Genomic DNA, 144,179 nt, shown 5'->3' with positions numbered 1-144,179 from the left:
CTCACATTCGAAACAGCCTACACAAAACTAAAGACCGACCTCGGATCGGAAAGGTAAGGTTACGGAGAAATTGAAACGTTGCTGTAGTTTACCTGAAGTCTCAATTGTGTATGATAAATTAGCCCGTTAGAACTCTAAATTTTCAATTTTGTATTTAATAGGTCTTGTAGTCTTAAATGTTTTCAGATTTTGATTACCTTTGCTGCTTGTGTTTTTTTCTGGTAGTGTTTAGTTTCTAATGAAATATCATTGATTGGTATTGAAATTTTGCAGGCAGTCAGTATTTTTATCGACATGGACGAGTCTGGTGGCCGTGCAAAGGAGTGGATATACAAGTAGATTCGATTATTTATACGAACAAAATTAATTCACATGTATATTTAGTGTATATGTATTTTTTTTTTGTATAGGTAAAAATGTAACTAGTACGCATCTTATTTATTCAGATAACTCTATTTTTTTATGGGGTACTTTTGATACTAGAGAGTGGTTCTTTTCTTCCCACTAGGAATGGCAATGGCCGGGCAAGGTTGGGATGGGATAAGCATTCGCTTATTTATTAATGGTTAATTACAAAGCTAGTCTTTGTGGTTTATAGTGTTCACAGTTTGGGTCGGATTTAGGAGATTTTTTGGACCAACTCGATTTTTTTGGGTTGATAAGATCAGAGACCCGATGAAATTGAACATGATAGCCAACCCAACCCGAAATTGGGTCAGGTCGGGTTGCTTTTAATTTCATCTTTCAAATCTAGAAACCAATAGAAAGAAACAAGGTTGAGATTTCAATGGAAACAAAAAAAAAAACCCGAACTCAGAAAATCCATTGAAAGGCTTTCAACTTCCGGTTCCAAACAATCTAATAGAAAGAAATATGTGAAAAAATCTACTCAATGTAAACATGAAGTAGCCCTAACTTAACATTCACTCACGATCCCAATAGCTACTGATATATAGACGGCGACAACGACCAACAGCGATGGCATACGACGAAGGACTGTAGCGATGGACGACGATTTGTAACAGTGGGCGACGATCTACAGCCTGCGGCAACGAGCGACTACCGACGATCTGCAACCTACAGCAACGAGCGATGAAATTGTGATCTATAGGAGGCTGTTACGATTGGGAAATTGTACAAAGTAGGACATTTTTAATAGGGTTAAAGAGATTGAGGACCATATTTTTATTGAAAGAGTAGTAGGACTTTTTAAAGATGAAAAGTCGTAACTACCCCTCTTATAATTTTCCCCACATGAAACCTTCGATTTCGAAACTCCCTCTCACAAAAAAAAAAAACCCTCTCACACACCATTGATCTTCCATTTCTTCCGACGACCAAGCTTCCATTTTTTCGAGGATTGAGGCGACAACGGCGAGTGGTAACAATGACGAAGACGTGTGAGTTTGCTTCCATTTATTTCGACGACCAATCTTCCATTTCTTCTGACGACCAAACTTCCTTTTCTTCGCAGCACATGTGAACGACAACAAACTTCAATGAGTTTGCTTCAAGCAGCGACGACGAACTCTAGTGAGCTTGGTTTTAAGTACGTTCTTACTCGATAACTTAACCAAATACTATTTTAGTTCCTTCCGCCAATTTGCTTTATTTGGAGCTATTTTGATGGTATTGAGTCGATTAGAACTAAAATACAAGCAATAACCTATAAAAATACAAGAAAAAAATATTGAATGTAAAATGGTCATATCTTTTATTGTCGTTTCCTTTTACCAATTTTCTTTATTTGAAGCTATTTAGAAAATATATATGGTATTGAATAAATTGGCCGTTGTATTTTAGGTTCTTGCGTGACTTTCGACATTGCAAGGAAAAAATAAGAATGTAAAATGGTCATCTCTCTTGGGTATTCTCTTGTTTTACTTTTACCAATTTGCTTTATTTGAAGCTATTTAGAAAATATTAATGGTATTGAATCGATTGAAACCGATCTTACTTGGATTTTGTCATTGCGATATATTGCAAGAAAAATAAAAAAAATAAAAAATGTTCATCTCTCTTGGGATATTATTAATCGTGAAAAGGTGAATCATGATGTTTTTGTAAGTGTTAAAAGTTCTGTACTCAATATGGCATCATTATTGATCCCTTCCTATATAATAAAGTCGTCATATTATTTTTCGGTCTCAAGTAACTTGTCTATCCCACTTCGCGACGACAATTAAGAATATTAAGGATAAGTTCATACTTTGGATCATTTCTAGATGTAGATATAATATTTAATTCAAAAGAACACGCTTTGAATCATTTATGGATGTAGATATAATATTTAATGGGTAGTTGATCCATTATTTGTTATTGATCATGGAGGTGAAGCTGAAGAATAATATTTAAATTATGTTTGTATCATGTGTGGTAGGTATGGGCGTATGAATCTACATCAACCATGCGTGGTTATGTTGCAAAGAAATTGAATGAGAATGTTGGTCGTGTTCACAATCTCCATTAGCTAATTTTTTAGGTGAAGTGTTCGATATAAAGAATGTATGCAACAATTATAACATAAGGGTTTACTGTAATAACTATTTTATATTACCTGACTATTTTTCGATCTTTAAGATGGAAGTAAAAGAATTCATCGAGTTGACGGACGATGAAAAGTTGTCCATTCATGCAATTCGGGGTCAATCACCTCCCAAACCATGTCTCTCAACCGTCAATGTTACACCTCATCATACACCAATCTTCAAAAAACAGGATGTGACGACAACCCATGAAGACTCAAATAACATTCTAGAGATGAAGGATGACTTGAAGGACCATGTCTTGGGGATAGACCTACTTCAAGTGAAACTTACATTAGTAAGTGTATTGGAAAATCAATGTGAGATGAAACATATGTTAGCCAACATATTAAAGAGCCTTAAGCGAGAAAACAGGTACGCAGTCCTAATTCGTTTAGGGATAAGACTGTTATTAGTGTTTACTTACTACTTATAGCCATGATATAGGTCGATGATGAAAAATGTGTACAACTTAAAACTTCTAATGATAAGGGTTTGCCTAAGGATGTTTCTACACCTAGTTGGTTAAGGATGCCTTTAGAAAATGATGATAAGGTTAGGATCGAAAATGAAAAATGTGTACAACCTTCCATTCGGTATCATGGAGATTCAGATGTGAAACTTACATTAGAAAGCGTATTGAAAAATCAATGTGAGATGAAACGTATGTTGGCAAGCATATTCAAGAGCCTTAGCGAGAAGAACAGGTACGCAGTCCTAATTCGTTTAGGGATAAGACTGTGACTAGTGTTTACTTACTACTTATTGTCATGAAATAGGTCGAGGATGAAAAATCTGTACAACTTAAAACTTCTAATGATAAGGGTTTGCCTAGGGATATTTCTGATGCTTCTACAGCTAGTTGGTTGAGGATGCCTTTAGAAGATGATGATAAGGTTAGGAACGAGGATGAAAAATGTGTACAACCTTCCATTCAATATCATGGAGATTCAGATGTGACTGAGATTGCACCATTTGTCGTTGTACGATCTAACGTTCGTCGTGCACGTAAGAGGCGTGTTAGTACTTGGATCTTAGATCCATTTACAACTTTCAAGAAGAAGATTGATATTAACAAAGTAGACCAAAGTTTGAAAGAAACTCAAATTTCGTACAATCCAATGTATAAAATAGTACAATAGTACCAAGCGAGTTGGAACGCCTTAGACGATGAATAAATGACAAGAGTACAGATGACCATTTGTGCGACACTATCACTGGAAAGAAACCACATAGCTTTTTTAATGAATTGTTTAAGGCTCGAGAGTGGTTGTTTGATGTGGTAAAATAAAATTTTAACTTTCAACTATGTTTTTTTGGTATATTCGTTATTTATTATGGTTTGTTTTTATATAGCATCTAGATTCTACTTTCCTATTCTTTCGTTTAAAGCTAAAATCTGTGGAAAATTTGTGTTCACAGAACTTTATGACAATACACATCCATATTACATATATTTAAATTTGTACATAATCACAAACATTTTTTAATATGGTGAGTGCACATCCATATTACATGTTTTTGAATTTGCATCGTTATCTCGGAGTAATGTGGAAACTATATCAACAAGTGTTGTCAAGATAATCTTACATTCAATTGGCAAGTTGAATAAAAATTGATCAATTATGTTATTATCCAGTTGGGTGTTTGCTACTGTCACCGCCTCAATCATCGGAAAGATTATCTTGACATAATTGATCAATTTGTAATTGCCAATTGAATGTAAGATTATTTTGACAAGACAATTGATATAGTTTCTACGTTACTCCAAGATAACATTGCAAATTCAAAAACATGAAATATGGATGTGCACTTCCCATATTAAAAAATGTTTAAGATTATGTACAAATTTAAATATATCTAATATGGATGTGTACTTACCAAGAAGACGGTGTCCACTATCGTAAAGTTTTGTGAACACAAATTTTCCACGAATTTTAGCTTTAAAGAAATGAATAGGAAAGTAAAATCTAGATGTTGTATAAAAACAAACCATAATAAATAATGAATAACGAATATACCAAAAAACATAGTTGAAAGTTAAAATTTTATTTTACCTCATCAGACAACCACTCTCGAGCCTTAAACAATTCTTTAAAAAAGCTACTTGGTTTCTTTCCAGTGATGGTGTCGCACAAATGGTCATATGTACTCTTGTCATTTATCCATCGCCTAAGTCATTCCAACTAGCTTGGTACTATTTTATGCTTTGGATTATTGTGCGAAATTCGAGTTTCTTTCCAACTTTGGTCTACTTTGTTAGTATCCATCTTCCTCTTGAAAGTTGTATTTAAGGTCCAAGTACTAGCACGTCTCTTACGTGCATGACGAACATTAGATCGTACAATTACAAAGGGTGCGATCTCAGTCACATCTGAATCTCCATGATACTGAACGAAAGGTTGTAGGCATTTTTCATCCTCGTTCCTAACCTTATCATGATCCTCAATATAAGATTGTAGCACATCGCTCCTAACCTTATCATGATTCTCAATAGAAAGTTGTTGCACCTCATTCTTAACCTTATCATCATCTTCTACAGACATCCTTAACCAACTAGATGTAGAAGCATAAGAGACATCTTTAGGCAAACCCTTATCATCAGAAGTTTTAAGTTGTACACATTTTTCATCCTCGACCTATATCATGGCTATAAGCAGTAAGTAAACAATAATAACAATCTTATCCCTAAACGAATGAGGACTGCGTACCTGTTTTTCTCACTTAAGGCTCTTTAATATGCTTGCTAACATACGTTTCATCTCACATTGATTTTCCAATACGCTTCCTAATGTAAGTTTCACTTTAAGTAGGTTTTTCTCCATCCCAAACATGGGTCTTTAAGTCACCCTTCACCTTTGGAGTCTGGAATGTTACTTGAGTCTTCCTGAGGTGTCGTCAAATCCTGTTTTTGAAGATTGGTGTATAATAGGGTGTAACATTGACGGTTGGGAGATATAGTTTGGGAGGTGATTGACCTTTAATTGCCTGAATCGACAACATTTCATCGTCCGTCAACTCGAGGAATTCTTTAACTTCTATCTAAAATATCGAAAAATAGTTAGGTAATATAATATAGTTATTATAGTAAACTCTTATGTTACAATTGTTGCATACCTTCTTTACGTCAAACACTTCACTCTCTAAAAAATTAGTTAAGAGAGATTGTGAACACGACCAACGAAACATGCGAGGGATAACATTCTCATCAAATTTCTTTGCAACATAACCACTCATGGTCGATATAGACTCATATGCCCATGTCTACAACACATGACACAAACATAATTTAAGTATGGAAGTTTATTATATACATAAAATTAGGTAAAATAATTAAAATACCTGTAATGTAAGTGGAACCTGGCTTATACTATATTTTTTGATTAGATGTCCAAGCATTTCTCAATGCTTTCTTTAGCCCATTCAACATGCATTCATATATTATTGAGCCCCAATCATAACTATCAAATGTAGACCAATCATCTACAAATGAAAGCGATTTAGTGTCGATTTTCATTTCCTTATCCTTCCCCAACAAAGCAACTCTACGAGGTATATCAGTGCCAACATTACCCTATCCTCATCATCACCCTCGAAATTTAAAAACTTATTTTTTTATCTCATTTGCTGAGATAGACCCTTATCATTAAAAGACATCTTTCGAAGTATATGACTTAATTTGGTCCCACTTGTACAACTTCCACAACACCAGTTACCATATCAAACTCCTTTCTTGAAAAGGTACGCACCACCCTTCCTCCCATAAAGCTAATACAATCATTATTCAAACCTCCATCAATAACAAATAATGGATCGACTGCCCATAAAATATTATATCTACGTCCAGAAATGATTCAAAGCGTGTTCTTCTGAACATCTCTAGTTGAGTATGACTCAACTCATCTTTGATATTCTTAATTGTCATCGTTAAGTGGGATGAACAACTTACTTGAGACTGAAAATGATCTGACGGCTTTATTATATACGAAGAGATCGATAACGATGTCATATTGAGTATAGAATTTTTAACACCTACAAACATCATGATTCACCATGTCATAATTAAGAATATCCAAGAGAGATAATCATTTTATATTATGTCTTTTTTTCTTGCAATTTCTTGCAATATATTGCAATGCCAAAATCCAAGCAATACACGTTCCAACCAATTCAATACCATCAATATTTTCTAAATAACTTCAAATAAAGCAAACTGGTAAAAGGAAAACAAGAATACGAAAGGGAGATGACCATTTTACATTATGCTTTTTTCTTGCAATATATTACAACGCCAAAATCCAAGCAAGAACCTAAAATACATGTGCCAATTGATTCAATACCATGTATATTTTTTAAATAGGTTCAAATAAAGCAAATTGGTAAAAGGAAAATGAGAATACCCAAGAGAGATGACCATTTTACATTCAACACTTTTTTCCTTGCAATATATTGCAATGTCAAAATCCAAGCAAGAACCTACAAAAATACAAGTTCTAATCGATTAAATATCATCAATACTTTCTAAATAGCTTCAAATAAAACATATTGGTAAAAGGAAAACAAGAATATCTAAGAGCGACAGATCATTTTACATTAACTTTTTTTTTTTGCAATATATTGTAATATCTTGCAATGCCAAAATCAAACAATCAACCCAAAAATTCGAAAAAATATGTTAGAGTATATATTAATATATTTTATATTCTTGTATTAATATTAATTTGTCATTTACTTTCTCCTTATAGGATTAGGTCAACCTTATATATTTGTCTATATATATAGACATTAATAATGAGAATACATCACGTTGGATTCTCTCCAACCTTAGTCTTTACATGGTATCAGAGCTCTAAGTTTCTTCTAAAATATTTGTGTCCATTAGGGTTTTGATGCCCATTAGGGTTTTGTGCCCATTAGGGTTTTGTCCCTTAGAGTTTTGTTTATTGTTATCCAACACAACTCACTACGACCGTTGCCGCCGACCACCACCGCCGACCACCACCGCCACTGCCGCCGGCCACCACCACCACCGCCGTCGCCGCCGCCGACCACCACCGCTGTCGATTGTTATTCATGGGTTTCGTCTCGCTGTTTTTCGCACCTTCGTCGCCGCTAGTCGCCGTGCACTTCCACCAACGTCAATCGCCTTCGCCCCTCTAGTTGTCGTGTGGTAGAACTTAGGGTTTCTGGTTTCAGAAAACACCTGATCCGGTTCAAGCGATACAGTTCAACCGGTTTGGTTTCAAGCGGTTTGTTTCATCCAGTTCAAGTTCGGTTCGGTCTGGTTCGTCACATTTCGGTCCGGTTTGGTTTATTTATATCGGTTCTGGTCTGGTTCGTTTGTTTATGTTCAATTGGTTTGGTTCAATTGGCTCTGTTCAATTGGTTTGGTTTGGTTCAATTGGCTCTGTTCAATTGGTTTGGTTTGATTCCCTTTCCCCCTTCAGATTTGGTTTGGTATGTTTCAATGCAATTTTTGTTTGTGTCCATATTGTTGAAGTTATGATTGAGAAGAAATTAATGGTAACGATTTCTGCGAAAGAGTTTGCTAAATTCCAACAGTATCAAAAGTCATTGATTGCATCATCCTCTAATCCAATCACTGTCATTACTGATTCAAGTAATACCAATAAATGTCTTATTTCCTCCGCATCAAAATGGGTCATTGACTCTGGTGCTACGAATCATATATCAGGTAACCCCAATTTATTTGCTACCTTTTCACCATCTACATCTTTACCTGATGTTACAATAGCGGATGGCACCACTTCTTTCATTGACCTCTGTTATAAATTTGCCACAATTTTCTTTTAATTTGATCTCTGTTAGTAAACTTACTCGTGATCTCAATTGTTGTGTCTTATTCTTTCCTGGTTATTACTTATTTCAGGATCTTACAACGAAGAAGATTATTGGCAAAGGGCATGAATCTAATGGCCTCTACACGTTTGATACACAAATACCTACAGCCACCGTTTGCACTCGAGTGCCAACTCCCTTTGAAGAACATTGTCGTTTGGGTCATCCATTTCTCTCCGTGTTAAAGAGTCTCCATCCTCAATTTCATAGTTTGCATTCTTTAGATTGTGAGTCATGCAATTTGCTAAGTTTCATCGTCTCAGTTCCTATCCTAGAGTCAACACGAGCTAATGCTCTTTTTGAATTAGTCCATTCAGATGTTTGGGGTCCTTGTCCTATTGAGTCCAAAAATGGATTTCGGTATTTTGTTACTTTTGTCAATGATTTCTCTCGTGTAACTTGGTTATATTTGATGAAACATCGTTCTGAGTTACTTTCTCATTTTCATGCTGAAATTTGAACTCAATTTGGTGGCTCTCTTAAAGTTCTACGGAGTGATAATGCTAAGGAATATTTTTCTGGTGCTCTTGGCTCCTATTTAAGTGAACATGGTATTATTCATCAATCCTCGTGTGTTGATACTCCGTCTCAAAATTGAGTTGCAGAAAGGAAAAATAGACAGCCTCTCGAAACAGCAAGAGCCTTAATGTTTCAAATGCATGTTCCAAAATACTTTTGGGCTGATGCTGTTTCGACGGCTTGCTTCTTGATTAATCGCATGCCTTCATCAGTTCTTAAGGGTGGAATACCTTATCGTAGTATGTGTACTACGCAACCTTTATTTCCTATTAAACCTAAAATATTTGGTTGCACTTGTTTCGTTTGGGATGTTCGCCTCCAGCTCACCAAATTAGACCCTAAGTCATTGAAATGCATTTTCCTTGGTTACTCTCATGTTCAAAAAGGGTATCGATGTTATTGTCCTGATCTTAATAGATATCTTGTCTCTCCTGACGTTACGTTCTTTGAAAATACTCCTTTTTCATCGTCCTTGAGTACCAGTTAGGGGGAGCTATCACAGGAAGATAATACCTTTCTTGTCTATTCTATTGTCTCTACCTCTACTGAAGAGCTTCCTAGCAATACATCTCCTTCTATGCCTGATCCTTCTCTCCCCACTATTACTCAAGTTTATTCTCAACCTCCTATGGACTCATGCCTTATACCAGTAGTTTTTTTGCCTGTGGATCCAGGAACGAGTGATGACCTTCCTATTGCCCTTCGAAAAGTTAAGCGTAAGTGAACTTATCCTGTTTCTTCTTTTGTTTCATATAACCATTTATCATCATCTACTTGTTCGTTTATTGCATCCCTTGAATCTGTATCTATTCCTAAAACTGTTCATGAGTTTTGTCTCATCCTGGTTGGCGGGCTGCTATGTTGGAGGAGATGACTGCCTTAGATGACAATGGTACTTGGGATTTAGTGTCTCTTCCTGCAGGAAAGAAACCTATCGATTGTAAATGGGTGTTTGCTGTTAAAGTTCATCCAGATGGATCAATTGCCTATTTGAAAGCTCGCCTTGTTGCTAAAGGATATGCACAGACTTACGGAATTGATTATTCTGATACTTTTTCTCCGATTGCTAAATTGGCTTCTGTCAGGTTATTCATTTCATTGGCATTTATTCACCATTGGCCCTTGCATCAGCTTGATATTCAAAATGCATTCCTCCATGGTGATCTTCAAGAAGAAGTTTATATAGAGCAACCACCAAGTTTTGTTGCTCAGGAGGAGAATGGAAAGGTATGTCGCCTTCGTAAATCCTTATATGGGTTGAAACAAAGTCCGCGAGCATGGTTTGGAAAATTCAGTCAGGTGATTGAGAATTTTGGAATGAAGAAGAGTAAGTCAGATCATTCTACATTTTATAAAAGATCTGAGTCTGGTGTTATCTTACTAATTGTATATGTTGATGATATTGTGATTACTGATAATTATTCATCAGGCATCCTATCACTCAAGTCTTTTCTTCATAGTCAATTTCATACTAAAGATTTGGGAATGTTGAAATATTTCTTAGGAGTTGAAGTAACAAGGAGCAAGAAGGGGATCCTTTTGTCACAAAGAAAGTATGTACTTGACTTGTTAACTGAAACAAGAAAGTTAGCTGTTAAGCCGCGTAGTACTCCAATGATACCTAATTTACAAAGGAAGGGGAGTTGTTGAAAGATCCTGAGAAGTATAGGAGATTAGTAGGGAAGCTGAATCATCTTACGGTTAAAAGGCCAGACATAGCTTATCCAGTCAGTATTATGAGTCAGTTTATGAGTTCTCCTATGACTGACCATTGGGTCGCATTGGAACATATTCTATGTTATTTAAAAGGTGCTCCTGGACGTGGCTTGTTATATAAAGATCATGGTCATCTTAATATTGAATGTTTTTCAGATGCTGATTGGGCAGGTTCTAAGGAAGATAGAAGATCAACCTTAGGATATTGTATATTTGTCAGAGGTAATTTAGTTTCTTGGAAAAGTAAGAAACAAAACGTGGTGTCGCGTTCGAGTGTTGAATCAGAATATAGAGCTATGGCACAGTCGGTGTGTAAATTAGTATGGATACTTCAGCTTCTGACTGAATTGGGATTTGACATCACCACTCCAATAAAACTTTGGTGTGATAATCAAGCAGCTCTTCATATTGCATCGAATCGAGTATTTCATGAACGAACCAAACACATTGAAGTTGATTGTCATTATTTACGTGAGAAAATACAGTAAGGATTGGTGGCTACAGGGTATGTGAAGACTGGAGATCAACTAGGAGATATCTTTGCTAAAGCATTGAATGGAGCACGAATAGATTATTTGTCTAACAAGTTAGGCATGATTAACATATATGCACCAACTTGAAGGGGAGTGTTAGAGTATATATTAGTATATTTTATATTTTTGTATTAATATTAATTAGTCTTTTACCTTCTCCTTATAGGATTAGGTCAACCGTTTAATTTTTATATATAATAAATTAATAATAATTTTTATTAATTTTTATATTACTTTTATAAGTTGTTTACAAAGATTTTGGTGTCATTTTGAGGGATACTTATGGTCTGTGCTAAGATAATTGTCATTGTTGTATTTTTATTCTAGACTTTTATAATGTATTTTTATCATGACTTTGGAGATGAAACTATTGTAATATTATATTACGTTAATTTTATGTTGGATAATATTATATTAATTTTTTTGGTTTTTACTTGTTTTAGATGCTATAATTTCAAACTTTGATGTTTGAATTTTTGGATTTGTTGGATTAAACCTATAAGGGATTAAATTGAAACTTATAAACAATAAAGACCCATTCAAACAAAACTCAAGTATAGGGACTAAAAAGGAAAGCTTCCTTGATTCTCTCTAAAATATAAGTTTATAAAAGAAGATTTAGTTCTCAATATAAAAGAATTTAACATATATACTCTAGAAACATCCTACAGGTACAGATGGGAATTCCATATCAATAATGGTGACTGCAAATCTACAGTGCAAAACTTGCTATCCAACAATATTGACATTTTGAAAACTAAATTTGTTGCACCAGAAAATCAAATAAAACTGACCTGGAATTACAACAAATGGCCAGCAGCATCGTACAAAAAGGAAGTTCATGGAACTATAAAGACACCAGCCTGCAGGACCAAAGTTTAAACCCAAAATGTTCACATGTTAGTTTATTTACAAAGCAAAATTAGCTCGTTTTTTGGCTAAGTTTTTTCTCACATTTTTAACAATAAATTTATCGAAGAAACCCAGAGATGGTAGAAGCCATTCAGAAAAATATATTGATTGATGCTCACTACTGCTCACTGTAAGATGTTCATCTGCAATGCAAGAAGATCATCAAGGGAATAACTGAATATCCAGAAAGTCCAAATCATTACAATTTTGAGCATAATACGTAATCAGACCTGATCCTCGAACAAAAACTCTGTGCGTGACAAAAGACTGCAAGACCCAGACAAAATGAGTCACTTTCAACTAGTAAATTACACTAGTTTTCCATTATTTGTATATAGTTAAGGGAGATCAAAACGATATTTCTACGGTTGTAATTTAAAATAGGACATTCCAAAAAAATAGGATGAGATAATAATATTTTCAAATGGAACCTAGTTATACTGCTTTACAAAATTGTCAACGCAATTATATAACAATTAACTAGGATAATAAAATTATATAAACCTAGTTATTATACTAGAAAATGCTTGATGAATGCGACAAACACAAACTGAAATGGTTGTCCTGTAAAGTTATTTGAGATGTGTGCAAGCAAGCTCGAATATCACAAATATTAAAAGAAAAGTAATGGAGATAAAGTACTGTTGGTTTATTTGTGAATATTTGCTGTAAATATTAATGATTTAATTATTTTACTCTTATTTTCCTTTTATGAATGGAGCCTTTCTCCTATATAAGAAGGCTTTGGGTCTCTTATTTTTTATGTATTGGAATATAAATATTTTTTATTCCATCAAAATTAAGTACTGCAATTAACTAAAATAACAAGGGAAATTTTCACAGCAAGTGGCCTCATCCCAAAATAAGGGTTCTTTTGAGATTTTTTTTGAATATCTAGACTTCTATGCAAAAGAGTTCATTCCTTTTTAGGGAGTTTATGTGGAAGGGCTCTTGCTCAATGAATCAAATGTACGCTGAAGATAACATGCTTATAACTCCCAAGAGATTTTACTGACGAAGTCGTTTGGCACTTTGATGTCTACTCATCACATCTTAGGGTTGAAGAAATGTCCCAACGGTTAAGTTGTTAGTCGATTCAAGTGGTGCATGAGTTAGTTTAGAACGTCATGAGACAATTCGATTTCTATCTACCATGGGTGTTAAAGGGAGAAAAGTAAGGTGTCAAGTTTCAACCCTAGTACGAAAGGACTGGGTCAGGCCTACCTATGGTGTACCAGTTGTTATGACAATAGCAGCACAAGGCAGCTAAGTTGGTATGGAAGAACCACAGTGCTGTAGGAAATTTTGATATGCGAGAGGTGTAAGCACTGCAAGGTGTGAAGCATCTCATACTAAAAAGATAGTCTTAATTCAAAGTGTCTTTCTTCTTAATTGTAAAGATTTAAGTATGTCTTTACCTACTGGAACAACAATGCTGGTGACAAAATGTTTATCTTCTTATAATTCCTTATGACTGAATGTTTGTTTATAGGAGTAGTATATTTTATTTTTGGCACTTTCCATGTATTAAATACTTAGGCATTACGTTTAGATATTTATTGCTATGTTGTCCTTACAATTGCTATATTTGATGTTTCTTTTAAATGTCTCGCTCTTCATTCAAGTGATAATTTTAAGTCACTTCATGCTCAACATGACCAAGGAACTTGTTATCTTTGAGTGTACCCTTGCACTTTGACAACACTTTTAAATATGTTGAGATATCCATAAATGAATTAAATTTACCCAACCTATCAGTTTGAACTTTTGGGTTGAGTGATGGTTCATTCATCCTTAAGATGGTATCAGAGCTCTAGGTTTCTTCTGAAATTTTTTAACTTAGTTTTGGTACCTTAGGGTTTTGTTCATTGGTATACGACTCAACTCACTACTATCGCCACCGCCACTGTCGCCCACTGTCGTTGCCATCGTCGCCAACGCTGCTGTTCGTGGGTTTCCGTTTGCTGATTCGCAAGTTCATTCATGATTTGAAATAATTTTTGTCTCGCTGTCGTTCGCACTTCCGTCGCCACCCGTCACCATTGCCATGCACTTCCGTCACCGCCAGTCGCCTTCGCCGTAGCTTCCGTCGCCTTCAGTCCCTATTGGATTTTGCCCCTCTGGTTGTCGTGGGTTACCACTTAAGGGTTTCTGGTTTCAGAAAACACCTGATCAGGTTCAGTCGGTTCGGTTCAAGCGGTCCAGTTCAGTCGATTTGGTTCAAACGGTTCGGTTAATCAGTTTGATTCAAGCAGTTCAGTTCATCTGTTTTGTTTGGTTCTGTTTGGTTGGTTTGAACTGGTTTTGTTGTTTTGTTTAAATAAGTTCGTTTGTTTGTTATGGCTGAGAAGAAATCAATCGTAACATCTAAGGTGATCCCAATGATATCGAAAATCAAAGAACATAAGTTGAAGGGATCAAACTATTCTTCATGGAAAATCAATGTTCGTCTTTTTTTGCGAAGTATTGATGTGGATGATCACATAACCGAATATCCTCCTAAGAATGAGAGCAAGAAAGCTTGGTTGCGAGATGATGCTCGACTAGTTTTACAGATCAAGAATTTGATCGAGGGTGACATTATTGGCTTGGTCAATGAGTCTGAGTATGTTAAAGAGTTGCTTAAATACTTAGAATTCCTTTATTCTGGAAAAAGAAATTTTTGTTGAATATTTGAAATCTGCAAGTGCTTCTACCAACCTGAATTTGGTGACAAATCACTTACAAATCACTTTATGGAACACAACAGAATTTATGCAGAGTTTAATGCATTACTCTCAGATATTAATGATACAAAAGTTCGGCTTGCCCAACGCAAACAACTAGCAGTTATAAATTTTCTTCTTGGTCTTCAACCTAGATTTGATGTGTCTAAAGACCAATTTACTCTCTGATTCGGAAATTCCAGCTTTATAGGAGGCATATGCTCGAGTACTTCGCATTGAGAAGTCACAATCCGTCATGTCATCTCAGTCTAGTAGTGCTTTGATTGGACGTAGTACAAATGCAAACCGAGGTAATACCTACCACGGGAATTCCACGACTTCGAATGCTCAACGTTGGAATTTTAGTGCTCCAAAATCAAATTCAGGAGATATCATTATATGCAATTATTGTCATAAACCTAGTCATACAAAGCGAAAATGTAGAAAGCTGTTGAATAAAGGTCAGAAAACACAGTCAGCACATTTTCCACCTACTCCTGATGATGCTGGCAAGTTAGTTACAATTCCTATGGAAGAGTTTGCTAAGTTCCAATAGTATCAAGAGTCATTGACGGGATCGTCCTCTAATCCGATCACCACCATCGCTGAGCCAGGTAATACCAATAAATGTCTTATTTCCTTAGCGTCAAAATGGATCATTGACTACGGTGCGACAAATCATATGACAAGTAACACTAACTTATTTGCAAAATTCTCCCCATCTGCATCATCTTTCCAAATCTCTTTCATTGACCTCTATCTTAAATTTACCAAAATTTTCTTTTAATTTGATCTCTGTTAGTAAACTCACTCGTGATCTCAATTGTTGTCTTATTCTTCCCTTGTTATTGCTTATTTCAGGATCTTACGACGAAGAAGACTATTGGTAAAGGGCGTGAATCCAATGGCCTCCACACGTTTGATACACAAATACCTACGGTTACTATTTGCACTCGAGTACCATCTCCTTTCAAAAACATTATCGTTTGGGTCATACATCTCTCTCCATGTTAAAGAGTCTTCGTCCTCAATTTCGTAGTCTGCATTCTTTAGATTGTGAGTCATGTCAATTTTAAAAGTTTCATCGTCTCAGTTCGTATCCTAGAGTCAATAAACGAGCTACTACTCTTTTTGAATTAGTTCATTCTGATGTTTGGGGTTCTTGTCTTATTGAGTCCATAGGTGGGTTTCGACATTTTGTTACATTTGTCGATGATTTTTCTCGTGTAACTTCGTTATATTTAATGAAACATCGTTCTGAGTTACTTTCTCATTTTTCGTAACTTTCATGCTGAAGTTCGAACTCAATTTGGTGGCTCTCTAAAGGTTCTACAAAGTGATAATGCTAAAGAATATTTTTCTGGTGCTCTTGACTCCTATTTGAGTGAATATGGTATTCTTCACCAATCCTTACTGTATTTTCTCATGTACATAATGACAATCAACTTCAATGTGTTTGGTTCGTTCGTGAAATACTAGATTGGATGCAATATGGAGAGTTGCTTGATTATCACACCAAAGTTTCATTGGAGCAGTGATGTCAAATCCCAATTCAGTCGAAAGTTGATATATCCATACTAATTCACACACCGACTGTGTCATAGCTCTATATTCTGATTCAACACTCGAACGCTACACCACATTTTGTGTCTTACTTTTCCAAGAAACTAAATTACCTCCAACAAATACACAATGTCCTGAGGTTGATCTTCTATCTTCCTTAGAACCTGCCCAATCAGCATCTAAAAAACATTTAATATTAAGATAACCATGATCTTTAAATAACAAACCACATCCAAGAGCACCTTTCAAATTACATAGAATATGTTCCAATACGACCCAATGGTCAGTCGTAGGAGAACTCATATACTGACTCATAATACTGACTGGATAAGCTATGTTTAGCCTCGTAACTGTGAGATAATTCAGCTACCCTAATAACCTCCTATACTTCCCAGGATCTTTCAACAACTCCCCTTCTTTTGTAAGTTATAAATTAGGTATCATTGGGGTACTTCGTGGCTTAGCAACTAACTTTCCTGTTTCAGTTAAAAGGTCAATACATATTTTCTCTGTGATAAGAGAATCCCTTCTTGCTGCTTATTACCTCGATTCCTAAGAAGTATTTTAGCACTCCCAAATCCTTAGTATGGAATTGACTATGAAGAAAAGTTTTGAGTGATAGGATGTCTGCTGAATCATTACCAGTAATCACAATATCATCAATATACAACTAGTAAGATAACACCAGACTCAGATTGTTTATAGAAGACAGAATGGTCCGACTTACTCTTTTTCATTCCAAAGTCATCAATCACCTGACTGAATTTTCTAAACAATGCTCGTGGACTTTGTTTCAACCCATATAAGGATTTACGAAGACGACGTACCTTTCCATTCTCCCCCTGAGCAACAAAACCTGGTCGTTGCTCCATATACACTTCTTCTGGAAGATCATCGTGAAGGAATGCATTTTTAATATCAAGCTGATGTAAGAGTCAATGGTGAATAGATGCCAAGGAAATAAATAATCTAACATAAGCCAATTTAGCAACCGGAGAAAAAGTATCAGAATAATCAATTCCATAAGTCTTCACATATCCTTAGCAACAAGACTAGCTTTCGAACGAGCAATTGATCCATCAGGATGAACTTTAATAGCAAACACTCATTTACAACCGATAGGTTTCTTTCCTGCAAGAAGAGACACTAAATCTCAAGTACCATTGTCATCTAAGGCAGTCATCTCCTCCAACATAGCAGCCCGCCAACCAGGATGAGACAAAGCTTCATGAATAGTTTTAGTAATAGATACAGACTCAAGGATGCCAGAAACGAACAAGTAGGTGATGACAAATGGTTATATGAAACAAAGAAGAAACAGGATAAGTACACTTACACTTACCTTTTCGAAGGGCAATAGGAAGGTCATCACTCGTTCCTGGATCCACGGACGAAGAAGCTGTTGGTATAGGGCATGAGTCCGTAGGAGGTTCTCAACGCGAAGTACTCGAGTGTATACCTCCTCTAAAGCTGGAATTTCTGAACTAGAGAGTAATTGGTCTTTGGCCACATCAAATCTAGGTGGAAGACGAAGAATAAAACTTTGTAACTGCTAGTTGTTCGCGTTGGGCAAGTCGAACTGAGCGGGAGGTCCTGTGATCGAACTCATCGTTGTTGTTTCCTCCCCATTTATTATGATTTCCTCTTGTTGGGCCTTTGTGATTTTCCAAGCCCACAAGTGAGGGGGAGTGTTGAGATATCCATAAATGAATTAAATTTACCCAACCCATTAGCTTAAGCTTTTGGGTTGAGTGATGGTTTATTCATCTTTAAGAAAATACATAAGTTACAGCTTTCACAATAGAAAGTGTAGACAGGGACAATAACATAGATCACCTGCCATGCAAAAGGCATGTACTCACGATACAGAACTTGTGGTCCACTACTAGTTGTCACATATCTTGATTCTGACTCTGCTGAAGGCTTTTCACTGAAACACAAGTTTGAGAAGGTTAGTATATGTCATATCATCTAACGAGGCATGAGTAAAAACAGAAATATCAAATAACAATATTCACAGCTCTACTATCCCCACTGAAATCCAAGGGAAAGAAATCCGAGAAGGACAACCATGGAGAATACCAACTGGGGCCAAAAACAAGAAACTACTAGGTGATGGGAGTACAAATGAAAAACCTTTATGTAGTACACATTCTAATCCAACCTTTATGTACTGTACTTTATAATGTGAGGTAAAAGGCTTAGATTACAAATAATTACCTTCCAAGACAAAAATAGATTAACCCTACCAAGTACTAACTACCCTGAAACTAAACAAAATAAAACAAAAATTTTGTTACAAAATTAGCCCCTATACCTACGTCAACCAAATACACTTTAGGGGAATTATATGTTACCACTTAAATGCAAAATATAATTAAATGAAAATTTACAGATTTTTCAATGATTATCAATACATGAAAAGATGATATATTTGGATATCAAGGTCACACCATATAGTGTAACATCATTCTCCTTATTCTTCTTCTTATTTTATTTTTTATTTTTTTCTTTTTTCAATGAAAGAAACAGCGATTGTAATAGATTCCTATCCAAGAAAGCAAGATTGATAACGAAGCAATCAAAACATGGATAGGAATGGCAAAAGGAATTGGTGATATGTAACTTCAAATCATAGATCTCAAAATTTGCAGAGCTAAGTACACTTAGTCCCCGAGAATTGTAGCAAGTTATCAAAGTACTTGACAATTTGAAAGAACCAAGGACAAAGCAAGCAAGTGTGGATGCATTCATATCTCAAATATGGACGGCTTAAAACTAGTCACATCACCAATCTCGTAAACCATACCAGTTCAATAAGTCAGTATAGCACAAGAAACATGGTTCTTCCAGAGTTAGGAGTCTTAGACTATGTCATGCAATTTTTGTTTCTCATTGGGGAAACGAAATTCCTTCTAGACTTCACTCACCGTCTGACCATGTCAGAAGATTTATCCCCAAAAATGGTTGCTTTGGTAGCAATAGCAATACTCGGATGCACCAGCAAAAGCTTTCTAACCTCTTCAACTACAGCTTCTAACACATTCGCAAGAGAGAAGCCTTTCCTAGAGAGTAAATAAATAAAATTGCCATAACATTAGAAACCCACAAAAGGAAAACCAGTTAAGATAATTAATTACATTATTGATACACGCGCTTTCTTTTGGATGAATATTACAGACAGATCAAAAGTTGGCAAAAGAGGATAAACAAGTTTTATAGAAACTAGTGCTCAACATGAGCCACTGTATTTTTTTTTTTAACAAGAAACAAACTTCTCATTTTTAAAATGAAAAGGGATATAAATGTTCAATGATACAAACTCTCAAAAAAGAGTGAAAGATTAAAAAAATGTAGAACAAACTAAATATGGGAACAAAAAGCACCCCAATTAGAACAAATAAGAGAAGAAGAATAATTTTCAAAAAGAGATGACAAAGGACACCACCGTGAAGCTTTAAATTTAACTATGCTAAATCGATCGAACGAAGAATTGCATCGACCCTCGAAAATTCTGAGATTTCTTTCAAACCATAGCTCATAGAGCAAAGCCTTGATAGCATTATGCCACAAGAGCCAAAGTATTTTAAAGCAAGAAGTGCATTGATCTACAATAAACTTCGGGATTTAAGCATGACGAGAGAGAAAATATGCATTGGCTCGAACGATTGATTGATTGCCATGTAAAAGACAAAACAACAAAAATCTAAAATGATTAAGCATGGGATAAGTTTTTTCGTGTTGTTACTAGTGTGTGGTTTAGATATGGCAAATGATAAGCCAGAGGTGTAACTAGTTATTTCAGAGGAGTGTTAAGGAAAATGCTCTCTCCTCTCTCCTCTTTCCTCCCCTCTCTCATTCATCACCCTCCCTCAACCAACTAGACTCCCGCTCTCCGGCACTCTTTTCGGCGAGCTTCCCAACCATTGTCCTTCGTCTTTCCCCTAGTCTCTTGCCTTCCTTCTCTTCTCCCTTTCCCTTTTGTCCCTAAGATTTTGCTGCAGCAAGCGGTTCCCAATGGAGGTCAACAGCTGTCAAGTAGATGGCAAGTTCTTCTGTATTTGGGCGGAACAACCTCTTCCTGCTGGAAGACGTGGTTAGGAAAGAATTACTTCCCCTTCATCCATCCCATTTCCTTTGGTTCGAGAGTCACATGGCGAAATTAGTTCACTTATTGATGAGCTCCCCTTTCCTTCAGCATCAGCGCAACGAGTTTGGAACATGCCGAATTCATAAGGTAAAGATGAAACAATCTTGGTTTGTCTCCCTCATTTTCTGGCCATTTACAGGGGGCAGAAGGATCATTCTAGTTCCGGCATATTCTAACAAATCGGGTTGGTATGATTTCTGGTTAATGCTTAAAAACTTTTCTGCAAGGAATGCTGAAAGACAGATGAGCGTTATTTCAAAGGCTTTTCATGTTCCAATAGCGGATGAATAAATTCTTCCCCGATCACAGAAACAGGATTCATCTTGTTCTTACGCTAAGGTGGTTAAAAATTCTGTTTCTAGTGGGCCCTCTCCCGCTAAGATTGAGGGCGTAAGCATTCAAGAAAAAGTTGATTTATCTGCAGAGCTTGAGTTCAAGACGGTTAGGCCAACAGGGAAGAGATCTGGGAAGGCTCAATGGTTCAAGAAAGAGTATGAAGTGCTGAAAACCGACTGGAACAATATGATAGTTGTTTCCAGATGTTGTGCCCACGACAATTGGTCTAAGATCTCCTCAGCACTTGAATCAAAATACTCACAGTCTTGTGTACTCAACCCCTTTATGGTTGATAAGGCTCTCCTCAAGTTCAGTAATGGTCGAACTCTTGATTCAAAGGATTTATCTGGTAATTGGCGACAAGTGGAGGGATTTCGTCTTAAATTAGAAAAGTGGTGTATTGAAAAGCATAGTAGACCAGATTTTATTTTGGGATACGGAGGTTGGATTGTTATTAAAGACCTTCCTCTTTCGTTTTGGAATCGGGATTGTTTTGAAGCCATAGGTAAATATTGTGGTGGTCTGTTAGCGATTTCAACGAGAACTTTGAATATGTTGGAACAAAATCAGTGTGGTCTTCTACCAGCTTCAGTGGAATTAAATCAGAAGGGTGTTGGATCGTTTGAGGCCCGAATTTCTCATTGTCAAGCTATAAATCCCCATAAGAAAATCTCTTTTCTGTCGGACTTTAGTAATCTTTCAAATCCTCTAGACATTGTTAGATTTCAGACAGTTATGGAAGTTGAAAGGTCACTTCCTGAAGGTTTTGATATTTACACAAGCAGAAAGAGAACAATGGTCTTAACTGAACCTTCTGAAACGGTTCATTCTCCTGAAAAGAATAGGGAGCATCCGAGGTTCAATGACCAGTCTGTCATTAACGAAAATTTGGTTAAAAAAATAATCAATATTATTGAAGAAAGAGAATCATCAACACCGGATAATAATTCACAGAAGGCGAAGGGTCTAAAGGATCCTTCTTCAATTTTAAGGACATGCCAAAGTATCGAATTTAATATTCAGCCGGAAGGAGAGAGAAATAGTATTCCCTTGTCACAAGGAATTAATGAAACAATCCCTCAAAAGCGAAAGGTCTTTCATTTCCCTTAATGAATAAGAAAGTGAAAGGTCACATAGAACCATGACCCCTTTTCTACAAAAGAAGGAAAAGAAACGAAGAGTCTCTCTTACTTAATAGCATGGCTCGAATTAATTCAGAGGAAAAGTTACAATCAAATTTATTGGACGCCTTCAATAAGGAGAAATCATTGCATCAAAATGTGGCTTTCTTTCAAATAACAATGATTCTCTCCATCCTCTCTCTCATGGTTTAATTCATTCAACTAAGAATGAAAACAATATTTATTCAACTTCTCCCCTTCCAAGGGATGAACTGACGAATGCAAAAAGAGCATTAGCTCGTGTATTGACTCTAGGATAGGAACTGAGACGATGAAACTTAGCAAATTGACATGACTCACAATCTAAAGAATGCAAACTATGAAATTGAGGACGGAGACTCTTTAACATGGAGAGAGATGGATGACCCAAACGATAATATTCTTCGAAAAGAGTTAGCACTCGAGTAATGACAGTGATTGGATTAGAGTATGATGCCATCAATGACTTTTGGTACGATTGGAATTTAGCAAACTCTTCCGCAGAAATCGTTACCATTAATTTCTTCTCGATCATAACTTCAACAATATGGACACAAACAAAAACTGCACTGAAACAGACCAAACCAAATCTGAAGGAGGAAAGGGAATCGAACCAAACCAATTGAATAGAGCCAAGTGAACCAAACCAATTGAACCGAAACAAACAAACCGGATCAAAACTGGTATAAATCAACCAAATCGAACCGGAATGTGACGAACCAGATCGAACCGAACCTGAACCGAATGAACCAAACCGCTTGAAACCAAACCGATTGAACTGGGCCGCTTGAACTGGATCAGGTGTTTTCTGAAACCAGAAACCCTAAGTGCTACCCCACGACAACCAGAGGGGCGAAGGCAATTGGCGGTGATGGAAGCGCACAGCGACAGGCGGCGACGGAGGTGCGAAGGACGGCGAGACGAAACCCACGAACAGCAATTGGAAAACAGCAGCGTTGGCGAATCAGCAAACGGCAATGGTGGTGGCAGTGGGCGGCGACAGAAGTGAGTGGCGGCGGCGGCGACGATGAACAAAACCCTAATGGGCACAAAACCCTAATGGGCACAAAAATTTTAGAAGGAACCTAAAGCTCTGATACCATGTAGAAACTAAGGTCTGAGAGAACCCGATGGATCTCATTCTCATTACTGAAGTCTATATATAGACAAATATACAAGATTGACCTAATCCTAGAAGGGGAAGGTAAAGGACAAATGAATACATATTATTTAAAAGAATGTAAAACATACTAATATATACTCTAACACCCAAACAGTATGGAGGATAGTCGTTTCTGGTCTAAGGAAGCTTCTGGCTCCTTTTCAATGGCATCTCTTTGCAAATCTTCTTCGTCATCTCTTTTGCCACCCGATTTTTATAAGGCTATTTGGAAAACAAAGAGCCCGAAGAAGGTCGGGTTTTTTGTTTGGATCATCATTAATGGAAGATTGAATACAGATGAAGTTCTTCAAAGAAAGCTCTCGGTTTTCTGTCTACAGCCATCAATGTGTATGTTTTGTCAAGAAAGCAGGGAGAATCTGATCCATATATTCTTCCAACGTCCTTACGCATTGCACTGTTGGTTCTTGTTATTTAAAGAGTTCGATCTCTCCTGGATAGCAGTGGATAATATCCTTCAACTACTCCTAGGCCCAATTCTATCTTCTCAAAGTAGCTTGTTGTGGTCAAATGGTGTCAAAGCCTTGCTCTATGAAGCTTTGGTATGAAAGAAATCTCAGAATTTTCAAGGATCATCGCAAATCTTCATTGGATCGTTCCAGTTTGGCTAAATTCAAATCTTCACAGTGGAGCTCTTTGTCACCTTTGTTCGAAAACTTTTCTCCCTCACTTATTTGTTACAATTGGGGAACTTTTACTTTATCTCTTAATGTTTGAGCTTATCTTGTTTTTTCCATTTACTTGTAATTCTCTTTTCTTTTCACTCGTTCGACAGTTTGTATCTTTGAACATTTTCATTCCTTTTCATTAATTCAATGAGAAGCTTGTTTCTTTTTCAAAAAAAAAAAAAAAAAGATTAAGCGTGGGATAAAGAAAAATTACAAAAGAGGGTTTTGGTCAAGAGATTGTGTTAGCAGCCTAGCAACTTTGTTCCTGGTACTATAATAAAATAAATAAATAATAAGGTTGGAAAAGAATGCAAAATGGAGGATGAATAATTGCCTCGTGGCAGCGTGGTTTTTAAATCAGTGATGAGTGAATTATTATTATTATTTTTTTTTTAATTAGATGACAATAAATCATCAACTAAAATTCAGTGGCTCATTTACTTCCCAGTGCAGAAAAATTTTCAGCTTATTAATAAAAGACCAAAAAAAATTGACAGAAACCTTTATTAAATTATGAGGGTTTTTTAGTCATGCAGGGACAAGTTTACATCTTTTTTTCTTTCGTTCCTAATAAGAAAGGATCACTCCATTGAAAACAAGAGAGGATACAAAATTATAGGCCGGAAAAAAGGCACTCCTGCCAAGGAAAAGGGGCCTAAGCCCCTAATTGATTTGAAAATAAGTATTTGAGATAGAAAAATTGGGTTCTACTAGGCTAGGATTCCTAATCCTAAGAAGCACAAACATGGACACGTGATTGAGACACGACTATACAACACGAACACAACGACATGTCAATTTCTGAAAGAGTAGGACATGACACATTGGGGACACGTTAATTGTCATGATTTTAGTTAATAGTTAAATAAAAATTATATATTTTTTAATTTAAATATTATTTAAAAATCATAACATATATATAAAAGACCTTTCAATTAAAGAAACGGCTTTTAGGTTTTATCCCTTCCAATGTGCCCCCTCCCCCATTAAAAATTGGGCCAGCTGGCAGCCCATTTACCCATTAAAAAAACAAATTTTTACCCTCCAAATGTGCCCCCTCCTCCTACCTCTAGCCCTAATTTTCTCGACAACTTTGTAGTTCGTGTGAAGGAGGTTGGGAGTTATGAGAAAAACAGAGCAGTAAGATGTTGGTTTCAAGATCTTCAAATGTGTTAGATGTTCAAAGGCTTCATTCGTTATTGTCAGATGAAGAGCCTCTTCGATGAAGAGCCTCTTCAAGGGTTTTGATCTGATAAAATAATAGTTGAATCTGAAGTTTTGAATGAAAATACAGAAGACAACCCAAATGTTCCTCCTATTTTGAAAAACATTTCACCAAAATTCATGTCTAAACAAGGAAATGAACCAAGAAAAGAATCTCAGCCTTTCGAAGGTGTCAAGGAAAACAAGACAACGGACGATCTGATTGATAGCAGTCCTAGTTTTAACCCTGATTTACTGCCGCCAAAGACTTCTATTCCTACCCTTCCATTTTTTTATTCGAGAAAAAAGAATGACTCGCCGAGATTAATAAAGGAAAGAGGAGGGGATCCATAAGGGCAATTCACCTCTCAGCCATGGTATCATTAACTCAACAAGTGAGCAGTCAAGTAAATACTTCAAGGATTACGTTTGTCTAATGATGATGAAGAATTCAAATGTTAGTGTCAGTAGTGAGGATTCAGGAGGATCTTTGGAAGATCAAAAGGTTGTTAACGAAGATTATCAAAGGTTTTCTTTACAGAGGATTTTAATTTACCTTTTGCAAAGGATAACGACCACTTACACTCTTATGGAAAAATGGATACCTTGCTTTCTCCCTCGGGAACAACCTTTTGGTAGTTGAAAAGGCTTCTTGCACTGATAATTAAAGTTTTTTTAAATATTTTGAAGATGTAGGCATTACCCAAGTTCCAATCACTGAATAGGTATGCTTTAATTAAGAGGCAATAGGTTTTTGGCTACTTCCGCTTTGCAACAGTCTTGAGGGTTGAGATCTTTTAGTTTTCTTGTCTTCTCTTGGTGGAGGGAGGTTTCAGATTCTTTACTTCTTCATTCTGGCGGTCAGTTGCTTCAATTCTCATCTATTACCTTGTATTTTGGTTTCTTTGTTTGGTTGTTTTTCTTCTTTTTTTCGCTTCCTTTGGAGAGCTTGTATCCTTCAACTTTTTTCTTCTTTTTCATATTATCAATGAAAAGTTTGTTTCTTGTTAAAAGAAAAGTAAAGAAAACCTAATTTTCATTTCCTAATGTTGCGCTCTCTTTTTCCCACTTAATAATCTCAATCCTAGTTTTTATCCATTTCCTCACAACCTGCTGCCTTCTTCTCGCCTCCTCTCCTCCTCCTTTCTCAACGCTGCCACCACATTTTCCTTCTTCTTCTCGTCTCATTTTTCTTTATCCTCTTCTTTTGCATTCGCCTCCATTATTTCTTTTCTTCTTCTGCGCTATGTTCTTCTTCTCTTCTTTTGCGTTTCTTCTTAGCTCTCTATATTGTTCTTCGCCAACTCTCAAAATGTTGAGGATGTGTCATCATTCAAGTGACTAAAAGTCTCGCTTTTCTATAAGTTCTTGAATCAGATGATCTAATTTGTTCCATTATGTACATTACGATTCAGAAGATCGCATGTCCCCCGCCATGTCTCTAGCATGTCGCCCGAGTGTCCAAAAAATAAAAAATATATTTGGACACGCTAATTAGCATGTCAGACACGTGCCGGTGCTTCCTAGTCTTAATCTATTCTTTACTACTATGGGTTAACAGACTCAAAGCTATCCTTTTTAGACTTTTTTTTTGGAGAACAATCAACGAATTTTCAAGGATAAGTACCATAGTTGGCTGGATCAGCTTGAGTTTGCTAGACTACGTGCTTCTCAAATTGCTTATATATTTCTCCTTATAGGACATTCATTTAAATTTGGATGCTTCATATACCAAATTTAGATTTCCATTTTCTAATTTTCCACTCCATTTTGGAGTTTTTATCTTTGAAAAAATATTTTATTTCTTTTCATTATTTCAATGAAAGATTTTGTTTCATGTTCAAAAAATAGAAAGAGAAACCTAGTAAAAGGATTCATCAAAGTAGTAGAACCATCAATCATCCTAGTATGTCCAATCGACTTTCCAGAGTATTGGTCATAAAAAATACAGAAAAATTAAAATAAAGTAATATCCTCTGCATTTTGTTGCAAAAACGCCTGAGCAAGTTGAGGCGCACTTGAAAAGGGCAAAATCAACCGAGGAAAATGAGGGACTACGAGATGTGTCAAGAAACAAAGTACATGCTCAGAGAAAATCTAAAAATCTTTCTCAAGAAATGTCTATAAAGAACACTTGGATAGTTGACCGTAAGGCACCAATCACATGATAAAAAGTAGCTGGAATTTTTATCTCTCACAAGCCCTACTTTACCCGTGGCCGTGACAAATTAAAATAAGAGACAGTACTTTAATTGAAAAAAAAAATATTGACATGGCTCAAATAGTAGTCCATTTAATTTCATTAAGAAGCTAATGGAAGATTTAAATTGGAACATAAGGAAAAAGTTTAATATCCTATTTGACAAGTGTGTGTCTATATATATATTGAACAAGATATGAACTTTTATTGAAAATATGAAAATGAACCAAAAAAGATACAAACTCCTAAAGGAGTGAAAAAGGAAAACATTAAAAGCAAAAGAGGGAAAGGACAGGGATTGAAAAGAAGCAAAAGGGCAAAAGCCCCTAGAGACAAGACAAAAAATAAAAGGGAGTTATATATATATATAATTAAACAGTTTAAAATTTAAAGGCACTACCTGTTGTGACCCCACAAAGGCAAGGATGAGGAGACGCGATCAACCCAATGATAAGCTCCAATGCTAGAAGAAAGGAAATTCCATATTCAACCTTTATACCACTATTTAATAAAAAATTATGCAAACAATTTCGTAGTATGCTGAGTAGAAGAAGAAAATGTCAACAACTTGTTAATATGTCAACAACGTGTTGTTTTTGAACAAGATACAAACTTCTCATTAAAATAATGAAAAGGACAATAATGTCCAAATAAAAAAACTCTCGAAAGAGTGAAACATGAAAAAAATAAACAAATAAAAACCTAACAATTAACGATAAATACATCCCAGTTGGAGCAAATCATGCTAGGGGAATAATTCCTGTTATAGGAGGAAAAAAACGAGGCGGACCCAAATTGGGCTAGGTCGAGCAGGGCTCGACTCCGAGCCGGGCTCAGCCCATGGGCCAAGCCCAACGCTCCCTATTCCCTCCGTCATCCACTATAAGCCTCCTTTCCTCCCCAATCCTCCTTTCCTCCCCAATCCGTTACAAGTCATGTGGTGAAGAAACCCTAGAAGAGCTCGAGCAACTATAAGTAAAGGGGAAAGCAAACCCTAGAGGTAAGCTAAAAAAAAGAGACTAGCTACTTCACACAAAGTTGCTTCGTTCATTGCGCTGACTTTAGCATCGGAGTTCATGTGACTAAGGTCGCACCGGTTTAGACTAATCTGATTTTGCAGGTCCCTGATCATCGAGTTGTTGCAGATCCCGAGGCAATTTAAATTGGAATTGTCCACGCATCAACAATTCCTAAATAATTTCGATAAAGAACACCATTGAGAAGTCTTGAACTTAGCTATATTGAAGCACACTAATGATGATTGCTCTTGTCTTCAAACACTCTAGAGTTCCTTTGAACCATATCTCGTAAAGCATGGCCTTAATAGCATTAAGCCACAAAAGATTGGCTTTAGAATTCAAAGGGGGCCCGAGGAGAAGCTGAAGGACATTATCTGCTGCTATGTTGCTAACTGTCGATGACATATTAAATTCCTCAAAGATTAGTTGATGTGATCATAATTGACCTAAAGTCCTTGGAATCAAGTCAAGCCAAGAGGAGAACTCGACCGCACACAAAATGTCCACAACGTGCACACTTACGCCACCAACGATGAGTTAACCTAACAAGACCCACGCGCGCCCTTGTCGTGCCCGCAGGATCCAGCCCGCGCCCCCACCTGCCGACAACACCCACGCACGCCCTTGTCCTGCCAGCGCCTGCGCGCTCCTGTCATGCTAACCTCACAAGAGGCCAGCGGCCAACGCCCCAGCGCGCGCGCGAACCACCTGCAACGCTAACCTCGCAAGCGTGCGCTCCTACCGCGCTAACATCACAGCGCCCCACCCGTGCGCCAACCTTTGCACGTGCCGTGTCACAATCACACTTTAACAGGACTCAAAAAGCGATTGTGCGGCATTTGCTTCCACCCTCTAGCAAGTCAGCCAATACGAAATCGAATAGCCGGTGGCACAAAGGCTATATGTCACAACTTCCACCCCCGTTCTCGAGAAAACGATTTTGGAAAACATTTGAAAGCATTTTGGAAAGTTGTTGTAAGCTTGAATACAAAAGAATAGATTAACAGCAAGACAAGAATACAACGCAATGTAAGAAAGATGACTAGGTGTACCCCCCTATAGTACATTCTAAGGCATAATTGATACGGCAGGCATGAACGTGCAAAGTGGCGAGGAGTCACTAGCCACCAAAAGTACAAGGAAAAGAAAATAACAAACAAAACTAAATACATGGCATAAAAGTATGTTGAAAGAGGTTGTTATGGGCATGCGGCCACAGGCAACAAGCCCTCGACGAGCATGACCATGACACGCCGCCTGCTGCTCACGCCTGCACGCCAGCGCCCCTGCACGCAGCCATGTCTGTCCACGCACCCCATGCCCAAGTGCCCGCATGCAACACACGCCAGTGGCGTGACGCCACTAGCACCCATACCCGCACACACCGCTCGCCCCTTAGCGCCCATACCGCCCATCGCCCTGCACGCCATCAGCACCCGTGCCCAGCCCTGCCTTGCTGCCCACTCAATCCCATATAAGGAAAGGACTTCCTTATGATTTTGGTTTATTTGATCTTGGATTTGATTTAGGATTTGATTTTAGATTTGATTTTGGTTTATTTCTTTTAGAATTAACCAATTTAAGTTCACTTTTAGGCAAGTTCTTTACTTCTTAGGAATATATCAATTTTCAATTTCATTTTAATTTTGTTATTTTCCTTTAAAAGGTCATGGGTCTTAGCCTATAAATAGGCTTGTACCCCCTCATTGTAAGACATCTTAGAATATTGGAATTGTCATTGAATAGAAAATTGAGAGTGTTTCTCACCCTTGCCTTGTGCAACCCCCCCCCCCCCCCCCCCCCCCAAAATTCGAATCCCTTTGTGTGGTTGAACTTAGGCTTTTGTATTTGACCAATCGGAGCATGCTTCATTGATTGGCCATCAAACTCGTGGAGTATTTCCAACCACGAGCATACTGAGTATTCTGTCTGCTCAAGGTAACGACCGGAAAAGTAATCCTTCTAATTCTTAGCCTTTCGAATTGAACCATCTCTACGATTGGATTCAAGTGGCTCGAGTAACTCAATACGCTTGGGTGTCGCGTATCATTAGTTCCCAACAATGCCGTGCAAAAGGGCAATAAAAAAAGATATGAGTCAAACTTTCTCCACTAGAATGGCATAAAGGACAGAAGGATGGCATAAGATTAAACCTGTGCAACTTTCTTTGGAGGACTTCAGCTGTATTAACCTTCCCATATATAAGAATCCAAGTGAAAAAACTCACCTTTTTAGGACTCTTAGTCTTCCAGATGGCTTTAAATAAGTCTGGTGGCATAGATTCGTCTGAAGGGGATATTAAACTTTTATTTGAGATATGTGCCTTCCCAACAAGAAGTTTCTCATACATAGAAACAATATCCTGATATTCACTTACACTCAATAGGAGATCCAACCCAATCTATATCAATGCAGATTTCTAAAGATCTGTTTGTGGTCTTTCAGAATGAGAGACCATTTTTCCAGGATCATGCTTAAGATATCTCAATATTCTTTTTTTTTATTATTATTATCCAGGAGACAGCAACCCTTTGGCTTTTATGTCCCTATACCTGGGGGGTATGAGCATTATCTCATACCCGTACATACGCAAGGAGTTATCGTTTGGTGGAAGTTGCGTCCCATGTAGCTTGAACCCAAGACCTCAAAGTTATTCCTAAAGGCCCCAAGCCACCCAAGCTATCCCTTGGGAACAAGTATCTCAATATTCTATACACAGCTTCCATGTGTTCCTTAGAGGGTTTGTTCAGAAATTGACTTACCACACTAGCAACAAAGCTAGTAAGTAATATCTTGATCTTTTTACACTTAAGTTGCTACTTCTAAGTCCCAACTAATCTCTCATAAAACGGTTGTGAACTGCTGAACTGCTCCCATTATCCTAGCAAATAAACCATCATTAAGTGCCTAGAAAGATGCCTTTATTTTATTGAGAGCTGAGACAATACTAAGGGTGTAACAAGATTGGCCGACAAACCGACCCGACCGACCAAAACCGACCGAATTGATGTCGGTTGGCCGGTTTTATGCCTCTGTCGGTCGGAGGTCGGTCAGTCAGAAAAATAACCCCCAAACCGACCGAAACCGATCGACATATATACATTTATAAAAAAAATTTAATTAATTGATCCACGCGTCAATCTACGCATGAATCAGGGAGAACATGATTCAGGCCAATCCAATATAATTTTATATTTTAATTGCCATTCACGTGATTCACGTGGATGACATTTTTTTTAATTATTTTATTGATTTATAAATTACTTTCTCAATTTCTCTATCTAACCCTTTCTAAATCTTCTCTATTTTTCCCCTGACTCTATCTTCTTTCTTCCCCAACCTTCTCTATTTTTCATCTAACTCTATCTTCTTTCTTCTTTCTTCCCCTTTCAACTTTCATATGTATTTTTCTCCTTCTCCATTTTCATTTCAAGTTTGTGTTCCTACTCTCTCTTCTCTTTTCTTTCCTTCTCCCATTCTTAACTTCAACTCTTCTTCTCTCTACGATGAATATGATTTTTTTTTAAAGTAAGGGCAAGAGAGAGACCGGATAAGTGTCTATGGAAGATACGAAATGAAAAAAATAAAAATAAAAATTTTGTCGGTGGGTCGAAAACGACCGACTATAAGTTCGGTCGGAAAAAATTTCATCACGTCGGTCGGTCCATTTCCATTTTTGGAATCCGACCATATGTCGATCGGCGGGGATTTCAGCCTGAAAACCGACCCGACCCACCGATGTACACCCCTAGACAATACCAATCTATGCTATATATTTTATACCATAATTGAAAAAATGAATGTACAGGACACAAATTTTGATCTAGAGAAACCTTTTTCTTCTTACATGCACTATGAACAAAAGAGGAATCATCACACACCAATGAACGTGAATTCTATAATTAGTACCTTCTACAGTATACTCTTTCTAGCAAAATCAATTTGTAGTCCTCTGGCATAAATGGCATGCCAGAGAAAGATAAGCATATGCAAAGAAGTAGAAAATATAACTATAAGAATGACTGCATCTTTATCTTTTCAGGTTCATGAAATATATCAACTATTAAGAAGACATTGAAAATTCCATATAGCAGGAGACACGCCACATGGTTCCAAATTATTTTTAGCACAAACCTGTCAATCATGAGCAGATGTACCCCAATTCCAAGGACATCTCTTTCTTTTTGAAGTCTATGGTGCATGGTCTGAAATCCAAAAGCTCTAAAGAATTACATAGCCAAATTTTACTCAATGAAGGTTGCACAAAATAGTAGAGAGTAAACTTAAGTCTTAAAATACAAAGCAGCAGCTGATGAAAGGAAAAAAAAAAAGGGAAATTTAAGAATTTAATGAAGGTTATTTTTTTAGGGCACATTAAAAAAATCTTGACATTTACCTACAATAAACTTAAACGAAAGAAGACCAAGCCCAGTAGAATACTCAGAAGGATCAATCTAATGCTTTGTTATTGACGTTCAAACCAAATATAAATACCAGATTTACCTTCAGAGTAAACTTTATGACCACAAAACCTAAATTGAAGTTTTAACACCACATAAACAAAGACTCTTGATCTTCTTCAACAAACATTAAAGGCAGTAACTTCAACCCTTCCTTCCAAACACCGAAACCCCACGCCAAATTTAGAAGAATAAAGCTGAACCCAACCCCTCCAAATACAGTCTTTCCCACCATTGAAAACACAGAGAACCTCCAAATAAAAATCTTCCTTTTTTAACAAAATGGAAATAGAAAGAAGCAGCAACAACTTACAAGAGAACAAAAAAAAAACAGGTAATCAAAAGACCAACCTAAAGACCCAAAATTACAAACGGATCGATTACACTGAAAACATCTAGATCACTTAATAAAATGAGACCAAAATCTTGATCAAAACTTGATGGAGATAACCACAAAAAACCGAAATTCATGAACAGAATCAAACAAACTTCTCAACCTCTTTGAAACCAATCGAAATTTATTGGAGAAAACTCAGATTATTCAAACATGAAGGGTAGCTATATTTCAATTTTCAAATAAGAAGAATCAAAGCAACTTACCTTGAGAGTGGCAAGAAACTCAAAACTGTCATAGCAACGGATGTAAAGGAACCTTCTCATGCATGTCGCAAATAGTGCATTAAAATTTTCGCAGTCTTTTGTGTTAGACAATCCTAGAAAAATTTAGACTAGATTTTAGCACATGTACCATAAATATAAAGTTTGTTCGAGCATAGTGCTAGGTTTCCTTAGTTCTCACAATGCAACTTATCAAATCAATATTATTTTATTTTATTTTCTAAAAAATATCACATCACATATATGGGGTGGGAAGATTTGCACCTACACCTCGAGAAAGTAGAGATACCATAACCACCAAGCCAATTCTTATGTAAATCAATATCATTTTATTAATATGCTTTAAAATGACTTCAACTTAATATTATCCTCCTTTCTTCCTTTTTTTTTTTTTTTTTGACATCAAAACCATCCTTCTAATGGCAGAACACCATTTATACAATTAAAAGACAATTCAAGTTAAAGTTGTCATATCATGAAAATTATTTCTTTACTAGGATAAAATACAAGAAGTTTGGTAAGATATAAGTACAAACATAAAATTAGATGGTAGAGACCATGGCTAATCCTAATGACATCTGCAATTCCAGAAACTTAATTAGATACATCCAAATGGTACTTACGATAACTTTTCAAATTTTAAAAGCAAGAATGTTGGCTGAAGTTCTATGTCACCCGAGTAATAGATCTCAGCCACTTGTCAAATACTCCAGGACCAGCTGATTCCAAAGAAAGAAAACATCTTAGACCCAACAGTTTTAGCGAAGGGGCAAAGGAAGAAGAGATGGGCTTGATTTTCCAAATAACTTTTGCACATTAAGCACGAGTAAGGGGACTTAGATTCAGGTGCAACTGATCATATGATCGCTTTTCATGATATGTTTACCATGTACTCACCCAACCCGATTCAGACACATGTCAAGCTTGCAGATGGGTCATCGGCTATTATTAAGGGCTTTGGTTCTGTTATTCTTAGCCCGAACATTACATTGCACTCTGTGCTCCATGTGCCTAAATTATGTTGCAATCTAATTTTTGTTCAGAAGTTTACTATGATTTAAAGTGTCAGGCCCTGAAGTAGTAGAGCCCTTCAAAGCCATCAGCACTGCCAATTGTCGTTCCCGTTATCAAGTCCTAAAACAAACACTTAGAGTCAAGTTCTCTAGGTTGGTGGTGAGTCAAATTCAAGAGAACAACAAATTCTACTTTTACATCGTCGTTTAGGGCACCCGAGTTTTCAGTATCTTAAACATTTGTATCCTTCACTTTTTCATAAAGATGACCTTTTTACTTGCTAAGTATGTCAACTTGCAAAACACTCTCGTACATCTTATCCATTTGTTGAGTATATACCATCCAGTCCATTCACAATGATTCATAGTGATTTATGAGGGTCGTCTCGCATCAAAACTATGTCCGGTAAACGTTGGTTCCTTACCTTCACCGATGACCACACTAGGGTTTGTTGGGACTATTTAGTTAAAGAAAAATCAGAAACTGCATCAATCTTTCAACAGTTTCATTCTCTCATTCATAATCAATTTAATACGAGAATCAAAATTCTTCGCATAGATGAGGGGACAGAATATTCTCCGTATAAGATTAGGTCAATCTTGTATATTTGTCTATATATATAGTCTTTAATAATGAGAATGAAGGATATTGGATTCTCTCGAACCTTAGTTTCAACATGGTATCAGAGCCCTAGGTCTTTTCTAAATTTTTGAGCTTAGGGTTTTGTGCCCATTAGGGTTTTGTGCCCATTAGGGTTTTGTCCATTAGGGTTTTGTCCATTAGGGTTTTTGATTATTGGCGTCCAACTCAACCCACTACCGCTGCCGCCATCGCCCATGGCCGCTGCCACTGTCGCCTATGGCCGCTGCCGCCGTCGCCCACTCCCGCTGCCACCATCGCCCACTGTCGTTGCCACCGTCGCCAACACTGCCATTCGTGGGATTTTCGTTTGTTGATTCGCGGGTTTATAATCGGGATTTGTGACGTGGTTCCTGTCCTGCCATCGTTCGTGCTTTCGACGCCGCCAGTCGCAGCCCATCGCCGTCGCCGTGCGCTTCCGTCACCATCAGTCGCCGCCCGTCGTCTTCGTCGTGCACTTCCGTCGCCGTCTGTCCGGTTTTGTCCTTCTGATTGTCGTGGGTTTTAGGGTTTCTGGTTTCAAAAAGGTCCGGTTCAAGAGGTTCGGTTCAGCCGATTTTGTTTAAACGGTTCGGTTCATCTAGGTTGGTTCAAGATATCCGATTCAATCCGGTTTGGTTCAAGATATCTGGTTCCAGCTGTTTGGTTTAAGAGATCCGGTTCAAGCAGTTTGGTTCATTTATTTTGTTTGGTTCTGTTCTGGTGGTTTGTTCTGTTTTTGTTGTTTTGTTCAAATAAGTTCGTTTGTTATGGCTGAAAAGAAATCAATCGTCACATCTGAGGTTATCCCAATGATATTGAAAATCACCGAACATAAGTTGAATGGATCAAACTATTCTTCATGGAAAGTCAATGTTCGTCTTTTTTTGTAGAGTATTGATATGGACGATCACATAACTAAAGATCCTCCTAGAGATGAGAGCAAGAAAGCTTGGTTGCAGGATGATGCTCGACTAGTTCTACAGATCAAGAATTCGATCGAGGGTGACATTATTGGCTTGGTCAATGAGTGTGAGTGTGTTAAAGAGTTGCTTAAATACTTAGAGTTCCTTTATTCTGGAAAAGGAAATGTTGGTCGAATATTTGAAATTTGCAAGCGTTTCTACCAACCTGAGTTTGGTAACCAATCGCTTACAAATTACTTCATGGAACACAAAAGAATTTATGCAGAGTTTAATGCATTACTCCCAAATAGTAATGATGCAAAAGTTCGACTTGCCCAACGCTAACAACTAGCAGTTATAAGTTTTCTTCTTGGTCTTCCACCTAGATTTGATGTGGCCAAAGACCAATTACTCTCTGGTTCAGAAATTCCAGCTTTTTAAGGGCATACACTCGAGTACTTCGCGTTGAGAAGTCACAACCCGTTGTCATCTCAGTCTAATAATGCTTTGGTTGGACGTAGTACAAATGCAAACCGAGGTAATACCTACCAAGGGAATTCCACGACTTCGAACACTCAACGTTGGAATTCTAGTGCTCCAAGACCAAATTCAAGAGATATCATTATGTGCAATTATTTCATAAGTCTGGTCTAACAAAGCGAGAATGTAGAAAGCTGTTGAATAGGTCAGAAAACACAGTCTGCACATGTCGCATTTACTCCTGATAGTGCTGGCAAATTAGTTACAATTCCTGCGGAAGAGTTTGCTAAGTTCCAATAGTATCAAGAGTCATTGACAGCATCGTCCTCTAATCCGATTACTGTCATCGCTGAGTCAGGTAACACCAGTAATGTCTTATTTCCTCCGCATCAAAATGGGTCATTGACTCTGGTGCGACAAATCATATGTCAGGTAACCCTAACTTATTTGCTAATTTCTCCCCATCTGCATCTTTGCCTGATAGCTCTGGCACAATTCATCTTTCCAAATCTCTTTCATTAACATCTGTCTTAAGTTTACCACAATTTTCTTTTAATTTGGTCTCTGTTAGTAAACTCACTCGTGATCTCAATTGTTGTGTCTTATTCTTCCCTGGTTATTGCTTATTTCAGGATCTTACGACGAAGAAGACTATTGGTAAAGGGCGTCAATCCAATGGCCTCTACACGTTTGATACACAAATACCTACAGCTACTATTTGCACTCGAATACCATCTCCGTTCGAAAAACATTGTCATTTGGGTCATCCATCTCTCTCCGCATTAAAGAATCTTCATCCTCAATTTCATAGTTTGCATTCTTTAGATTGTGAGTCATGTCAATTTGCTAAGTTTCATCGTCTTAGTTTGTATCCTAGAGTCAATAAACGAGCTACTACTCTTTTTGAATTAGTTCATTCTGATGTTTAGGATCCTTGTCCTGTTGAGTCCAAAAGTGGGTTTCGGTATTTTGTTACCTTTGTCGATGATTTTTCCCGTATAATTTGGTTATATTTAATGAAACATCGTTCTGAGTTGCTTTCTCATTTTCGTAACTTTCATGCTGAAGTTCGAACTCAATTTGGTGGCTCTGTTAAAGTTCTACGAAGTGCTAATGCTAAAGAATATTTTTCTGGAGCTTTTTTGGCTCCTATTTTAGTGAATACGATAATCTTCACCAATCCTCTTGTGTCGATACTCCATCTCAAAATGGAGTTGCAGAAAAGAAAAATAGACATCTTCTCGAAACAGCAAGGGCATTAAGGTTTCAAAATACTTTTGGGCCGATGCTGTTTCAACGACTTGCTTCTTGATTAATCGTATGCCTTCATCAGTTCTTAAGGGCGAAATACCTTATCGTACTCTATGTCCTATACAACCTTTATTTCCTATCCTATTAAACCTAAAATATTTGGTTGCACTTGTTTTGTTCGTGATGTTCGCCCTCAACTCACCAAATTGGACCCCAAGTCATTGAAATGCATTTTCCTTGGTTATTCTCGTGTTCAAACAGGGTATCGATGTTATTGTCCTGATCTCCATAGATATTTTGTCTCCCGACGTTACGTTCTTTGAAGATACTCTTTTTTTATCATATTTGAGTACCAGTCAGGAGGAGTGTTCACAAGAAGATGATGACTTTCTTGTCTATTTCATTGTCTCTACTTCTACTGAAGAGCTTCCTAGCAATACATCTCCCTCTGTGTTTGTTCCTTCTCTTCCCACCATTACTCAAGTTTATTCTCGTCGGCAACCTCCTACGGACTCATGCCCTATACCAGCAGCTTCTTCGTCCGTGGATCCAGGACCAAGTGATGACCTTCCTATTGCTCTTAGAAAAGGTAAACGTGAATGTACTCATCCTGTTTCTTCTTTTGTTTCATATAACCATTTGTCCTCACCTACTTGTTCGTTCCTTGCATCCCTTGAGTCTGTATATGTTCCTAAAACTGTTCATGAAGCTTTGTCTCATCCTGGTTGGCGAGCTACTATGTTGGAGGAAACGACTGCCTTAAATGACAATGGTACTAGGGATTTAGTGTCTCTTCCTGCAGGAAAGAAACCTATCGGGTGTAAATGGGTGTTTGCTGTTAAAGTTCATCCTGATGGATCAATTGCCTGTTTGAAAGCTCGCCTTGTTGCTAAAGGATATGCGCAGACCTATGGCATTGATTATTCTGATACTTTTTCTCCAGTTGCTAAATTGGCCTCTGTCAGGTTATTCATTTCCTTGGCATCTATTCACCATTGGCCCTTACATCAGCTAGATATTAAAAATGTCTTCCTCCATGGCGATCTTCAAGAAGTGTATATAGATCAACCACCAGGTTTTGTTGCTCAGGGGGAGAATGGAAAGATATGTCATCTTCATAAATTCTTATATGGGTTGAAACAAAGTCCACGAGCATGGTTTGGAAAATTATGTCAGATGGTTGAGGATTTGGAATGAATAAGAGTAAGTCGGACCATTCTGTCTTCGATAAACAAACTGAGTCTGGTGTTATCTTACTGGTTGTATATGTTGATAATATTGTGATTACTGGTAATGATTCATCAAGCATCCTAGCACTCAAAACTTTTCTTCATAGTCAATTTCATACTAAGGATTTGGTAGCGCTGAAATATTTCTTAGGAATTGAGGTAATAAGGAGCAAGAAGGGGATTCTCTTATCACAGAGAAAATATGTACTTGACATGTTAACTGAAACAGGAAAGTTAGCTGTTAAGCCACGTAGTACTCCAATGATACCTAATTTACAACTTACAAAGGGAGGGGAGTTGTTGAAAGATCCTGAGAAGTATAAAAGATTAGTAGGGAAGTTGAATTACCTTACAGTTACGAGGTCAAACATGGCTTATCCAGTCAGTTTATGAGTTCTCCTACGACTGAACATTGGGCCGCATTGGAACATATTCTATGTTATTTGAAAGGCACTCCTGGACGTGGTTTGTTATATAAAGATCATGGTCATCTTAATATTGAATGTTTCTCAAATGCTGATTGGGCAGGTTCTAAGGAAGATAGAAAATCAACCTCAGGATATTGTATATTTGGCGGAGGTAATTTAGTTTCTTGGAAAAGTAAGAAACAAAACGTGGTGTCGCGTTCGAGTGCTAAATCAAAATATAGAGCAGCTATGGCACATTCGGTGTGTGAATTAGTATGGATATATCAGCTTCTGATTGAATTGGGGCCTAGCATCACCACTCCAATGAAGCTTTGGTGTGATAATCAAGCAGCTCTCCATATTGCATCTAATCCAGTATTTCATGAACGAACCAAACACATTGAAGTTGATTGTCATTATGTACGTGAGAAAATACAGCAAGGATTAGTGGCTACAGGATATGTGAAGACTGGAGAGCAGTTAGGAGATATCTTTACTAAAGCATTGAATGGAGCGCGAATAAATTGTCTATCTAACAAGCTTGGCATGATTAACATATATGCACCAACTTGAGGGGGAGTGTTAGAGTATATATTAGTATATTTTATATTCTTGTATTAATATTAATTTGTCATTTGCCTCCTCCTTATAGGATTAGATCAACCTTGTATATTTGTCTATATATATAGACTTTAATAACGAGAATACAAGATATTGGATTCTCTCCAACCTTAGTCTCTACACTCTCGAACCTTAGTTTCTACATTGTCCAATCACCAATTAATTTTACACTACCATGGATGTCACATTTTTTTAGTCTCAATCTTTTTTCTCTCTAAATTCCCCTCGAGGGGAGACCGAGCCTATTACAAGTAATCTTGATGGAAATTTTTGGGAGATTGATGGTCTAAATACCGAGTCACCTCAGCCAAAAATATCTATCTCGATCATCCTAATTACTCAGATAGAAGAGTCAGTTCCTATTATTTCCTGTAATAATGAAGATGACCAAGTCAACCCAAATCGAAGTGACAAGCAACCTGAGACTCTTGTTTATTCTCGGCGACAAACGGTTCAAAGAGGGGTGGAGCCACCACAGCCTCAACAGCAAAGTCCTGAATCCATCTTGTCCTTAGGTACTGAACAATCTACCCTTGTGCCTCAAGACAATACTAATGATCTTGATCTCCTTATTGCACTTAGGAAAGGTGTGAGATCGTGTACTCAACATCCAATTGCTCGATGTGTTGGTTATAGTCATTTATCTTCAGTAGTTCAGACATTGGCTCTCAAGAGGCTATGAGCAATCCACAGTGGAAAAATGCGGTAGATGATGAAATGAAGGCTTTGAAGCTTAATGATACGTGGACAGTAGTTGATCGTCCTCAAGATAAACCAACGGTAGGATGCCGATGGATCTTTACTGTCAAATATAAGGCTGATGGGTCCATTGAAAGGTATAAAGCAAGATTGGTGGCCAAAGGATACTCTCAGACTCTTGGGGTAGACTATTAGGAGACATTTGCACCCGTTGCAAAATTAAACACAATCTGTGTCCTCTTGTCCCTTGCTGCAAATCTGGATTGGAAACTACAACAACTGGATGTCAAGAATGCATTCCTCAATGGAGATTTGGAAGAAGAGGTGTACATGGACCTTCTTTCTAGATTTGACATTGATAAGTATGATGGGAAGCTGTGTAAGCTGAAGAAATCTCTATATGGTTTAAAACAATTCCCAGCATGGTTCGGGCGATTTTCAAAGGCTGTTTGTAAACAAGGATATACCCAAGCTCAAACTGACCATACAATGTTCTATAGGCACTCTCAAGGTAAGATCACCATCCTCATTGTTTATGTCGATGATATTATCGTCACAGGTGACCATCATGAAGAAATAGAGAGACTAAAACAGGCACTTGGAAAGGAGTTCGAAATAAAGGACCTGGGAACACTTCAGTATTTTCTAAGGATGGAAGTTGCAAGGAGCAGAACTGGTATATCTGTATGTCAAAGAAAATATGTACTAGACCTCTTGAAGGGACCAGAATGCTTGGATGTAAACCATCTGATACTCCAATAAGTCCCAATCATAAGTTGGGAGAGAGCGTAGATAGGGTACCTGTTGATAAAGGGAGGTATCAGCGTCTTAAGATTAATCTATTTATCCCACACTAGGCCAGATATTGCATTTGCAGTGAGTGTTGTAAGTCAATACATGCATGATCCTACTGAAGAACATATGGAAGTCGTGTATCATATTCTTATATATCTTAAAGGAACTCCAGGACTTGGATTTTTTTTCGAAAAGGATGATGACAGAAAGATTAAGGTGTTTACAGATGCTGATTGGGCAGGTTTTGTTCAAGATAGGAGATCTACGATAGGATATTGTACCTTCGTATGGGGTAATCTTGTTACATAGAGGAGTAAGAAACAATTAGTTGTTGCAAGAAGTAGTGGTACGGCTGAATTCAGGGCATTATCTCATGGTATTTGTGAGATAATGTGGCTGAAACTCCTTTTCCAAGAACTCAAATCAGGTTTGATAGTTCAATGGAAGTCTATTGTGACAACAAGGCCACAATTGCTATTGCACACAATCCAGTGCATCATGATCGTACTAAACATGTTGAGGTTGACAGGCATTTTATCAAGGAGAAGATTGAAGAGAAAATTATAAATCTGATGTATGTTCCATCATCAGATCAAGCTGCAGATAACCTAACAAAAGGACTCTTGAGGCCCGTGTTTGAAAGATTGTTGATCAAGCTGAAACTGTTCAATCTGTATAGTCCAGCTTGAGGGGGGTGTTGAATTAGTTAGAAGTTAAGATTTTATGGACTTAGTTAGAAGTTGTTTTAAAGTTGTTTAGATTTTGTGTTTAAATTTAGCAAATAAATCTCCTTTTTTGTTAGGGAAGTTAGGAGGTTATTCCTAGATTTTGTTTCCTCTTGTAACCTATAAATAGTATATCTATTCCTCATCATCAATCAATTTGAGAATTTATTTCTTCTCTCTTTTCTCGTGTATGTCTCTCTGGTGTCTCTATCCTTAGTTTTTAATATCTTTTCTACCTATTGACATTAGATATCTTCTACCTTCTGTCTTCTGCTTAATTTTTTTTTATTATTTGCTTTTCATTTAAAAAGCCCATGAAACCAGTGTTTTCGAGGCGCAAGGCGCACCTCAAGGCGACAAGTCCTTTGATCGCTTTGAGGCGAGAGGCGATAAAAAGGCGACGCCTAACTGAAGCGAGGCGCACTTAATAAAATAATAAATAAATATTATCTATAGTAATTCTAGTAAAAAATAAAATACTCTAGATGCAAATATTTGTACAACTATTTAATGTGCAAATAAAGTTTAACTTAAATAATTAAGAAAAATTAAAAACTTAAGTTCAAATATTTAAGAAAAATTCAAAATATAAATTCTAAAAAAAAAATTAGTAGACAGTGGTTAAATAGAAAGATAAAAAAACATTTGTATTTAAATTAAACCATGCATTAAAGTAGGGAGTGCTTATTGTCATTGGGAGTGTTGCCACCAGATGGCAATTTAATTGCAGGTGTAAATTTTCTAGCACTAGCACTTGTTTAGTGTGGCTTGGAAATATAAAAAAAGAAAAGGAGAGCGGCTTGGAAAATGGAAATGTAAAAAAAGAAAAGGAGAGCGGCTTGGAAAATGGAAATGTAAAAAAAGAAAAGGTGGGCTGCTTGGAAATGTAAAAAAAGAAAAGGAGAGAAGAACTGAAGCGACATGGTTTCAATTTGCAGGTTTTTCAAATTTCTCTTTGATTCTTCTTCCATTATTCTCCAACTTCTTCCTTGATTCTTCTTTTTCTCCAACTCTTCTTCTTTGTCTTCTAGTGTTCTATTGTTTGGTTCTTTTCTTTCTTAAATTTTAATTCTTCTATTGTTTTTTTCTTTTTCTCAATTAAAGAATTGATGAAGAATTGAATAATTGAAGAAGAATTGAAGCAAACATAGGAAGAATCGAAGAGAAAAATCGAAAAAATTATAATACAAGGACGAAAGTGGTGTACACAGTGAAGGAAAAAGCCTTTCGGGTGTGGGTATTTTGATTTTTTGCTCTGGATATTCGGTTTTCAAGGTTGTTTTTCGTGGGTTTTTAACATTTTAAAAAAAAAAAAAAAAAAGCAGCGTGAAACGCCTCGCTTCAACGAGGCGCTCGCCTCGTCATAAGGCGAGGGCGTGCCCAGGCGTAGGGAGGCGCACCAAGGCGAGCGCCCGGTTGAAGGCGCTCGCCTTGGCACCATTTAAGGCGCTCCCAGGCGAAATCGCCTCGCCTCTCGCCTGAGGCGCTCACCTAGGTGCGCCTCGACAACACTGCATGAAACACACGCTTATTGTGCTTTGGGCTTCTCTTGAGGCGCGCGCCTCACTACACTCGTCTCGCCTTTTCAAGGCAAGGCGCATCTATTGCGCCCAGTGCTTGGACGCGCCTAAGCACGCTTTTTTAATCACTGCTCGGTAGTATCTCAATCATAGATATATCTTTTGTAATTTTAGCTTCTCCACATTTGTGAACAATTAGGAAGCTGGGTTGAGATTTCCTCTACCCAACCCTTGGGCTGTTTTTTTTTGATAAGAAACTAGACTTTCATTATCAAAGAGGAAGTACAAAAAGAAAAGTACAAAAGAAAAGGGGAGATGAGATATCCCCACAACCAAGGAATTACAAAAAAGCTTCCCAATTGGAAAATATTTGAGAAATACTATTAATTACAAAAAGCTTTGTTAGTAGAAGCCCCAGAAGAAACAAAAATTCTAACATTCTCCCAAGAGACTCTTCTATCTTACTCTTGGTCCAAAAAACACCTCTTATTGCATTCAGACCACAATTTCCAAACCAAAACGGCTATTCCAATGAACCAAAGGATATTTGCTTGTCCTCTAAAATTAGGTCCTTGGAAAAGCTGCAGAAGGGCGTTAGAGGCAGTATTTGGAAAGCACCAGCTTATGTTGAAGATTTTAAGGGCTGTTTCGGCTCTTTTGTTTATAATACATATCTCTACTTGGCAATAGTGGTTCACCTTGAGAGTTGTAGTTCCACCCCCCGCCCTCCCCGCAAGCAACGACCAACAATATTTCTTCAAGGAGATTACTAATAATTGACTAAGAAGCACAGATATGGATACGACACAACACGGTGTCGATGACACATTTTCTAAACATCTAGGACACAGACACGACAATGACACGATTGTTAAAATATTACCACTTTTTTAAGTACATATCATTTTATGCCAGAATGGAAGGAAACTCAAAGTCAATAAGCTGACACATTTTTATGCTTAAAAAATGAGTTTGATTTGTTTACTCTTAAAATTTATTATTTCGTACTATATTACTATTTTTGTCTATTTTTTATACTTAACAAGTGCATCAAAATAATTTTCCACATCCGAATGGCAAAGACTATCACTTGAACTGATAAGGATCTGTCGTTCTAGCTATAGTCAATTAGCAAGCGAGTAGGGGAACCGTTCCTTCCGTTCAGTAAGGGAATACAAGAATTGGGTCGATCTTCTTTCTCTTGGAAGTTTAACAGCTCGATATCGAATCAAAGTAGATTTGTGTGTAACCAACTCCAGCTTCGTCCCGCTTGGTGGACGAAATCTTCTCTCCTTTCTAAATTCTATCAACAGGCGCCTAACAACTGTTGAATCCATATTCACTTTGTATAGCTAGTGTGTGACATACATCTATTGAGCTAACGAGTATCCGATATGTGTTTTATGTGTCAAACTGTCCAACACGGATACATTATCCAAACTGAAGTGTTTGTGCCTCTTAGATTATTGACGGCCTCTGTGCCAGTTCTGTAGCAAAGCTTAAGACAATGACAAGTACAAGTAAACTGGAGCTACTGACAAGAAACTTGGGCACCTTTTAACAGGTAACTACATCATAGCCTGCTGATTCACCCACTCACTAGATACTAAGCAAACAACAGAAAATTACTAAGTCTATTTCTCATTATGAACAATGCTACATGGGACTGTTCTGGTGTTTTTTTACTCAGTTTTTTTTTTTTTTTTTGAACAAGAAACACTTTTCATTGATATAGTGAAAAGCTACGAGAAATCCAATCACATAAATCCTACTAAAGCCCAAACCTTAAAATATAAACAGACCCAACACCTGTAGAGATAACAATTACAACAATGTTCATTGCAGGACTGGATTTTTAAAATAAGTTTTACTGAAAAAGAAAAGTAGCTAAAGAGGTGGAGAGGACTAGAATCCCACGCTAAACCAAAGTTATGGAACACATAGAAAAGCACTCTGATCTCAAAATTAGGAGGTTAGAAATAATGAGAAGTTACATAAAAATCCACAAGTAGGAGTTTCAAACAGAAACCTCAGAAGATGTGATTCAATACTTTCTTAACTCCCCTGTCCCTATCCTTAAAAATCATTGTGGTTTTCTCTTTCCAACTTCCAAGTTCCCAAAACCAAAAGGATGCACAAAACAAAACAAGGCCACAAAAATTCTCTGTCATGAGATTTGGGGACCCAAACCACCTAATGCAAGGGAGGGGAACCATACCATAGGAAACTCCAACCTTCAAAATAAAGAACCCCATAAACTTTAAGGAGCAGTGAACAAACGAATGATCTAGATCTTCCTCGGCACTTCCACCCATCACACGCCCCTGTAAGTAGAGAACCATGGAAGGGATCCTCCTCCCATTGACATTGATCTTCCAAGTAGTAATGGGCAGAGCAAATAATGGATTTCATTAGGTATATTTATTTCCAGACAAACTTCAGTGTATTGGTCGGCAGCGCACTTTCTTCCACTAGCAAGAAATTGAGGAAAGATTTGCAAGGGCATATGCTGATACTGTCTGAATTCCCGCTTTGGGAATCTGCAAATGGGAAGTTTAAAGATAATCCTTCAAGGGGCGTTGATTCTCTCCTCTACTTCTGTCTCGTTGAAGTTCTTCCTAAAATCATCTACAACATTTTAACTTGAAACAGATGATAAAGAATAGAGGAATGAAAAGACTCATCAGGAATCTACCCCTTACCATAAAACTGAGTCTCTCCCCATTTCCAACCTTCAAGGTCATGTTGGATCAAAGAAAAATCTCCAGTTGTTTAGAGATGACAGTCCAGTCCACGGACTTCCAATTCATCCTCTGAAGACCAGAGACGGAAAACAACCATTGCCTCCAGAACTGTCCTTTCTAGTGATGAAGGAATACCAGATTGCCGACCTTTCTTGGGAATTCTCCATAGACACATTTGAATCAAAGTAAAATTCTTTTTCCTTGCTAATCTCCATGCACAGTAAAGAAATAGAATCCTCTTGCAAAAATAGTTAATAATTGGAATTGTACTAAGAGCGCCATACTTTTAACATGCAAGCAGAATAGCCATAACTAAAACTAGTTCTATATCAGATGTACAACGGGAGAAGACACTAATACCAAATAATAACCCATTATAAATCCGAGTAACAACCCAAGACATTATGAATATCCTTAAGTACAATGGCAGCTCGTGAAGACAACCTTGATATTAACATTTCATTAATATTAAATGATATAAATAGCTCACCATTGCCATTGGCTTCCAAAATTCGAAGCTTCAGAACTTGGGAAAGCCTCGAGACGTCAAGACGACAATCCAAGTCGATGAACACCACTGAACACTCCAAGCCTCCATAGCGGACCCCGTTCCACTCCTTGGGAAGAATGCAATTAACTGCAGCCTGCCCACAGCAGCAATCTCAAATTAGAATATGCAGCAAGTAAATCAACTTTTCATCGGTCTTGGCAATTAGAAATCGAACAAGAAGTTCAAAAGGATAATGTAACACGATAATTGGACCTGGATTAAGATCTGCGTCTTGGCAGAACCAGAGGGTCCAACAAGTTCGACGACGTTCCCGGCGCGGAGAGGAAGCCTGTGGAGAGGCGGAACGAACAAGGAGGGTCGCTGTTTCAAAACTCTGGCGAGCATCTCCGCCGCGGTCTCATCTCCGGCGATCCACTGGCTGAGCGCCATAAACAACGCCCTCGTTTGGGCGGACTTTTTGAAATAGAGAAAACAAGTACTTTTGAAACAACGGAAATGCGTCTCTTTCTTTTACCATGTTTCTTTTAACTTATATTTATATTTTATTTATTTCATTTTCTATTATTTTTAAACTTAAAATACAACTATTCAGATAGAAGATTTAATTCATGACTTTACAGTTGAACTCGGGTTGGTTCTTAAAAATAGTTTTAAATTAACAAAATTAATATTTTGAAAATACAATATATAAAATATTATTTAATTATCTGTGTTTTAAATAAATTATGGATTCCATAAAATCAATTTGTTTAAATATAATTTATTATATATTTTTCAGTAAGTTGGCCACCTCACGCAATCAATCTCTCCAAAATTGAGAATACTTTAATATTATCTAAGTAAAATTCTTAAATAATGTACCTTCGAAGAGAACAATATTTACGATTTTTAATGATTTATAAACTATTTTTCTTGTTATTATAAAAAACATTTTAAGATTTTAATATTGGTTTGAAATATTTGATAAGTTTCAAGACTTCCCACTATTAAATATATAAAGGTTGTAATTTGAATGTCTCCCAGTTTTATTTTTTATTATTTATATTTTTAAACTTCGCCTAAATACATCCAGTTTTGGACTAACAAAAATCAATTTTTTAAATAAAAATTCTAATATACTAAATCTACTTTAATAAATCTATTTTTTAAATAAGTCGTGGACCTCACAAAATCAAACTTTTTTAAATAGAGTTTACAATCAGATAAGCGTGGACCTCACAAAATCAATTTTACCAAAACAATTAAAAATTTTAAAAAAATATATTTTAGGAAAATAAAAAGTTAAAGTAAATATTATTATAATAAAAAAAATATATTTAAAAGTTGAGAAGGCTCCAAACTTACCTGATATTCAAATGTTAAAATCTTAATATGGTTTTTATAATAACAGAAAAATAGTTTGATAAATTAATTAAGAATATTTAAATATGGAAAATATTGTTCTCCATAAATTAATATTATTTATGAATTTTATTTAGATAATATTAAAATCTTATGAAGTTGTTAAATATTTTCCTTATATCGATGACATTTACTTTAAAAATATTAACTTTCTAAAGGTATTTTGTAAAATTTCAATTATTTTGGAGAGATTAATTTTGTGAAGTCTAGAATTTATTTGAAATATAGATAATTAAATTAGATGGGTTATATTATATTTATAAAAAAAATTATTTTATTGTTTCAAAACTATTTTTAAAGTTCTATTTAGGTAAAGTTTAAAAACAGTACTATTAAAAAAAAACAAAATATTGATGCATTCGAGTAAAAGAAAAAAATAAATAATAAAAAGTTAAAAATAACAAAAGGAAAGCCAAAGCGAGCTCAACACATCTCCCTTGAGAGATTGTGAGTTCAATTCCCTACCCTAACATTTGGTAATAAAAAGACAACCAAAGAAAACAAAATGATTGAATGCAAATGTCAAGCAAATTAAAAAAATATATATGTAGCGAGCTTACAGCCCGTTTATTATTTTAGCTGCTGTAATTTGAGAAGTTGCCTTTTTTGTCCCACAGTTTTTAGATTATAGAATTTTTACTGATTCGTAAAAGTGTTTTCGAATTTTGTGATCCAAATGGTGGAAATTCTTAAAACAACATTTTTATTTGAAACTTTAAAATGCATAATTATGTTTAAAAATATAGAAATCTTTGATAAATATATTATTTCAAATTATAAGCTCATTTATTTTTTATAAAATAAAAAATGTAAAACATAATATATTATAAATATTGTAAAATAATAATTCTAAAAAGTTATAACATATAAATAAATTATTGTTATTTTAGATTGAACTAAATATTTAGTTGGTAACTACCGCTAATTTATAAATATATTACTAAACTCATTTGAACACTTCTTTAAATTGAAATTTAATTTTCTAATATGATACAAAATACATATTCGAAAATATTCAAAACATGGAATACTAGCTCTTTTTTTCATTGAATTCTTTGTTTTCAAATTTATGTTTTAAGATCACCCCAAAAAACTTAAGTTTTTCCCACCTTTTTTATATCAATAAATATGTAAATATAATTGTCCTTATGAATTAAATGAACTACAACGATGTCTTACTAACTATTCACCAAACCATTAAATCTCAATAAACATGTTATTGATATGTTTGACGATTGTTCGTTAAAAAAAAAAGATATGTTTGACAATTGTAAAAAACAATCACGTTTTCACTACCGTGTCCCAAAAAACTTATCATGTTTTCACCGCATTGTGCCCACATTGCCCCACGTTTTCACCCATTAAAACATAACTTATCATGTTTTCACCCCATTGTTATAGGATCGAATGACAACACTAGAGGGGTGAACAAGGTTACTTACGAACTTGTAGATTTTAAAAAATAATTTTAAAATTAACAAAAAAATCAAATGAAATTTAAATACATAAATTAAAGAGTAGAGAGAAAGATGACACCAGGAATTAGTGGTTCGGAAATCCTTACTCCACTTCCCAAGACTTCTTCTTGGGTATTTTACTGTGTCGGCTCTCTTACAGGAGAGAACCTAACGGATCGACCATCTTTTTTTATCCTAGGCTAAAGAGAAACCTCAATCCTTTTTACTGGTTCAAGATCCAACTAATTGTATTTTCTTACAACCCAATGTGTACCCACACCTTAATACAAAACTCAAAATATGAAATAAGCAATACAAATAAAATACCTCACTAAGGTAAATTTACAAATTTCACATTAAAGCAATAGCTAAAAAGGCTACACTCTAATGTATCTCTCACAAAAAAATATGGACAACTTTTTGTGTGGAGATAATGAAAATTTGAGAGCATAATAACTTGAAGGGAGAAGAATGTTTGCTTTGATAATTGGTGTGTAGAATGATGGAATTTGGTGGCTTTAGATAGAGTTTCAATGATGAATTTTGGCCGTTGGATTTAGGGCAACAAAGGATGGATGATGGAGATCAAAAGTAGAGATAAGGAAAAGTAGAATGATGGAGATTTGGAGAAATTGGTGGAGATGGAGAAATTATGTGAAATTGAGAGAAGATTGTGGAATTGAGAGAATTGTTGGAATTTGATTTGTTGAGATTGAAAGTGCCACGTGTCATCACATGATCAGTCCACATCATTCACCACGTCACCAAAATTGTTGGTGCCACGTTACTGCCACATCATTGGCCACTGTGGCATAATTTGACTATTAGATGCCACGTCACCTACTACATGTACTTTTTCTTTCCCATCTTGTTTTGACTATAAAGTATTCGTTTGAACTTTGATTTAAGTGATTCAAAATGTGTTGGGTTCGTCTTTTCGAGCTCTATGCAATAAACACTTTGAAACACAAAAAGCATTAGTAAATACAGTTTGTTATCATAAAAACATTTGATATGATTGAAGCTCACATCAGAAATATGATGAGTCACGTGTCCCACATGCATGACTTCTTCTTTTATATATTATTCATAATTAGCTTAGTGGACTTTAGTTGTCTTATTATTTAAGCTCACTAATCAATATCGTCACTATCATTAATATATTTCCCATCATCAACAAGAAAATTTTTAGGCTTGTTATCTAGGACCTTCTTTTATTTGTCTTTATTTGGGTCCATTAGGGGTTTTTTCTCATACATGTTGTACATCTTATTCCAAGGCTTTTTAATGCATCTCCAGAAAATAAAGAATGTGACCCTTTCAGTCTCAATTTATGTGTCTCTTCCTTTGACCTAAACTTTCTCTTGGTATCAAAGGCACCAGCTCATCCATACATTGCAATAGAATCCCCTCTTGACGTGGAAAACTCATCCAAAAGCACCGGAGATGGTACCAGTAACACACCTTCACAAGTTATATTTAATTCACTGCTTCCTATTAACCGAACATCCATCCGTCATTTTGGAAACCCAGTCTCCAGAGTCCTCAACCGTGAAGCTAGATGAGAAAAACTACATCCTATGGAGGAAGATGGTTCTTATTGTGCTGAAAGGTAAAAAACTTGATGACTTTGTACACGGGACTAAGGCACAACTAACAGAGTTTTTACCACTAAAGGAAGCTGGTTCGTCTGAGCCAACTCCAAATCCAGCATATGAAGCATGGTCTACCATGGATCAAGCCTCCTTGGGTGGCTGTACGGGTCAATGACCCCTACCATAGCATCAGAGATCATTAATTTTTCCACCTTAAGACAAGTTTGGAAGGCCTTAGAAGACCTTTATGGATTTACAAACAAGGCCAGGTAAGCAACAACTAACTAAAGGTGGTTCTACAGAACACTGTTAAAGGATCAATAAAGATGAGTGAATACCTCAGTCTTATGAAACAAGTTGTAGACAATTTATTCTTGCTCGAGCACCCGTAAAAATAGACCATATCACCTTCTAGGTGGTCTCTAGTCTAGACGCAGAATACTTGCAATAACCTGTTAGATCAACAAGAATGAACAGACATGGCAAGAACTCCACTCTACACTCATCACATTAGAGAATACTATCATCAACCTAAATGTGATAAATTACTAACTCTAAAGTTGGACATATTATATCCAATGCAGTCTTCAATAAGCACAATGTCCACCAAAACCAACAAATCAAGGAAGAGATCAACTAAGAAACAGAGGAAATAATCAAGGAAGAGGACAAGGAGGAAGATGAAACAACTATCTAAACAACTCTTTCAAACTCACTTTTCAGGTATGTGGTAAATATGGCCTCTCAACAACCATTTACTTTCATAGGTTTGAAAAGGATTTTGTTCGTTGAAGTCAAAACAACTGTAACCGAAATGCAGCCAACATTTCAACTTTAAAAGTAGTTGCTGATCCGAACTAGTTAGTAGACAATAAGGCATCCAATCACGTCACTTCAGACATATCCAATCTTCAGATTCAATCTGACAGGGTAATGAATTTATATTAGTGGGTAATGGATCTAAACTTGAGATTGTCAATATTGGACACTAACACACATAATACCAAGCACTTTTCAGCTCAGTTGAAGAATATTTTGTATGTCCCCAATATTAAACGAAATTTATTGAGTATATCCTAGCTGACTTCTGATAATAATTGGTTGTAGAATTTCACTTGGGTCGTTGTTTTGTGAAAGACAAGATAACATGAAATATGGTGCTTTAAGTGAGTCTTAAAAGAGACCTCTTTTTACTTCACATAAATCTACCCAAGTCCAACACAAGACCTACATCACATATTATATTCATGAATTCATGCTATCAAACTTAGTGTGTAGTCCTAGTCTTGAGTCAAAGTTAGGGGTGTTCAAAAAACCCAACAACCCGAAGAACCCGAGCAATCCAACCCAAACTGATTGCACTATCATCCTTCTCTTCTCCTTCCAAGATTTCCTCTCAAATTTCAGTCGCTCACCTCTTCTATCTTTGATTTTATCACTATCATCCTTCAATCTCGATCGCATCTTTCTCATCTATCTGGATTTCATCACTCTCATTCCTCAATCTTGATCTCACCTCTCTCATTGTTCGTCGTTGCAGGCACCCGTCACCGTCATATCTATCGTTGGATGCCATCCTTCGTTGTTGCAGGTAGTCGTCCGTCGTCCTATGTCGTAGACCATCACCCGTCGTTGTCGTCTATCACTGATTGTCGCCATCTCTTTATCTCAATATTTTTTGTAACTGTTAGTGAACGTTAAAGTTGAGATTTTTTTTTAAATGTCTGAGTAGATTTTCTCTCTTATTCCCTCATGTTGTTTGTTTAGATCTATAACTTGAAACTAAGAGTAATTGATTTGTTTGGATATGAAACTTGGAATGCTCTTGATTTGTTTTTAGGATCTGAAACTTGAAATTAAGAGGAACCCAGTAACCCAACCCGAAAATTTTAGGTTGGGTAGGGTTGGGTTGGTTGTTATGTTTGATTCAGGTTGGTCCAACAAATCCCCCTAACTTGACCCAATCCAACTCGTTAACACTTTTAGTCAAAGTATCCAAGTCTTGTAAGGTTTTCTAGTCATTATGTGTTTAGTATTGAAAAACATGAAGGAGTTAAGGGAATATAACATCAACGATTAGGTCATTTGTCTGATAGGATGTTGAGCATGTTCTTAGATTTTGTAATAAAAATAATCCTATCAATGAAAACTCTACCTTTTGTGATGCTCGTCAATTTGGAAATTTTGGATTTATATCTTTCAAATAATCTACGTCTAAGATTAGTGCACCACTTGAGCTTATTCACTCTAACCTTTGGGGTCCCTCACCAACTTTCTCAACAATGAGCTTTAATTACTATATTAGTTTTCTTGACAATTTTACAAGGTTGACACATATTTTTATCCAATACCAAAGCCTTAATTACTATATTAGAAGTCTTGAATGTTTTTATCCACTACCAAAGCCTCGTTGAAAACATGTTTGACAAAAAAATCAAAATTATTCAACCCAATTGGAGATGAGAGTTTAGGCCTTTTGCCCCTCTCCTCAAAGCCAAATGAATAGAATTTCAACATCATTGTCCTCACATTAGTGAACAAAACGACATTGTTGAGAGAAAACATCGTCGCATAGTAGAAATAGAATTGTCCTTGCTAGCTCAAGCATCAATGTCGTTGAGATATTAGGGGAACGCTTTTGTCACCGCAACGTATATTATTAATCGCCTACCAACATCCATCCTAGACCAGTTGTCCCCTTTGGAGAAAAAAAAATCTGACTACAAATTCTTTAAAGTGTTTTGTTGCCCATATTTTCCATGACCATACCAAACATATAAATTTCAGTTTCATTACATTAAATGTGTCTTCCTAGGCTATAGTGAAGAACACAAAGGTTACAAAATTTTTAAGCTTAAGTGGTAGTGTTTATGTCTCTAGAAATGTCATATTCAACGAGCAAGAGTTCCCCTTTAAACATGGCTTCTTAACCACTTTACCATCTGTTTAACAATCCCAGGAAACCATCATAACTGAATACAACATCTCATGAAAATATTCTCCAAGGCAATCAGTCCCATACTTCCTCACTGCCACCTAGTTCAAACCTAACCGAAATATATGTCTCTCATACCATTTGAGAGTCAAACCATAGGTGACTCAAACTCTTTTTAACATCAACCATCTGTGAAATCCACTTCAACGCAAAATGCTACTGAAGGTAGAGAATTTTTTGATAATCCAGCCACAAATGCAGAGCTAATTGAAAATGAAGAAACATGTGTGTTGTCCGAAACATGGGAAAACAAAGTAGATGTTGGTCACCCCATGCAAACTAAGGTCAAAGAGTGAGAATTTCAAACCAAAAATCATAACTTATCTCACCCACTCAAGTGCAAAACAGTGGAAAACATAGGTTACAAATGAGCCACGGACGGTTGCTGAAGCATTGAAAAATGAAATCTAGAAAACAGCAATGAATAAGGAAATGGAGGCAAAGAAGAGACAATACTTAGAATCTAGTTAGTTCCTTTATCTAGTAACTACAATCTAGTGGGAAATAAATGGGTTTTAAGGACAAAATACAACCATTTAAAGACTCGAAATGTAATAACCGATATGTATATATTTCTTATTTATATGTTGTTTTTTTTCCGATAAACCTTTTTGTTTTAGAAATTATTTTTGAAAGATAATTTGTTTCTAGTTTTCAAAAAAAAAAAATAGATTTGTTAAAGATAAATCTTTATCGTTAGCTTTTTGTGTTACTTTTTTTAAAAAAAGTTTTAGTAGGGTTTGTTCTAAAAGCTTTTAAACCCTAGGTTTAGATTAATATCTCTCTTAAACAGCTAAACCTAGTTTTCTCCCAAGGGGGAAAAAAGAGAAAAGAAAAAGGAAAAATTTTGGTATTTTCTCTCAAAATCGGTAAGTTTTCTTCCCTATTGTTTTTGTTTACTTTTTCTTCATATGTAATTCTTTAATTCAGTTTATTGGGAAAGTTTTGAAATTTTTGTTTTTAGAGTAAAAGTTTTTGAGGACTTTGCCCTAAAAACTTTCCATAACTTTTAGTTCTAATCTTTTTGTTTATGAAACTGTTTTTTGGGCTATTTTCGACTATTTTTGCATAAAAAGTTTACCCGTTTGTATCCCCTTGAAATATGATTTTATTGTTTTGATTTTTACATGAAAATTATGTTTCTATCAAGTTTGAAAATGTTATTTTGTACAATTTTCAGATATGATTTTTGGTAAAAAAAAATAGTAAGTTATGAAGTGTTTAGGTGTTGAAATTTTTGGAGATTTTATTCTATAAAACATAAAATTTTTCAAATTTAAAATCCCCAAATTTTTAATTGTTTATAAGGTTTTTAAGTTTGTTTTGTCGAGGAACTTTTTGTAAATTTCGTTCCGCATTGGTTAGTACCGACACTTTTAAAGTTTGTTATTTTTAAATTTTAAAGCTTCTTAAATAAATTTCCAGATTTGGGTAGAAAGGCTTAGTAATTGGATGGATTTTAAATCCTTATATAGGATTTTAGTTTTGGTTTTAGGATTCTATAAAGGTTATCAAGTATTCAAGTAAGAAGTTATTTAGATATGTGAGATTTCCGAGAGATGTAAGTGATTTGCCATATCCTTTCGAAAAGTAGTATAAGTTATTTGTTATATCCCTTCGAAAAGTGTCCTAAGTGATTTGTCGTATCCCTTGTAAAAGTTAAGTAATTTAATTGAAGATTTATTATGATTTTGATAAATATTTTGGTAATTGATATTATGTTTATTTGAAAAAGATTTGAAGTATGTTTTGTATGATTTGATAAAGTTTGTTTGGAATTATTTAACTGTTTTGAATTGATTTCATATTTAAAGTATGTATTTGTTTTGCATATTTATTTAAAAGATATTTTGATTAATTTGATAGAGCTATCCATATATATCATTTTTGTTTTGAGAAGTTTGGTTATTTGAATTAGTAGTGTAATTTGGAATTGATGGATTATTGTTTTGGCTTATTTGTGGTAAGACATTTTGTAGTTTGGTATTGCTTGGGAATGAAGATTCATATATGTGTTATTCACGTGGCCTCACACTTAAGCAACCATTCTATTTGTTTTGGTTGATATTAATTCGACAACTATGATTGAAGCTTTTGATTGATTGGTATTACTGGTAACCACATATATTCTGTAAGCTACCCAAATAATGCATCTTTCCACTATGATATTACAGTTCTGATTGAACGAAAGTTTGTTTTGAAGGATTGGAAGTTTGATCGATGGAAGTCTGTTTTGAATGAATGGAAGTTCGTTTTGAACCATTGAAAGTTTGTTATGAACGAATAAAAGTTTGTTTTGATTGATTGAAAATTTTGTCTTATTTGAAGATTTTGTTTCCGAAAGTCTAGTTTATTTAAAAATTTTGAAAGTTGTACTAAATATTTTATAAGAACTTTTATAAAGTTTGGATTTGTTTGTTGATCATAAAAGACCCAATCATGTTTGTAAAGCTAAATCAAGCTCTCTACGAGCGTAAAACAAGTGCCTCGAGCTTCATATGATAATCTAAAGCGTGCTCTCACAAAAAGGGGATTAAAAAAATTCCAAAACCGACAACTCAATTTTTCACATCACTAGAGGTAATCAAACTTTTTTTATCCTTATTATGTGATGGTATCATTGCGATCAAAGGTTTTAAACAAATGATTGAAGGGTTTGTTAAGGTACACAAAAACGTCTTTGCTCTAAATGATGTAGGAGAGCTTGATTGATTATTTATTTGACATTGAAGCTATTAGAAATGATGGAGGTATGTATCTCACTCAAATAAAGTACGTAAATGACCTATTAGAGAGATTAAATTTGAGCCATTGGAAGCCATGTGAAACATCAGCGATTGTAGGCAAGTCTCTCTCTACCTGTGAATGAGAGCCAATGGAAAATGCTAAGCCATACAGAAGTGCCTTAGTGGTGATACAATATTTGTCACATACCATATCAGAAATTGTATTTATTGCGAACAAGCTAAGTTAATTCATACAAAAGCCTACTGATATACACTGAAAAGTTGTAACAAGAGTATTGAGGTATCCATAGAGGACAAAATACCATGGGCTACACTTCAAGGCTTCGAATGAAATGCACCTTATTGCCTTTTCAAATGTCAATTGGGCCTGCAATTCAGATGATTGACGGTCAATTTCAGCCTATCTTGTGTTTCTTGAAAATTCCTTGATTTCCCAAGCATCTAGGAAGCAAAAGGTGGTGGTTCAATCAAGCACCAAAGCATAATACACGACCTTGCGCATGCTGATACAAACTGAGTTGGATTCAATCAATTTGAAAGAAATTAGGTTATTACTGAACTCAGCTTCCAATAATTTGGTGTGATAACAACAACACCCTTGCTCTAGATGTTAACTTGGTTCTTCATTCAAGGAGCAAGCACGTCGAAATTGATTTTTGTTTTGTTAGAGATAAGGTGTTAGCCAAAAAATTGGGTGCCCATAGGTGAACAATTGGTTCATGGTTTAACCAAAAGTTTATTAGAAACAAAATTTGGTGGTATGAGCAACAAACTCATTGTGCTAGAAGCTCTGTGTCGTTTGAAAGGGGAGTTATAACATCATAAGGATGAGGAGCCACATGTCCCACGTGTCATTAATTAGTTATCAGGACTTCGGATGAGTACACAACTAACCCATTTTAGGATTCAAATTACACAATGAACTTAAATTGGTAACAATTTACATTATTGTCTAAATATTGACCCATTATAGGTGGAATCCATTATAAAAATTACTCATAGGTCCTTTCTAATATATTTTAAATATAGATAAAAAAATAAAACCAAATATGAAATTTATTTGCAAATTTGGACGGTTTCTTAATTTGTATTTTGAAATCCCTAAAATCTCGTAGACGTGTTTAATGAAATCACACATTTTTGTTTTGAAATCCCTAAATCTCTAATTTTAAAACCTAAAATCTCTCCATCACAGACACGACCACATCAAAGCCTATGATAAGCGACGACCACCTTGAATCCTATTTCTGGTAATTTTACAGTTTTTTTCGGCTGATGACCGATTTCTCACCATACACCACCAACATCGCACACCCTTCTAACAACTATTGCTGGTTTCCGTAGTCCATTTTTCGATCAAGCCTGTGGTCGTCGGACCTTGTGTACCATCTATTTGAATTAATGGCCTACTGTAGTTGACCCCTTCAATTGTAAGATCGAAGGACCAAAAAACACGACCAAAATGTGAGGGTATCAAATCCCATCAACTTGAGTTCCTGCGTTGTAATATACTGCAGCATTCAACCAATAAAGAAGTTCCTCATATGATTTCTCCCAATCACCAAAAACTTTAACTAGTGTTTTTCTCTTAGCTTGTCACACACGTTTATAGTTCACATTATATCTAAAATCTTTTTTGATAGTTTCTTGCAGTGCAGCTGTAGATGTACTAGGATCACGTTGTATAATATTTTGAATTTCGTTACAGATTAAATCTGAATCCAGTTGTGCGTGATCCTGTGTGACCTCTGAATATAAACATGAATTAAGTTTCTCAAGTATGGTGATTTCAAACATTCCGTGGGTTTTACGTCTACTAGCACGAAGTCACCACTTGCAACTTTCATTCTATTGTTTGCATTTCACATACCAAATATCTTGGTTTGATTCTGCCACAGTAATTTGGCTATGTTGTGCAACACGATATTTTTTTACTGTAAGTTGTACATTTTTTTTTGTCACAAACTTCCTACCTTTATATATCACTTGAATAATTTTCTACAAACATTAACCCTTCCGCCAACGTTGACCTTCTTCACATATAGAATCAATTGACTCAAAATCTATTTGTGTGAATATATTTAAAGGTATTTCTTCGTTTTGACGTACATGAGGATTGTTTGTTGGGACATTCATGCATAATTTCATTCCAAACAACTCATCGACTTCAGCTTCAATATCAGTAACTCCATCATTTCCAAGTTCAATTACCACGATATTATCATTAGATAATGACATATTTGGTCAACTTGATTTATGAGTCTAAATCTTTAACCTAGAACTGTACAAAATAGTTAAAAACTAAATAATTAAAAACTAATAATACAAAAACATGATAATTATCAAAACTATCCACTACAAAAGAATAAAAATACTACTTAGCACACTACTAACAAAGAAAAATCCACAAATCCAAATAAATAAAAAATACTCAACTTTTTGTACAACCAATAAATAACATAAAATAGTACAAACAATGATAAAAAAATATAACTTTAAAAAAAGTCATACAAAAAAAGTCCAAAAAATCCAACACTTTCCTGAACAATATTAAAAAATCAAATAGGTAAATAACATGCTACTCTTACAAAATATTACAAAAAACAAATACTATATTACAAAAGAGGAAAAAAAATAGCAAGCAATAATATTGTGGGAAAAAAAAGAAAGAAGATGCAAACCGGAGTTGGCGAGCGGCGGTATTGGCGGTAGCAGCTTGCGGTAGCAGGTGGGAGGGCGACGGTGGCCTGGAAGAGCGACGAAGGCGACAGCGCGGCGGGCGGGAGATGGAGACGGTGCTGACCTTGAGAGAGAAAAGAAAAGATGTAGGGTTTGAGTGGGGTGAGGGGTCGAAAATGAGAGGGGTGGGGATAAAATAAACCAGGAAATCGTGTACATTGTACACGAATTTCATGAAATCGTGTACAATGTATACGATTTAAAGAAATCTTGTGCAACGCACACGATTTCTGAGCGCTCGCGTGGCTCCTACTGCACAGGTGGAGCCACACGGCACAATGGACGCGAGTCTCCTAAAATCGTATCCATTAGACACGATTTAGCTACTATACACTTGGAATTAGTTTCAGAGCTTTTTTTCCATTATTAATAAACAAAGTCCAAGAAAGTCATGTTACTCAGACTTTAACGAGAAAATAAAAAGAATCAGCTTCTTTTTTTGTTTAAAAAATACCTTTTTTAGTTCTTAATTTATAAAATCAACAAATCTTTTGACAAAATCTAACTTTTTAACTTAATTTAAAATTTTACCTTAAAAGACCAATTAAAATAAGCATTAGTTTTTCTAACCAAAATAATTAAAATAAAAAACTAACTAGAATAAAGGAAGATATAAAATAATAATAGTAAAATAAAAATAAAATTGAGCAGGACCAAATACGATTCTACACACTAACCCGACAGTGATTCATAATTATATTCGGATGAATTTGGTTTGTTGATTGTTCGAATTGAGATTTGGGATGAGTTTGTCTCTTCCACCGAGTGTGAAGGTCCGAGATTGAAAAAGGAGATCGAGATTGAAGGTGGAGATCGAAGATTGCAGGTCTGAGATTGAGATTAAAAGGGTTGAGAAGGGGGAGATGAAGGGTTTCAAGTTTGAGTTTGAGATTGAAGGGGGGAGAAGGGGAGATCGAGATTGAAAAAATAGGAGGGAGAGAGAAAAAGGATTGAGATTAGAGAAATGTGAATTTATTTTTAAACATGAGGGTATTTTAGTATTTACATAGGTGCCAAAATTTTAAGAGGGTAAAAAAATTGTTGAAGGGTCATAAAACCTAAAATTTAGTAAATGGGTAAAAAATCCAATAAAAAAATTATAAGGGTAAAAAATACCAATTTTTCCAGTACTTTGACTTTGATTCATTTTGGTCTATGTTGTACTTTCAAAATGTTTTTTTTTTATAAGAAACAGAATATTTAAACAAAAAGAAGAGAACAGTCTACATCCAAAGGCTGAGAAGGCCCTCCTTTAGAGAGTTACCACATTACAACTTGTCAATCATGGGAAACCAAAGCTAGACTGTAATTACAAAGGAATCTCCTCTGAGCAAGGTAGCATAGTAATTTGTACGTTTTCACAAAAGAAATATAAAAAAACGAGAGAAGTATCATTGAAAATTCTTTGATTCTTTTCCTTCCAAATACTCAAGAACAAGCTCTACCATCAAAAGCTCCAAAGGACATTGGCGTTTCTTTTAAGAGAACTGCCCTGAACAATTTTAAGAAGCCAATCATCAACCAACCGAGAAAGACAACCTGAGAGGCTGCATTTCCCTCATAAAAAAGGACTAGCACCTTGAAGCAAAGGTGCAATGGAGGAACAGGTGATCAATAGTATCCTCATTCCTAAGGCTTGGAGAACAAGCCGAAGGGGATAACACCCAATTTTGAAGTTTTTTCTGCAAATTTTCATGTGTATTTATGTTCCAGTATGCAATGCTCCATAAGAAAACTTCTTAGGTAAGAAAATTTCCAAATCAAGTTTATAAGAGGGGACTTTAGAGAAAGGGTAACTCCGTTGATTCGAGGAAAATGTACTTATTGGTAAAACGTTTCTCACTTCCCAAGGCCTACTCAACCTTGTCTTCCCCCGACCCCGTCTAATGGAATTTAGAAACTCCACAAATCACATCGAATTATTGAGCTCTCTTTCAAGAATTCCTCTTCTAAAACCCAAACTCTAATCACATTGCTCACTATTCCAGCACTCTGCCACAATACTGTCTTTCTTGGTTGAGATTCCGTACAAATCTTGAAATTGGGTTTTCAAAAGGAATGTTTCCCAATCAATTATCCTTCCAAAATTTGATTCTATGCCCATTTCGGACCTTGAAAGATAAAAACTTCATAAAACAAGGACTCAGCTTAGCAATTCCCACTCATGGCCTCCCCTTAGAAGTCCCTTTAGGAGGAGGGAGCCAACAAAGGGATTCCCTACCATAGATACTTGAAACAACATGCTTCCATAAATGATTTTCATCTTGGATGAATCTTCACACCCATTTTTGGAGAATGGCGTGATTCCTCTATTTGTAGGCTCCAAGCCCTAACTCATCGTAAACCTTTGGCAAAGATGTTCGATCCCAACTCACCAAGTGACGTTGGGGATTGCAACTGTGTTCATTCGAGAAGAAATTTCTGACAATCCTCTCCATTTCCGTGATTGCTTTGTTTGGGGCTTTGAAAATTGAAAGCGTAAAAGTTAATGCTATTAAAAACATAGAGAGCCAGAGTAAGTAGTCCCCCTTTTGAGAGCATAATAAGGTTTCTTCAATTTTCAAGCTTAGTCCCAAACTTATCTACAATGTGATCCCAAAAGGATGCCTTTATGTAATTACCTCAGTCACTCCCAAATAATTAATTGAAAGAGACTCTAATTTACATTCAAAGGTAGAGACATGTATAAAAGCATATCCCTTTCAATATTAATTCCAACCAACCTCGTCTTCTCCAGATTTAAGGAGAGACTTGCCCCCATCAAACAGAGATTTAGGAAGGTACACCACCTATCTAAATTATCGTCATGATTATGATAGAAAATAATTGTATCATCTGCATACTGGAGGTGAGTGACCAAAACATCATTACGGTCTATCAAAGAGTTTCTTAGGAGTCTCTTTTCACAAGAGAGGTGAATGGACCGACTAAGAGAATCACCAATAATAGTAAATGGGAAAAGGAGTTTCCTTGTCTAATCCCCCTTCTCGCATGAATCTTCCCCCTCGGCTTACCATTTACAAGAATGAAGACGTTTATTGAAGACAACCTTTACTCCATGTTCTCCATCTCTTGCCAAAGCCTTTGTACTCCAAAATGGCATCCAAATAGTTCCAATCAACCTTATCGTAGGCTTTCTCAAGATCAAGCTTTATCAAGAAACATTTATTTTTCCTTTCTTTCCAATCTCCCACTACCTCCGAAGCAACCATAATAGCATCAATAATCTCTCTCCCCTCAACAAAAGTAGACATCATATCATCAATGATTAAAGAAATAACTTTTTAAATCTATTCCCAACCCCTTTGAGATAATTTTATAAAGGGAAATGATCAAACTAATAGGTCTATACTCACTTACTCTATAGGCCCTTAGCTTCTTCGTAATGAAGCAAATATATGTCTCATTTGTCCTATTGTTAACGATACCATTAAAAAAAAAAAAGAATCTAGAACACCTCTACTGTTGCTTCAAGATTTTTCGAGTTTTTTTAAAAAACTCGTTCATCATGCAATCTGGATCCAGAGACTTCAAGTTTTCCAAGCTCTAAATTGCTTTCAAGATTTCTCTCTTTAAAGGGACCACCTACTCCACTAATCACTAAGGGGCCCAATTAATACCCTCCAAAGTGAATCTCAAACCATATCTAGTATCATAGATGTTTTCAAAGAATGACACTCCACTTTAATATCAACATCATTAGTGAGCAAATTGCCATAGTTGTCCCGATTAAGGAAATATAGGTGTTGTTTTTCTAGTCGAAGTCCATTGGTGGAAGAAATTGGTATTCTCATCCTCTTACATAAGCCACTACTGCTACCATTTCTAGTACCAAAGCTTAAACTCTTTAAACACCATCTTCAAAACTAAATTCTCACGACTTTGCTTTCACTATTCAACTCCGAACTTAGAAGGCTCCTCTCCTCGGCCTTATCTATTGCATCAATTTGCATTTTACACTACTTTTTTTTGTCACAATCAACTCTACCAATACTTCTTTATTCCACTTGATCAAGTGACCTTTGAGAATTTTTAAACGCTCCATAAATGTGTAACCCAACCATTTCCAAAGGAGAAGCCTCCTCCCACCACTGCTTGATGTTGTTTAGGAAGGCAGGGTGCTCCATCCACATATTCTCAAATTGGAAAAGTGTTGTTATGAGTGTCAAAACAGAGCAAAAGGGGAAAATGGTCAGAAGTTGGTCTAGAAAGTGCATTGAGAGAGACATCTTTAAAAGCCAAATCAAAATGTTTATTTTCAGTAATTTCAACTTTTGTTATTTTAATCTCTATACCTTCCAAACGTGCTTTTTTATTATTGTACTTTTTTTTAAATGACCATTTTGGTTTTTAATAGCAAAATTTTAACACGAGATATGTCTGTTCAATACATATTCGATTATAAATTAAAACTCTTTTGATATAAATTTATGGTTATATTTCAATAAATTTATTGCATGAAATATCACGTTAAAATTTTGATCAAAATAAAGGGTAACAACAAATATAGCTAAGTAATTTCAAAAAATGGCCAAACAACTTTTAGTTTTGAAAAATGACCAATGTAAAAATAGGAAAATCTCTGCTGATTTTATAGGTACGAAATTACCCATCCATGATTTTTAAACGAATATATTATTTGTCCTTTTTTTTATAGGAGAATCATATCTATATTTTTTTTTCTAATGAACAGTTCAAATATTTTGATAATCTTACTTGTATTTTTGAATTCAAATATTTTTCCAAGAGAATTTTACTAACAAACCTAAAAAGAAAAAATATTAATTAAATTAAAATCTAAAACAAAATTTAAAGAAAAAATCATTTTAGAAATAGAAATACCAAAATTTAAACACCAAAATTTAAACAAGAAAATCATTTTAGAAATGAAAATACGAATACCAAAGATGGAAACAAATACAGTAACAAACATGATGAACAAATACGAACAAATACAGTGTAACAAGCATGATGAACAAATACGGTGAACAAATGAACAAATATATGAACGACTGTGAAAAATAAGGTAAACAAATAATGTTTATTTTTGTGACACAATTAATACAAAAAAAAAATCTACCTCAGTAGAAACTCATATGGTTACCCCACTCCACTTATAGCATTTGTCAACCACCTTGTTGTTCCACCGTTGAATCTCTTGCTTCCTTGCTCAATTTCATCCACTCCCCACCCCACTTACAGCTATGTCAGTTCCACATTTGTCTCCCTTGCTTAATTTCGTCCATTCTCTACTTAATTCTCGTTCATTCCTGTTGTCTCCCTCACGATACCCCTTGATCGTGTCTCACTTTGTGTGTTGTCATCTTGAGTTATGGTATATTTCAAATATATATTTAAAAAGTGAGATAAATAGTTTCTAAAATCTAGGAGAGAAAATATAGGAAGGAGAGATAATATAACAAGAAACCGATTTGAAAATGTGAGGAAGGGTATTATTTTGATTTTGAAAATAATAACTAAATAGTAATGGTAAGATGGTCAAAATCAAATCTCTAAAACAGTTGAAAAAATCTGAATGGACATTTTTTATTAACAAAATCTATATGGTCATTTTTCAAAACCAAGTGATACTCCAAAATAAATGAGATAAAAATGATAATGAGTGGACCAAAATGACCACTTTTTAAAAGTATAGTGACCAAAATGGATGTTTCAAAGATATGAAAAGTATAAAAATGATCATATGCCGACTCGACTATGATAATGGTTCGAACCGAATAGAGGGGTTTTCAGTTCGGTTCTCAGTCTTGGGAAATTGAGATTTTTGTCCCTTATCTTAATTCAATTTGGATTTTTGACCCCCTTTCTAAAATCTCTTATTCATAACCATTCTCTTTTAATTTTTTGACATATTTTCATTATTTGATTTTGTAAAATTACTAAAATATCCTCATTATTCAAAAAAGTAAATTTCTTCACATTTATTCCATCCACCAATGTCTCACCATAAAACTGACAATAATTAATTACAAACCTAAAAAATATAACTTTTAAACTTGAAAAATCAATTACGAATAGAAAAAAATTTAACTCGAGTAGTTAATTATAAATTTAATATGAAAAAATGTATTTAAAAAAGGTGAAATTACATCATGAAATATTAAATATTTAATCATTTAATATGGAAAATCGAATTTACTTAATTACATCACAAGATTTGTCCGTATTTAACTAAAAAAAGCAAGATTCTATAAATCGTGGCTAATATTACATTAAATACCCGAGATTTAATTGACAAAAAGTGGGCGAGGAATAAGGAAGGAATGAAACAAGTAAAAAAGGAAAAAAAAAGGGGTTGGAAAGCGTGGATCCCAGCCGGGATTGCACAATCGTGGATCGGGTCTTCAATCCAGGTCCGAGATTGTTCTATCCCAAGTCGAGATTGTTCTATCCCGAATGCAATCCCAGCTCGGGATACACGCTTTCGAGCTTTTTTTTCTTCTTCCTTCCTTCCTCATTCATCGTAAAATTAAAATTTGTCTTTCCTCTTAAAAAAAATTAGAGAGATGATTTTGGGGAGTCGATGAGATGAATTTTGATTTAAAAAAAAGTTGAGAATTTGGTGGATATGTTCGATATGTATTTTTTTAATGGGTAATTGAAAAAAAAATTGAGTTTTATTTTCTTTTTCATCAATTAAAAAATCAGAAAACCTTAAAGAAGTTTTTTAAGGAGGGTAAGATGGGAGATGAAAGGGGAGAGAAACGAAAGAAAAAAAAATTTAATTTATGTGGATTCTGTTTATTTATGAGAAGATTTCTAATGGTTTCGGTTGGTGGTTCTCAACTAATAATTGATTATTAAATTAAAATGTTATATTTTTTTTATATTAGATTCAAATTAAAAAGAAATCGTGAGATTTAAAGGGAGAGATTGGGGTTGAATTTTAATTAAAAAAATAGATATTTTGATAATTTAACAAAAACAGGAAGTAGAAAAGAATCACAAATTATAAGGTAAAATGTCACAGATTAAGGTTTTTCAAAACAGGTCACGAATCCGAAATAATTAATTGGAGGGGCATAGATCCCAATTTCGTCAGTCTTGAGCCAACAAAACAGGTGGGTTTTGTATCCGGGTCGGGTATAACATTGCGCGGTTTTGTTTTCCTCCCTACTGCGCCGTTCTCCCTCCTTTTTCTTTTCTTTTTTTTTTCAGAGGCGCCGGTTTTTCTGTCTCTCTCTCTCGGCACAGGCGGCGGCGGCGACCAGACGTTTAATCAAAACTGGTTTGATAAGTTGATTACTCAAGGTCAGTTTTTCTGGTTTTGTTTTTGTTTTTACTGATTACAGAAGTTTTTAAGACACCCCAAAGAAGAAACTCCAATGAGCAAAATAAGGGGTTTGGCGATTGATTCTGAGCTTCCAAGTCGTTGTTCTTCAAGGCCTAAAAAACACAGCTCAAATTGAAAGTAAACAAACCTCAGGTTTTTATGAAAATAACTGTGTAGCTATAAGACCATTAAAAATTATGCATTTTTTTCTCTCTCTTTCTCGAACTATAACAATGAGGTTTGTGGATTTTGGTTGAAATCAACTTCCAAGTAAACGATCAGTTCTACGCTATTTAACCCATTCAGGGTTTTTGAAGCCCTACAAATCCAATGTAGTTTCTTTTATAAAAAACTTAATTGATTCTCTTGGTTGTGTTCCTGGCGCACAGAGTGAGATGGATAGACGGATGAAGAGGCGCGACAAAAAGCTTCGCGAGAGTAACACTGAACCTGCGGTTGAAAAGGGTTCGTTTTTCCTTGCTATCTTGTTTATTATATGCTTATTTTCTCAGTACTCCTTCCGTATCTTGGAACGGACAAACACAAAAAGTAAAGATCATCTTCTTATGGACTCCATTAACATCTTAAACTTCTAAGTGTTTCTTCCTTCCTTCGGCATGGGATGTCTTGTTTGTCCCATTTCTAGTGTTTACCCCAGTGCGTAGTGGGTTTGGCTATTTAATCCTCTCATGCTCTGTTTCCATTCATATCCACTGATTGCCAGAGTGTTTTGTTTTTGTTTTTGTCTTTTTTTTCCCCTCAAGAACAAAGGGGTTCCATATGATTGGTTTTCTCTTATAATTATTGCTTTCTTTGTTCTTTCAGCTAGTATAGCCATTGAAGTTGACAAAGAAAAGAAGCGGAAAAAGTCATCAAAGAGGAGGCTTCAACAAACGCCTTTCGACAAGACTGATCAACTCAATGGTTCAGTAGCACAGAACGGTATGTCAACTTCCTAAGTTTAGTATTGCAACTCTTTAGGTCTTTGTGAAAATAAAATACCAGTTACTTCATTCTAGGTCTTCTGATAGCATGCTTTAACTTATAGGGTGCTTCGAGGGGTATTTTGTTTCTTTGACATACGCACATGACATTGCTTGTGGAGGTGGTTAAGGGATTGTTTTCTTTTTCTGTGCTTTTTAATATCTTTCATCGTTAGTTGGGTTTCTAGGGTCTATGGACCTTTGAGATATAGCTAGAAAGGCTTTTTGGGAAGAATTTTGAAGTTATTTTTGGCTTCTTCTGGTCTGGTTCGAGTTTGGTTGGGGATTTCATTGTGCCTAGGTACCTTGTAGTAGATATAGTGAGTGAGGTTGGCTTTTCTAGGAGCTTAATAGGTTTATTCTCTCTCTTTTTTTTTTCTTCTTCTTCTTTTTTTTTTTTGATAAGAAACACTGATAGGTATATAGACCGAAGCCCAAAAGAGCAAGAGACAGCCTAATGGCGGAGGGTATAGGAAACCCTTCCCAAAGAACTATACAATCGTAGTTTTCCAATCTTGCAGGATCGAAACAAGGCTATAGTTACAAAAAAATCTTCTTGTGGATAGAAGCCCACGAAGAAGCCGTATGCTTGATATTAAAAAAAAAAAGAATCTAAAGAAGCAATTTTATCCTCGAAAATTCTACTGTTTCTTTTCCTCCATAGAAGCCAAAGTACCACCCTTGTTAATCTCTTGGACCCTCCTCTTGTTAATAGCTGATTTACATGGTCTAGCTTGTGCATGAGGGTGGTGTGCCATAGGTTAGATAGGTTCTTTTTGTCAGGGTGGATGAATGAGTTGAAAGAGGTGGCAATCTTGGGGCGTTAGAGTCACTTTTCTTTTGAGGATTGGCCTATTTTTTGGGTATAGGTCCTACTCCGTGGGTTCACCCTTCTAGATTTGTAAATTTGTGTCTCTCTCATACCTCCAAGTCATCTTTCCTTTTCTAGGTGGGGGTGTCAATGTTCTGTTAGGGAGTGCGAGTGTTTCTAATTTATGTGAAAGTTGTCATCTGAAGTTGGTTTACAAAGTTAGGAATATTGATGTCTTTTAGGATTTTAAGTTCAAGAAATAGGAGTTGTCTGAGAGAAGCAAGAGGTGTTGGATATCTTGGATGAGGTTGGAGCTCTTAGTGAGGACAGAAGTTGAGTTAAGTCAAGAGGTGTTCTAACACTTTTTTTTTTATTTATATATTTATTTTTCACATAGAGGGGACAAATAAATCTTGTTTTCTCCACTTTCCTTTATTCCCTGCTCATTTGTGTTGGGCTGTTTGCAGAAGGGTGTCCTATTTTGGCCAAAATAAGCAGGCACAGATAGTTCACATGAATACGACATGACACAGATACGGTGACAATGTTAATTTCCAAAAAAGTAGGACATGGAACAGGGGCGTTATTATTATTTTTTTAATAAAAAGAATATGTGTGCGTATGTTTTGACATATTAATATTTAATTTGGAAAGATGGTGTAATAGAACTTTTTCAGCAAAATCAGCCTTCTCCCTCACTTCTCCTTTGGCAAGGGTTAGATTTCCTACGATAAATTCAATCTAAATTTGGAACTTCAAAATTCTTAAAAATGTCAAAATTTTTCTTTAGTCCGTGATAGAAGCATGAATACAGCGGATAGGCTCCAAGGGCGTTTCCCACACTGGTACCTTGCCACTTCTATGTTCGTTTTGTGTTCCTCAAATTAGGAGTTTTTGGACCATATTTTCCATCATTTGCTCTTTTGCTCAGTATGTGTGGTCTTTCGTTCTTTTGGAGTTTGGCTTTTCTATTTGTATTTCCCATAGAATTGATGACTGGATTGTGGAAGTTTTTGGAGGCACTTTCAGTTGTGTAGTTAAAGCACTTTCCGTTGTTCCTTCTTAGGAGGGTTGTTGGACAGGGGACTCCCCTTTGCCTCTTTATAACATCTTTTCTTTTAAGTTTGCCTTAGTGGCTTCTACCTCCTTTTTCCTGTGGAATCCATATTGTATGCTGTATGCATTTTTTTTTAGCATCCTTTGTTTGATAAAGAAGCCTATGATGTTTCTTTTTTGCTCTCTTTGTTGGTTGGCTTCTGTCTTTGCTTGGCTAGGGATGTTCATTTGTGGACCCACAATCCTTTGGGGGACTTTTTTTGTAGTTCGTTTCTCTCTTCTTTGTGGCTCTACTTCCCTCGCACCCACTTTGTTCTCCTTGCTTTTGAAAGGTTAGAATCCTTAAAAGAGGTCAAAATTTTCACCTGCCAAGTCCTACTCCTACTCGGGAGGGTTAACAACTCTATTAAGAAGTTGTCTTATTTGCTCTTCGCACCTTGGTGGTGCATTTGTTTCTTGAGTATATGAGCATGTTTTATGGGATGTCTATTTGCAAGTTTGATTTCGAATAGTTATGTTAAGACTTTTGGGTAGCAATGGGCTCCCAGCAGATCATGCTAAGAGACATTTTTTAGCCCAGCCGTTCAAGACTGGGGACGCTTTAGTGTGTTGGATTGCTTGTTTCCTTATGAAACATTTGGCTTGAGAGGGGTAGGATAACTCTTTTTATTTTTGTTAAGAAACAATTTCATTGATGGATGAAATTACAAAGAGAGGGGCGAACCCACAAAAAAACCAAAGGAGTTACAGAAAGCTTCTCCAATTGGATAATAAAGAGCTCAAACTATAAGAATGAAAATAGTGTGTTGATCTACACCAAGACATATCATGAAAAGTAATATTATCAAAAAGGGTGATGAAAGGCATATTTTTGTCTAGGAATAGTCGATGGTTCCTTTCATTCCAAAAAATCCAAAGAAAAGCTCGAATGAAGTGCTTCCACGTAATCTCTTTAGCTTTTTTGAAAGGGTGACCCACAAGAACTAATGACAGCAAATCTTGTATGTCAAAAGGGAGGGTGGTAGTCCAGTCAAATGCATGAAGAATCAAATTCCAAAAGTTCATGGCCAAGGAGCATGTGTGAAAAAGGTGGGAAGGCGATTCCCCCTCTTTTTTGCATAGAATACACCAATGTGGTGAGAGAACCATGAAGGGTAATCTTCGTTGAAGCTTATCTGAGGTGTTGATGCCCCTGTGAGCAAGCTCCCATATGAAGAACTTGGTTTTTTTGGGGCAGTTGTCTTTCCAAATGGCTTTGGCAAGAGTTGAGTGCAAGAGAGATCTCTTTGGAGCTGTAGAGACTAAGGTTGGAGAGAATCCATTGTTCTATATTCTCATTATTAAAGTCTATATATATAGACAAATATACAAGGTTGACCTAATCCTATAAGGAGAAGGTAAATGACAAATTAATATTAATACAAGAATATAAAATATACTAATCTATATACTCTAACACTCCCCCTCAAGTTGATGCATATATGTTAATCATGCCCAACTTGTTAGACAAATAATCTATTCAACTTGTGTTTTGTGATTTTTTTTTTATATCATTGGGATCACCTCAGAAGTTACGATTGATTTCTTCTCGGCCATAACAAACAAACAAACTTATTTGAACAAAACGACAAAACCAGACCAAACCAAATCTAACCAAAATCGGTATAAATCAACCAAACCGAATCAGAATGTGACGAACCAGACCAAACCGAACTTGAATCGGATGAACCAAACCACTTGAAACCAAACCGGTTGAACTGGACCACTTGAACCGGATCAGGTGTTTTCTGAAACCAGAAACCCTAAGTGCTACCCCACGACAACCCGAGGGGCGAAGGCGACGGGTGGCAACTGGCGGTGACGAAAGCACACGGTGACGGCGTTTGGCGGCGAGATGAAACCTACGAACAACAATCGGAAAATAGCTGGCAAATCAGCAAATGGCAGCGGTGATCGGCGGCGGCAGCGGTGGTGGTCGGCGGCGGTGATTTGTGTTGGATAGCAATGAACAAAACCCTAAGGCACAAAACCCTAACGGACACAAAACCCTAACGGGCATCAAAATCCTAACGGGCATCAAAACCCTAACGGGCACAAAACCCCTAACGGGTACAAAACCCTAACGGGCATCAAAACCCTAATGGGCACAAAACCCTAATGGGCACAAAACCCTAATGGGCAAGAAACCTAGAGCTCTGATACCATGTAGAGACTAAGGTTGGAGAGAATCCAATGTTCTATATTCTCATTATTAAAGTCTATATATATAGACAAATATACAAGGTTGACCTAATCCTATAAGGAGAAGGTAAATGACAAATTAATATTAATACAAGAATATAAAATATACTAATCTATATACTCTAACAGGAGCCATGTCAGTGAGAAGAGTCTTGATGGAAAAAGATCCATTCCTATCTAAAGGCCAAACCCATGAGTCTTCACCTTCGTGGAGAAAGGTGGAATCCAGATGATGGGATTGAGTTGCCCAATCTGTAATTTCCTCTTCCTTTAAAAAACGTCTGTAGCCTATGTCCCAGAAATTGAGGATGGGGTTCCAAATTTCTTTGACAGATGCTGTTTTCCGAAGAGATAGGGAGAAGAGGCGGGGGAAGGTTGAGGCCAATGGGGAATCAAACAGCCAAGGATCATGCCAGACAGAAGTAGATGCTCCATTTCTCACCTTGGAGGATATTATGTCAAATATGAGATGCCTCTGCTTGTAGATATTCCTACAAGGGCCACGGGCCAGCAATATGGATTTTGATCCAGGTTTGGTGTTGAAAGCTTCAGCTGTATATTTTGCCACAATGACTCTTTTCCAAAGGGCATGTTTTTCAATTCTAAAGCGCCAAATCCATTTTGCAAGGAGAGCACGATTCTTCTTTTGCAAGCAATGTAGACCGAGACCTCCTTGTTCAGTAGGACTCAAGACTTTCTCCCATTTGACAAGGTGCATCGATGATGAATCATTACCCCCCCCCCCCCCCCCCCCCAAGAAAGTTTCTGTGAAGCTTCTCAATGTCTTTAGCAACCCTGTTAGGCATGGCAAAAAGAGAGAGATAGTAAGTAGGAAGGTTAGAAAAGGTAGCTTGGATCAGTGTGTGTCGACCCCCTTTTGAGATGAAGGAGTGTTGCCACGAATGAAGTCGCCTTTCAATTTTCTCAATAACAAGGGCCCAAAAAGCAACAGTGTTAGGAGATGCATTAAGAGGGAGACCCAAGTATGAATTTGGCCAATATCCAACCTTACAACCATATGAAGCAGCAATAGTGTTGAGCCGATCCTCTTCGATATTAAGGCCAAGAATCTCCGATTTGGTAAAGTTTATGTTTAAACCCGACGCGTCCTCGAAGGTCTTAATAATCTAAAAAAGATTATTGATGGCTTTATCCTCATCAATGGAGAAGAGAAGAGTGTCATCGGCAAATTGGAGGTGGTGGATATGAAGAAGTTCGGTTCCCAAAGAGAAGCCCTTTATTAATCCCGAATTAGCAGCTTGAGTGAGGAGACGACTAAGACAATCAACCACTAAAATGAAAAGAAAAGGTGAGAGAGGATCACCTTGCCTAAGGCCCCGAGATGCTTGGATTTTACCTCTTGGTCTCCCATTGATGATGATAGAGAAATTGGTATTTGATATGCATCCTTTAATCCATTTTCTCCATGTAGATCCAAAACCTTTTGCACAAAGGATATCATCGAGGAATTCCCAATCCACTTTGTCAAAAGCCTTCTCTATATCAAGTTTGATAATCACCCCTCTTTGCTTCTTCCGCTTCCATTCTTCTACAATTTCATTGGCAATGAGAGAAGCATCAAGGATTTGTCGTCCTTCAACAAAAGCTGATCGTTGTTCCGAGATGGTGGATGGGAGGACCTTTTTAATTCTTGAAGAAAGCACTCGGGCCACAATTTTGTAGAGACAAGTGGTGAGGCTAATGGGCCTATAGTCCCCCACAGTGCAAGCATCAGATTTCTTTGGGATAAGATAGATGTATGTTTCATTGAGACTTGCATTGATGACACCATTTCTAAAAAAATCTTGGAACACTCTCATTGCTTGAGAATGTTCCAAAACTTTTTAAAAAATTTCAGCAGTGTATCCATCTGGGCCTGGAGATTTGTTGGTGCCAAGATCATGAACAGCCAGCCACACTGTCTTTGATGTGAATCAATTGGATCCCAAGATAGGGAGGGAGGAAGGGTTCTGCAACCTGATCTTTTTTTGTAGAGATCTGTATAAAAAGAAAGAAACTCGTTAACTATATCAGATTCGGAAAAAAGGCTAGTTCCATGACGAGAGAGGATTTCCCTTATGGAGCATTTATGTTTCCTCGCAGCAACAATACGATGGAAGAACTTTGTGCTAATGTCTCCTTTCTGCCATTTGCTTTTGCATTTTTGTCTCCACAGAATTTCTTCATTAGTGGCCAATGACAGGAGTTGGGATTTTATAGTAGATCTCTGTAATCGATGAGCATCAAGGAATGGCCCTGTTTCCTCCATATTGTCCAAGATGCTCAGCTCCGTTAGAAGTTGATTCTGTTGAGATTTGATGCAGCCAAAGGTGTTCTTATTTCACTCTTTGATGACAAGCTTGAGAGTTTTCAATTTTTGAATGAATCCATGCCCTGGCCATCCACGAAGGGGAGTGTTCTTCCACCAATATTCAAAGAGAGGGGAGAAGCTGTGGTGGGTTAGCCACACGTTCTCAAACCTAAATGGGAAGGGACCCCATTTTTCAGCACCGAAAGAAAGAATAGGATATTGGTCTGATGTCGGTCGACAAAGTCGTTTGACTCCCAAAGGTCAGAATTTGTCCATGATCGCATTAGTCACTAGAAAACGGTCAATGAGAGAATGGGAAGCAGATTCACGGAAGTTGGACCAAGTAAACAAAGCATTCTGATGAGGGATGTCTAGCAAATTCGCTGATGCAATAAAAGAGTTGAAAAGGCGCATACTCCTAGTAGATGAGCCTCCGCTAGATTTTTCATGGGACCAATGGGTGAAATTGAAATCTCCACCTATAATCCAGTTGTCAATACAAAGGTGCTGGAGATCAGAGAGTTCTACTCCTAGAGGGAATGATCCTGGTTTACCTCTCTTTGGGTTTATGTAACCAATGTAGTTTTTTTCCCCCTTATTCTCATTTTCAGAGCCTTTTTTCTAAGTTTCTGTTGTTCAGTTAGTTTCTCACGTACATAGCTCCTTGTTTTGTGTTTTCTTAAATAATTTTTTATTGCCCTTTTTTTCAATGGAAGCTTGCTTATTAAAAAAAAAAAAATGAACTCCTAGTGGTCTTTGAATTTTCTCACCTGCCTTTTCAGTCTTGTTTTCCCTATTTTTTTCTGTCCCTATCATATATTTTATTAACTTCTTTAACTTGCATCCTGCGATTTAAGGCTTAAGTGTAGTCCAGGCAGATTCCAATCAATTTGATGTGGAGGGAGAAGATGCTAAAAAGCCCAGGAAAGCTGGTACTTAAGACTGCCTCAACTTCTTTTGCTGCTGTCAGTTAATGTTACTGTTGCTGTACTCACTATCTTGGGAGTCAATAAAACATAACTGAAAATTTTATTTGCAGATAAATTAAAGAGAGACCGGAAAAATAAAAAGAACCGCAAATCCTCGAAAGATTGTGAAGACTCGTTAGGAAATGAAAGAGCTATGCAGCTGGAAGCTTATCAGCCCTCTGAAGACAATGGTGCATTTTTAGATGTAAAATGTATGTGTGTAGTTTTATTGATATATATTCTACTGCTTGAATATTTCTCTTCAACTGATTTACAAACAGAAAATGTTCCTATAGGCAAAAAATCTTTGAAAAAGAAAAGGAAGGAGTCTATTTCTTTGGATGCTAAAAGGTCGATAGAATCGAATGACGATGTTGATCAAAAAGATGTTTATCAAATCTCTTCCGGAGATGATGACACTTCAAAAGGAATGAAAAGTGAGAATTAGCTATTATGCTTCTCAATCTTCCTGGCTTATTGTGAAAATTTGCTCTTGTTCTTTCTTCCTCTTGCGTCAGTTGTAATTACCTTCCTCTCCTGATGGTTGTGAAATGAGCCATTTTGAGTTTTCTTTTAATGATGGACATGGCGATATCACTGTATCATTTATTGTAGTTTAATAAAATACCTCGTTAGATTTTATAAATTTCACATTGAGAACTTCATGATCTACAGAATGGATTACAAAATATCATGAAAGTAGACCGGGCTTGAAGGTACTGCAACAACGTATAGATGATTATATAACCGTGCATGAGGCACAACTTGAACAGGTAATATGCCCCCCTTGAGCAATGACTCAATGAAACTATACATTCTCATTCAACATGTGGCCAGTTTTACCTCTGAAACTGATTTCATGAGTTTTGATCATGTGGTTTGGAGCTATGTATCCATATCCTTTAAGGTGTAACTGTGAGAGTCCTAATAGGGATAGTTTGAGAATAGAATTAGTACTGTAGTTAGGGGCATTATGATAATTAGTTAGGGGTGAGTTTGTTATAAATAGAAGTAGTAGGGAGAGAGGGAAGACATCTTTTGGGAAATAGTTTAAGGTGAAGAGCTTAGCATCGTTATTGGGAGAGAGACAGCTCTCTCGAAAGGCTATTGATATTGTAACGTCATTTTGATATTGCAATATAGTTATATAGTTTTCGTTTTTACTAGTCTGTACCGGCATTAGCTCAGTTGCCTTGGATGATCATAAGCTTTGGATCCTGCCTCAGATGTGTGTGTTTAGCTGTTTCATCTTGATGTTACACAGGAAAAGAAAGAAAGGGAAGCTCAAGCTGCTGAAGGGGGATGGACAGTAGTTGTACATCAGAGGGGGAGGAAAAAGACCACGGATGCTGAAAGCGGGGTTACTGTTGGCTCGGTAGCGCTAAATGCTGTAGAGGATAAACTGTCCAAAAAGAAGCAAAAAGAAGTTGGGCTCGATTTCTATCGATTCCAAAGAAGAGAAGCACAGAGGAATGGTATGATTAGTTATACTCGTAAAATTATTATGGATTTTATTCATATTTTCATATTTAAGCAGCTCATGGGATTACTATTTCTTCTTTTTGGAAAAAAATTTCTTGATTTTGGAAAAATAATTAGTTGAAGTGATGATTGGAATGGGGATTTTGTGTATTGGATTGTGTTTTTGTTCTACTCTTAAGTATGTTGCTTCAAGGATTAATATTTCTTTTGGGAATAGCTGCTATATGGGGGTGTTCATCTCATTGATAAATTTTGGATATTCAAGCACATGAGACACGATATGACACGATACGAATGCATACAAATCTAGGACAAACGCGACAAGGATACGTTTATTAAAATATACCATTTTTTAAGTACATGTCATTTTCATACTAGAAGGAAATTCAAAGTCAATAACTTTATGCATTTTTATACTTAAAAAAATGAGTTCGATGTATTTTGCTCTCAAAATTTATTATTTCGTCGTATATTACTATTTATGTCTATTACTTATAGTTAACAAATGTTCAATACGTGCTTCACAAGTATTGGATCTATATTCACTTTGTACAACTAGTGTGTGACACTTCTATTGAGCTGAACACAAGTGTCTAACACGTGTCCAATAAGTGTTGGAGTGTTCGACGTAGACACGTTACCCAAACTTAAGTGTTGGTACTTAGCTGATATGTTGGGTTACTGATGACATCTTTGTAATGTAAAGAAACAGAAGATTGAAATAATATCTTTATTTGTTGCAGAGGTTCTGATGCTGCAGAGTAAATTTGAGGAAGACAAGAAACGGATACAGCAATTGAGAGCTGCTAGAAAGTTCCGTCCTTATTGAATTCCTTTTCTTCCTTTCTCTTCTTCCCTGCCTCTTACCTTATAGTTAAATGAGAGCCAGCAAATTTCAGATGGCTATGACATTGTTAAAATATACTTTTCATTTTGATTTGTAACAGATTTTATATTTGTATTTTCTTTTGAAATGTAACAATTAATCGTCAGCCTTGGAAGTTCTCTGTTGGATGGGGGTGGGTTTGGTATATCTTTTAATTCAGGTTAAATTATATAAAATATCAGGTTCATTTGAATTACGGTTTCAAAAAGTTTCAATTATAACTCTCGTGGGATGGTCCAAGTGGTCAATGAGGGTCAAATACTTAGAAGGAATGAGTTCAAACTATTGTGGTCACTTATCTTGGATTTAATATTCTACCGGTTTCTTTATCAACCAAATATAGTAGGGTCAGGTGGTTGGATCATGAATAGTTGAGGTATGCGCAAGCTGATCCGGATACACGAGTATCAAAAAAGTAAATTTTTTTTTAATTATATCCCAACTTTTAAAGTTTGTTTAAAAATATCATTTAAAAAAGAAAATGGGGTGTATATGTGTGCATAAGCAGCTTCCTTCCCATTTAATTATGCTGTTAAACTTTTGGATTTATTCTCTTGTTATTTCAAAAGTTTTATTTCGACTTCTCGAAGCAACTATTTTACTTTCTATTAATAAAGATGGAAATGTATTGTGATGATGAGTCGTAAAACTATAGTTTTAATAAAAATCACAAGGTAAACCATCCTATGATAAAGTTGAAGGAGAGGGATATAGAGAGAGTTTTGTGAGAGGAATATGTTACGAGAGAAATTGGGGAAGAGAGGTTTAGACGAAGAAAGATACTGGCCTAAGTTAAGAAATTAAACTATCAAGCAACTCGATTTCTCTAGGTTTAGCTATCTTGAGTTTTTTTTTGTTAGTATTAGTTTTTCTCGAATGGTCGTTAATTTTTGTTAATTGACTGTGGAAGGGAGGTGCCATATTCTATTGTTACCCCTTGAAAGTTTTGTTTCCTTCTAAATATTTTTATTCGTGAGAGGAAAGATATTTTATCTTAACTCCCAAAATTATTTTCTCCAAAAGATGTCATTTTTTAACGTGATTAACCCTTCAATTTTTTTACCGCTCACCGCCATATCAAAGTTTCTTTCATTTTGTTGGGAAAGCTAACAAAAAAAAAAAAGAGTTGTTTTGAACAATTAAGTTGGTTTAAAATGAAACAATTTTTTTTTTTTTATTTTATTATTATTATTTTTTTTTTTTTTGTAAAACAACTCTATGCACATGTATACTTCTATTTTGACAACTCATCACCCAACTCATTGTATTTTCATTTTCTTTTTAATGAAAAAGTTGATAGTATATATATATATATATTCACAATTTTAAATGTTGACGGTAGAATTTAAACTTTCAAAAGAATAAAGACATAATTGAAGCTTAAAGGGTATTTTGTATAGTTTAACCTTTAATGAGCAATCATCTCAAGTGCTTAAACTACAAAAGTATCTATGGATTTAAAATAACTTTTTGGATAATAAATTCTCAAATGTTTATTCAAAAATAGATTTAAAGCAATTTTAGTTTTTAAAAATATTCTTTTATTTGTTACCAAACGTTGTGTATTTTTTAGAAAACACTTTTAGTTATCTTACACCACTTGTAAAACTATACTAAACATATTCTAAATAGTTAAGATAAGCATAATTTTGCAGTAGTTGACATATCTCAAATTAATAGGTTGTTAGTTCGATCCTTCAATCCGACATGTTGTACTAAAAAAAAACACATTCTAAATAAGTAATTTTATCAAAGGTGCTCGTAGAAAAATTGGTTTTTATTTAAAGAATAGTTTTTTCAAAGAGCATCTATCCGATTGTATACCCATCCATATAAATTGAAGATTAAAATATTATTTTAGTTTTGTACTTTGAGACTTGGCTATTGTTGTACTTTCATTAAATTTTAAAATGAGTTCCCGCCATTAGTTTGTAGTTTTTTTTAAAAAAATTAAATTCTCTCTATTAGCTTTCAATATAAAAATTTAAGAAACATATTTACATTGTTCCTTTTCTTAAATAAAAATTATTATTATTATTTTACGAGTTAGATAAAAATTAACTTACAAACAAACGATGAGGACTAATTTTAAGATTTATTATAAATATAGAAACCAAAATAATATTCTAAGTTAAATTGGAATACCAATTACATTTTGAATGTATAAGAATTTTAACTGACCAAAATGTTAACAAGTTGGCATAGAGACTGGGAGTAGTTGGTTTCTTTTGCAGTTGTGCCACAGGGATCATGGTCTAAACTGAAATGTTCTTTTGCACAAACTGTTGTTTCGTGCCTCTCTAGCTCCATGTATACTTTTTTCTCTAATAATCGGTAGTCGGAGTTTTGCTTCCCTATACCCAGGGGTACCAGTACTTGCCAGGGTACCCGCCAGTTTCCTGCCTCTGTAGCTCCATATATACTTTTTTCCTCTAATAATTAGAAGTCGGAATTTTGCTTCCCTATACCTAGGGGTACCTATACCTACCCTAAGATCCAAACCTAAGAGACGTAAAAAGTTTTTGGTATTAAACTCATCCGAACTTGAGAGACCTCTAAACCAGATGATCAAGAGATCTCAAACCTTTGCCAACGGGAGGCTTGATAGCTCCTGCACAATATACACAGAAGCACTTCCAACAGGAAAAAAAATTCTAATTGATCCAGAGAAGCAGTTGAAATATAATAGCAGTAGAATATCACTGAGATTTTCTATTTAAAATATTACACTTCCACCACAGGATTCCAATAAAAAAACTTGATGCTCCAGCTATTCTCTGTCCACAATTCAGTCTCAAATTTGCAAGAAAATTTATCTCACTCATCTCAAGCCTAATGATACATATGTGAGGGTCTGCTTGGGGCCTATATTTTAATGGTGATGCAAGAGGATTAAAAAAAAAAAGAAAGAAGGAAAAAATAAATACACTTTCCAGGATTTTTTTTTTTTTTTTAATTTTTTTTTGTTACAAGCATGTAACAGAAACCTAAGACTAACTAACAGCTGCTGTTTTGATACACAATCTTGATAATAAATATATCACTCTTCCAAACACATCCATAACCTTTTGCTTACCGAAACCGCTTTACTTTGTTGCTCTGAATTAAGCAACCAGAGAAACAAAATCAGTTTTATGAGCTGCTGTGCTGAAGGGGCTGCGAGGGACAGGTATCCTCGTTAGCTGGTGTCGCGTTCAGGATCTTCCTAAGAGAGCGATACTGCAACCGAACATTCTCTCCTGTCCCAATGATCTTTAGCAAGTACCTGAAGGTTAAGGGAGAATATAAATTATAATTGCAATGTCCCCCAACTTCAGATGCAATTGTTCAGTCAACACTCAAGTAATAGATGAATGAAAATTTAACACTACTTAGCTGTAATTAATTTCTAATTACTATAATACAGCTTTTGACCCATGTATTTACCAACTCAAACAAGCACTGGACTGAACATATCCGGCTCCGTATCTTACATTAACCAGCTAACGGTGGGTAAGCAGATAGGCAATGAATATTGAACTTGGATCAATCAACTGATCTTCTCTATTGTGTTCGAAAAACATAAATCATTTATATCTTAGATGAAGCACTTGCACCCATTTGAATATGGATCAAATCAAGATATCTAATAGTTGGACCCAGAGTAAAATTGCCATATTTTCATGCAACATACTGACTCAAGTAGACAACAATGACACCCATGCATTCATAGGCCATATTTGGTAATCATTTTGTTTTTTGTCTTCCGTTTTTAAAAATTAAGCTTATAAACATTACTTCCATCGCTGTATATCTACGTGCTTTTTTTCTTTTGTTATCTACATTTTAGAAACGACTTCAAAGTCTTAAGACAAATTTTGAAAACTAAAAAGAACTCGTTTTTGTTTTTGAAACTTAGCTAAAAACCCAAATGTGTTTTTAAGAATGGTGATAAACATACTAAAATAAATTGTGATGAAACAAACATAATTATTATTATTATTTTTTTTTGATAACTGGAAAGTTGGAGCTTTGATAGGTGTAGAAAAATTATGAAATTATTATCAAAGTAAACTGGACCTTATTGAATAGCAATTAGCATATTTTACTCGTACATTTGTAGAAAAGACAAATACTATTGGACATTGTGGAAAAGAAAATGAGAACAAGCCAATGTCCAAAGAATATGGAGATTAACCTACAAACCCGAAAACATAATGGGAAAACTGATTAGGACCAGATAAAAGGCTACAATGGAGTGACTCAGACATTCAAATGGTCACAACAGAATCATTCAACAAAAACTACAGCCATACCCAGTGTTTCTTATTCACAAACCACACAACAAGCGTGTACATTCAACTAGTACATCGCGTGAAGCAATTTGGAGATGATTGAGGACATTTTATCCTGTACTTCCTTCTCAGAAAAGTTGGAAACTTGTATCCCAATGGAGTATGGGTTTTAGAACCAAAGGCAAAATCAAGGTAATTTTTTCTATGTTGAATTTGGTTATTTTTTTTTGGAATATGAAGAATAATTTTTTAGGATAAGAAATGAGGAAAAGGTGGTCCTTGGTAGAGAATGAATTTTATAGCTGTGTGTGGTCTTCTCTCATGAGAGTGTATCTTTAATTTTTTTTTTTAAGACACCTTAGTGAGCTATCTCGCAGTCTTCTCTGTGAGCTCTTAAGGAAGGGGTGTGCCTAGTCCATGTACCTTTTTTATGTACTGCTTTATTCTTATATTTTTGTATACTTTATCTCTGAAGGAGGGAGGAGGGAGGATGGGTGTTTATGCTATAAAGTCCTACAGAAGTACATGAACTATGACATTGTAGTATGCATACTAACCAGCCATTGAGACACTGGGACGTGATGACTGCTTCCTTCCCGACAAATTTTTCTGGTGTTCTCCTGTTTCCCTAAGATACCAGTATGCTTCTCAAATTATACACTTCATCAAGTGGAATCAAATATAGTCAGCATAAGAACAGAAAGTTGCTCACCTTAATTAAAACCTTTTCATTTACTGTAAAAGGATACTGCACTCCTCGATGGATGCCATCATCAATGGCAATATCACCGTTTTCCTGAAGATAGTTTTACTGGTTCTTTATAAATTGGAAAACCATAACATTAAGCAATGACTTGCATGTAAACACTTGAGGACAACTCATTAAGATTATTTGGAATGCCAAATACACTATGGCTCAAGGAATCATTTTCTTTTCAAGACGCAAATGGACACGTAATTTTAGATTACAATAAAGAACCCAATCAATTGATTTCTAATCCCTTATCTTAGACTGAAACAATTGTGTCTTTATTTTTATAAGGTCATCTCCTCCCAAATACTAGACAAGAAGAGCTTTCCAATCATAATCATAATAAGACTATAATTAAAAAAGAATTTCGTGTGGTTAGAGCATCACCAAGAAGACATGTGCCGTGCACTATAACAAAAAGAATCCACCAAGTACCTTTTATCTTCAAAAAGCCTACAGTTTCATTTCCTTTCTTTCCCGAGCAACCACAACAGAGCACGGACCGCCGAGGTTTGCCTCGTAGAATATTAGTTTTGCCTCTCAGCATCAAACCGCCGAGGTTTTCCGAAATGCAAAAAATATGGTCCACTGATTCTTCTGTTTATAACAGAGGCCACAGATAGAGGGACCAGGAGGACAGGGACCAGTGGGGAAATCTCCTTTGAAGTCTCTAAGTTGTCTTCAGGCTTCTGTAATGCAAAAACCAAAGAAAGAATTTTACTTTCTTGGGGACTTTAAAATTCCATATGTAGTTCACCACCAGGGCATTCCACTTACCATAGAACTACTCGGGAGGGATAAAGCCGATTTTGCAGAATAAAGACCACTTATCTTTGAATCAGTGAAGGGGATCCAACTGATCTTTCCAATATGTGGATAAGGGGCTCATTCCAAGATTTCAAAGGTGAAGCACTGACCCTCTCTCCTATCGTAAAGAAGGGAAAAATACTAAATAATCTCCTTCTCAATATAATTGTCACTGGTGAGGGGATTTCCATCTGTATCTTCTAAAAGCGAGATGAGATTTTTGTTTTTCCGAGAAAAGGTCCATCTATGGAAAAAAGTGATTGGAGTTTTCGTCACCTTCCTTCAACCAAACCTTCCTTCAACCAAACTTTCCTTTTTGGCCCACAACCTTTTCTCCATCATAGTGACAGTCAACTCTGCTTTCGATCTCTTCCATTCACTATAGAGGGCTTTTGGTAATCTACCTTGACCCTCCTTATCTATGCCTTCAATTGCTTCTAAGAGATCTTTGTGAATGTTCATGATGTTACCAAAGACCTCTTTATTCCATCCGGCGAGTACCCCTCTCAAACTCTTCAACTTTTCCATGAAGCCAAAACGTTGACTGATTGACCACCATTGCTCAATCAAAGGGAGCAAAAGAGGAGAATCTAGCCAAACATTCTCGAACCGGAAGGGGGAGTTCCCCATTTCAAACTCCTTGTTTTCAAGAAAATAAAGAATGGTCTGAGGTAGATCAATGTAATCTCTCTACTCTCAAATCTTTAAAGGAATTCACCCAACCACTGAAGGCTAGAAATCTATCGATCTTAGTCAAAATGGGATGCTCTCTGAGATTGGACCAAGTATACAAGCCATTATGAAGGGGCAGATCAAACAATTCAGCAAAACAATCAACGCATTGAAGTTCCTCGTGTTTCGAGTAGTTCTGCCATTTTCACTGCTAGACTTTTCATTTAGCCACCTAACCATGTTGAAGTCTCCTCCTAAGCAATAGGTGGCCGGCAAAGATCATAAAGGTCAGCAGTCAAAAATCTGACCTACACTTAGTCTCCTGCAGACAAACTATATTTGGATCTAATTTTTGAAGATCTTTGATGAGAGCCTATGTGTGGGAGCGCCCAGCCCTTTGATGTTCCAGGACAAAAGCTTCATAAAGGAACTCGGGGACCCTAATCTACTTCCTTTCCCATTAACTTTGATTTTGCTTCTTTCTCCCATGTCGACAGCCTCTTCAATTCTCTACTCCCCTTTTCTACTAACTGCACTCCTCTCGTAGGTTGATTTACCTTTAGTTGGAATATGCTTGATACACAAATTGTTCTTCCGTAAGGAAACCACCTTTCCTTGTAAAAGTAAAACCTTCTAGAGTGGATGGGTCATCCACTTCCTCCCCGATTCATCATCAGGGTCGACCTATAAAGGATGATCCTCTTGTTAAGGACAATGGTAGCCCAAGTACCCCTAAGTATCTTCACAATGATATGATATTGTTCGCTATGAGCATAACCCTCACGGCTTTGCTTTTGAGGCCTCGTACTAATGAAGATAATTGTCTTCATCTAATCTACCCATGATCTTCCCCTTATTTAGCCTCTTATTCAGCTAATGTGGGACTTTGGTTGCATTCCCAACATATCCTCAATGGGGGCTTCTTCTACAACCACTAGCTCTTTCCCTTTAGAGAGCAGAGTTTCCTCAAGCTTTTCTTGGAAGCAAAGGTGGAAGTCTTCAAGAGGGCCAAGCTGGAGACTGGGGTTCATCTGATTTGCAACTACCGGGTCTAGACATGGAAGATTCCAAGGACACCTCAATTTACTTCCCCTTCTCTTTTCGAGATGATTCTCCATTATCTTTTGGCTTTTCCTTACTCATTTTACAAACTAAATCTTTCTTGAAATTTGGGATATTATTTGATCCTTTGACAAAAAAGCCCTTTTTCGATGGTGGGCCTTTTCTGCCAGCATAATTTTCCCTGACAAGACTTTTCTGATTTTTCTGAAACAAGAGACTAAAATTTTCAGTGATGTAATGAGAAAAGAAAGGATAAAAACAAAAGTGAGAAACAAGAGAACAAATCAAAACCACCCAAAATACAAGGGCCAAAACAGAAACTGCAAAGGGGTTAAATGTCAAAGATAAAAGATTCTCAATTTAAACAAATATCAAGAGATTTATAGTCCGATAAGATATTAGAACGAGAACACCACTGTGAAGCTCTTTGCAAAGCCAAATCAAACCTAACCAAAGAGCTACCGAACTTGTTCCGAAAAATTCTATGGTTTCGTTCCAGCCATAATTCTGAAAGAATAGCCTTGACTTTTCTGTATTTAGAGCAGAAAACCTATTCGAAAATAAAATGCATTTTGTTTCCTTAGGAAAGCATGTCTCCTTGGCTGTATTTGACGAATAGGCTCTTTTATCTTTGGTGGGGACTACCCTTCTGTCCCTAGTCAGGGGATTAGGGTTAGGAATTTGAAGACTTGCAGTTGCATCACCTGAGGAGTCAAATATTGTTAGATGCAGAGGGACAACAATCATCATCTTGAGATTGGACAAAGACCATAGGGAAATAAACACCGTCTCTTTTTTGGACAAGAAACAAACTTTTGAACAATAAATACGATCTTGAACTCTCTAGATATCCATTGGGCAAGGACCAAGGACCAAGGACCATCGGCCCTTTGTAAAAACGTTCTATAGCTTCTGGCGAGAAACTATCGTGCGCCGTCACTTTCTGACAAGGTTTGGGTTTTGGACTATTTCAATTTGTGCCATGAAGACTGATCCATTTTCATCTATCTTGATTTTAGTGGGAAGGAATCCACAGTAATTTCCCCTCACCTTAATAGCCACCTCCATACACTCAATCAATGTTGTGTTCTCATTTGTGTAATCAATGAAGCCCCCAAAGCTGTTTCCTATGTCCCTGTCCCTGAATAAGTCCATACGCCATAAATGTAGAGGACTGTTTCTGAACTTCAGCCAGCCAGCCATCATAGGAGGGGACGGCATTTATTTTGTCGTGCTTCTGGATATCCCACTTTTCCAACTTCATAGTAACAGCACGAAAGGCGACCCACACTATATTTATGCTTAGCATCTGAGCAAAATCTTCCAGAGGACACTTTAGGGGGGCCTTATATGGTTGAAAAGGGTTGACGATGGATTGTCTGTAGTTGGTGCTCCACAGTCTCTAGAATGCTTCCCCAATCATCATAAAAATTCCTTCTTGTGATCACCAGCATTTCTTCCCACCTAATCTTTCTAACTTCTTTTCTCAGTAGTGTGGGAGGCTGGGTTGGGGGCACTAGTTTTACCGCTTCTGCATAGGATAATTCTTTTCTATTACTGGAAATCTCCAAGGGTTTGATAGTCTGGTCTTCCCATTTAAGAAGTCCAAGAGGAGTCTAAAGTCTGTGCAACCCTTTATGATACACGTCTGCAGGGACCACTATGTTTATCTTGCCTCTTGAGTTTCAAGACCTTAGTGTTCTCAATGAAACTTCCTCTCTTATTGGTGCTTTTCACCCAAATAAATCCATTAGGACAATGTGTTTTATCAAAAAAACTTGTGCCTGGGGAGAAAGGAGGAAGTCCTAAATAGAATCAGTTAACCAGACAATGACGATTTCTTCCACCATGATGTAAAAATTCATCTAAAGGTGGGCTTCATGAATTTGAACCACTCTCCCTTTGGATCTCTGGTCAAAGCTATCGATAAAGGTCTTAATTTCCATCCTTCTCTATTGCTGATCAGAGGCCATCACAAAGGAAGTCAAAAAAGGACAATAGAGTAACTGACGGAAGCTATGGTGCAGACACCGCCACTCAGTTACAACAGCAGACAACGAGAGTACTTTCTAGATCCACAACTATCAAATAGGGATAAATTTAACTCAAGTTTTTCAGATTGTCAAACTTTAGACATCTTTAATCAAATTACATGTGTACAATCAAGTTCTTGCTAGCTGTAGTAAGGGACCTACCACTTCTAAAAGCCACCTGCCACCAGGTTAATATTGGATCCTTTCAATCCCTATTTCATTTTTAAATTATTAGATTAGTTTTTGGATATATACAAAACCGCCACAATGTTTTTTTCCTGCCATGATATCTCAAACTACAGGTCTATACAGCAATGTTCTTAACTTAACCTAATCCTCAACATGCATAATGGAACATGATTGCAAAATGTACAAACTGTTTACATATTTGCAATTAGATGGAAAGATACAAATGCCGAGCCTTTCATGGCTTCCAAGTCCTTTTAAATCCAATTTCCTGCATGGTACTTCAGAATTAGTTAACCATCTTGGATGGATAATTCATTAGCTAAAAGCTATTCCTCTAATTTGAGGTCACAATATCCTATTTCCCATCAATAAAATTTGACGTATTTTTTCCCTCATTTTATGTTCCTTTTCATCTATCAATGAAAAGTTCATTTCTTCATTCCAAACAAAAAAAATAGTAATAATAATGTTTTTCACAAAAAAATACCCTGTTTAATCTTCTCATTGGATCCACCTGCTCGCCCATTTCCTTCCGACGCTTCCTCAAAGCAGCATTGTGGAATAGCCTTCTATCATCTTCATGCTTCACAGCTGAAGCTGCAGCTCTAAGTGCTGCAAGATGGTATAACACTTGATTAACATTAATTTTTTTAAAAAGGAAATCATTTCTCACAAATATAGAAGAGAATACAAATAACTAGATTGGAAGAAGAAAGGGTGGTCGATTGGTTAATTGATATAAAGGGAAAGCATAAAAGATATAGAAAAAAATAGTGAATTATAGTATATGTTTACTTGTCCTCAAGCACGTAAATTGCAACTTGCAAGATGCTTGATGTTTCTATTCTTGTAACCAGAAATCCCAAATCTCTCACTGTGAACAAGTTTGACACTTTTTTTTTTTTCATGTAAACAATATAATTGATGATATGAAATTTTACAAAAGGGAAACCACGTCCAAAGAATTAGAAAAAATTTTCCAATTGGGTACGAGAGAATTTAAGCTGTAATTACCATCTTCAACACTTTGACTACTATATTTGACCCTTATGAGGTACTTATGAGTTCTTAGATTTGTAATTCAGAAATAATGTTTTACTTTCAAAAAGAATAGCAAAGACAATTTATACAAATAACATGCGTTTGGCTAAATTAAAGTCCAAAAACTGTGATAATATTTTCCATTAGTACACTTGAAGGTTAAGATGTTAAAGAGTCATTTGTATTCTTCATTCCCCCTCTTGAATTATTCTATTCTTAATTCTGTTATGAAGAAAATTTCATAATCAAAACAATAATAATAATAATAATAAATAAGATTACACTCTAAATGTTACTTTATCATATGTCTCTTATCTAAAAAAATAAATAAATGTTACTTTAACTAACGTTTTTTTTAATAAATTTTTTTCAAAGAAGTTTTCAAATAGTCTGTTTACTTTATTTTCATTGTTTTCAGAAACTCATTTTGATTCATCAACTAGACAGGTTGTTCATATGTGTTAAGTGATCTCAAAAGATTTCACACTCAACCATTTGGTTGAATCCAGTTTGTATCATTGTGGTTAATAAAACTTTTAAAAAAAAATTGAAAAATAAAACCTATGAAGCAAAAACTAAGGGTATTCACGGATTAGGGTGATTTATCCCAATTGACCTTCAAATCAAAGAGTCATTCAAAAGCTTTGATGAACAAATTTGTCTATTCAAACTTATTTCTGTAATTGTTTTTGTTATGTTCATGTCTAATTTGTTTTATGTTTTTGTTGTCTTCTTAATTATAGAAATTCTAATCTAAATTTGATTTCTCTCATGGATGAGGAAGGTCATTTAGGCTGGATTTTGGATCCTTTATATTCTCGGTAAAATCTTTATGTAAGCCTAATGGCTCTTCATCCAGGATTACTGTGCAGCTCTGTGGAAATCAAAAAGTCCAAAGAAGGTTAATATTCTTGTATAGATTCTTCTCAATGGCAACATTAATACAACAGAAGTTCTCTGGAAGAAGCTTCCTTATATGGCCATCAATCCGTCAATTTGTATTCTTTGTACTAATCATTGCGAAAGGTGCATATTTTCTTCCATTGCCCATATGCAGCGATTTGTTGAGGGCTTTTATTTAAGATGTTCAATAATGTCTTGGGTGTTCACAATTCACATTAGAAGTTCGAGAGAATATCTATCTATTGCTGTTTGGTCCACGTTTGCCTTCCAAAGTAAATCTTCTTTGGATTAATGGCATAAACACCCTTCTATAAGAGAGTTTGAATGAAATCAAAGGGTCTTTACAGTAAAAAGCAAATCTCCACTTGAAAGCTTCAGCCTTGCTAAGCTTGAAGCTTCTGAATGGTGTGCTCTCTCCTATTTATTTGCAAATTACTCTCCAAATATGATTTATTCCAATTGGGAGGCATTTATAACTCCCCTTAGATTTCATCTCCTGCATCATTTCTTGGTTGTATTTCCTTTTGTTGTTGTTTAGGTCTTATTATTATTGCTCTCTCACTCCTTCTAGGGTTTGTATCTTTGAAAATTTTGTTTATTTTCATACATCAATGAAAAGTTCGTTTCTTGTTAAAAAAAAAGGCAAAAAAGATAAAATTGATTTTTTTCCTATACAACACTGAATTATTTATTTGATCTTAATTATTTTTGGTAGACTTCTTTTATAAGACTAAAGATCGTAAAAGGTAAATGATTTCTTCAATTTCTCATTGGTTTTTCTAAGATTTGGGGTGACCAAAATGGTCCCTATTCCAATCGAAAGCTTAAAGATGAAGCCCAGTTTCTTTTTTCAAATATCATTTTATTTTTATGTTTTAATATATATATGTGTGTGTGTGTGTGTGTATAGAAACTATGAAATACTACAAGAGGAACCTTATACAAGAAATCACAGTTACAAGAGAGAGAGAGAGAGAGAGAGAGAGGAGGGTTTATGATGCAGAGTTCACAAATGTAATGTTAATGAAGATACCTAAATTAGGAATTGAAGACCTAGCATCAATTTCCGAGTTGCAAATAGTGCACCTTGACTGTCAAGCAAACAAAAGTTTAAGTTACCATTTTTATTTATTAAGACATTTGACATTATAAATCCATTTGAAAGTATAAAATCAAGAATTTATAATCCCATGAGGGTTATGAATTATGATTCATACAAAACTTCAAGTTATAATTCTTAATTGACATTTGAAATGCATTTGACATTATAAAATAAAAAAATCATAGATCGAGGCATATGCTAAGCAATCAATTTATTGACCATGATACAATAATTAAACACTTGGTATTGCTTTCAAATTTATTTGCAATGGTTCTCGCTTACAAAATTATTTACAAATTACATCTTGTAGCTCCATTGCCTTTCTTGGGATGCTTTTATTTCTCTTTAGTTTCATTATTTTTGTTACTTTTGTGTCTTCTATCCTTTGGGAGGTTGTCTGTACAACTTGTGTTCCTTATCATCCCATCAATCAAAAGTTTATATCTTGTTAAAAGAAAAAAAAACTTCAATTGTGGTATTTGTTACTTTATAAGTACAACTGTTGAATCATGATGTTTCGGTCCAAACCTTAAAGCTTTAGCCAAAACGCTAATTCTTCTTTCCTAATCTACTCTTCCCCTATGCCATTCTTTATCAGTATTAGTTGCTTTTTCTCATTTATTTAAGTTGGTTAGTCTCTAAATTTTTTTTAAAATAATTTTTTTCTTTTGTTTTTTTTTTATAAGAAACAATTTCATAGATTGCATGAAATAAAACAATTTCCCCACTTCCCACTATTGGAGGGCCATCCTCTTCCATATGTTAATCCTCTCATGGAATGTTAGGGGTTTCGGCGCTTGGCAGAAACGTGCCCTCTTTAATTTTTGGTTGACAGGGATCTATGGCCCTTCTAGAACATGTGACAGACCTCTTTTCTGGCAGGAATTAGAAGATCTCCAACATCTCTGTTTAGACAACTGGCTTTTGGGTGGTGATTTCAATGTTTCTCGATGGTCCCATGAGAAATCCAGAGGCGGCACACCAACCAGAAGTATGCGCCGATTCAACTCTTTTATTGAAGCTACCGGTCTGATGGATCTCCCCCTCCAAAACGGTCTATACACTTGGTCCAGCTTCCGTGAGAACCCATCCCATACTCTCATAGACAGATTTTTTACTACAGAATCTGTCTTCGAAAAATTCAGCAACTTATTGGTAAGACACCTCAACAGACCTACCTCTGGCCAGGACATGGATTCATTCAAAAATTAAAGTCTCTCAAACCAGTCATTAAAGCTTGGAACAAAGTGACTTTCGGGCATATAAAAGATCAGCGGACCCAGCTGCAAACTGAACTATCCATTATTGACAATATGGAAGAAACAGCACCTCTACATGAAGTCCAACGCACACAGAGAGCATCCATCAAAGCACATCTTCTATCTTTGGCAGCTAGGGAAGAATTGCAATGGAGGCAAAAATGCAAAACTAGATGGATCATAGAGGGTGACACTAATTCCAGTTTCTTCCGTAGAATCGTGGCCACCAGAAAAAGAAAGAACTCAATTCGAGAGATCCTATCCAAGCAAGGTAATAGTTTATTTACAGAATTAGATATTATTGCCGAGTTTACCTCCTTTTATGAACAGCTCTACACAAAAAAAGGTGGCACTAGATCTCTCCCCCCCATACTATCCTGGGACCCCATTGACGACATGACCAGAGATAATCTGGAAATCAATTTCACTGAACAGGAAGTATTGTTAGCTGTTTGTGATCTGGGTACAAATAAGTTTCCCGGCCCCGACGGTTTTCCAGCGGAATTCTTTGAAAAAATTTTGGAACATTCTTAAGCAAGATATCATGAAAGTGTTCCAAGACTTTTTTAGGAACGGAATCATCAATGCTAGCCTCAATGAAACATACATTTGCCTCATCCCAAAGAAAGTGGATGCCCGTACCGTGGGAGATTATCGTCCGATTAGCCTCACTACTTGTCTATATTAAATTGTGGAAAGGGTTCTTTCTTCTAGACTTAAAAAAGTCCTACCATCCACGATTTCGGAACAGCAATCAGCCTTTGTTGAAGGTCGACAAATCCTTAATGCCTCACTTATTGCAAATGAGAGTATTGATGAATGGAAACAGAAAAGGAAGAGAGGGGTTGTGATAAAGCTAGACATTGAAAAAGCATTTCACAAAGTGGATTGGGATTTCCTAGATGAGATTCTTTGTGCCAAAGGTTTTGGTAGTTTATGGAGGAAATGGATTAGAGGTTGTATCTCATCCACAAACTACTCTATTATCATCAATGGGAGACCTAGGGGTAAACTCTTAGCCACTCGAGGGCTTAGACAAGGGGATCCCCTCTCACCCTTCCTTTTCATCATGGTAGTTGATCGCCTTAGTCGCCTTTTGACACAAGCTGCAGCCACAAATGTCATGAAAGGGGTTGAGCTGGGACAAGAATCCTTGCATATACATCATCTCCAATTTGTCGACGACACCATTCTCTTCTCCATTGATGACGACGATGTTATCCGGAATATTTTCAACATCATAAAGGAGTTTGAAGATGCATCGGGGCTTAACATTAATCTGAACAAATCTGAGATCATCGGTATCAATATGGACGAAAATCGATTGACAGATATTGCTACCAGCTTTGGATGCAAGATTGGTAAATGGCCAAACACTTACCTTGGTATTCCTCTAAATGCTAATCCTAATTCATTAACCTTTTGGGCCCCTGTTCTTGAGAAAATTGAGAGAAGACTACAATCATGGCAGCACTCCTATATCTCAAAAGGTGGTCGACACACCCTCTTGCAAGCCACCTTATCAAACCTCCCCAGTTACTACCGCTCCCTATTTGCCATGCCTAACAAGGTTTCATTAGCAATTGAGAAACTGTTCAGAAACTACCTATGGAGGGGTAACACAGAGTCTTCATCCATGCACCTTGTCAAATGGAAAAATCTCCTTCTGCCCATGGATCAAGGTGGACTTGGGCTTCATAGAATGCAAGACAAGAATTGAGCATTACTAGCAAAATGGATTTGGCAATTTCGGGAGGAAAAAACAGCTTTGTGGAGAAGAGTTATTGAGGCCAAATATGCTTCTGAATCATTTAATACCAAACCAGGTTCCAAATCAATCAAGCATGCTCGTGGCCCATGGAAGAACATTTATAAGCATCAGCATCTCATTTATGATCGTACTACTTCACAAGTTAGAAATGGAGCTTCTACATCCTTTTGGTTTGATACATGGCTGCTCAGTTCCCCCTTGGCAACAATCTTTCCACAACTTCACTCTGTTTCCCTTAGAAAAACAGCATCTGTGAAGGGCATATGGAACAATGAGCTTGGATTTTGGGACTTGGGATTTAGGAGACATCTCAAAGACGGCGAAATTGATGAATGGGCTATTCTCTCCAACCAACTTTCCCCTATATGCTTTTCTTTGGGAGACGACTCATGGACATGGCCACTAGACAGAAAGGGATTATTCTCCATCAAATCCCTTCTCACTGACATGGCCACAAAGGAACACCTCATCCCTTCTTCCCTGGCTAAAACTATATGGGGTGGCTAAAACTATATGGGGTGAAGTCTACCCTAAAAAGATTAAATTCTTCATATGGGAACTTTCACACAAGGCCATCAACTCCCATGACCGTTTACAGCGAAAACTTCCCTTTTTCGCCATATCTCCCCATTGGTGCATCCTTTGTAAAAGAGATGGAAAACACAACCTCACCTTTTCCTCACATGCCCTCTATCAACAATGTTTTGGAATGAGATATTACTCGCATTCAATTGGAAAGTAGCTCTCCCATTTGATATCAAGGCGTTACTCTCATAGTGGGCCATCCATTCAAGAAAGAAAAGGCGATTCTCTGGAAACACATCATTCGAGCTTTCTTATGGACTTTTTGGAACGAAAGAAACCATAGACTCTTCACAGACAAAGAGCTCCCTTTCACTAGACTCTTTGACAATATCATTTTTCTTGCCATGTCTTGGTGTAAAGCATCTAAAATATTTGCATCTTACAGTATGGTTTCTCTTTTGACCAATTGAAGAAGTTTCATGTAACTCCATTGGTATTTGGGATTTTTATCCCCTCTTTTGTAATTTCACTCATCAATGAAATTGTGTCTTTTATATATATATATATATATATATATAAAAGAGGTGGAAAACAGCCCAAGTTACATAAAACATCTCCAATTGGTCAAAGAGAAGATAAATTGTAATAATGAAAAAGTAGAGACAATTTACACCAAATGATAACCAAAAAGGCGATAATGTCAAAAAAAAACTGAACATAAGTTTGTTCCTTATCCAAGAAAAGCCTTTGATTTCTTTCCTTCCAGGTAGTACAAAATAATGCCCTAATAAAATGCATCCAAAGAAGCTTCTTTCCATTTTAAAAGGGTGGCCCAATAATGTCAAAGATAAGAAGCTCTTTGGGTTGAGAGGTAATGTTATGGTCCATTTGAAGGCGAAAAGAATATTCTTCCAGAATATATTCGCGTAATTACAAGAGAGGAAAATGTGGCCTTAAGATTCAACACTATTCATGCACTGTGGAGAGATAAACAAATATGGCAATCTACATTGAAGCTTATCATGAGTGTCATTGATGGCTCGGTGGCTTAAGCTCCCATAGGAAGAACTTTATCTTCCAAGGGTAGCGATCTCTCCAGACTTTTTGAATGTGGCAAGGACAACTTTTCTTTCTCCTTACGTGGTCTTCCCTAGCCTCGATTGCAGACTCTAGCACGTTTCTTTTGGAAACCCCTTTAAATCAGAAGTTCTTCAAGGAAATTGAGAATCCATGTAGAAAAAACCTCAAATCAGTACGGAATTGTTTTGAACACATGAAAACTGACTCAATGGGAAGGAAAAGTTCTTTTCTTTCCTGTTAGGGAAGAAATAAAGTTATTGTGGATCAACTGTGGAAGGTTTATTGGGTCTTCTTTCTCCAATTTTTTTTTTTTTTGTGAAAGTCTACTAGGGCTGGTTCGCATCAATTTTTAGGAAGACCATTGTTTGGGTGATGGTCCCCTTTATTCTCTTTCAATCATCTCTTTCATCTATCTTTTGACAAATCCACGTATGTATGTGCCTCCGTTCGTCCTTTTGGAGATTCCATTTCAAACAATTTTTGTTTCAAGAGATCCTTGATCGATATGAAAACTTCTAATGTGTCTCCTTCGTTATATCTTTGCATAGGTTTGAACTTTGTCCTTGGTTTAGATATACTTGTGTTTCGACCCTCAAATCTTCAAATGCATTTTTGTGTAGGTTTGTTCCAATTGAGTGCCCCACCAGCCTCATCTTTTTCTCACTGGTTACTCACTTTGGAAGTTTAAAATCTCTAAGAAAGTTAAATTTTTTGCTTGGCTCATTGTTCACAGTGAGATTAATCCAAAGGTCTTCTGTGATCTTGAAGCCTCTGTGGTGTTCGGTAAAAATTTCTTAAGAGGGTTTGGTTCATGTGCATATTGAATTTGGCTTGTAACAGGGCTTATCATTCGATGTTGAAGGAGTTGCTCCATCCTCCTTTCTGAGATAAAGGTTTCAGCCTTTCTGTGGACTACTTGGGGTGAAAGAAATCAAAGGATCTTCATTGACAAGTCACAATCTTTTGATCGTTTTTTTGATGCTATAGTGTTTAAAGCTATATCATGGTGTAAAACATCTACTACTTTTCTTTACTATAGCTACACTTCCCTCCTGTCCAATTGGAAGTGTCTTTTGTAACCCATCTATGGGCTTTTGTACTCCCTTATATGGGCTCCATGTAATTTCATATATCAATGAAATTGTTTCTTTCACAAAAAGAAAAACAAAAAAAAAAAGATAAAGAAAAACAAAAAAAAAAGATAAAGGTTTCTTTTTTGGCTATTCTATGGAGCACTTAGCGTGAGAAAAACAAGATAAATTTTAGGGTCAGAAATTCATGGGTGGAGATGTGAGCCTTCACTCACCTTGATGCCTCTCCTTGGGTGTCTACCACCAAAAAGGCAAAAAGTCTTGTAATTATCCTTGTTTCTAATTTTTAGTAATTGGAACCATTTATAGTAAGTTTTTGCCTTTTCATTTTATGTTGGCTCCCTTATGTAGCTTGCCTGTGCTTTTGTTCTTCAATTCATCTTAATGAAATTTTGATTTTTCATTAAAAAAAAAGGATTACAAATTAAAAAAAAAAAAGAAAAAGAAAATAGTGAGAAGCCAAGCTTATTTTTAAAACATAAAACTAAAAACAGGAGGAATATCATGGAATGGACTCCCCTAAATAAATAATTTTTTATTCAAGATCAATTTTAGATATTCTTCATTCAATTCAGAGTAGAATAGGAAATAAATACTGATAGGATATACTATTTACAGCTATTTGGAAACTGAAGGATCAATTACAAATCTTTAATGTGCAAATAATAGTGGAAATACCATAAGAAAAGAGGCTCTTACCGTCTCAATGACCCTCCTCAGCATGAGACCACCAAATGAATGTCCACATGAAACAAACATCGCATCTTCGAGAAATGCACCGCTGGGAGTGAATAAAAGGAGAAAAAGGAAAAACATCAAAACATGAAGTTCCCCCAACCATCTTAATGTCAATATGAAATCCTCAATGAACTATGTACAACCTCGTGTAATTGTAATATTGATAAGTGAAGGTAGCTACAAGAATGATAAGTCCTAACTTCCAAACAGATAATTACAATACAAAAACAATAAATTAGAGACCAAGTGGACGAGAAAGTTAAATCTGAAATCTTTTTCCGAGTGGGATCTCAATTTTTTTTCCTGAGTGAGATCTCAATTTTTTTTTTCTGTCCTCCTTAACAAAAAAACAACATAATCCATACAAATTATGTACCAAGATCTTTTTCTTTTTGCCTTTGTAATCTTCATTTGGTTGATTGTGAGGAATCCTGTGTCCTTTAATGTAAATTTTGATCTTTCATAAAATGTCTTATTTTCTAACCCCAGAAAAAGTTATTTCTAGAAATAAATAAATAATAATATTTACAAGTGAAGGACAGATATTAAGTTAAAACAATATTCCAATCATGACATTTTTTTTTTGTATATAAGAAACAACTTTATTGAACTATATTGGAGTTAAAACAATATTCCAATCATGACATTTTTTTTTGTATATAAGAAACAACTTCATTGAACTATATTGGATATGCAAAACGAGAATAGCTTAGGACCTACATAAAGCATTTCCAATTGGTACAAACAGAAGTCCAAGAGTAATTACAAAAAAGATTGAACTTGACACTAAGAAGAAGAAACAAAGAATACCACATCCCAAAGTTGGTCAACAGTGCTTTCGTCATTCTAAAGACGTCAACTTTTTTTCTTAAACCAGCAAGTCAGTTCAGCATTGTGTTAGGACAAAAATCAAGTTGAATCTACCTACTTTTACTCCTACTTACTGTAATAATCCTTAGCCTTAATGGTTTTCCACATGCATAACTCTTTCTTTCAAAACAATATGAAAACAGAGCTCTTCATTTTGCAAAGGAACAGCTAGTTTGTAGAATAAGCGATAATATCAGGCCAAAAGGCCTCACAAGGCGGCCAAAAAGTAGAACCTAGGTCAACAACTCGAGCAAAAGAATATTATCTCTTCTACTTTTTTTTTATTTTAAAAATACTATTTCCATACTACAACGTCCACATTGAAAACTTCCCTTGGTATATATCATGGGCTGATTAAACAGTGATCACATGGTAAAATATGAGCATTACGATAAAGTTGTTCTAAATATATTGATGCAAGAAACAAGGTCGCTATGTTAAAATCCTTCTACAATACAAAATTTCTCATATCAGAACTCTCCAAAAGCTTATGTTCATATATATGAAGAATTACTTTTTCTTTTTATGTTTCTTGTTAAAAAGAATTAAACATGAAAAGAATTACATATATATATATATATATATATAAATGAAGAAATTACTAGTCTTTGAGTCCAAATCCCTCCCTCAACTCTCCCAAATTTAATATTGATATCTACAAAGAGTCCCAGAAGAATCAAATACTGTAGGGTACAGGGTAGTGATACCACAGTAATAGATACTTTCTTTCCACAGACATCACCATCCAATGGAGACTTAAAAGGTTAGCTCAAATTTTGGATTTCAGCATAGATTACAGAAAAGATTAAAACAAAAGGAACTGTAAGCACCATAAAAAGTGACTCACGATAATGGATCTGAGAGAACACTTCTTAACGAGACCTCCTTACTTTGGTCATTCCGGACTATCTGTACGTGGAAAGAAAATACAGAATTTAATAATTAAGTGCCACTAAGTACATGGGCTTAACCAGGCCTTGAACATCATGGTAAAAAATGAATTTATTTTCAAGAATTTCATATTAAACAATATATTAGCCAATTAATAATGGAAATTAATTCTTGAAAAAACCAATTTTCAGTCACTTACTATACTCTCTTGTTTGACTCTTGCTAATGAATTCTACATCATCTTGCAGCAGGGTTAATATAAAATATTAAAGGCTATCTGGATAGAATCCAAAATTAGAATAAATTTCGATGTCAATGTTATTAAGATGCTAATCTATATAACATGGGTTTCCAATGACCGAGGTAAAACACAAGAAATGAGTGAATTAATTATCAGTGAAAATATAAAATATTAAAGGCTATCTGGATAGAATCCAAAATTAGAATAAATTTCGATGTCAATGTTATTAAGATGCTAATCTATATAACATGGGTTTACAATGACCGAGGTAAAACAAAGAAATGAGTGAATTAATTATCAGTGAAAAAGAATGCAAACAGTGCTAAAATCTGCACCAGAGCTTTTCATATTTTGAATTTTAACCATGGCTTGCCATGACAAAAAAATCCAAGTTTTAACAGGGTCCTACAAAAATGGAAGTATAAAACTTACACAACTGTTATCCTTGTCCAAATGAGAGCAAAATACATCTTCTTCAGCAGAAAGATCATCCATGAATTGGCTAACAGATACTGGAACATATCTTTGGGGAATGACATGACCAGCTGCTGCAACGGGAGAACAGTCTAATATGGCATTGGTCTGGGGCATGAGTTTAAATGCAAGGGAAGTCCTACAACCACAACGCTGAACAAAGTAATTCAATCCAAGCAACAATTAAAGGGATTTGCTCAAACAGCAGATATTTTACTACAAAATAAAAAATGTGTATTTATATGAAATTATATACCTCCCACCACAATTTGAGCCCAAGGAGTGATCAGGAGCAACTCTATATGATGCAGCAGGACGAAGGCCAGCGGTAGCATGGCTAAGTGCCTTGCCAGTAAGCAGTAGCAGATCCCCTGGGGCCAACACAGCATCTGCCAGGTACCAGCGACCATTGGGATCACAAACCTACAAATGCAGAAAATAACGTGCATATGTCATCAAAGAAGGCTCCAGAAAAAAATTTAAAGCTTTAATACACTAAATTTTCAGTGTTACACATTAAATTTGAACTGTCGATATCTAAACCAGATCAATTATGAAGGTCATTGTAATACACCTGTAAACCAGGATTGTCTGATGAAATCAATGTCAATAACCCCTTCTCAACTTCAACATTCATTGCTGACTTTCCTCCTCCAACAGAACCCTTGCAATTGTGCAAAGAGCTATTATGCAAGTGCATTGCAACAAGCACTGATGAGGATACATCAGTAGCAGGAAGCGGAGTATCATCAAGCAAATTATTGAAAACACTGCAAAGTATAGATTTGTTTGTACAGATAGGTACATAAGTCCAACACAGCAAACAAAAGTAAAAGGTGGATATCCACAGCATTCTTACTCGCTTCTTAAACGAAGATGCCTAGCTATTGCGCATAAAGCAGCCCGAGCTGCTTTACCCATGCATCTAAAAGTATCAGCCATACATGGAGGACAAGAGTCCCAATCTTCCACAGCTCTGCAACAAAAATAGCTCAAAATTATAATTTAATATGCATATGAATAATGGACAACAATACATCACAGAAGTGTGAGGTCTCCATCATAAAACTTGCAACACAAGCAATCCAAAACCTAACAAAGCAAAACAACCAAGAAGCTGTCCAATGGCCCCCTCTTTGTAAACATCCCTGTTATAGTAATACTACTATTCTTTTCCAACAATGAGCATCTTGATTACAACCTTCTAGACCATAGTACTTTCTCATGAGTGTCCCAAAGGTTGACTCGGATCATCATACTAAGAAAGCATCCGAAGCACCACAGGTTTTGCTGGTACTCATCTCGTGACAAGAAGCTCACATCAAGTAATCCGACAATACCTTCTTTGGTTGTGTTTGGCTTCCCTTTTGTACTTCTCGTACATCAAAGAAAAGCTTAGTTTCTTATTAAAAACTATAAATTTTAAAAATAAAAATAAAAAGCGCTAATCTCACAATACATATGCCAAACTATACAATGTTTTGTGCATAGTGTCAACACATGAGAGTCTGAACGAATATTTATAAATGTAAATAGTCTTACTATCTATGACAAAAGTACAATAGTAATACATCACGTTATAGATTGAAAAACCAATTTACCCATGCAAACTAATAACTAATAATCTATGAATAAAGCATTCTACCATCCTACCAAAATGGTTTGACGTATTATAATCTATGCATGAAGCATTCTACCATTTTGCAACTTTTTACTTAGAAACTTCACATTATAGATTGAAAATAAATGACAATATTTTTTTTATAAATGTAATACGAAAAATTTAACAGCAAAGGATAAGAGCTTTTTGTTCAATTTCGAGAGAAGCAAAACAAAATATTTGAAAGTATTTAGAATAAAATAGAACAAGTGTGAAGATTATGGAGTAAAATAAAATTTAAATTTTAAACTTTTTTTTTCCTTAGTTTATGGGTGTCTAAATGAATTTAAGCACACTTATCTCATTTAAGGCTGAAAAAGAAGTAGTATATTTAAAATCCTAGCAAGTGGTCATTATGGTTTGAACTAGTAAAATGACTTCACAACTATGTTATTCCCATCTCGGAATTACACAACTTACTCGTAATTCTGAAGTGTTTTTTTTTTATTTTTTTATTTTTTTTATAAGAAACAATTTCATTGATGTGTGAAATTACAAAAAGGGGGGAACGAGCCCGGATAACCAAAGGATTTACATGCTTCTCCAATTCGTCAAAAGAGAATCAAAACTATAACAATAAAAGAGGGGAGATGATATACATTAAGTGATAGCATGAAAAATGATAAAAGAGCCTATCAAAAGAGATCTCTTTGCCGGTGAAGACCCTAGGATTTCTCTCATTCCATGAAAGGCCCTAATGATGTGCAACCAAAGGATCCTTTTTGAAGGGGTGACCAGTGAAAACAAATGTGATAAGGTCCTTGTTGCCAAAGGGTAAAGCCACTTTCCAATCAAAAGACAAAAGAATCACATCCAAAATTTAGATAAGAAGGAACTTGTGTGGAAGATGTGAGGTTTCATTGCTCTTACAAACACCAATTCGGAGGGATGGACATATATGGAAACCGCCATTGCAATTTAGTGAAGATTTCAGGTTGTAATTCGGTAGTTAGGGAAGAAGTATTTTGATATTGATATTTGTAGTTTTTTTTTAACTAATTGAATTTTCTAAGCTAGGATCCAACTAATGGAAGTTACAAATCAACTAATCAATTTTTACAAATCTCCTTGATTAATGATTGCAAGTTAGTTGGTTAATAAATCTATATAAGCTTTTGTAAAGCTGCATGGTTCAATAAAAATTTTCTTCAAGGTAGATCCCTTGAAGTATCTTTTTTTTTATATATATTTTTTTAACAAGAAACGAACTTTTTATTGATTTAATGAAAAGGAACATAAAATTGTTCAATGAAGGAGAGAGAAAATAAACAAAACGTAAAATAGAACAACAAACTAAGCAAAAAGAACAAAAGCTAAGGGGGAGTTTTTTTTTTTGTTGAACAAGAAACGAACTTTTCATTGATAGATGAAAAGGAACATAAAATGTTCAAAGGTACAAACTCCCAAGGGAGTGAAAAAACATAAAATAAAAAAGATACAATCCAGAATAGCAAAAATAAAAAGAGTATCATCCTGTGTATGTCTAACTAGGGAAAATGAAAGCCCCCCAATTAACATATATCATGTTTGGAGAATAATTAGCAAAAAGATTGGATAGAGCACACCATTGAGATGATAGCTTTGAAAATTCAATTAGTTAAAAGGTCTTTTTTTTCCCTCAAAAATCCTTTGGTTTCTCTCAAACCAAATCTCCGAGATGACAGCTTTGACACCATTTACCCAAAGAAGGCTCGCTTTAGGAGGTAAAAAAGGACCGAACATCAGCTGGGTAACAATCTTTGAAACATCCGCATCCATTACCCAAGAGATATAAAAACCTCCCAATTAGAACAAATCATACTCGGAGAGTAATTAACAAAAACATTGGAAAGAGCACACCATTGAGAAGCCTTAAACTTTGGAAAACTTCAACCGGATCTCGACGTTTCCCCTTGAAAAGCCTTTGATTTCTCTCGAACCAAATATCAGACAACAAAGCTTTGACTCCATTATACCAAAGAAGCCCGCTTTTGACGCGAGACACAGGCCAATCACCAGAGAATGAACGTTCTTTGCGACTTCAAAATCAAAAACCCAAGAAACCTCAAAGATTTCGAAGAAGAGTCTCCAGCAAGTGGCCGAAAAAGAGCACTGAAAGAACATATGTTGCTGGAACTCACAAGACTTGCCACACAGAGAGCAAATGGAAGGAAAAAACACCATAGAAGGGTTCTTCTTTTGAAGAATATCCACTGTATTAACTTTGCTAAAGAGGAGAATCCGAGTAAAGACATTTACTCTCTTTGGACCTTTAGATTTCCACAAAGCACCAAATAAATCCTTAGGTAAAGATGAAGACTGCTGCTTGCATAAAGATTATACCGAAAATACTCCAGAAGGTTCCAATGACCAAAGTCTACTATCAACTTCCTCACTAACCACTGCCAAACTAAGTAGATCTAGCAATGCTGAAAACTCTCAAATTCATCATCTTTTAGGGATCTCCTAGTTTCAATATGCCAAGCACGAGAAGTGGAGTCCCAAAATTGAGAGACAGGGGCATTTGGAAGAGGAGAAAGCAAAAAGATTTTAGGAAAACAAACCTTTAAAGCATCTTGTCAATTCAAATGTGGTGCCAAAAGGAAACACTTTCTCCATTACCAACTTTGAACTGTGAATGATGTTCCACCAAATTCCATTGTTTAATAATACTACTCCAAGGACAGCGACGGCAAATATTAGGGCGAGAAGGTGCTGAACAACCAAAAGAAGTGGAGCCATAAATGTTGTCTACTACCATACGCCAAAGAGAGCACGTTTCAAGACCGAAACACCAACCCCACTTTGCCAAAAGTGCATTGTTTCACTGAGCAAGACCCCCAACTCCAAGGCCACCACCCTCACGGGACTTGGAAGTGGTATTCCAATTCACTAGATGCTTCAGAGGCCCTTTCGAATTTCCTTCCCATAAGAATGTTCTCATAACCTTCTCGATTTGTTTGCAAATACCCGAAGGAATTTGAAACAAAGAGAAATAATATGTAGGTAAGTTGGCGAGGACCGAATTACAAAGAGTTAATCTTCCGCCTCTAGACAAGTGAAACCGCCTCCATCGATCTAGTTTCTTGGACATTTTCTCAATTACTGGCCTCCAGAAATCAGCAGACCTTGGATTCCCACCTAGGGGCAAGCCAAGGTATAAAAAAGGCAAAGAATCAACCTTACAATCAAGAAAAGAAGCCATCTGTTGAAGCCTCTGTTGATGTATATTGATACCACTAAGAGCTGACTTATCCCAGTTTACCATGAGACCCGAAAGCCATTCAAAGGCCTTAATCACCTTTAGCAAAGTACACAACATCTTGACATCTTCAATGCAAAAGATCAAAATGTCATCAGCGAATTGTAAATGGGAAACATGGATAAGCTTGCTGCCCACCATAAAGCCTTCAAAAAGCCCTTTGATGTAAATTCTTTCTAATAAGCTGCTAAATACGTCGCTGACTAAGAGGAAGAGGAAGGGGGAAAGAGGATCCCCCTGCCTCAAACCTCTAGAAGCGGAAATTCGCCCCTGCGGTCTCCCGTTTATAAAAATGGAAAATTTAGTACATCAAACACAGCCGTTGATCCAGCTTATCCATTTTTTCCCAAAGTTCTTACGAAAGAGAACTTCCTCTAGGAAATCCCAATCAACCTTATCAAAGGCTTTCTCGAAATCTAACTTTAAAAGCCACCCACTTTTCTTCCTCGCTTTATAATCTTCGACTGATTCAGTGATTCATTAGCAATAAGAATAGGATCAAGGATGCTTCTCCCTTCAATAAAAGCACTTTGATTAATAGAGATCGTTGAAGGCAATACCCTTTTAAGCCTCTCAGCAAGTACTTTGGCCAAAACTTTATAAACAGAATGAGCAAGGCTGATTGGTCTGAAATCCTTAACCTTGGAAGCCAACTCTTTTTTCGGCAGAAGACAAATGAAGTTTTCTTTAAGGCAAGCATTCAGATGGCCATTACGATAAAACTCGTCAAAGAAACGTCCCTTCAATTGCTGCCAAAAACGAATAAGAAATTCAGTAGTGTAACCATCGGGACCAGGAGCTTAATTCTTAACTAAAGATTTCAAAGCATGCAAGATTTCAGCCTCTTCGAAGTTTCTTTCCAGCAGAGACTTGTCTGATTTGGAAATGGGGGGCAAGGGAAGGCCATGAAAAGTGAAATATTGCCGGGCACCTTTGCTGTACAATACCTCAAAAAAGCCAATAATTTCTGCTGTAATATCCCGCTGATTGAACAAGGAAGAGCCGTTTTCATTCTGAAGTTCAGAAATTAAAGCCTTTCTTTTGCGGGCAGCCAGATACTGATGAAAAAACTTAGTATTCTCGTCTCCTTCTTTGAGCCAGTGAACTTTGCATTTTTGAATTAGGGTCCTCTCTTCCTCTGTATAGATGTTAAGGAGATCAATACAAAGGAAGAGAGGACCCTTTGAAAAGAGATACAAGAAGAACAAAAGGGACCTATAAAAAAACAGCCTAGAAAGAAGGAGTCCCTTAAAGAAACAGACTCCAATCCAAAAGAATGAGACCTAACGAATAATTACAAAAAGCCTTAGAAACTGAGCCCCATAAGGAAGTATTAAAGTGGAGCATCCAAATGGTATCAGAGCCAGCATGGCTCAATGGAGCCAATCTCAAAGGGGCATCAGGAACTTCTCTATCGAATGACAAATGATCGATGGATGACCAAATTGAACAACTATCAAGTGACAAAGTCCAAGAGGTAGGCGGAAGATTCAATCATACCTCAGCTGGAAGTTTGTTGAATATTGCCTGCCCAAGACAGTTAGAGTTACATTTTCCCTTGCCTATTTAATTCTCTATTTCCCAAAAGAGGCATTTGTTGACTTTGTTACTATACTTAATGCAACCATTCCTACCTCCCCTAAATCTTGAAGATGTGATAGATTCTCTCAAACCATAACTTTGAGAAAAAGGTTCCATTAACAGGCATGCGTAGGATGCTCTCTTTCATCTCTAAAAAGGATGCTCCATAAAGGTAGCAGCCAGATGATCTTGTACGGTCATAAGGAGATGAATACTTCTTACTTCAATTGAAGGCAAGGCCTCTAAGGCTCTAATGTGATGGTTATATGATGAACTAGTCATTGTAGGCAAAGGAGCACAATATGAATAAGTGACTCTAAGGTTTGTCATTCGCATAGGTGGTGTAGCACACACCAACTTCGAGATAAAATATGAAACGGGCTTCTATTTTGAAACCTATTATTAGTATTTGGCAAGACAATTTGCCAATTTCATCTCGAGGACAATAGAACAATTTAGGGGATAGGAAACAAAGTTTATTTTACTATGTTATTCTTCTTCGTTAAAGTTAATAAAATCTGTCAAGCTAAGATACAGCTGATTGAGGCAAGGTGATCCCCTTTCACCTTTTCTCTTTCTGTTAGGAGGGGACGTCTTCAGCAGTATTTTGGACAGCATTCATTCGGCCACTAGGGGATTGAGGCAAGGTGATCCCCTTTCACCTTTTCTCTTTCTGTTAGTAGGGGACGTCTTCAGCAGTATTTCGGACAGCATTCATTCGGGAGGTTTCTATGAAGGGTTCGTGATTGGCAAGGACAAAGTCCATATCTCCCATTTGCAATTTGCAGATGATATTCTCATTTTCTGCAAAGATAATGACAATATGTTGGACAACCTTATTCAGGCCATTAAAACTTTTGAAAGAATGTCGGGTTTCTCTGTCAATTGGGGAAAGTTGGCGATTTGTGGTATTAATTTGCAAACTGAAAAAGTTAGAAAAAGGGCGGAATTTTTGAATTGTCTGACTGCCTCTCTTCCACTTCTATATTTAGGACTTCCTTTGGGTGGTAACCCGAGATCAGCAGCATTTTGGAGCCCTATTGTGGAGAAAATTGAAAAGAAATTGGACAGATGGAATCGGTATCAACTATCGAGAGGAGGTCGTTTAACGCTTTGTAAGTCTGTCCTTTCTAATTTGCCTCTCTATTATATGTCCTTATATCAAATGCCAGCGGGAGTTTGTAAACAAATTGAGAAGAAAATGAGGTCTTTTTTGTGGAAGAGCGGTGCTTCAGGGGCTCTAAATCATCTGGTAAACTGGAATGTGGTATCTAAACTTTTGGAGGATGTCGGTTTGGGTATTGGAGGTCTTTCCAAGCAAAAGTGCAAAACAGTGCCCTGTTAGCTAAATGGGGTTGGAGATTCGGCTGTGAACCGCATGCCTTATGGCGAAAGGTGATAGAAAGTTTGTATGGTTCCTCTGAGTTAGGTTGGTCTTCCGGTTCTATGTTAAATGGCTGCCTTAGAAGACCTTGGATCAACATCTCTCGCCAATGGAGCCATTGGAATCAGTTTGCGGGTTTTAAGCTTGGGTCAGGAGATAGCATCTTGTTTTGGACTCATGAATGGATTGAAAATCAGCCCTTAAAGGATAGATTCTCAAAGATCTATCAAATCTCCACCAATCCTTCCGGATCAGTAGTTGAGTTTTGGGATGCACAGACCCTATCTTGGAGAATTTCTACAAGACGAGCTCTAAAAGATGATGAAATAGAGGAGTTCAGTGTACTTTTATATCTTCTGCATTCTCATTCTCCTTCCAATGAATTGGATAGGAGACTTTGGTCACTTGAACCTTCGGGTATGTTTTCAGTTGCATCAATTAGTAAACTATGTAGTGCTTCTTCATTGCCAAAGGCCTTATTTAAAGCTATCTGGAAATCCAAAAGTCCTAAAAAGGTCAGCTTTCTTATTTGGATATTAATTTATGGAAAAGTTAATACTAATGAAGTTATGCAAAAGAAGCTTCCCAACTTCAGTCTGCTGCCATCCATTTGTGCATTATGTTAGTCCAATGAGGAGAATATGGTGCATTTGTTCTTCTTCTGCTCCTATGCTAGATATTGTTGGAATTCTTTGTTTGAGGAATTCAACATGGTTTGGGCTTTTGGCGACAATGTGTCTGACAACTTGGTTCAAATTCTATCAGGTCCTGTTTTTAACCCACAAGTCTCTTTATTATGGATCAATGCAGTCAAGGCATTGGTGTACGAAGTTTGGTACGAAAGAAATCTTAGAACCTTTGAAGGAAAGAAGCAGTCCCCCACGGCTCGTCTTGACATCGCTAGATTTAAAGCTTCTCAATGGAGCTCCCTATCTCCTTTATTTAAATCTTATTCCCCTAGTCTGATTTGCTCGAATTGGAATGTTTTTATGGCAGTTTTTTAAGATTTTAGTTTATTTTTGTTTCATTTCAATTTTCACTCTTTCGAGAGTTTGTATCCTTGAACATTTTGTTCCTTTTCATTATCTTAATGAGAAGTTCGTATCTTGTTCAAAAAAAAAAAAAAGATACAGCTGATTGAAGGTACAATCATTAAGCCAGTGTGTTTAGATTTTCCCCTTTACTTACAGTAAACTAGTTGACTACTCAATCCATTTAAGCTGATGTAAAGCTGCGTAAACTAGCATAGATATTATCTGGTTCAGTAAACAGTTTGTTGGAAGTAGATCCCTCGAAGTATCTAAACAAATCTGGCTTTATTTGATTTCTGGTTAAGGAACACACCATGCTTAAGAACACTAAACAATTAACATAGACAAAAAGGGAGTATAAGCTGATGACCTTCCCGCTCTATACATATAAACACCTCGTCCCTTTCCACCGCTCTGCGCCCTGCTCTTGAAAAACAACCTAGCCGCTTCAAGACCGCACCGAGTGAGAGCAGCAGCTTCATTCTCCAATTCAATTACAGCCGCATTATACCTCATCAAGGATCCGGACAACGCCTCAACTGCCCTCACGTAGGACCCCCCAGGCGCGCCGTCGTAAGGGGCAATATCAGTCAGGCGGACCCTGGCGAGCGGGCAAGCCATAGCTACAGCAGAATCACCGGCGGATTGCGCGGCCGCAACCGGCACCACTGGTCCGGCAACATGGTCCGATGGAGGAGGATGCAGCGGCTCCCGATGGGAATTGGAGACGTGGGTCGTTAGAGGAGCGAGAGCCAGCGGCGACTGTGCTGCCGCGGCGGCTGCGGCGGCTGCGGCGACAGCTCCGGCGGCCGTGGATGAAGGTGACCTAAGAGAGGAAGGTGGAGGGCTGATATGGTGAGGAGAAACTGCAGAAGAGGACTGCTGCTGCTGCATTATGATCCCTGGAACCATCAATCATGCTGAAATCTTAGACCTGGAATAAGAATTTCTCTTCCTTCAATCCAAAACTTCATACAGGGTTTGATGAAAGCTTCAAACTCTATGCAATTCGAGCTTTGAAGATGTTTTTTTTTTTTTTCTTTTTTTCTATTTCTATTTTCGATCTTGACGGATTGACAAGTGGAAGGAATTTTCACTCTCTTTAAGAAAATGTTTAAAATAATTAAAATAAGGCTAAGGTTTTCACAGCTTAAATTATACCAAATGACAGAGTTTTAATAATGCCTCTAAGTTTCAATAGGGGTACAGAATGAAGAGGAAAATGCAATGGCAATTTGGAAGAGATGTGGGACTGTAATCACTTGGTTAATGGACTTAGTCCAGAAAGACACTATCTTTGTCTTCCTCTCTTTTTGCTAGAAAAAAAAAAGAAAAATTGAAGAGAAAAATGTGACGTGACGGTATAAAAATAGTGGTACAAGTGGAATTACTATTGTATTAGCTTCCTGTTAATATGAATACAGAAATATGTCGTTGCAATGAGTGGTAAAAATGGAGGTTCTACATTGACACATGTGATAACCATTGTTAGGTCTCTTGGATCGGATGCTCGTTTGAGATTTTTTTTGCTTTGATACCATATTTAGCTCATGTCTATTATAAATCATCGTTAGGTTCCTTCTCTTTTCAATGTAGGATCCTTAATAATATTCAAGATTGAAAACTAGAAATCCGAGATGTCTTTTGGCTTTAAATAGTTAAGTGTATCGACAACAAAAAAAGAAACTAAACCCTAGCCTAAAGTATTCCAAAATAATAAAAGGGACCGAAAATATTCTCTTTGCTAATAAGAATAAAAATGGGAAATTGAGATTTATAACCCCTCCAATCATTCATTTTGGATTTATGACTCCTTTTGAAAAAAAATTAGTTTGTGACCCCTTCATTCTAATTTGGGACCCTTTTCCACTTTTTATGTTTGTAAATTTACCAAAATATCCCTATCCATCAATCTCCCCCTTAACCCTTACAATTTCTTTTTAATTTGAATCTAATATGGAAAAAAATCAGCATTTTAATTTAGGAATCAATTACCAATTTAGAATTAACAACCGAATCCATAAAAAAATCCTCCAATAAATAAATTAGGGTGAAAAAGATTTGCATGATCCAAAAATAAATGCATACGATTTGTGCAGATTTAATTACAAAAAAAAAGGAACCGGGATTGCATAATCCCGGTCCAGGATAGCACATCTTCTAACCCGGTCCGGGATTAAGCAATATCGGTCTGAGTTTGTTCAATCTGTTGGATCGGTATAGCAACCCTAGAGGGGGGGTGAATAAGATTTAATTAACAAAATATAAACTTTTTAATAAACTTTTTGAGATATGAAATTTTAACAAAGTAAGATAAAATAAATTCTAAGGCAAACAAGAGAAATTTAAAGCAAACAATAAAATTCTAAGATTAATTGCAAAAATAAATAAGAGAGAGAGTTAGAGAAATTTGACACCGGGATTTTTTTATAGTGGTTCGGTACAACTGTCCTACTCACTTCCCAAGCACCTCTTGGGTTGTAAATTGAAATTCTGACTCTTTCCACGGTAGGAGTCAAACCGGTACACTACTCTTCACAAGAGCAAAGACGATCCTCTCCACGGTGAGGATCACACCGTTACAATGAGTTGAAGATTTTGAAACACACACTTACAAACTCTCAAATAGAGTAAATATACAAATTTGAGCTCACAAAAATTTTAATCCTCACAACAATAAATTTCTCTCACAAATAAGATGGAAAGAAAAATTGAGAACTTGGAGAGATTAGCAAATGAGAATTTTGAAGTTATGGAGGATTGAGAATAAGAAAATTGTTGTATAATTTTGAATGAGAAGTTTAGTTTAAATAGAGGGAAGAAAATGGTAAAAAATATCCAGTTTAATTTTGAACCATTAGATCTTAATTATTAAAAATGAAGGGTTGAAATAATTTTGAAAAAAAATAAATTAAGAATAATATATATATATGTGTGTGTGTGTGAGAAAAGGAGAAAATTTAAGAATAATGTAATTTAAAAACCTAATTACAAAAATAATGTATATTTAAAAGTAATAACAAAATAAATGTAGTATAAATAAAAAAATTACAAAATTAAGTTATACATTCAAACTATTGACAAAAATAGGTTAGGTGCTAGTCAAAGTCAAAAATCGCATACAATGGATGCGATTTAGGTGCCAACATGACATAGATGAGGTGGACCTCGAAGAATGAGTCAGCAAGGAAATCGCGTACATTTTACGCGACTTTCCATTTATAGAAGTCGCGTACATTGTACGCAATTTCTATTTGTGGCAAGTCACGTACAATGAACGCGATTTTCATTTAAAATATTTATATATTTATTTATGTAATTTTTCATTTATTTTACGAATAAAATATTTTATTTTATTAGTATTTTATTTATTTTCTATTTTCTATACAGTTTTTATTTATTTTACCTATAAAATATAATTTATTTTATTATAAATAAAAGCATACATTCGTCTAGAACATATTTTTTCAATAAATCTTAGATCATACTAAATATTATAATAATTTATATAAAAAGAATCACATGTATGTAAGGGCAACAAACACTTGAAAATAACAAGAAGTTAAAAAGAGAAAATGACCAATGCTGCACAATTCTGACCATTAAAACAATCGACAAAATAATATATATATCATATATAACTCACAGCAACTGCATGCAATTTTCATCCCAACACATGGCATCCTTAAAGCCATGTCACACTGAAGTCGCGGCCAATGACTGCGAGTTTCACAAAATCGCAGTCATTGGCTGCGATATCGGCCTAAAATCGCAGCCATTAAATGCGATTTACCTGAAATCGCATCCAATGGCTGTGATTTTACTACCCTACTTTTGAAAATACTTTCAAATCTATATTATTTGTGTCATTTGTTTTTTAAAAAACATTATTTTAAAAAAATTCCTGTGAGAAAACGGTAAAATTTTCAAAAAATTTTTTTAAACTAACACATGTCAGCATTTAATGCTGGCATGATGTAAAAATTTTTTTTAAAACAAAGTGACCGTTTGTAACTTTTGAGTTTTTTTTAATCTTTTTCTTTTCTTTTTCAATATATATATTTTCAAAAGAAGCTTGTCACTTGTCAGCTTACGAACTGTCCACGTCATCTTCTCAGATATTTTTCATTCCAATTTGTTTCGATCGTAACTTCTCCGTTTGAGCTCCGATTTGGATGATCTAACAGTCGTTGGAATCGTTGTAACGATCTCTATGCTGTGGACACTTTAAAATACAAAAATGTTAATAAATAAAATTAAGTTTGTTATCATCAAAACATTAATTAATTAATTAATTAAAATTAATTAATTTGAGATTAAGGCCAAAAAGCCAACAATCTCCCCCTTTTTGATGATGACAAACTTCCAAAGAAAAATACATAGACATTTAATAGTCATCATAGTAAATCCAAAATATCATACTTAAAAACCATTGAAAGATTAATTTCTCCCCCTCAATTGATACATCCATGGATTAATAAACCAATAAATCATGAAACATTTTTAGAGCAAATTTTTCTTAAACTTCTCCCCCTTTATAATCATCAAAAAGAACAAAAAAAAATAATAATTAATAACATAAAAAGCTCCCCCTAAAAATATGAACACAATTTTGCATAAATGCTCCCCCTATCAATATGCATTTAAAAAGTAACAAATACAAAATCAAGATGCATCACAACGAATAATACCAAGCTCAAGCCTAATTTTGCAAAAACATTCTTCATTTAAAGGCTTGGTAAAAATATCCGTTAATTGATTATTTGAGCTTACAAATTCAAGAATAATATAACCATTTTGTACATGCTCTCTTATAAAGTGATGCCTAATATCAATATGCTTAGTCCTAGAATGATGTATAGGATTTTTAGTCAAATTTATGACACTTGTATTATCACAAAATATAGGCACATTTTCAAACTTTAATCCAAAATCACAAAGAGTTTGTTTCATCCAAAGAATTTGAGCACAACAACTAACAACTGCAATATATTTCGCTTCGGTACTTGATAAAGCAACCGAATTTTGCTTTTTACTAAACCAAGAAACTAAGGAACTACCAAGAAATTGGCAAGTCCCACTAGTACTCTTTCAATCAAGTAAACTACCCGCAAAATCCGCATCGAAATATCCTACCAAATTAAATTCAACATTTATAGGATACCACAAGCCTAAATCAATAGTTCCAAACAAATATTTAAAAATTCTTTTAACGGCATGCACATGAGATTCTTTAAGACAAGATTGAAATCTAGCACAAACACATACACTAAACATAATATCGGGTCTACTAGCGGTTAAATAAAGTAAAGAGTCAATCATACCTCGATAAGTTTTTACATCCACACATTTACTTTTTTCATCCTTGTCAAGCTTAGTGGATGTGCTCATAGGAGTTTTGACAATTTTACCTTCATTGAATTTGAACATTTTGAGCAAATCCCTTGTGTATTTCTCTTGACTTATGAAGATACCATCCTTGAGTTGTTTGATTTGGAGTCTAAGGAAGAAGCTAAGTTCTCCCATCATACTCATTTCAAACTCATTATGCATGCATTTAGAAAATTCTTCACACATAGAAGGATTAGTAGAACCAAAAATAATATCATCCACATATATTTGCACTAGAAGCATATCATTTTCTTTAGACTTAATAAAGAGAGTAGTGTCAATTTTACCCATTTAAAAACCATTCTCAATAAGAAAATTACTAAGTCTATCATACCAATCTCTTGGAGCTTGTTTTAAACCATAAAGAGCCTTTTTCAACTTAAAAACATGATTTGGAAAATCAAAACTTTCAATTCCCGGAGGTTATTCCACATAAACTTCTTCCATAATATAACCATTTAAAAAAGTACTTTTCACATCCATTTGGTACAAAATAAAATTCTTATAAGAACCAAAAGCAAGTAACATTCTAATGACTTCTAATCTAGCAGCGGGTGCAAAAGTTTCCTCATAATCTATTGATTCTTCTTGAAAATAACTTTGAGCTACAAGTCTAGCTTTATTTCTAATAATATTTCCATTTTCATCCATTTTATTTCTAAAGACCCATTTAGTCCCAATTATAGAAGCATTAGAAGGCCTAGGGACTAATTCTCAAACTTTGTTTCTTTCAAATTGATTTAATTCTTCTTGCATAGCTAAAATCCAAAATTCATCACTTTCGGCATCTTTAAAACTTTTTGGTTCAATTTGAGAAACAAAAGCAATGTTATTAAACATATTAAGGGAGAAACGAGTTTTCACACCTTGTTCGGGATCACCAATAATTAAATCCTTAGGGTGGGATGAAGCATACTTCTACTCCTTAGGCATGGATGAAAAACAGCCCACCTTATTTTCGTTGATGCTCACTTCTTGCTTACTTGAAGCAATCTCTTTGCTTTTGTCACTAACAAGTAAATCTCCAAAATTTCTTTCTAAAGAATCATTAGAAACAACATTGCAAGATTCATCAAATACCACATGCATAGATTCCTCAACTATCAAAGTTCTTTTATTGAAAACTCTATAAGCTTTACTAGTAGAGGAATAACCAAGGAAAATACCAACATCCGTCTTAGAATCAAATTTTCCAAGTTTTTCTTTGTTATTTAAAATAAAACACTTGCAACCAAAAACTTTGAAGTACCCAATATTTGGAATTTTGTTATGTCAAAGTTCATAAAGAATTTTATCTAAAGAATGTCTAATTAAAACTCTATTTAAAACATAACAAGCGGTATTAACGGCATCCGCCCAAAAATAAGAAGGTAAATCATACTCATGTAACATTGACCTAGCAAATTCTTGCAAAGTACTATTTTTCCTTTCAACCACACCGTTTTGTTGAGGAGTTCTTTGAGCGGAGAAGTTATGAGAAAATCCATTTTCTTCACAAAAATTTTTAAAAGCATTACTATCAAATTCTCCTCCATGATCACTCCTAATTTTAGAAATCAAAAATTCTTTTTCATTTTGAAATCTTTTGGCAAAACTAGAATAACTTTTCAAAGCATCATCCTTATGTTTTAGCATCAAAACCCAAGTAAATCTTGAAAAATCATCAACTATCACAAAGGCATAATAGTTCCCTAAAAAACTAGCAATTCTAGAAGGGCCGAGTAAGTCAATGTGTAATAGTTGTAGGGGTCTTGTAGTAGATATCACATTTTTAGATTTGAAAGAAGACTTGATTTGCTTACCCATTTGACAAGCATCACAAACTTTATCATTTTCAAATTTAAACTTGGGAAGACCTCTAACCAAAGAATTCTTGGAAATATTTGAAATTAAGTGCATGCTAGTATGTCTTAGTCTTCTATTCCATAACCAAGAATCATCATGCAAGACCGATAAACATTTATCACTAATAGGACAGTCATTCAAATCAATAGTATACACATTTTCGTCTCTATTTCCAACGAATTAAACTTTTCTATCACTAGCATTTTCAATGATGCAATTTGAATTTGTGACCCCTTCAATAACTGAAACTGGATAAATGACCCCATTTTCAAAAAACCTAATTTGTGACCCTTCCACCCCTTATTTATGATCCCTTAAATATTTATTCATGGGAAAAGACCAATTTACCCTCATGGTTAATAAATGTGCATTTATGATTTCCACCTAACCATTTCACCAAACTGTAAACCCATATTTTACATATGTTTGAACTTGTTAATATTTTAGATTATGTATAACTCACAGATCACGTTTTCAAAATCCGCTCAAAGCATCAACGTGTTTGATCTTTCTTTGTCCCCACACTATCCAAAATCATTGTTCCCACAATTTCACTTGAGGTATATTACCTTTACACAAACTTTTGTACTCTATAATTGTTGAACTTTTTTGAAATATTTTCCCATTAATGGGTTCAACTACTAGATTTGGTTGTTGACAAGAAAAAAAAAATCATATTGTTGCAATTACTTCAATCCCGGATCTATACCTGGTCCGGGATTGAATGTAAACAATCCCGGTGCATCACGTATCGGGACTGTCTCGGATGTATCTCGGATCTGTCTTGGTTCGAGACATGTCTTGGACTAATCTCGAAGCATATTTAGTCCGGGACATGTTTTGGACCAGTCTTGCTTCGAGATTTGTCCGGGACATGTCTCGGACCAAGACTAGTCCAAGATTCATCCAAGACATTTATTTATTTTTATTTTCTTAATTTTTAATATTTTATTTTTGAATGATCGATTTTCCTATCTCACTTAGTTTTATCTATTTGCAGGATGCCTCGTGTTTTCTCATAACATTCGGTGGAGAATGGAATGATAGTGAAGAAGATTATGTCGGCGGTCGTACGAGGGGATTGACAGTGGATAGTACAATCACGTACAGAGAATTTCTAGGTCACGTGTATAGATTGAGTAACATTAACCCCCTACAGTTTGATATTATAATTAGACGCATGTATCATTTTAAAACCAAAGTTTGTGTGATGGAAATAACTGATGACGATGACTTGCGTTTTTTTTTACTGGTGAGGATGTATCTGAATTGCCTATATATATATCTAATGTGCCAAAGCAGGTACATGGGAATGAAACGTACGTGCCTTCTTTCCCATATTATGTAGGCCAAAACGTGTCCTCGATTCCTATGTCCGCAGCTTGTATTCGCCTATTCCAGAGACCCACATATCCTATACCCTAATTTCATTCCTCATCATCGAACCCCTCTTCTTCCCGACAGCCACACCCCTCCTACATGCATATAGGTCATGATGTAGAGGGTTTAACACCATTGGGGTCAGATGTTGTTCCGTGTAATCTGAGAGATGATAGGGTGTGTGATTGGGATGTGCCGGGAGTATGGAATGATAACGAAGATGAAAGTGGTGAATCACATGACCCGTTGGCAGAGTCTGAAGAAGGACACTCTCAAGCAGAATATGGGAACGAAGAGCATGACGATGCACTTGATGATGAGCTTGAGCCTGATGTCGAACAAGTGCACATTGAGATTCACAGGGATGAAGAAGCGGTCCGGCCACCGGGATGTAATGGTCTCACCGGAGACCCTAATGATGAGAAATTGCAACTCATAGTACAGTCTTCTGGGACAAATGATGTTAATGAGGGTGATGTATTTGATAATAAGAAGGAGTTGAGTTTGAAAATGCATTTAGTTGTAATGCGGAAGAATTTTCAGTTTAAAGTAAAAAAGTCGACGCCAGAGCTATATATACTGCAGTGCGTTCATGCTGATTGCACGTGGAGACTTCAAGCTACCAAGCTAAAGGAATGCACTTTGTTCAAGATAAAAAAATATTGTGCTGCTCATACGTGCTATGGTGGGGCTTTAAAACATGATCATAGGCAAGCCAAAAGTTGGGTGGTAGGACATCTTGTGCAAGAGAAGTTCACAGACGTCTCCCGCACGTATAGACCGAAGGACATTATACAAGACATGAGGAAGGAGTATGGTGTCAATTTAAGTTATGATAGAGCATGGCGTTCTAGTGAAGAAGCACTCCGGCTTATTAGAGGTGATCCAGCATCGTCATATGGTCTACTTCCAGCTTATGGTGAAGCTTTGAAAATCATGAACCCAGGTACTATTTTCGAATTAGAACTAGAAGGTGGCAAATATTTCAAATATGTATTTATGACATTAGGTCAATCGATTCGAGGTTTTCTGGGTTGTATTAAACCAGTGTTGGTTGTTGACGGGGCCCACCTAAAGGGGAAGTTCAGAGGCGTATTGTTATCAGCTTCTGGTGTCGATGCGAATAACCAGATTTACCTGGTAGCATTTGCGATTGTCGACGGTGAGACGGTAGCATCATGGGTGTGGTTTATGACTCAAATAAAACGTGCGCTCGCCGAAGTTGATAACTTGGTTTTCGTTTCTGATAGACATCAAAACATTTGCAAGGCAATCGACAAAGTATTTCCTGCTGTCTTCCATTGCTTTTGTATACAGCATATCAAGGTTAACTTGATAGCAAAATTTAAAAACGATGCGAAGGCAATCGAGGAACTATTTTTAAAGGCTGCAAAAGTGTATCACGAGTCATATTTCAACTCGATCTGGGCCCAACTTTGTGCATACTCCGGTGTACGGGAATATCTAGACGATATTGGGAAGGAGCGTTGGGCTCGTTATTTCCAAACTCAATTGAGGTACACACAGATGACTACAAATATCGCAGAGTCTGTAAATGCCCTCTTCAGGCACGCCCGTAAGTTGTCGGTTACCGCCTTACTTGACCACATTAGAGGTAAGTTACAGAATTGGTTCTATGATCGATGGACGCTTAAAGCTTCCCGATCAACCACATTGTCCGACTACGCAGAAAACATGTATGCCGAATATTCAGATAGTGCGCGGAGACACGTTGTAGACAACATTGACCAATTCCATTTCCATGTATGGGATGACAACCTTGACGGGATTGTTGATTTGAACGCTATGATGTGTAGTTGTCGGGAGTTTGATTACTTTAAGATTTCGTGCTCTCGTGCTATTGCGGCGGCGACGATGCGAAATATAAATCCATACAGTCTGTGCGACGAGGCATATACGACAAACTCCTGGATATTGGCTTATGTAGAACCCATATTTCCAGTCGGACACATCTCGACATGGAACAGTTCGCTAGAGTTTGTCAACATATCGGTAGAACCACCGAAGACTGTTCCAAGAGTTGGGAGGAGGAAGACAGCTAGGATTCCTTCCACGGGCGAGGTACGACAAACACGTAAGTGTGGTCGCTGTGGTGCATGGGGACACAATCGCAAAACATGTAGCGAACCCCTTACCACATTGTGAATGTATGCTTCTGTTGTTCATTTACTTTTAAACATGTATGAAGTGGATTTTAAAGAAATTGGTAAGGTAACTTGTATCTCAAGAAACCAACCATGCATGCATGCATTTGCAACTCTATGTGTTCTACTACTATTATTATTATTGTGGGGATTAGATTGTATTATTATTGTGTGTTTCATGTATCATGCTTCGAGAATAAAATACGAATTAGAAAAGACTATATCGGAATTCCATAAATATTCAAAAAATGGGACGGCGCGCCCACATCTATACAGCGTACTGACGCCTAAAAAATACAATATTATCTTGGGTCAAAGTGTCCAGCTTTGACCCGATAACATCGTACTCGAAGAAGCGTACACAGAAAATCCCGCAATCTGTGGCGTTACTCTATTGGGGTGTGCGAACCCGACGCACCCTCCATGGCACCACTGGCAGGTCCGGTCGTGATGCAAATATCCCGCCATGATGCAGTACCGCAGGTAGGATCGTACAAATGGGCTTCAGCTCCTTCTCGAGTGAATCTAGTGGAGTGGCCGATTGGAGTGAATCCCATACGGTTAAGTCACCTTCCACAAGATCAATTCCGAGCATCACCCAGTGGTTCCCACCTATGTTGATCGGGGTGTACACAATGTCTACATCAGTCTAAGCCACATTCTGGTCCGACTGCCTATCGAACACATATCGAAATATGGTATTCTCTTGGCTCTAGGGGTATTCGACTCTCGTGGACAGGACCCCTGGTTTCATGGCCGCATACGGACCGTCTGTTCGGTTCTGCAGAGTCTGTACAAGAAGTACAAAATGATATTACTTACACAGATAATTAAAATAGTATTTTTTAGTTCAAACGAAGAACGGTAAAAAGTCTGTACCGAAAGTAGCACGTCGCCTATCGCAAACTTTTTGCGACACAGATGTAGACAATTCTCCAACTTTTTGGCCGTAAATAGGACGAGAGGATCAACTACCTATTGCATTTAAGAAATACAAGTTGATATTTGAATATTATTGACAAATGTAGTACTTAATAGTGGAATAAGAGGTACTTACCTCGTCCTTCAATTGGACAGTAGGGTCTAGTAGATCGCGATACCATTCCTTCCCTTGTAAGCCAGCTGCAGTAGACCGAGTTCGTCCATCGGTGTCTGGGTCATCCATCCATGTTTGGAACTGACCGTCCAGCTGCGGAGGAATGAGACATGCTGGGTCATATGCGTCCACGGTGATCCTACGCCGGATGGTTGGTGTGTATATACCCTTCCGTTTCCACGAATAATGGTGCTTGCGTAGCCCCCGGCCAGTTGGGGCATGCTGAAGGTCAGTTTTGTCCTGGTCAAGGTACGGTTCAACCTAAACCACAATAAACACGTAAGGTCGAGTAATGACAACTGACAAAATGCATGACATTAAGTTTACCTTAACGATCGCGTCGGATGCCCAGTCCTTATATGGACGCCTAACTCGTCGTCTCGTGGGCTGTGTATCTGGCTGAGCATCCAGCTCTTACCTGCCAACGGTGAGATCCTAATGCACAAGAAATATTAATCACATTACAATATGTGAATCAGGAATGTATACTAGCATTACAGAAGGTGGTTACCTGAATTACGGTCACCTGAGGTCCATGGTCATCTGCATGATCCACTTCCGAACCATCAGACGGTCTCCCGATCTTAATGTCCTGATATTAAATAACATGATGTAAGACAAGGTCATAAATAATCTGACGAGGAAAATAAGTATGAGTTACCTAATTTGGATCCTCGTCCCCATCCGTTATCATACCATCATCCTCCTCCGTTATCATTGGATCATCGTCCCTTCTCTTCGGATCCTCGTCGATACTATTCGGACCATGTCCCGACGTCGGTTCCTTTTCAGTCTCCAGGTCTTCATCCGTCCTCTGGTCCTCATCAGGCCTCTGGTCCTCGTTCATACTCTTCCGACCTCCATCTGGCTTCAGGGACTCATCAGGCCTTTGATCCGATGAACCATCATCATCGGACCCACCCCCACCTCCGAAATACTTGCTCGGATCAGGGAATTTACCCTGCACCCAAAACATTAGCCCATGAGCATTATTGTAATAATTAAAAACAAATTTGTATATATATTAAATTAGTACCTTCGCTAGTTTCTTTAGGTATCTCTGAATACCTTTCAAGGCGACTCCAAAGTCACCCAGTGTGTCATCGATACGCTTCTTCAACCGTCTTCTGATCCTCTTCTTGAATTTATTCTTCTTCGACCTCTTCTCTAACCCTTCACCGTCGTTTGCACTGGGTCTAGCCTCGTCTACCGCATGTGCATCTACTACCGAATCCTCTAGAGGCCCATTTCCACATCAGAGGGCAGATCAGGTACAGTTGCTCGATCAGGTGAAGCAGGCGGATCAGGTACAACAGCCCGATCAGGTACAGCAGGCGGATCAGGTATAACACGGGCTTCTGGTGGAAGAATGGCACGAACCATGTGTTGTTCCTCAGCATCCGTCGCTAACAAGTGTTCCTTAACCTTGAACTGCAAAAAACCTATGATTAGATCGAAATGAAAAACCAAATATGAACCATACGGCCAAAAGAGAATTACTTACCCGCGTGTTATCGAAACCTCACTCGCCAGCACACGAAACCCGCGCGAATAAGTGCACGACCACCTGAGCAGTCGAGGAATGGCGTCATCGCTCAACCTCGTGGCTACTCGCAAGCTCAACGTCGAGATCGTCTCATACGCCCATACCTGGAATCCAGGGAAGGCAAATAAATGATGCAGTTGAATAATGTATAAAATTATACAATTGACTTAAACCTCGCCAACCTGAAATGCGTACGGAAACCCGTACAGACTATAAGTCTCAACGTGTGTGGGGTCCGCTCTTGCCTTCTGTTGGTACGCCGGCAGTTTATCCTTCAGGGCGTTCTTGAGACTCCAAATCGTCCTATAAAAAATCATCGAACTCCAGTCATAGTTGCAGAACGCCTCCCACCGATCCACAACACCTAACAAGGCTATATCTATGAACTGCTTCCTCTCCTTCCCCATCATGGCAAGTTCTATGAAGTAAACTATGCCAACCTTCACAACATCATCGTCGTCGTAAAAAACGTCCTCCAAATCCAGCTCACTACACTTAACCCTAACACTGTCTTTAAAGTAACGTGCTCTAAGTCTTCGTCCAGGAATATGATTATCTACCCTATTCATCCTATGATTGAGCCCGGTGATTAGGTCGAACTCTCGCTTACCAAAAGACACCCTCTTCCCAAACAAGTCAAAGCTAATGACGTCCTGTCTAGGCTCTTCAACCTCTCTCAACAACAGGTGATGGATCAATGGACCGTTGAAAACAACGTCCATGTCCAAAATAGGACCGAAACATGTTTGCCTAAACATGTCTAACTGGGTTGGGGTTAGCCTGACCTTAATCCTAGTAGTGGTTTTATCAACATGGGCAAGGTTCGTCAACGTGGCCGGAAACCAGTTATTACGATCTAGGATGAGTCTCAAATCCATTCTACGTTCATAACAAAGTTGAAATAAAACATATTAGATACAGACTAATGCTAAGTGACAAGGAACTTAAAAAAAAAAATACTAAACAAAACAGCATTCTGCCTTTCATCCCGGACCGAATCAGACCGGGACAAGTCCGAGATGAAAGGCAGAATGGGACAACTCAAATCTGCCTCTCATCTCGGACTTGTCCCGGTTCGGTTCTGTTCGGGATGAACGTCGATCTTGGACACGTCCTAGTCCTGTTCGGGTCAGAGATGAGAGGCAGATTAAATCTTGGATTCAATCTGCATCTCATCTCGGATCCGAACAGGACCGGGACGTGTCCGGGATCGACCTCCATCCCGGACCGAACCGGACCGGGACAAGTCCAAGATGAAAGGCAGTCCCGGACCCTCGAAGGCTTCAATCTTGGATGCGATCAGTATTCAATCCCGAACCACTGAAGTCCGGGATTGAATACGAGATAGAATCCGAGATTAAAGCCTTCGAGGGATTTTTTATTCTCGTACAATCACAACGTCAAACTAAACCTAAATCTATACAGCCGCTTCAAATAGCGCCGGTCATGCTAATACAACAAAGAATAGCAACTTTCGTTACATTGTAAAAGATAGAAACTAACCTTGCAGCCTCCGAGATGAATCTGACGCTTACAGATGAGTGCGAAAGAATGATCTTCAGAAAAAATGGATGAGTGCGAAATGGATTCTCCGAGACGGGGATTCTCCGAGATGGGGGTTTAGGGTTTTACTTGGGATGAGAGTGCCACGAAACGTCCGAGACGAAGGATGGGGAGGGAGGGGATGAATTTTTTTAAAACAGGGGTACAATGGTAATTTCATTATGTCATATTTTGAGAGGGGTCATAATTAATAGAATATGGGGTCACAAATTAAGTTTTTTGAAAATAGGGTCATTTATCCAGTTTCAGTTATTGGAGGGGTCACGAATTCAAATTTCCTGTAAATCTTGAAAAATCATCAACTATCACAAAGACATAATAGTTCCCTCCAAAACTAGCAATTCTAGAAGGGCCAAGTAAGTCAATGTGTAATAGTTGTAGGGGTCTTGTAGTAGAGATCACATTTTTAGATTTGAAAGAAGACTTGATTTGCTTACCCATTTGACAAGCATCACAAACTTTATCATTTTCAAATTTAAACTTGGGAAGACCTCTAACCAAAGAATTCTTGGAAATATTTGAAATTAAGTGCATGCTAGTATGTCCTAGTCTTCTATGCCATAACCAAGAATCATCATGCAAGACCGATAAACATTTATCACTAATAGGACAGTCATTCAAATCAATAGTATACACATTTTCGTCTCTATTTCCAAGAAATTAAATTTTTCTATCACTAGCATTTTCAATGATGCAATTCTTTTTATCAAACACAACTCTAAATCCTTTATCACACAATTGACTAATACTAAGTAAATCATGCTTTAAACCATCAACCAAAAATACATCTTCAATCAAAATAGAAGATTCATTACCTATACTACCCTTACCTATTATTTTACCTTTCTTATTATCACAAAAGGTTACAAAACATCCATCATTTTTGGAGAAAGTGACAAACTTTGATTGGTCTCCCGTCATGTGCCTTGAGCAACCACTATCCAAGTACCACTTACTTTTCTTGGAAGCTTTCAAACAAACCTATATACACAAAAATTTAAATTTGATCCTTTGGTACTCATACTTGTTTCGGTCCTAGAAGGTTAGCATTAACAAACTTGGGGATCCATTTCATTTTTGCATTTTTATTGAAAGCATAAGATTTAGACAAGTAACAAGAATAAGATTTATGTCCATACTTGCCACATGAAAAACAAACAACATTATGCAATGAATTATGCATCCTACGTTTCTTGGAGAAAATCTTTCTTGGAGCATTGTGAAACTTTGCTCTTTGAGAAAAATTTCTTCTAGTAGTTTGAGCATATTTTAATTTAAAGCACTTAGGTCTTATATGACTTTCAACATCACAATAATGACATATAAGCACAAAGTTAATTTTAGCATGTTTAGATACAACCTTAGGTATATTAAACTTAGGCACAATAGGAGATGTTTTTACAAAAATAGTTTTAGAACTTGAGGGAGTAGAGCATTCATCAATATAGCCTAAACCTCTTTTATCACCATAAGGCTTACCAACTTCAATTATCTTGTCCAACCTTTGAGCACCTATTGTTAACTTTTTAATCGAATCTTTAGCCTTATCAAGTTCCACTAAAGCATTTGATTCATTTTTCTTAAGCAATTTAATCAAATTATCTTTTTCACAACCATCATGCTCAAGAAATCGAATTTTATCAAGTAATGCATTTTTCTCATCACAATCAAGAACATGCTTATCACAAGAGATATTTACAACATCTTGCTCATTTTTCTTTGAGCAAGTAAATACTTATTTTCACTAGTTAAAACATTGTATTTCTTTTTAAGCATAACATATTTAGAACCAAGCTTTTCTAAATCATTTTGCATATTCTCAAAAGCTTCAAACAACTCATCATAAGAAAAGGGGATCAAGAGTTATCTCATCATCTTGTTCATCCTCATTGTCACTATGAGCCTTGAAGCAAAAGTTGGCCACTTCTTCATTCTCACTTTCACTTCCACTTTCATCACTATCATCCCAAGTAGCCTTCATTGCTTTCTTCTTGGATTTCTTAGATGATTTAAGAAGAGGACAATCAGTTCTAATATGACCCAGTTTTTTGCATTCATAACAAATTACCTCATTCTTTTTGCTCTTTTCACCTTTTGACTCTTTTTGGTTGGAGAAATGCTTCTTGAATTGTTTCTTCCTCTTGATGAAATTTTTATACTTACGTGAGAGATAGGCCACATCATCTTCATCAAGGGCATGCTCACCTTCGGAGTCAACTTCCAAGGTGATGGCCTTTAATGCTATGCTCTTCTCTTTCTTTTTTTTCTCATCCTCCATGTTTTTCTTGATCTTTATCTCATGCGTCATCAACAAACCAATGAGTTCGTCTATGGAGAGAGTCTTGAGATCCTTTACCTCTTGAATGGAGTTGACTTTAGGCTTCCATTGTTTAGGCAAGGAGCATAAGAGCTTCTTTACCTTCTCAAGATTTGAATATTCTTTTCCAAGTCCTTCTAAAGCATTGATAATGTTAGTAAATCTAATAAACATATCGGAAATAGCTTCATTTTCATCAATTTTAAACATTTCATATTGATGAACTAACATGTCAATCTTTGTTTCTTTTACTTGACTAGTTCCTTCATGAGTAATTTCTAATTTATCTCATATATCCTTAGCGGTTTTACAAATCGACACCCTATTATACTCAACTTCATTCAAAGCACAAAACAAGCAATTAATAGCTTTAGCATTTAAAGAACATGCTTTCTTTTCAATTATAGACCATTCTTTTTTAGGATTTACAACTCTAACACCATTAACATCTTTTGTTGGAATTTTAAATCATTCTTCAACAACATCCCACAAATCATAGTCAATAGAAAGCAAGAAAAATTTCATTCTATTTTTCCAATAACTATAATTATTACCATTAAAGAAAGAAGGCTTAGTAATAGATTGACTATCGGTAAAAGGGATGAAACCTAAAGTTGCAATAGCTCAAAAACAATTAAGTTTATCAAAGAAGAGCAACCTTGCTCTAATACCAATTGTTGGATCGGTATGGCAATCCTAGAAGGGGGGGTGGGTGAATAGGATTTAATTAACAAAATATAAACTTTTTAATAAATGGGCCCAATTTAAACAAAAATAATATACTTTTTGAGATATGCAATTTTAACAAAGTAAGATAAAATAAATTCTAAGGGAAACAAGAGAAATTTAAAGCAGACAATAAAATTCTAAGATTAACTGCAAAAATAAATAAGAGAGAGAGTTAGAGAAATTTGACACCGGGAATTTTTATAGTGGTTCAGCACAACTGTTCTACTCCACTTCCCAAGCACCTCTTGGGTTGTAACTTGAAATTTTGACTCTTTCCACGGTAAGAGTCAAATTGGTACACTGTTCTTCACAAGAGCAAAGACGATCCACTCCACGGTGAGGATCACACCGTTACAATGAGTTGAAGATTTTGAAACACACACTTACAAACTCTCAAATAGAGTAAATATACAAATTTGAGCTCACAACAATAAATTTCTCTCACAAATAAGATGGAAAGAAAAATTGAGAACTTGGAGAGATTAACAAATGAGAATTTTGAAGTTATGGAGGATTGAGAATAAGAGAATTGTTGTATAATTTTGAATGAGAAGTTTAGTTTAAATAGAGAGAAGAAAATGGTAAAAAAAATCAAGTTTAATTTTGAACCATTAGATCTTAATTATTAAAAATGAAGGGTTGAGATAACTTTGAAAAAAAATAAATTAAGAATAATATATATATATATATATAATAATGATAAAATAAAATAAAATAATATATATATATATATATATATGTGAGAAAACGGTAAAATTTTCAATTTTTTTTTAAACTGACACATGTCAGCATTTAATGCTGACATGATGTAAATTTTTTTTTAAAACAAAGTTACCGTTTGTAACTTTTGAGTTTTTTTTTTAATCTTTTTCTTTTCTTTTTCAATAAATATATTTTCAAAAGAAGCTTGTCACTTGTCAGCTTACGAACTATCCACGTCATCTTCTCGGGTATTTTTCATTCCAATTTGTTTCGATCGTAACTTCTCCGTTTGAGCTCTGATTGGGATGATCTAACAGTCGTTGGAATCGTTGTAACGAGCTCTACGCTGTGGACACTTAAAAATACAAAAATGTCAATAAATAAAATTAAGTTAATTATCATCAAAACATTAATTAAAATTAATTAATTTGAGATTAAGGGCAAAAAGCCAACACAGTCCCGGTCGTGAGAGATTTGTGAGAGGAATAAAGATTGAAAAGAAATTTGTTTTTTTAATGAGGGGGAGAGATTGCTGATTTTGAAACATGAGGATACTACACTAATTTCACATTTAAAAATTATGAAAGGGGTCTAGAAATAAGGGGAGTGAGGTCACAAACTAGTTTTGTAACAACCGAAATATATATATATATATATATATATATTTAAATTATTGTTTTTATTTAGTTGTTTTCTTTATTTTCTCAAAAATATAAATTTTTGTTTTAAAAATTATTTTTAAAAGATAATTTGTTCTTAGAATTTAAAAAATAAGAAGAAAGAGTTTTATTAAATCTTTATCTTTTCATTATCCTTTTTAAATAAAGATGGGTTATTATAAAAGCCCTTAAACCCTAGGTTTTATTTTTCTTAAACTGCTAGACCTATTTTTCTCTCAAAGAGAAAAACAAAAGAAAAGAACAAGAGTTTTGATATTTTCTCTCAAAGATCGGTAAGTTTTTCTTCCTCATTGTTTTAGTTTTATTTTTCTTGATTTGTAGTTTTTAATTCAGTTTATTGGGAAAAATTTTGAGGTTTTTGGTTTGTAGAATAAAAGATTTTAAGGACTTTTTACCCTAAAAATTTTCTAGAATTTTTGGTTTGAACCTTTCTGTTTATGAGACTGTTTTTGGGTTATTTTGAGACTCTTTTTGCATAAAAAATTTACCTATTTGTATCCTATAAATTATAGTTTGTTGTTATGATTTTTACATGAAAAATTATATGTTTTTACCAAGTTTTAAAGGTTATCTATACAGTTTTCGGATCTGATTTTTCTATAAAAATCAGTAAATTGTTAATTATTTTATGAAAAATTCTTGGAAGTTTTATTTTATTAAACATAAAATTTTCCAGATTTAAAATCCCAAAATTTTCAATTGATTATAAGGCTTTTAAACTTGTTTTGTTGAGAAACTTTTTGTAAATTTAGTCCGTATTAATTTACACCGATTTCTTGTATTTTTAAAGTTTGTTATTATTGATTTTAGAGGCTTTTTAACCCAGTTTTCAGATCTGGTTTTGTAGCCCCAAATCCATACTTTCCTAATTATTTTGCATAAAAAGTGTTTTGAATAGGAAAATTGGGTAGATAAGATTTGGTTAGTAATTGGTTGAATTTTAAATCCTTGGATAGGATTTAAGGATTGATTTTGGATATTGGTTGTTTCTAGGCCTCTAAGTTAACAACTACCAAGGAAGAAGTTATTTAGATTGGTAGGATTTCTGAAAGATGTAAGTGATTTACCGTATCCCTTCGAAAAATGTTGTGAGTGATTTGTCATATTTCAAAAACTAAAATTTATTTTGGATTTGATAGGAAGATTTGAAATTGATATCTTGCATATGAAATTGAAGTTTTATTATGGATTTGAAAACTAATTTGACAATTGATATTATGTTTATTTCCAAAGTATTTTAAGTATTCTTATATGATTTGATAAAGTTTTGTTTAGATTTAATTAAAGATTTGAAATTGATATTTTGTTTATTTGTGAAATATTTGAAATCACGTTTTGGAGGATTGATAAAGTTTGTTTTAAATTGTTTCAATGTTTTGAATTAATTTAATATTGAAAGTAAGTATTTGTTTTGCATTTTATTTGAAAGATATTTTGATTGATTTGATAGGGCTATCCGGATATGCCATGATTTTGTTTTGAAGAACGTTTTGCTTATTTGGGGTAGTAGCCTAATTTGGAATTGATAGATTTCTGTTCTGGCTTAATTGTGGGAACACACATTTGTGGTTTGGCATTCCTTGGGAATGAAGATTCATGTGTGTGTTATTCACTCACATGGCCTCACACTTAAGTAACCGTTCTGTTTGTTCTGGTCGATATTATTTAGACAATTCTGTTCTGGTCGATATTAATTCGACAACTCTGATAGAAGCTTCTGATTGATTGGTGTTACCGACGGGTAACCACATATGTTTTTTAGACTACCCAAATAATGCAACCTTCCACTCTGATTTTGAAAGTATGAATGAATGTAAGATTGTTTTGAATGTTTGAATGATTTAGTTATTCGAAAGTTTGAAAGTTGTACCAAATGTTTTAGAAGGAATTTTGAAAGTTTTGATTGAAAGAAAGTTTGTTTTGAAGGATTTGAAGTTTGATCAAATGAAAGTTCGTTTTGAATGAATGGAAGTTTGTTTTGAAATAATGAAAGTTTGTTTTGATTGACTGAAAATTTTACCTTATTTGAAGATTTTGTTTCTGAAAATCTAGTTTATTTTGAGAGTTTTGAAAATTGTATTAAATATTTTAAAGGACTTTATAAGTTTCGATTTGTTCGTATTTTTTGTTTACGAATGTTTTGAAAGGAAAATGAACTTCGAAATTCGATATGGAAATTGTTTATTGAGTATTTTTGTACTCCTTTTTTTGTTTTTTTTTCTAAATGTTTTCAGATGAAGGTTCAAGTGACTACTCAAATAGTGATTGAGGAATAACGTTCTGGCATGAGAAGTTGAAATCTTTAGTATTTTCCATTGTTTTAGCTTATGAGAACTAGTTAGTTCTGGTAGTTATTCTTTGGCTTTATTATAGAGTAGTTTTTTTTTGTTACAAAGTCGGACTTGTCCTTATCTTTTGTCATAGCATCAAATTAAATAAAGAAGTTTTTCCGTTAATTTAGTGTTTATTTGTTTACGCTTCTGCATTTTGTCAGAATGACCGTATTAGAAAATACGGGTTGTTACAAGTTTTTTTTTTCAAAAAGGGGTCATAAATCCAAAATGAATTATTGGAAGGGTCATAAATCCCAATTTCCCCAAAAATAAACTAAATAGAACTTCCCTAAAAGATTTGGTCCAAAAATCTAACAAATAAATCCTAAACATCAAAAGATACTAAAAATTGGCAAAATAAACAAATATGGTAACTACTATGGCTGGACAATAATGAGCGTGTGGTCAAGTGAATTGGAGATGCTAGGCATGGGCAGGTGCAAGTAAATTACTCAACTGTTTTTTTTTTGTCAAACTTTTCCAAAATCAGACCAGTACTTTCTTTCACACATTTACATCACAATCTAATAAATTGCGACTAATACTAATATATTTAGGGTATGAGTGCCATGGTCATGCTCTCTAATACCTATTGCCCGTACTTGCACCTTCTTCGTCACTTTGCATGTTCGCATCTACCAGACCTAATATGCTTTATAATGTACTGTCAAAGTACCACTAATTCTCATCTTCCTTATCTTGAGATGTATGGCTATAAAGATGTTGTTTATCTTATATTACTTTGAGTATGCATCATGCTTTGAAAAATGTTTCCAGCTCTTTTTAAAACCTTTTCTTTGACCCATGTTTTTTAAAATCATTTTCTCGGAAACGTAGGTGGAGGTTGCGAAATAAATCTGTTGCGTGTCATCAGTAGTACTGTTTTGAGTTGGCTGACTTACTTGTGGGTGGAAGCAAGTGTCGCATAATCGCCTTGTGAGCTTTGTTGTCATGGTGCGCGATTGTGCACTGGGTGCACACTGTAGACACCGTATTTGGTCCGACTTATTTTTAATTTTTTTATATTATTGTATTTTACTTTATTGTGTTTTATTTTAATTAAAGAATAACATAGGTTTACTTTATTATTAGTTTTAATATAAAGTTTAAATTAACTAAAATTAAAATGTTAGATTTATTTAAATGTTTAATTTTATTAATAAGAAAATAAAAATGGTTTATTTAGATTTTGTTTTATTATTAAAATAAAAAATAGATAAATAAAAATGATTTGTTTTAAAAAGATTTTGTTTTAATGAAATAAAGATTTTATTTTAAAACCTTTGATTTTTAACCGTTTTTTCCCTCTTTGATTTTTTCCTCACCTAGCATCTCCTCCTCCCCTTCCTTCCTCCCTTTTCTCTGGCTTTCTTATTTTAGCATATATCACCGTTGTTTTTTTAGTATTTAAGTGGGAGGAAGCACACAAGAACCAACCCACAGTGCAAGAGTTAGAAACTCATCACCTCATCACCTCATCACCATATCTTCTTCTCTCCATCTCTCTTATCCCACCATCACCACTTTTCTCTTGCATACCCACAACCTCCGACGACGCAAGGGAACGACGCGAACGACAGCAACAACAACCTTCTTCTTCACAGCTTCTTCCAAGCCCGCTGGCACTTCGACGATCTCCTCCCCGGTAGTGCATTTTAAGTAAGCATCAAATACGTTGGAAATGGAAAGACTTTGGAAATCATGCTTTTAATTTGAAAAAGATTCTTTTGTTTCTATCAAAAGATTTTTTTTTGTTTTTTTTAAGGAAAAAATGTTTTTTTATAAGAAAAAGTTTTTTTTTTACTTTTTTTAAAAAAGAAAATGTTTTTAGTAAGGAAAAAAATCTTCTAAATTAATTTTAAATAAGTTTTTAAAATAAAATAAGGATTTTGATATTTTAAAATTTGTTTTATATAAACTTAATTTTATTTTAATAAAATATTTTACTTTAAATTTTTGGTTAAAATACGTTGAAAAAAATAGGAGTTTTATAAAACAAATCTTATTTAAAAAATTTTGGATTCTTTTAAATTTGGATTCGAAGTTTAAATTTGGATTCTTTTTTTATTTAAAATGTAGTTTTTATTTAAAATGAATTTTTTTTTACAAGGTTTATATTTTTTGTGTTACCTTTGTTTTATTTTTTAATTAAAAAAGAATCTTCTGCTACAGGATTTTAAAGGAGGAGATAAAAACAGAGTATTTTAGAATAAAATCTCATTTAAAATTCTTTTTATGGTTTGGTGGTTATGGTTTTGAAAAAATCTTAACAAAAATTCAGTTTTTTAGCAAATAAGTTTTGTTAAAGTAAATTTGAGTTTGTTTTTAAATAATTTATTTCTTTTAAATAATTTTGTTAATTTTGAAATAAATAAAAAAAGATATATATTTTTTGTTTTAATTTAACAAAATTCGTAGTTTTTTTTTAGTTTAAAAAATAAATTAAAACTTTTGTTTGTATAAAAGAATATTATGTTTACATCTTAAGATGTTGGCACAGTGGTAAGATGTTTGTTTTTCAATGTACATGACCCAAGTTCTAAAAGATTTCATTTAGAGTTTTTTTCTTTTTTTTTTTAAAACAAAATTCAAAAATACAAAATATGTATTTTGAAAAGGAACATAACTTATATACCAAGGTGGTGGCATGTTGGTGAGGCGTTGGAGTGTCATAACTCATATTGCAAGTTCAAGTCTTAGTGTTTCCTAAGATTAAAATTATTTTTACCGTTTTCGAACGGGTGTCGTAGGGTGCTAACACCTTCCCTACGCTCAGTCGACTCCCGAACCAACAATCTGTTTTCGCAGACCTTGTTTTTATTTTTAGGTGACCAATCACACCTCGTAGATGATTGGTGGCGACTCCAAACCCTTATCTCGAAAGAGACGCTTCAGGGTATGATATCGGTCGCTCCGCGTCGCGATGACGTTGCGACACACACTAGCTACGTTTAAGGTTAAGAGTGCGCGTAGCCCCACACATGGGTAAATGGGTAAAGGCGTGCACATCATTGGGCATTTTCTTGCTTTCATATGTTGGGCGTTTCTTGGCTGTTGGTTCTCCCTCTTTGTGAGGTTATTAGCCTGGGTTTGTGACATGTGTTTGAATAAGGTTGGCTCGATGGTCCTTGTGACTTGAGTGTTGGTTTCTATGGTCATCATGTCATAAGTTAATGGAATGATTATTTTGAAATAATTTCAAGGTTAGAACGGTTCGAAATGAAATTTTTTAATAGATAAGAGGATAATTAAAACCTACTCTAAAGTTCATGAGCATAATTGAATGTGTACCTCTATTTTTACAACTCTCTGCCATGTCACATCAGCCTTTATTTAAATATAAAATTTGACGGAATGGTTGTCTTTGAAACAAGTTTGAAGTTATGGAAAAAATAACACTTTTGAAAATCTAGGGCATAATTGAAACCCAAGGTCCAAGGAAATTTGGTATAATTTAATTGATTTTAAATGGTCTCTCCATCAAATTTAATTTTCTAATCTTTAATTTTTTTTTTGAAAATATAATATTAAACATATATGTGTGGCCAATTTGAGTCTAACTTAATGGATAAAATACTTATTACTTTCTTCCTTAATCTAGAGTTTTGATCTTCCACTGTCAAAGTTTTTGAACTAAAAAAGATAAAAAATAAAAATTGTGAATTGAGAATTCAAACCTTAGTCTATAACTAGGTTCTCAATGACATTTTATAAAAGTGTAACCATTTGTTTCTTAGTTGTCTTTTGGTAATGACATTTTATAAAAGTGTAACCATTTGTTCTTAGTTGTCTTTTGGCTGTTACTTTTAATTTGCCTTTCAAATTTTAAAAAGACTTATTTGTTTCTAAGAAAGGAATGCCAGTTATTTGAAAATGGGTCTTGAGAAATAAAATGGGCTACTTGTACAAACAAAGAACCGAGTATTGAAATAAAGAAAGCACACTTTTAATAAGGTTGTTGAAATTGGAAGAGGGTGTTTTTTATTTTTGTCGAGTAGAAACAATATTCATGTGATGTTGGAAATAAGAGTTTGTTTAGTAACGTTACCTGTTATGGGAGAATCAAAGCTTTGATTTGCGAATAAACTATAGGAAAGTCCAAGGGCTCAAAAATGGTAAAATAGTGTCGAGCACGTAACCCCTACGTGTCATGTGCATGAGTCACACGGATCAATATCATGGATGCAAATCAATACATTTAACTCCTGAAGAAATGGACCCCCTGAGCAAAACTACGAGGACCAAGGCACATTAGGTCGTTTAGCCTTTGAGCCGACCAGCTCTTGGGCTAAGGCTTAGAGGGTGAAGCCCATGGGGCAACCAGTCCTTGAGCTAAGGCCAATGGGTGTTTAGGTCAAGGGTGTCAAATCTTCTAACCTTATTCCGACCGTAGATCTATGATTTCAAACACTTTTAGCACCAATCCATTAAGAACCCAAATTTTTTTGGTAAATGGGTAGTAATGTTGAAGAAATACATAAAATGGTGAGCTGCGATGAAAATCAAAATAGAAAAGAATCAACTTGGTATCATATCATTAGGATGACAAACGTGAAGCAATCTGCTGCCAGAGGAAGCATTTTCACAAATCCTCAATCAGGTAACTACAATCAAACTAGATCGAAGTAACTTTCTTCTGTGGCAACACCTGAACCTACCAATCTTAAGAAGTTACAAACTAATGGAATGCCTGTTGGAGCAAAACAATGTCCTCAGAAGTTTGTGTCACAATCCACATAAGGAACAAGCTCGAATGCAAGAATTGAAGTAACGCAAGTATTGAATTCTGAGTATGAAAAATGGGTGGTTGTTGAGCAGTTACTCTTAGGATGGTTATACAATTCCATGACTCAAGAAATGGGAACACAGGTCGTGGATGTTCAAACTTCAAAAGATTTGTGGCAAGCTGTGCAAAATCTCTTGGGAGTGCATTCTAGAGAGGAAGAAGATTACCTGTGCCAAATATTTCAAGAAACAAAAAAAGGTAACTTGAAAATGATTGAGTATCTCATAACAACGAAATTTTGTGCTGATAGTTTAACCTTGGCTGACGGCCCTATGTCATTTTGCACTTTGGTCTGTCAAGTTTCTGTAATCTTAGATAAAGGATATAATCCCATAACAGTCTCAAAAGAAGGCAAATATCCCTAGGCTGAGTTGCAAGCTAACTTACTGACTTTTGAAAAGCAATTAGAGCATCAATTTTCTCACAATAGTGGAGTTCCAGTAAGTCCAACCACTTTTATTAATATGTCACACAACAAATCCAATGAAAGAAGTAGTGCGAATGTCAATTATTAGAAGAACATCAATAATGGTGATGGAAATAGGCAACAAAATTATGGATTTCAAAGAGGTGGAGGAGGTGAAATCGTGACAGCGGTAGATGGAACAATGACAACAATAGACCAGTTTGCCGAATTTGCGGCAAGGTTAGTCATTCAACGACAATTTGTTACTCTAGGTTCAATCATGAAGTTGCAGTGCCTACACCAAATCAGAACAAAAATACTTCCTTTCTACCTCAAAATTATCCATCTCAAAATTTTCCTTAAAGAGTTTTATTGTTCACGGTCCTAACACCTTTTTGGCCACACCAAAATGTGTCATGAATCCGAATTGGTACGTTGGCAGTGGAGCAAACAGTCACGTTACAACTAATTACACTAATCTAAGGCATGGTTAGTTGCCAAAGGCTTCTATCAAAATGCAGGGATAAATTATTTTGAAACATTCAGTCCCATTGTGAAGGTGTCTATTATTTGAATTGTCTTATTCTTGGTTGTTTCAAGTGGTTGGGCTAATCGTCAACTCGATAATGTGGGCTAATCGTCAACTCAATAATGCATTCTTTAATGGCAATCTCAAGTTTTGAGGATCCTTTTTGTCATGGAAGATGTTTACATGCAACAACCACCATGCCAAGTTTTGAGGATCCTTTTTGTCCATCTTTTGTTTACAAGATGAATAAACCCATATATGGTTTGAAACATGCTCCTCGAACATGGGATGATGAGCTGAAATCTATCCTATTGACTTTGGGGTTTCTCGTATTCAAAATCTAATGCTTCCTTGTTTTTCATGAAGAATGATCGTGGACGATGTGATAATCACAAGCAACAACAATCCATTTATTAATAGCCTCATTAGTTCACTAAATTCCAAGTTCGGCTTGAAGGACCTAGGTCTGCTAAATTATTTTATGGGTATTCAAATGACATATCTACCACATGGATTACATCTCCATCAAGCAAAATATATTGGCAATCTTTTCGCTCGATTGAATATCGAAACTTATGTCGAGAAAAGTGCTTACCAAAAATCTTTTCCCCTTCCACAGTTATACAGTGAAAAACTAAATCCAACCACACAATAAAGTAATATAGGGAAAATACATAAACGACACAGAAAATTTATACGGGTTCACCCAAGTGGGCTACGTCTAGTCTTATGCGACAAGTAGGTTCTAGTATAATAGGATGGGTACAATAAGCATTACAATATCTCTCTTTCTAGAGGCATTAACAAAAGCCATCTAGCTTATAGGAACTACAACAATACAATCATAGGAAACATGAATGAAAAACCTCACAATACTTATGAGAACTGTTGCCGACATCGCTCTACAACTCCAGGATCTCGACCTTTTTCTGCTGCTAACTCACTACCTCAGCCGACCCTCTATTATTGTGCAACAACACTCTTCAAGTTCTAACAACTTAAACCAAACTTAGACGAAAAAACGTTTTTAAAGAAAAATTGTCGCAGTGTCAATTAACATTCACTCGTGTTTTTTTTTCCCTTCAGTTCGCGACAGCGTCGCAATGCTGCTCTGTCGGCTAGCAAGCCCTACAGCGCCCAAACATCTTTTTTTTTTTTTTCATTCTTTCTGCATCTCTATTGTCTTCCACTTGGAGACAAAACACCTATTTAGTCTCCCACTGCAACAATAGTGTCCTCATAACTCAGTTATGGCTGCACCAACAACTTCTAATTGATCAACATCTTATTGGCACTGTTGATCGAATTCGCAAGTGTACGAATCGTTACAAGTAATATAGAAGTAAGTAAAGTATCGTCTCCACAGGGAATAAATGATTACTAACTACCAAATTCTCCACTTCAATTTTATCTGAATGTCGAAAGATCAAATAGAATGAATAGAGAATTAATTCAAATCCCAATTCAATGAAAACAAGAAAACAAACTAGTATCAAGATATAAGATAAAAAAATAGATGGTGAGTAGATTCTACAGCATGACTTCACCGATATCTCCCATTATTTCTCCTAACACTTTAATCGAAACTGTTCTAAACTAAGGTTGTTGGCGGGTTCTATTCTATTGACTCGATATTCTTTCTCAAGCAATAATGAGTTTCTTTGAAGAGTAGAACACCTATATTTCTATGGCTACTCATGCAGTTAAAATACTCAAGCATGTAAAACCCAAAGATGCCACCAAATTTGCAAGAAAATCTCTATCTCTTGCTCAAATAAAGGAGAACTATTCAATCCTAGCCAATAATCTTATTTCTCAACCTCGATTATGACAAAGAATCAATGTAAAGATTGGCCAAATCTAAACAATGCATTAAGAAAAGAAAAGTTCTCACAACCAATAAGTTTAGACTAGAAATCAAATAAAGAACAAGGAAAAATAAAGTTTGATAAAGGCTACATCAACACCCTAGAAAAATGTAATTAGTTCATGCTATAACTTAAAAAGAAAATCTCAGTCAACATCATTGAAGGAAGTTAAAGCTAAATGAGAGAAAGAAGAAGAGAAAGAAAACAAATCCGACGATCTCTCAAGCCTCCGTTCTTCGCGTTCCTTCCAATCTTCTCAAAATCCCAACTTTTCTCTTTAAAAAAGTTATGCTCCTCTGTTTTTCCTCCCGGTGGCTAGGGCTAATATGAAATATTTACAAAATTTTGTCGCAAGTACCTAGACGCCCAAATACGTGCTAGCAAAAAACCCACTTCCAACTTCGTAGCGCCTAGGCGCCCAACATTCTGCCACTTTGTCAATTTTCGGCGCCTAGGCGCCCAACGCACTGGAATTTGGTTTACTTTTGCTTCTTTATTTGCTCTTTTTTCTCCTCTTCATCAACTCAAGTCCTACGAAAGAAAGAAGTACTAAAAACAATTAAACTACCCAAAGGAAATGTCCGTAAAAACTATCAAATAACTCAAAAACATCCTAAATTACAAGAGCCAAAAGTCACTTGTCACGATCAAGGCTCTACTCCCACTGCAACAACAACTTCTACTTTCTTCTTGGCACCAACCAAGGTTCCATTTGTGATCTCTTAGACATAAGAGACATAATCATATGCTCCTACTCGAATGAAGTGGTTCCTGGTGCTTCCTTATTTGATCGCACCCAACAACTCCTAAAGGAAAACTTATTCATTGATGATTTGGCCAACCCAACCAAGTCTGTTGCCAAGCTAGTGACCTTGTAATGTCCCATATTTTTTTTCATATGTATTTTAGTAGTTTAAGTTTAAATTTGATGAATTAGATAAACTTTGTTTTACTTAAAGGTGTTAAATTTAAAAGGGTTAAAGAAAAGAAAAGGAATTAAAGAAAAGAAAATTAATATATATATATATATGTTGGGTATTTTGTCCTAAAACTCATAGTTTGTAAACAGTGAACATTAATGTGAGGTTATTCAGACAAGTGTTGTTCAATGAAAGTGAATTTATTTTTTAATAACTCTAAATCAATAAACTACGAACTCTTGGCTATTATAATGAGTACTTGAACTTTATGTGGAGACATAAACTGGATCAAGTTCAAATAAATAGCCTAAACAGCCTATAGTACATGGATCAAGTTGGGTACTTTTTCCTGGATACACTATTGAATACGACCCGCTTTATGATTGTTACAAATGTTGTAAGGTGTCATAAACGAAGTGATCCTGATTCGTTCATGTAGAAACATGTGAGTGAGGGTGTTCTACACAATGAGATTGTATAAGACTGACCCTGAAATAATCATTATTACGTATTAACACCGTTTACGGATTAACACTGATTAATTTCTTTTATCGATGACCTAGATAACTTGATCTTAATCCTAAGCCGTCTATGAACTCCTATTTATTCAGGATTCTCTCATGATCTGCATAGGTGAGAGTAAGCTCATAAGTGTTGCTCAATATGCCTCCCATTTCAGGGATAAGACTGGGTAGATAGTTGGGAACATAGAATTAGCAAGACAGAATTCACTCCTACCCGATTTAGGGATAGTAGAGAGGTTGTTCCCTTAAGGGCTGATCCTAGGTCTTAAAAAAGGGGCCCCATCCTCTCACTGGCCCAAGAGGAATTGGATTTAGTGATTTGATCCTAAATCAATTGTTCATTAGAGGGATAGTGGTACTTAAGGAGAAAAGATGTAACTCAGGGGTAAAATGGTTTTTGACCTAGCTGAGGTTACGAACGGCCTATGAAAGATCAACTTACCGGTGACGGTTATATCGAATGGACACAAATATCTCTATAGTGAGGGGAGTACATCTACAGCCTTTAGTGGACAGTCCTGTTAGTTAACGAATGTCGATTAACTAAGTTAAAGAGTTTGTCCGGTTAGTCTCGAATTGTTGGAGCCCATGATCTGTAGGTCCATCGGGTCTCTATGTTAGCTCATAAAGGATGAAATTGATGAACTAGGTGAAACAAGAATTTGAAGTGTTCAAATTCGATTTTTTAGGGAATATTGTATTTTATATGAGATATATATATAATTTAATAATTAATTGAGAATTAATTATTATGGAGAGTATGACTTATTTAAATTAGTTTTAAATAAGTTTAAAACATGAAAAAGAGTTGTAATTTAATTAATGTGATTAATCAAGCTTAGGTGTCAAAGACCAATTAATATAAGATATTAATGTGGCTTGGTTTTTGTTTTAATAGAAAATTGATATTTCAATTTTTGTTTTTAAAAAAATTAGCTTTATAAAAGTTTTATTTAAAAAATCAAGTTAGTGGAAAAATCCAACTTCCCACTAACTAGTGGTTTTTGAAGTGTTTCTTCAAGGCAATGACATCTATCTTTTACATGCTAGTGGAGTTTGAAGTGGAAGACATGCAAAGTTTGTCCTTGCATGTATTTGGTCTTTATATAGATGATGAAGATCACTTGGAGAAGGCTAATGCTTCCTTGCATAAGTGCAGTATTTTTCCACTCAAATTTTTATTCTTTTCTCCTACCCATTAGTGTTTTCCCTTTGCTTTCACTCAAAATTCGGTCCCACAACCGTGTTTATCAACCCAAGAATAGCACGGATTTGCCGTTGGTGGTCCCATTGAGTTAGGAGAAGAAGTTATAGTGCAGATCTTCAAAGGTATAAAGTTAGTCACTTATTCTTTACCTTTTTCATCATATTTTCCAACATACTTATTTTAGTTAAATTGCTTCATTAAGTGTATTATGATCCTTAGCTTCCACTGTGCATGTCTAAAGTTTCATCAATATATATATATACACAAAAGTGGGCCGCCTAGGATTAAAGAAAAAAAAATTTATACAACCAATTTTGACCTAGGTCAAAATTGGAGTTTTCTTCAAAAGTTTTGGAACTTATTATTATTTTTTTTGTTCTTCTTGTACCAGCCGCTGCTCACCCTCCTCTTTATTTCTATTCTTTTACTGCCAATTCAATTTTTTTCCCTTCCTCTCAAGCATGAAGCCGAAAGTTAAAATTTCTCCTCGAGAATAAGCCACAGCACAATTTTGGTTTGATTTTCTCCTCGAACTATTTATCTTTGTAAGTTAAGGTTCAAGATTCAGAAAATTTGTTTGTTTTGTTTTGTTTTGTTTGATTTATTTTTGGAAATTGTTCTTGATTGAGTCAAGAACCAGGGTAGATTAAGTCAAATATTTTATTTTGATTTTGCTGTCGAGGTAAGTGGCTCTGCCTTCAGAATGCCTTTAGGCTAGGTCGGTATTTTTATATGATGTTTTGAATGACTATATGATGATTGCTATTTGTGAATTGAATGTTATGTGAAATTGTTGTGCTGCGTCACAGAATGTTTAATTATGAGACCTCATGCATGATCTTGAATGTGAGAATGTTTTTTTTATATATAGAAGTTGTGGCAGACACCATACTGTAATGCATAGACCAGACTGAAATTGAGGGCCTAAGTGGATGAGACTTGACTCTATTGACTGGGTGCCAACTACCATCAGTTTGGGTAGAGTCTCTTAGGAAACCCACCTATGTACCATAATGGAGTTGGTATCATCTGTGTGGGGTTTGTGTTAATTGCTCACTTGATCAAAAGGAAAGGAAAGAAAAAGGAAAAAAGGAAAAGAATTTGACTAAATAAATATTTAGGTCTCACATTTTCATATTGTATGTGTATGCATACCTGACCCCGTTAGCTGGATTACTTATCGGGTATTTTTAATACTCACTCTTATTTTAAATTTTTTTAGGTAATGGCAAGAACATATGAGGCGTATGACGGGCGGTTTGCTGAGTGTGCCATGGGGACCGCGTTAGCATAATCTTGTTTCTGCATTCCATATTGAATTATGTTCAAGTGTTTTATTTTAAAATTCAGAGATAGTGTTTTCTTTTTTTTATTAATTTTTTATGGGATCCCAAATAAAGGTTTCTAACTATTTTGTAATTTATGAGATTTTTTCTATGACGTTCCTATGTGTTACCATTTTTTTTTTTTTAACTTAGAACGTCGAAAGCATGCATGTAGTAACGTCCCTAGTTAGTCTAAGTCCAAAAAGTCGGGTCGTTACAGACCTCATTCTTGACCTCAGTGCTAACTGTAGTCTTTCTTCTCAACGCCTAATGACTTCATCAGCTCGTTAAACCGGCTGACAACTAGGGCTATTAACTAACAGTCTACTGAACTATTCTTCTTTTTCTTTCCTCGACTTCCCAGCTATTGAACCTAAACTAATGGCAGATTCTCCTCATTTGTTCTGATTGTCAATGTTACTGGTTCTATCATGTCTCCCTCTGAACCATCTACAACCATGTGCATAATCCGTCTCTTTGATCCTTTGGAAACGCCAAATCTTGGCACGTACACCGAAGCTTTTATGTGGCTACAACCACTACCTTGAATCCCCACACGAGTTTCCACATATTTCTTGCAAACTCACTTCTGTAGCCTTTATCATCCAGCTTCCCTGTAGATATTAGATTCATTCTGAAACTGGGTATATACTTAAGATCATGCAAAACTAGCTCGGTCCCACCGTCGGCTCTTAAACGAACATCTCCAATTCCTCTAATCTTAAAGAGTTTGCCATTTCTCATCCTCACCACGCCATGATTCCCTGCAATGAATGACGTGAACCACCTTTTGTTTGAAGAACGTGTATTTAGGCTGCACTATCCACTACTCACTCTAATGACTGATCAACAAATGTCGCACACTCTCAACACATGCTAGCAACATATCATCAGACAAAAGATTTGTCTGTACTTCCTTTTCTTGATCCTCTTTGAGCTTCCTATAGCGCATCTTGAAGTGGCCCTTCTTATGCAGTAAAAACATTCAATATTGCCACTCCCACTCCTCTGGCCACGTCTATACTATTTACCACAATTCGTCTTCCCTTTGCCTTTGTTCAAAACTACCAAAACTAACTCCATAGAATCTCAATACTAGAAGTGGATGTGGAATTCTTTCCACTTTCTTTCCTGCAAATCTCCTGAGCAATTGCAGCATCACATATTTTTGAAAACTTTAGACTTCCATTCCTCAACGAATTCGACACAGCCGTTTTCATCGTTTCCCAACTCTCAGGTAAAGAGGACAACAACTTTATTATAGCCTTCGTTTTCTCTGCAAATGTGATTTCAATCGACTCCAATTGATGCATCAGTTTAGTGACTTCGTTTATGTGGGAGTTCACGACGTGTCTTCCTCCATATGAATGTTGAAGTATCTCGTGATGAGATACACCTTGCTGTTGAAATAAGGTTTTTCATATCTGTCCATTAACACCTTCATTAGTCCTATCACCATTGATTCATTCGCCACGAGACTTGCCACATTCATCAACAAGCATAACCTGATGATTGCTACGACTTGTTGATCCATCTTCGACCAATCCTTGTTTGTCATCCTAGCTGGTTGTTTTTTCAGAGTTTTGTGCATCTTCTTATATGTGAGAAGATGCTTCACTTGCATCTTCCAAAACTCAATATTCTCCCCTATCAAATCTCAAAATCCCTAAAGTTGGACTTTCTACTGAATCCCATGATGCTGAACCTTACAGCTCTGATACCACTTGTTGAGAAAAGTGCTTACCAAGAATCTTTTCCCTTTCCACAGTTATTTAGTGAAAAACTTCCAACCCAAAATAAGAGAATATAAGGAAAACACATAAACGACACAGAAAATTTATATTGGTTCCCCAAATAAGGCTACTTCCAGTTTTTCACGACGAGTGGGTTATACTATAATAGGATTAGTACAATGGGCATACAATATCTCTCTCTAGAGGCCTCAACAAAGGCCACCTAGCTTCTAGGAACTACAACAATATGATCCTAGGAAACAGAAATGAGAAACCTCGCAATACTCATGAGAACTGGTTGCTGACGTCGGTTTACAACATTGGGATATCGACCTTCTTCTGCTGCTAACTCATTGCCTTAACCGCCCCTTTATTATTGTGCAACAACACTCTTCAACTTCTAATACATGGCTTAAACCAAACCTAGAAGAAAAAGACATTATTAAAGAAAAAATGTTACAGTGTCGATTGACATTCGCCCGCACCTTTTTTTTCTTCAATTCGCGACAGTGTCGCGACGCTACTCGTCCAATAGGCCCTGTGTAACGCCCAAACATCCCTTTTTTCATTCTTTCTTCATCTCCATTGTTTTCGCTCCACCAATCCCAACAACTGCATAGTCTTGTCCATCTCCTTCTATGACTAGTCAACA

General features: G+C 35.8%; 5 protein-coding genes and 1 long non-coding RNA gene across 21 annotated transcripts in view; 3 read left to right on the top strand and 3 right to left on the bottom strand.

Annotated features, from left to right (window-relative positions):
* LOC111022311 (uncharacterized) overlaps positions 1-463 on the top strand; it is a 9,608-nt gene extending 9,145 nt beyond the window's left edge. For all 4 annotated transcript variants that reach the window (XM_088117566.1, XM_088117567.1, XM_088117565.1 and 1 more), the window contains exons 5-6: positions 1-53; positions 274-463. The exon at positions 1-53 is cut by the window's left edge and continues 82 nt beyond it. In XM_088117566.1, the coding sequence (XP_087973692.1) occupies positions 1-53; positions 274-339 (119 nt within the window). In that variant the 3' untranslated portion in view covers positions 340-463. The remainder of the gene's footprint in view (positions 54-273) is intronic.
* Positions 464-804: 341 nt separating this feature from the next.
* XRCC2 (homolog of X-ray repair cross complementing 2 (XRCC2)) lies at positions 805-47,363 on the bottom strand. Of its 11 annotated transcripts, none has more exons than XM_088117562.1 (12): positions 47,098-47,362; positions 46,825-46,978; positions 33,309-33,421; positions 32,383-32,453; positions 27,630-27,692; positions 19,263-19,397; positions 18,169-18,262; positions 12,295-12,331; positions 12,184-12,207; positions 11,947-12,015; positions 6,926-7,001; positions 5,083-6,557 (listed from the first exon to the last, which is right to left on the bottom strand). In XM_088117562.1, exons 1-12 carry the CDS (start codon positions 47,272-47,274, stop codon positions 6,551-6,553), a joined length of 1,020 nt encoding a protein of 339 aa, XP_087973688.1. In that variant the 5' UTR covers positions 47,275-47,362; the 3' UTR covers positions 5,083-6,550. The 11 variants fall into 11 exon arrangements, 7 of the variants coding, with proteins under 7 accessions (XP_087973689.1, XP_022155176.1, XP_087973688.1 ...); XR_002602956.2 differs by having other exon boundaries at positions 5,087-6,557; positions 12,107-12,207; positions 47,098-47,359; XM_088117561.1 differs by lacking the exon at positions 5,083-6,557 and adding an exon at positions 6,758-6,835 and having other exon boundaries at positions 47,098-47,363.
* LOC148209182 (uncharacterized) lies at positions 45,532-46,818 on the bottom strand. The gene is made up of 2 exons (XR_015787222.1): positions 46,293-46,818; positions 45,532-46,208 (listed from the first exon to the last, which is right to left on the bottom strand). It is a non-coding gene; the product is annotated as an uncharacterized LOC148209182 (long non-coding RNA).
* Positions 47,364-66,866: 19,503 nt separating the features above from the next.
* LOC111022313 (ribosomal RNA-processing 7 protein) lies at positions 66,867-77,926 on the top strand. The gene is made up of 9 exons (XM_022299486.2): positions 66,867-67,051; positions 67,463-67,538; positions 67,899-68,015; positions 75,333-75,407; positions 75,515-75,655; positions 75,740-75,880; positions 76,119-76,216; positions 76,708-76,918; positions 77,669-77,926. Exons 2-9 carry the CDS (start codon positions 67,469-67,471, stop codon positions 77,752-77,754), a joined length of 939 nt encoding a protein of 312 aa, XP_022155178.1. The 5' UTR covers positions 66,867-67,051; positions 67,463-67,468; the 3' UTR covers positions 77,755-77,926.
* A 2,560-nt stretch (positions 77,927-80,486) lies between these two features.
* On the bottom strand, positions 80,487-109,640 carry LOC111022323 (RING/U-box superfamily protein). Of its 3 annotated transcripts, XR_015787117.1 has the most exons (13): positions 108,853-109,640; positions 100,445-100,561; positions 100,160-100,355; positions 99,842-100,008; positions 99,544-99,724; positions 98,827-98,888; positions 97,071-97,152; positions 90,577-90,634; positions 88,087-88,211; positions 83,614-87,867; positions 83,272-83,525; positions 82,798-82,881; positions 82,660-82,713 (listed from the first exon to the last, which is right to left on the bottom strand). XR_015787117.1 is itself a non-coding variant. In XM_088117163.1 (12 exons), the coding sequence occupies exons 1-12, from the start codon at positions 109,392-109,394 to the stop codon at positions 80,944-80,946; spliced, it is 1,818 nt and encodes a 605-aa protein (XP_087973289.1). In that variant the 5' UTR covers positions 109,395-109,626; the 3' UTR covers positions 80,487-80,943. The 3 variants fall into 3 exon arrangements, 1 of the variants encoding a protein (XP_087973289.1); XM_088117163.1 differs by lacking the exons at positions 83,272-83,525; positions 83,614-87,867 and adding an exon at positions 80,487-81,076 and having other exon boundaries at positions 82,643-82,713; positions 108,853-109,626; XR_015787116.1 differs by having other exon boundaries at positions 83,272-87,867.
* Positions 109,641-117,197: 7,557 nt separating this feature from the next.
* Positions 117,198-119,264, top strand: LOC148209181 (uncharacterized). The gene has a single exon (XM_088117438.1). The coding sequence runs from the start codon at positions 117,198-117,200 to the stop codon at positions 119,262-119,264; it is 2,067 nt and encodes a 688-aa protein (XP_087973564.1).
* The last annotated feature ends 24,915 nt before the right edge of the window (positions 119,265-144,179 follow it).

Source organism: Momordica charantia (genome assembly GCF_013281855.1).
Source record: "Momordica charantia cultivar OHB3-1 chromosome 9 unlocalized genomic scaffold, Mcharantia_2.0 BLBB01000009.1, whole genome shotgun sequence".
NCBI classification, from domain to species: Eukaryota; Viridiplantae; Streptophyta; class Magnoliopsida; order Cucurbitales; family Cucurbitaceae; genus Momordica; species Momordica charantia.
The sequence above is the reverse complement of the archived record's forward strand: the minus strand, read 5'-3'. Positions and strand labels throughout refer to the sequence as shown.

Coding starts and splice junctions, on each gene's coding strand:
- XRCC2 (XM_088117560.1), bottom strand. CDS start 47,274: ATGGCGCTCAGCCAGTGGATCGCCGGAGATGAGACCGCGGCGGAGATG. Junction 33,422..46,824: donor TTTGGAAGCCAATGGCAATG/GTGAGCTATTTA, acceptor AAATTTTTCTAG/GATTGTCTAACACAAAAGAC. Junction 32,454..33,308: donor AGTTTCTTGCCACTCTCAAG/GTAAGTTGCTTT, acceptor TTTGGATTTCAG/ACCATGCACCATAGACTTCA.
- LOC111022313 (XM_022299486.2), top strand. CDS start 67,469: ATGGATAGACGGATGAAGAGGCGCGACAAAAAGCTTCGCGAGAGTAAC. Junction 75,881..76,118: donor CACTTCAAAAGGAATGAAAA/GTGAGAATTAGC, acceptor CATGATCTACAG/AATGGATTACAAAATATCAT. Junction 76,217..76,707: donor ATGAGGCACAACTTGAACAG/GTAATATGCCCC, acceptor GATGTTACACAG/GAAAAGAAAGAAAGGGAAGC.
- LOC111022323 (XM_088117163.1), bottom strand. CDS start 109,394: ATGGTTCCAGGGATCATAATGCAGCAGCAGCAGTCCTCTTCTGCAGTT. Junction 99,725..99,841: donor GGCTCAAATTGTGGTGGGAG/GTATATAATTTC, acceptor TTGTGGTTGTAG/GACTTCCCTTGCATTTAAAC. Junction 82,882..88,086: donor CAATGAGAAGATTAAACAGG/GTATTTTTTTGT, acceptor AACTATCTTCAG/GAAAACGGTGATATTGCCAT.
- LOC148209181 (XM_088117438.1), top strand. CDS start 117,198: ATGCATATAGGTCATGATGTAGAGGGTTTAACACCATTGGGGTCAGAT.